The sequence below is a fragment of the Populus nigra genome, chromosome 4, assembly GCF_951802175.1.
Source record: "Populus nigra chromosome 4, ddPopNigr1.1, whole genome shotgun sequence".
Taxonomy (NCBI): domain Eukaryota; kingdom Viridiplantae; phylum Streptophyta; class Magnoliopsida; order Malpighiales; family Salicaceae; genus Populus; species Populus nigra.
Window position 1 is genome coordinate 9,538,795 of NC_084855.1, and position 118,774 is coordinate 9,657,568.

Here is a 118,774-nt window from a genome sequence, read left to right on the forward strand (position 1 = left end):
TCTCCTCTATTATAACTACCTTTTTTTTGGCATTATATCAACCTAATTAAATTGTTTTTATTAAAATAATTGTTTTTATTTATCCAATCAAGTTCGGTCAAATCAATAGAGTTATTAAAATTCTAATTGAGTCAATTAAAAACTTGACTGAAATTAGTGTTTAGATTCCATATTTTATAGGTCAATCAGTAGAACCAAGTCAAGTTTAACAATGACGATAATAAATTTTTGGTTAACCAACCAATCAGCACCCTTTTTCTTTTTTTCCTATTTTTATGAATGTGGTATGCATGATGCCATTCTCAACACACTGCTTGGTTAGCTTTAGCATATTAATAAAAACACATTAAAATATTTGGGGTTTTGAACAATTGAATAGCGAACCAATTTAGTTTTTTTTTTCATTTGTTTTTTATACTTGACTTTTTTAATTTATTTTTTTTATATTATATTGATTTAGGGTTAGGCTTGAAAATTTATTTTAGTTGGCTTGGTATGGAGTTCTTGCTATGTCAAAAAATAAATTTAATGCTCGGTTTGACAAAATCAAAATCAATTTTATTGTTTTTTTGGTTGAATGTTTTAGGGGTTTTTTTGTCATTTAATTTTTTTTCAATCTGATTATTTTAAATTAGGTTGATTTATGTTTGGGCCTGATGATTTGTTCTGGTAGATTTAATAAGGGGTCCTCGCGGTGTTGGCAAATATGACGCTTGATTTGGAAAACCAAATTCAATTTTGTTGATTTTTTTTCCATTTGAATCATTTTGTGGCCAATCTAATGAGTTATCGGTGAAATTTGTAAAAGAAAAATAAAATTCAAAGAAAGAGGATCCAAATGTAAAACAAAAAGGAAAAAATCACGTGGCCAATCTAAAATACACATAAAATATCATTTTAGTCAAAAAAAAATATTTTGTTTATTTTCAGTTTTTAGATTGAAAAAAGAAAATATCATTGGAAAAATTACAAAGAAAAGAAAAAGTTGTTAGTTAGTCACACTCTACAAACCAAAACAAAACAAATGATCTTGGTGTTGATGATTTATATTTATTTTAATTCTTTTTGTTTTTTTTGTTCAATTAAGAGCCCATGACAATAAAAGATATGTTTCTTTTTTAAAGATATATTAATAAGAAAACAAGGAATTACGGTAAAAAAATTAATGGATTTTAAATTATTTATTTTCTAACAAAAAAAATAATTTTATTTTTGTATGATTAAAAAAAAACTTGAAAAGCTCCCCGCAGCATAAAATTAGATAGCTTAATTAATATGTATCTTTATCTTAATATCTTAACTCAATCTCTAGTTAAACTTAATATTTTTTTTATCAATTATTGATTTATATAATTATTAATTTATTTTTATTGAACGTAAACATAACTTTTTAGATTACATATAAGATTTTTTTAATATAATTTTTTTTAACAATACCCGCACCTTTTTTATATTGAAAAAAAAACTCTATTCTGCAATGCGGGGGATCAACTAGTTGCTTGAATATTGAGTTAGGGAATTCTTTAATTAAATAGTAATGCAAAAAAAAAGAATTCTTTATTTGTAGAACACATCATTTTTTTTTTCAAAAACTCAGAATAAATAAATGACGATATAATTGCATAGAAAAAAATTAATTGTTTTGCTGATGGAATAGTTTTTGTCTTTAGCGTGAGTCTTGAATTGGTTGGCTTTATAACCAAGCAAAAAAATATCACTCTAATTAAAAAAAAATATATAACCACCTTGCTTGTTATAATTGCATGTCTTTAATGGAAGGCCATGATTGTTTGTTTAAAGGTATAAAGTCATGTTTAATGTAGGATATTTCTCGTCCTAAATAGATATTTTAAAAAAAATTAGTACGATATAAGTAAAAATTAAACAGAATATTGTTTTAAAATTTTTTAATGAAATAGTTTTTATAGAAACAACATTTATTAAATATTATTATTTCTAAACACGACAATATAATTATTACATTTCTGAAATGCTATATAGTCAAATCATGTTGTTTTTTGCTCAATTGATCGACCGGTTGAATCGAATTGTATTAACCAGTCGACTGTTTTACATAAAATTTACAATTTTATTAAGTTTTTCTTCCAAATATGATTTATGAGTCAAAATATATATTTCTATATAACTTGTTGAGTCCAAAATAAACTTTAATTAAAATTTTAAAAAGTATATAATAATGAATAGTTTTAAGCAATCATGTATGATTTTATCATAATTAAATAAAGATCTACCTCAAATAAATTACATGGATAACTTATTAAATATATTTATGAACTAGTAGATGGAATCATGCCAAAATAACAATTAAAAAAAAATGTTCACACACTAACGTACCCTTATATCTTCCATTCTCTATCTCGTGAGGGACTGACTTTTCAAAATTGAGGATATGAATGATGTGAAGTCTTGCCTAGTAGAGTGGGGATTGTTTATTTTCATTATTGAATCTATTTTTAAAAGTTTTGTTAGAATTATTTTTATTTTAAAAAATATTTTTTAAGTGTTTTTTTTATTTTGATATGCTAATATAAAAAATAAAAAAATATTTTAATATATTTTTAATTAAAAATTACTTTTAAAAAATAGTACACGCCACCGATCATTACCACATAAACAAAAGCCATTTTGCAAAAGAGAAATGTCATCATCTCTATTTCCGCGTGATAAAACCACTACAAATTATTTTGGAACGTATCATGACGATCAACGCTCACAAAGAGAGCGACCCAAAATGGAAGAAAAGCGAGCCTGCCACCTGTTCTCTAGCTGGCTGCACGATTCAGCATGGACCATGTAACCTCGGTTATGTTGGCTCTTTTGGCACCGCACCCTGTTCTGAGAAATGAGCCTGAGGAACTTTATCTTCTCCAGTAAAAAACCTTTTCGAGAATTTGGAAAAAAAAAGAAAACCCTTGCATAGCTACAATTTTGCATTTCGCATGCTGTACAGCATGGTCGTATTTACTTTTATAGCTTATTTATTTTTTATTTTAAAAGTATTTTTTTAAAAAAATATTTTATTAATTTTTTTTATATTTTTAGATCATTTTAATATATTAATATCAAAAATAAATTTTAAAAAATAAAAAAGTATTTTAAAAATAAACACGCATCTCTGACCATATACGTCAACTATCACAGAATCCAGATAAATGGCGACAGCGAGCACGACCAACCAAAACAATCTAGACACCTGTTGAAAGGTCGATAAACGTGGCAAGAGATTGTTTTTCCAAGATGTTAACGTCAGGATCGTGTTCGATTTGTTTCGTTTTTTTTAAAAAAGAGAGGATATGCTGATGGTGATTGAGAAAACTGAAATGGAAGATTTGCTGGACAACTCAATAAAAGTCAGGTCCAGCCTCTGATAAAGATCCTTAATGTCCATTTGAAATATTCGAAGGAGCGGAATGAATTTTACGCGAGGGGAAGTCTATGTAAGGATGAAGAGTCCGTTTGGCAACGCGTTAGCGTTTGCGTTTTTCCAAAAACGCACTAAATGATCGTTTGGTTACAGATGGTTTAAAAATCAACAAACATGGGTCCCACCACTTATATGCGGCAGGACCACGATTTATTGGAAGCAGTAAAATACTGTTTTTTTACAAGTTTCAACCTGTGGTTGAACTTTCTAGAGATCTTGATAACCAAAACACACACTGTTCTCGTTCAGTTCTCATTTCCTCTTCTCCTTCCCATTCTTGTTCTTTCATTTGCATTCATTTCCCTTCCCATCAACCGTAATTGCGCACAACAACTCCACAGTAAACCATTACTGCTGCATAACCCAAAACATTAAACTGATGGCTCCGTCTCTTTCTGCACATTCAATTGTCATTCATTTCTCTTTAACAAAAGGAAATGAAGAAGAACAACAACCCTTTGCAACAACCCCGAAACATATATATAGATCGAGCTTGATTCAAGCACCAGAGCTCAAATTTACAACGGGTTAGTTCACTGGTCTGTTCTTATAGAAAATTTAAGTTAATTGTTGTTTATTTTAGTGAAGATCTGTTTATCCCCTTTTATTTAATCACTTGTTGTTTACTCTCGATAGTTATATATGCTAATTTTTCCTTCGTTTCTGAAGCATCAACACAAAAAGAAGACGACGAGCAACCTATCTTCCTGCCTTCAACAACCTCACCACATATATCAACATCTTGCTTCATTCAAACACCTCAGCTGCAATTTCCAACGGGTACTGTGCTTACTTCACTAGTCCTCTTATTAATTTTAAGTTTTTTTTTGTTCATTGCAGTAAAATTGACCTGTTTATGCCCTTTTTAATTCAATAGTATTTTACTCTCGTCAACCATTGGTGCTAATTTTTCATTTTCTTTATTCCCTCCATGTATATGCAGTTATTTGTGTGTTTGCTGTGTGCTGCTGATTGTTACCAACGAAACGTAATTAGGGCACAATTAATTTCAGTTGCTAAAGTAGAACATCCCCTGCTTTCTATGTTAAAATCGTATTAGTTGTGGCATTCTGCAGATTGCTAACAAGTTAATAAATGTACATTCAAATATATATAACATCCTCTACTTGCTATGTTAAACTGGTATTGTGTGCTGCTGATTGCCAAAAACTACAAACATAGTAACTTAAACAAATAATTTCAGTTGCTAATTACAACATCCCCTGCTAATTGATGACAAACAGTTATAGGTTTATGCCACAGTGGGTAGGTTTTTATGTTCTTTATTTATGTTTTCATTCCTTGACAACATTCAACCTTTTGTTATTCTTTGGTTGACCTTTTGCTGCACATGTAATTTCCTGTTCTGTTACTATTGTATTATGGCCTTATCAGCATTCAATCTCTTCTTCATTTGGTTAATTGTTTGTTTAATTTTTCATTGCATTATTAACCATAAGCAATGGATGGGTCTGACACACATGATAAAGCTTCTTGGAGCAAGGCAATGTTGCATACGTTTTGCAACATTTGCATTACAGCTATTGAGAGAGGCATGAGACCAAACACACATTTTGACAAAGCTGGCTGGAAATTTGTCGTGCAGTCATTCAAAGATCAAACAGGCCTTTCCTTATCAAAATCTCAGCTTAAAAACAAATGGGATGGGATTAAAAAGGACTGGAGGGTATGGAAAAAATTAATAACTGAAACTGGAGTTGGTTGGTCTACTGAACTTGGGACCATCTCAGCAACTGATGAATGGTGGCAATCAAAAATTCAGGTTAGTTTGCTGATTTGCAATAGCCTCATAATTTATTTTGTCATGTTGTATTATTTATTCATCTACTATCATTCCTAATTACATCTAGCTGTCATTGCACAGGAAATGAGAGGAGCAAAGAAGTTTAGGCATGTCGGCATAGAGCCCTCGTTGTGTGCCAAGTACGATATCATGTTTACTAACATAGTGGCCACGGGACAATATGCTTGGACTCCCTCACAAGGACTCTTATCAGATGAAGATAATGTGACTGCTGGAATGAGGAATACAACCAATGAGGATACTAATATGGAAGAAGGAAGTGGCGACTCTGAAGAGGATGCAATCCCTGATTTCACACGTGATGTTAGCAATATGGTTGGTGGAAGCAATGTCGCACACAGTTGCAGCAACCTCAGCAGTTCAAAGAGAAAGGGTGCACATCAGACTACACCTCAATCGCGAAAAAAGAAAAGGGGAACTGGAATGGGAGCAGTACTAGTTGCACGTATGGATAAACTTGTTGAGACTGTCTCCATGCCTAGAGGGATCACAGCTCCTTGTAGAGATAAAAAAGGTTGTAGCATTGAAGAGGTAATGGAAGAACTGCACTCTATTGATGGAGTTACCTTTGGTAGTGCATTGCATACCTTTGCAACTAAATTCTTCTGTGCGAGGAGCAAGAGGGAGATGTGGGCTGCAATGGGTTGTATTGATAGAAAAGTATCATGGCTGAAAATAATGTTTGACCAACACAGACAAACTTAGATGGACAAGGTCAGTTTTTAGCTTTTTACCCTATTCATGTCTTTGCATTTATGTTGAATTTGTAGACAAGTAAAATATTTATTTGTCTGAAATATTTTCCACTGGTTTTGCAGACTTCCTATGCTGCAATTGTTGCTGGAATTAGAAGGAGTTGCCCATGTTTTGGTGTATTTCCGTAGCTAAGTTTTTGGAACACCACTACCATGTATGTTTTGCTATATATGTATTACTGAATAGTGTTGTTGGGTTGGAATTTCATGGATGTTAATTTCTGAATTGTAGACCTTAAATATGTGGATGCTTAACTTTGAATGTTACCTTAAATATATGGATGCTTAACTTTGAATGTTATGTTTAGCTTGTTAAAGTACTCCTTTTCAGTTTGGTTACTTGAAGTTGAATGGTTGGTGATAATAATTTATGAAACCGAGACTACTGCTTGTTGGTATTATATTTTGAATGTTTGGTTAGCTGCTCTTGAATGGAAGGTTGAAGTTGCTGATTTTGACATTTTCAGTTGGTGTATGCCACATTTGAATGTTTGGTAACTTGCTCTTGAATGGTAGCTTTTGAAAGTTAGGTAACAGTTTTTGAAATATTACATCAATTCTTAAGTATTTGTATATAAATAGCAGTAAGTATGGGAAGTTATTCACTTGCATATTGTCAATTTCTGGGTAGAAACCGAATGTGTTAGTACCTGCAATCAAGAGTGGTTGTTTGTAATTGCTGGTGTTGCTGATTGCTGCTATTTATACATCTGTAATAGGTAAGTTCCATTTAATTCATTAGGTTGCAGCCGCTTGGTTAATGCCATGACATTCATTAAAAGTCAGGTTAGTTTCTTAGGTTTTTAAATGTTTGTTTATGGTGTTTATTGGGATAGTGAAGGGTAGAAAATCGTCAGCTTTGTTAGACCTCTGTTATTGTATACTCTGCTACAATGTTATTATTGTGTTGTCCAAATTTCTGAAGCAGTATTCCATAAGTAACCGATTTGAATATTAGGGGAAGGTGGCAAACATGTTGTTTATTTATTGACTCAAGGAATGCAACCAATGATAATATTATTGCTCCACGCATAAATCAGTTTTGGTAATGAAATTTTCAATGCTGTATGGTACAGTTGACATTATTTAGCACAAGAAATGAATTATTGGAAGCAGGAAATGAAAAGGAAAAACAATTTGTGTGTGAATTGTTTACTGTTTCCGGAATTGGATTTTTTTGATCTCTTGAAATTCTATTTTTTAGGTTGTTTATAGCAAGTGGAATTAGAAATTTTGATTAGAGATAATAGGCATTTTGGAAAAAGAAATTCAATTTCACTTTCAAAGGAGGTAAAGGACTAAATTGCAAATAAATATAGCTTTATATAATTTACATGCCGAGCAAAATTTCATTAAACATGGAGAAATTGAACAATAACACTTATTTCGGTTTGCATTATCCATTTGTGTTCTTTTGTAACAAGTCATACAATTTTCAATTATTCAAAAAAAAAATTTATATGGCATGATAGATATGGATTCGCACTGGTTTTCAACACTTTTTGACGGGGATTATGATGACATAATGAATAACGTTGCCGATTACGTTAATTATGGTAATTCTTCTGTAAATGATGGAGATTGCAGTGATAATAACAGTTCTGATACTGACGACGACGACGACGATGATTCAAATGAAGAAGGTAAGTTATTTTGGGAAAGGGAGTTTGATGATCAGAAATTGATTTTATGCACGGCAGGTGCCATAGCTTTATATTATAATACTTATATATATAAGGAGCCATGTATGGATTCGTACAACACTGGAATGCAATGGTTGACAGAAATACTACATGGACATTGGACGCGCTGTGTAAACATGTTTAGGATGGATGCGACGACATTTCAGACTTTGTGCTTTACACTTGAAAACCAATATGGGTTAAAGGCATCTAGAAGAATGTGTGTTTTTGAAAAAGTTGGAATATTTCTTTATACAATAGCTTTAGGTGCTTCCAACAGGGAAGTTCAGGAGAGATTCCAGCATTCAGGAGAAACAATTAGCAGGTACTTTAATGAAGTTCTTAGATCAGTTTGTTCGCTCGCTACAGATTTAATTCAACCTGCAGATCCTGAGTTCGTAAACACACCGAGGGAAATTGTGAACAATCCGAGGTATATGCCACATTTCAAGGTAATGTCGTTAATCGTATTTGTTAATGGTGATTTGTATTTCATGAATTTGTGAAATTTAATTTTTTAGTCAACTCAAATTGATGTTATTTTGCTGGTTTATTGTATATTAGAATTGTGTAGGAGCTATCGACGGTACACATGTGCATGCATGTGTTTCTTTTGAAAATCAAATTCCATTTATCGGCCGAAAAGGTGTGCCGACCCAGAATGTTATGGTTGCATATAGCTTTGACATGCAATTCACATTTGTTTGGGCGGGTTGGGAAGGTAGTGCACATGATACACGAATTTTTCTCGAGGCAATTGACAATCCACGTATAAAATTTCCTAAGCCACCAGAAGGTAGTAATACGTTTTTGTGTGTGTTTGTATATATGATAAGTAATGTTATTTTGTTTTTTTGTTTTTGCAATTTTCAATTTAAAACAATTATATGTTTTTCCAGGGAAATACTACTTGGTTGATTCAGGATATCCTAATAAATATGGATTTTTAGGTCCATATAGAGGTCACAGATATCATTTGCAAGAATTTAGGAGGCGAGGACAACCACAAACTCGTGAAGAAATTTTCAACCGTATGCACTCTTCAATACGTTGTGTGATAGAACGAACATTTAGAGTTTGGAAAAAAAGATGGCGAATCCTACAGAATATGCCATCCTTTAATTACAAGACACAAGTTAGAATTGTTGTCGCATCCATGGCAATTCATAATTACATTAGAAGAACTTCAATGCAAGATGTGGCATTTATGGAGTTCGATCGCCATCCTGATTTTGTGCCCGATGATTTTCTAACTGATGTGGCTCCACACTCACAAAGCCAAGGACACCAAAGGCCTTCGCGAATGGATTACGTACGTGATGGGATTGCTGCAAGTTTAATGACAGAATTATAAATTATTGTTCTAATATGTTTAGGTCTATTTGCAAAAATTTATTGGTTGTAATGTTACTTTTATGTAACTTTTCATTAGTATTATGAATTAAGTTCTTTTAGGTAATTATACAATAAAATGAAATTGAACCACAATTTTTAACCAAACACATTAAACAATTTTTTCTTCAACCTCAATTTCAACCACAGTTTTAACCAAACACCTATTTTTTTAAATCAACCTCAACTAAAAGTACTTTTTATAAAACAACTTTTTTCAAACCACAACCACAACAGCTACCGCAATACCAAACACACTCGAAAAGTCTTGAGAATTCCACATTGCAATTCTTCATTAAGAATCGAAAAATGATACAGGCTACAGCCAAACTGACTGTCTTGTGATGGAAAATAATGCAAATTGAACCAGAAAGAATCCAAGGTTCTGGAAAGTTTAAAGCTACGAAATTTGGAGATTAGGGAATCGTAGAGGAGCTTCCTAAATCACATATAAAAAGACACCAGTCTTCAATTTCCGAAACGCACAATATCAAATTTTTAAAAGGAGAACAGAATATTTCATGAAAATCCCGATAAGTGCCACATTCAAGGCCAACTTTTGTTGAAAAATGAAATATGAACACAAGGAAGGTCTCCGGTAACTCCCGATAAGGGGCAAATTCAAGTCCAACTTTTGTTGAAAAATGAAATATGAACACAAGGGCATTGAACATGACTCAACCATAGTTAACGCGACATATCACATGGCCAAGTGCTTGTGAACATGACGTCGACTTTAAGGCATGTACTACCAAGTCGGATTCAAACATCATTTGGGAGGAGCGAAAAAGACCGAGTTAGCTCTTGTCTTTTCCGATTGAGGACCCTGCGAGGAAGCTGTGGCCAGAGTTGTAACTTACCCAAAATTACAATACATCGGCAGTTTAAAAAATGGACGAAGTAGGTGTAAACAAAAAATAGAGCAGATTGAAGTTGAAGAGTGCTCCAAACTTTTAGATTTATCCTTCTGGAAACTTTACCAAGCATTTCATTTTAAACTTAAGGATTTCAATCATTGCTTGTACTTTCTACATATGTTGCTTCAAGACGTACAAAGACTTTTTAGACAACAAAAGGAAGGGAGAAAAAACCCTCAGCTTACAATTATACAGGTGGTTGAGAGGTTGAGGCGGCTACCTTCAACTCCTCTACCGTCGGAAATGTCTGAGAATGAAACTGTCTGCATATAGTGGATAGTTCTTCTTGATCAAGCCCTTTAGGCATTTCCAATAAGAAAAGTCAACCGCTTGCCCATCTTTTCGAACTATGAACAAACATCGCGAGTCCGCAAAATCAGGATGATACCCAACCTGGCAGAACAAAGACAAAACCCACAGAATTAGCAATCAAATGTGGCTGGAAAACATGTATCAGAATCACAATTCCCAACCCCAATGAAGACAACCAACTCGCTTCTGAAGTTTAAAAGGCTAACAAAGCAAACAATCAAGTTTTATATTTAGAAACATATCTGAATCTGTCTTAAATGGTATTAGATAATGCCAACCAAATCTAACCATGACCCTTTTCAACACCAAAACTTTAGCTCTATAAGCAGCATTCTTCAGCTGCATGTGTGAATTTTGCTTTACCGTCGAAAAGATGAAAAGAGATCACCCCCAGCTCTTTGAAGAAACTGCTATTCATGTTTTTCACAACTTAACCAATGAATTTTACAAGAATCGCACTTTGCAGATAGTTTGGTTATTAGCAGACCATAGACAAAATAAGTCCCGTTTTCCATGTCTCAAAGATGCAAAAACATACGATATAAACTATTAAATAATTTCCCCCTTCATTCTAGAAAATGTCCTTATGTAATTAGCACTATAAATTACCTGGGAGCTACATATGCATAAACACCTACGAAATAACAGCACCATGTATGATTCTCAAGTACCTGCCTCGTTTGATTAGAAACGAGAATCCAGGACATAAATATAGAGGCATTAAAGCATCGATTCAATTGACGAAACAATGGTGTCTGACAGAAGTAACTTCTTATAAGCAAATATATATATATATTTGCAGCAACACATATGCTTGATTGAGGGAAAACAAAAATCGGATCCTTTTCTCTCTGTTTCCTTGGCCCACCAGAATAAAAGTGGCAAAGATGCATCAAAATTATAATCTAACATTTGTAATATCTTACATTGTTCTCGAAGAAGATGTTTTAAATTTCAACTCAGGAATTTGAGAATTTCTAGACACATGAACAATACAATTGTATTATATGAAAATGATCTGAATCAAATTGATAATATATGTGCGCGCGCGAGCGCGCGCGCGTGTATAGAGAGAGCGAGAGAGAGGCAGGCATTACTGTAATATAATCAATTCCGCATCCAATCTTGTTATCAAAATCTGGATGATAAGCAAGCAATCTATCCACAATAGTTCTGTCATGCTCTTGACTCAATCTGTCTCCACTTTCATATCTGCCACAGCAATACCCCATAAAAAAACTACATTAAAAAATCATATAAAATTTTAATTACTGTCAGATTATTATTCAAAAAAAGAGAAGCTTACTTGTCAGAATGAAGAATCATTCTAACAAACCCAACAAGTGGGACCGTATCCTCCAAAATCCTATCCTCCCAATCCACAAATCCTTCCTCTTCTTCTTCATCCCTTTCCCCTTCACTGTCCTCCTCCTCCTCCTCTTCTTCTTCAGAAATCCCAAACAAGTCCTTCTCAGACGGTGCAATCGGTTTCCTCAACAAATCTGAACTGTCTGATCCTGTCTTAATCGCGCGCGCACTTGGACTCGCGAAAGCTGTTCGATTAAACGGAAAAGATAACACCACTGCCGGCGAGGAAAATAGAGAGATAGGGTTTGACAAAGCGTGAAGGGATAGCGGTGGTGGTGGTTTAGATAACGAAGCCATGGCCAAGGCCATGCCCTAGTTTTTTTTTTTTTTTAGCTGCTAGTTACTTGCTAGTGCTGCAATTTGCTGTTAGGACAGCAGAAATTGGAGCATTGTAACGGTCAAGTTATCATTGCTCACTCTGTCAGTGAAGTTGCAAGGGGAAACCTACCTATCTACCTTACCAGACAACACGTGAAGGCCACAAGCCCAGCCAGATGTTCTGTATTGGGTTAGGAACTGGGCCTTCTCAGTTATGGGCTTAGCATTCACTTACTGCTAAACTATATTCTAGCCCTTTAGATTCTCCAATATTCCACTTCGGTTCTTATACTTTAAGCTTTCCCTGATGACCGCGATCTCCTTGCTTCTGCCGTTTGTTTGAAAGTTTGATAATATTTGTTTTTAAAAGTATTTTTTATTTAAAATTATATTAAAATATTATTTTTTATTTTTAAAAAATTATTTTTTATATTAGTGCATTAAAACAATATAAATATATATATATATATATATAAATTATATTTAAGCAAAAAAATAATTTCAAATTTTAATAAAACACAATTTAAATCGCGTTTCCGGACAATATCATAATCTAAATATTAACATACAAGAATTACACATGCAAGATGTGATTGGTTTTAAAACGGGGCTTGTACGCATTTGCAAGCCTCTTAAACGGCTTAGATCTAGATTTCGTAGCAAGTATCTATCGGAGTACCCAGAAGAAGATTGAAGAAGAATACTGTAATCCAAGTATCCATGCTCTTTCGTGCTTATGATGCAACTTGGGCTATTGCTGAAGCTGTAAAGAAATCAGCAGGAGAAACGAGCCCAACAGAATTATTCAAAGGAATCTTATCCAGAAAATTTTAAGGTTTGAGTGGGGCAATAAGGTTTAAGAGCAATGTGGTGTGACAATCACCTTCATTCCACGCCATTGACGTTGCAGGTAACAGCTATAGAGAGATGGCAGTGTGGTCAACACCCACCAGAATTCGGTTTCTTAAAGAACCACGAGAAAGATAATGGGGGTAAATGACAACCGTTCTTTGGAAGAATGGGGACCGGTTTATTAGCCTGGTGGAAAGGGCAGTGTTTCCTACCTTTCAGCTAGGCGGTTTTGGCTTTGTTAAGTTCTCTCCTTTTTGTTTGCTTCCTCGTTTCATTGCCCCGTTAATTTGCACAAAGAAAATTCTTATACTTTATGTTACTGGCATGGCTTTCATTTCCAGGTTTTTCCAAAGGGTTCTCCTCTGGTTTTTGACATGTCGGTGGCAATCCTGAAAGTTATAGAGTGGAGAAACTCGGCAATTGGAAGAGACGCTCTCTTCTTCCTCTGATGTATTAAGGGACCGCTCAAGTTTAGATCTCAAACCTCTCGCTGGGCTTTTCATATTATCCGGTAGTGTTTCAGCCTTTGGATTCCTAGTTGCCGTTTGGTGTATCAGAAGGAATCTGCAGCTCTTGAGCTACATTCAAACAGTATTGGCGAAAAGGAGAATTTGGAGATGGGCAAGCATGCAACTTTCTAGAAAATTCCCACCATAAAAAAAATTAATGTCCAAGTGCTGGCTTCTATATGTGTACAGATAGCAAATTTTACCCTCTAGAAAATTATATTACAGCGTTAAGGTCTAGCTATAAAACTAAAAAAAGGCCTCTCAACCCAACATAAATGCTCTTTTTTTTTTTAATATGTATGTGTGTGTTTACTGGTGAATCAGATCACAAAGAGAATAATCAGGGAATTTTTTTTGTTGAATTTGATTTTGAACGGGAAAAAAAAAACCCAGCGGGACCCAGAGGCCGGGACCAAATTAAATGGACCCTAAAAATCCAGATCTTAAACCTCCCGTTTGATTAAGCAATGTCACCCAAGGGACCACGTAAATTCCCTGAGACCACCCACCCGTCGTTAAAGACAATGGAATGAAATCTGACCCAGCACGCACCACCATGCGACTCACATCATTCAACCGTTGAAATCACAAAACCCCACTCTCGTCAACAGCACGTAACCAACACTTGCCAATCATAATCAACTGAAAGGCCAGCACAACAACCAACCATGTGAACACACGCGATCACACACGCCAATCAGAAAAATTAGTGTTTCTATCTATATATATATCTCCGCCGACATTTTAGAGTCTCCAGAAAGGCAAGAACGAAGCTGGCCTGCTGTAATGCTTCTTCTATTCTCTCTCTACACATTTTATTCGTGCTCTCTCTCTAAGAGTTGGAAATAAGTGATTAAAATAAATAAAGAAATAAAAGGATGTGCTTCACAGATTCCAGTTGGTGCGAATGCGAGCTAAACAAAACCTGATGATGATGGCGTTGATCACACTCCATTCCCCTACCAATACTTCTTACTTGTTGCTATAATAATTTTCATTTTCTCAAACACCCCCTACATCTCTTCCCCATACTGTTACTCTCAATCAGTTCGATTATGAGTCTCTGACTCACTCTTCAATATCATTCCATAGAATGGACGGTGGTGATGGGACGGTGAGGTTGGGGGCTTTGAACTTGAAGCCGGATCACAGCGGCTTCGATTCAGGCCCTGATGTGTCCGTTTCTTCGCCTGTTACGAGACAAAAAGCTGCGGCTGCAAAACAGTTCATAGAGAATCATTATAAGAACCATCTACAAGGACTGCAAGATCGTAAAGAGAGGTATGCAGTGTGGAATTGATACTTTTTTTTTTGTAGATTTCTTTTCTGCTTGAATTTCTGATATTTTATTGCTGCTTCGATTGAAGTCAAAAGTGGTCAAATTTAATGCATTTATAGCTGCTTTTATTTATGAGTATTTTAGGTTAAAAGTTGAGGAATATTTGGTTCACAATTCGTATAATTATCTTAAAGCTATGCTTACCCGTTTGATTAATTGCCAAGTAAATGTACGCATAATTTTGTTCTTTCTTTTTGAAGATGTGTAATGAGTTACATTTAATTATGTTTTTTAGGCGACGAGCGCTTCAAATGAGAGCACAAGAAGCTCAGGTTTCAAATGAAGAACAAGAGGAGATGCTTAGGAATTTGGAGCGCAGAGAAACAGAGTATATGAGGCTGCAAAGGCGTAAAATTGGAATTGATGATTTTGAACAGTTAACTGTGATTGGAAAAGGTGCATTTGGGGAGGTAATTATTGATTTCAAGCTCTGCATACTTAAATTCCTCTAGAATTGCTGTTGTGTTCCAATTTTTTTAATACTGATGATTAGATATAAATCCAGAGAGATCGTTGATATCTCAGCTACTAAGGAATGGTATATTAATAAAAAGGTTTGCCTGATAGGGGAAAATCCGATTGTTGCCATGTAAAGTACGTTGTTGTTGAGTTAATATGACCTTGACTTCTCCGTAGATTTTTATTTGTGTGCTGGATGAGAAGTAATTTAATTTGCAATTGCAAACTGTAAGAAGCTTTTCTATTATTTATTTTCTAAAAATCCAGGTTAGGTTATGCAGAGCCAAGGACACCGGAGAGATTTTTGCTATGAAGAAATTGAAGAAGTCAGAGATGCTTAGCCGTGGACAGGTGAGACCAAAGTAATTGAGATAGTTTTGATACTCAAGATAAATCTCTCTTGGCTGCTGACAAATGTACATTTCAGCTTAACCGGACATCAATCCATTCTAATAGGGTTATAGGTGTTCGATAAAGAGAATTATAAGTACAAGGTACTGTGTAGTAATTAATAAAGCACGCTTGACTTGTCTGAATTCGGAGATCAATCATACACAGTCCGTACTCAACTAAACTCAGTGTGCGTCTGTGACTTGTATTGATCTTTTCCTTTTCCCTCTGTTTTAAGGTTGAGCACGTCCGATCAGAGAGGAACTTACTGGCGGAGGTTGATAGTCGGTGCATAGTAAAACTTTTCTACTCTTTTCAAGATTCTGATTTCTTGTATCTGATTATGGAGTATTTACCTGGTGGAGACATAATGACATTATTGATGAGAGAAGATACTCTTTCTGAAGATGTTGCACGTTTTTACATCGCGGAGAGCATTCTAGCCATACAATCAATTCACCAACACAATTATGTTCACAGGTATGTCAATATTGTGATTATTGAGCTTAGAAGCTTACATAATTTACCTGTGGGATTGGTGTGCCTTTAGTTATTAATGGCATGGACCGAGTTTTAGGATATTAAATGTGTGGATCCTTGTATATGTCCAGATTGGAATGCCAATTTTTGGCCCTGTCTCCGTGACCTGTCAAATTAGCACATCTGAGCTCAATCTTCGACTTCATGGGTTTTTATGGACCTAATTTCTTAATTCATCTTTTGGGGAGCCAAACGGTTCAGTCCTGCAAAGACCATGGCATTTATACTCCTAGATTTGTCCATGCTTATCGTAAGTTTCATTTGAAGCCAGGACACTGGTTGAGGAGTCACAGCGGGCCACAAGCCTGTCATAAATTGTTCTTGTGCTAGGTCAGGACCACCTTAGAAGATTTTTAGATTGATAGCAGACTATCACTAGAATTTTCTCAGAGAATTAACATACTGTTCAGTTTTTCTTTTTCTTTACTCAGAGAATGCTCTCCATGCAGGGACATAAAACCAGATAACCTGATACTGGACAAAAATGGACATTTAAAGCTTTCAGATTTTGGCTTGTGCAAACCTTTGGATGATAAGTATTCAAATTTACTGGAAAATGAAAATTTTTCTACCCAGGAAGGAAGAAATGAATCTGAAGGGCATTCTACCAGTGACAGACCCCCCTGGTTGATGCCGAAAGAAAAATTGCAGCAATGGAAACGCAATCGACGTGCATTGGTATGATCTTTATCCATTTTTTCTGAAGCCACATTTTGGCATATTCTGATTTTTTAGCATTGCTAGGTATCTGTAATTTATGCAAGGTGCATATTTTGGCAGCAAGTCGGGTTTTGACTTTTTATGAAAATCAAATGCAGTTCAAGATTTTTCTATCCGCCTTCTTCTGGAACAGTAATTTTTGCATGTGGCCAATTATCATTTAACATTTATCTTCAGGCTTATTCAACAGTTGGAACTCTTGATTATATGGCTCCTGAAGTGCTACTAAAGAAGGGGTATGGAATGGAGTGTGATTGGTGGTCCCTTGGTGCTATCATGTATGAGATGCTTATAGGCTATCCTCCCTTCTGCTCTGATGAACCAAGGATCACATGCCGCAAGGTTGTGCCTAAGTTTTGGTTCTCCATTATTTTCTCAGAATTCTTCATGGTTGCTAAATCGTCAATGTATCTGTTTCTATCAGATAATCAATTGGAAAACATGCCTTAAATTCCCTGAGGAACCAAAGATATCAAGCGAGGCCAAAGATCTTATTTGCCACTTGCTCTGTGATGTTGAAACAAGGCTGGGGACCAGAGGAGTTGAAGAATTGAAGGTAATTGTTTTCCTGATAATAACAACATTCATCATACACATCAAACAAAGCTGCAGATATTTCTGCTCTTGTTAAACTCTTTCACTTTCCAGGATAGGTTAAGCATTGATACATTATCAAAGAGGTGAATCTGCCACCTTGAAGTTATCAAGATGTAAAACATGCATGCCTCAATTTTATTCTCAATTTTGCAAATTGTTATGTGTTATTGCTGGCTGCTTTTGGAGCATTGTGAAATTGCCATCAATACCTTTATACTGCAACGAAGGGGTTTGAGATTGTTAGTATTCTGTTCTGAATTCTCCATTGTTTCAGGTGCATCCATGGTTCAGGAGCACTCAGTGGGATTTTCTGTATGAATTGGAAGCTGCATATAAGCCTACAGTCAATGGAGACTTGGATACTCAGAACTTTGAGAAGTTTCCTGATGTGAGTACATTGTAAAAGATTGCAACATGTAATTCATAGTCTCATTTAGGGTAAAATTTGACTCTGATATGATGTATGATGTCCTCACAATTTTCAAGCACATTCAACTTACCTAGGAACTCCTGCAACTATCAGTTCTACAAACAGAGATCCCATATCAACAGTTTCTCTATTCAAAGCAATGCCTTTTTCAGTCACCGTTTCATCAGCTTCTACATGTCTTCTTTGGTCTCGTCTTACTTCTTCTTGCACCTCCAGTTTTGACTGATGGTGTAGCTTCCATTGAACAGAGCTTGACTGTGTAACCATTTTCTCCTTACCCCTGACCATTTATCTTGTGTCTGTTAAATTCTGGAGGCTATGTAATAATTATTTGATGCCATTTTCTCTATTCGAAGCAATGCCTTTTTTTAGGTTAAAACAGTCACCATTTCATCAGCTTCTACATGTCTTCTTTGGTCTCGTCTTACTTCTTCTTGCACCTCCAGTTTTGACTGATGGTGTAGCTTCCATTGAACAGAGCTTGACTGTGTAGCCATTTTCTCCTTACCCCTGACCATTTATCTTGTGTCTGTTAAATTCTGGAGGCTATTTAATAATTATTTAAATGCTTCCTAGAATTTGATAGGATGTTTAAGCTCTGTAAAAATAAGTAATTTTCGTGCTATGCCTTGGCTGAAGTTTGACAAGTTGGCTTGGGACACACATTTATTCTCGCGTTCTTGTTTATATGTGGATATGTTTTCCTCTTAAAATAACTTTCGCTAAGCTTTTTCTTTTTGGCAGCTGGAAGGCCCACCATCCACAATACCAAGTGTAGGGCCTTGGAGGAAGGTAACCGTAACAACATTATCTGAAGTTTAACTTTTTATTTACGCAGAGAAGTCCTTAAAAATCCAAGTTTATATCCATGAGCTTTAGAGAAATGGTCCAAAGGATTCTTTTCAGTCACGATAACATGGCTATATTGTTGTAAAAATTGTAAGAGAAATTGTTTCATTATGTCCCTGGGTTTGTCTTGGCAGCTCAGTTATATAATTACCCTGATAGATTATGGTTTTATGATTTTTCCATACATGTGCACAATTTTCTTCTTAAAACATGCATCCCTATATCCCATTCCCCCCCCTAAGGTTTATGTTAGCTGTGATGCTAATTTTTCAGTTTGTTTTTCTTGGTCCATGGTGCAGATGTTGACATCAAAAGATACCAATTTTATTGGATTTACTTATAAGAAATCAGACGTCCTTAAATCAATGCAAAGTTCAGGTAAGCTGCTTTGGAGTTTGGCAGCTTTCCTTTGGTATCTTCATTTTCTTGTCCTCTCTTTTGTTTAACCATTTTAGCACATTATCTAAAATTTTGAGTCAACGACAAGGGACTCTGGCCCAGCTGAAATCTGAACACTTGGAATTTAATCTGCATTACCTTAGAAAACTGCGGAAGAAAAACTGAAGACAGTGGTCATTCTGTAACACACTTAGGAGTCAATAAGTACATATACATCATGAGTTTCTTATGTGACTTCGCCTGGTCAGAAATTCAAGTTATATAAACGCAAACGAAATGTAGAGAGCTTTTCTTTATTTTCTATTTTCATTATTATATTTTTCACAATACTTCACTTGAGCCTATGCCTTGTTTTTCGAAATGGTGCTCATTATATTTGACTATGCTCAAACTGCAAATTAGCAATGCTGTAAACAAATTGGCCATTAATCGCATGAATAGCTGGCTAGTGTCATATTGACTTTGGATGCTGATTTCAGGTACAGACATGAAATTGAATGACTCTTCGAAGGCTCCATCTCTAATTTCCTTGTTAGGTATGATTACTTTTCCTTCAATTAAATTTCAATGTGGTAATCGTGTGGAGTTGTTGCGCCACTGGTGGCGGCGGTGAAATATTGGAGGTGCTGTTATTTCGATGACGCATTCAGTAATTGGTTGTTTCCTCATGACAACTGCCTAGCCTGGCATCAACAATGTATCATATCATCGAGCCATGTTTGCGTGATTATATTGTAACATCACAGGACTTTAATCTGTTTTGTTCTTGGATGAGCCAGCGTGGTTGAAAAAATTAAGGATTAAGCTAGTACCTGATTTTACAAGTGCTTGTAATCGTTGGCTTAATTTAATGTTTATTTCTCTTTTGGCCAATTCAGGTCAGATTGACCTGCAAGAGACTGCAACATCAGAAGGTGAGCAGAAGCCGGAAACATGAGATCCAAGTATCATGCTTTGCTGCAAGTGCTGTCGATATTCCTAGTTCTGCAATCTACAAAGGGAGAATTATTCGAGGCTGAAATCTGAATCGGAAGACATGAACAAGGACACCATGATTTTACAAGTGCTTGTAAGCTGAATTTCTGGGCCACAATGATTTTTGCATACACGAATCTGTTTTGGTACTTCATAGCAACTAAATAGTTCAGTTCAAATCGAAAACAATTTGTTGGGAGCTTGTCTTCCTCTCACACGTGTCAGAGCCAGGTACGAAAAAGCAACTCTTGAGTACTTCACGTGTTTGTGCGCGCGCGTCAATGTTTACAGGGGATTGGCTGATCTACTTATATGTATATTTTTCGTGTAGCTCGATCCAATTTTTTTTTAAACTATAATTTTTTGAGGCTACGATTGTTTTCAATACTGTAATCTTAAAGAAAAGAAATAAAAAATTTGTGAATGCGTATTGTTGAGAATAACACAATTTTTATAATTTTATATATATTTTAAAAACAAAATAATGTTAAAATTGAACTTAATGACTGGAGATCCAATCTAAATTAAATCAGTCAAGATTGTTTTTATTGTTATGATTTTCTTTCATTTAAGTGTTTTAGGAATCAAATAGAGGTTGTAAAAAAATTAAAAAGAAAAAAAGAAAATAGTACAACCATCACCAATGAAGAGAATGAAGAGAAATGCGTCGCCAATGCATGCTGTCTCCATTTTGAAACTTGAGCTTCATGGTATTGTTTGAAGAAGACAAATTAATTAAACAAATGAGCTGATTTAGAGATTTTTATGAGAAATGAGGAAGATAAAGATGACAAGTCGGGTCAACAAGCGAGTGAAAAACAAAAGGAGATGATACTTTGATAATAAAAGAACTTTGTTACATAATTTTGAAGTAGAACAATAGGGCAAAATATAGTGGACTAAAATGACAGTGATCTTGCTTTTATATATATATATATATAAACAGTTGACTTATCAAGTTTAAGCTAAGTTAAATTAGATCAACTGAGTTTTAGTTAAATCTAATTAAGTCAATTATTTGATTTGTTTAATCTCAAATCCAATCTAAATTGGATCTCAAGTCGTCATCGGTCATCAGGTATACTTTAAAATATTGTTTGTGCTCTGTTTTTTTTCTATTGGGAACACTGCAACCTCAATAAATTAAAGAAAAAACATTTTGTGTTATGTGACCGAGAACAGCACACTCTAACGGGCCGGTGCAATTTTTTTTTTTTTTAATAAAACTATGATCTCAAACATAGGGTTTTCACTATTTTATTTTAATCATTAAATTTTTTTTTTAATTTCATCATTCTAAATTATTCCAAGTTATATCAATGTTGTTTTATGCTCTAGAATTTATTGATTTATTTTGATTTACATGTCATAATGTATCCAATGTATCATTGAATATTTTAACATTAAATTAAAGATTGATATTATAAAATAAAGTTTTAGATACAATTAAAAAAATTAAAACAATAATGATCAAAACTAGCATGAAGAACAAGACTATTTTTATTTTTATTGTTTAAAAGGCATGAAAAAATGCAGTTTGGTCCCTGAATTTTTATGTTTTGGTCCCTATTGTTTTAGCTTTTTGTATTATAGTCCTAAACTTAATCATTTTTTTCATGTTTTAATCTTTTAGATGTCGAGAGAGAAGAGAGAAAATGTTTAATCGATCACATTTCAATTGTAAAAAAAATTATATTAGCAAGAATAGATTAATTTTGAAAATAAGAGGTTCAATCGAGATAGTTTTTTCTTTAACCTAGATTTAAGAAAAGTAGATAAATATTGCATGTAAAAATACTTTTATTTGGTTTGATTTTTAGTTCTTTTTAATGATTTTCTAGGGTGTTTTAGGAATTATTAATGTTACTAGGAATCTTCCTTTGCAAGTTTCAGCCAAAAAAACAAAAATCATCCGAGACGTTAATTAATTTTCCATTGAATATAATAAATTAATAATTTTTTATTTTAGTTTTATGAACATGCATTGCTCATAGAAAGGAGAAACTTTCATACAGCAACTTACTTCAACCATATATCACATATATAATATATCAGGAAAAAAAAAAAAACCCGAAATCTCATGCTGGTAAATAGAAAAACGAGCATAAAAACAACAACGTGTGCATTGAATATGCAAAAATCCCGAGAAGAGAGGCAAAACGATGCCGTAAAGTAAGAACATGCGCGGGAAGCGGGAGTTAAGGATTAGAGAGAGAAAGAGAGAGAGAGAGACAGTGCTGATAAATAATTGCAACCGCCAGAGTTTAAAAATAATAATAAAAAAAAACGATGGCTGATAATATCATAGGTCACAGTCGCGAGCGCCACGTAATAACCTTAACGTATCTGAAAGGTCAAGACGGACTAAAGAGAAGAAGATATTTTCGACACTGGAATAAAAAAAAAAAATATCTGCCTCTGCCTTCGCGCTAACTAGTCTGCATTGCTGACGTGGCAAGTGATGGCTCCATGACACGTGTAAAAGCGGTGACAACTGTAACGTTCTTTTGTCCCAACTCCCTCTTCTCATTCTTCACGTTTCCCTTTCTCTCTCCCTCCCTCAATTTTTTTCCCCTTAAGTTTCTCTGAATCTGAAAATCTAATCCTTCAATTTTGTGAAGTTATTATTTTATGCTGCACATGGATGGTTATAGAGAAAGTGAAAGTCGAACGAGATCAGAAACGTCTGGGTTAACTGGTCACGAGTCAGTCGAGTTGGCTCAATTACAGGTACTGTCTTCTTGGATTAGCTGTTGCAAATTTATTTGTTTTTGCCTGCTTTTTTTGTTGATTCTTAGCGCAGTTTTTGATACCTTTTTTATTTACTTTTTTCTTCTTTTGAAGAGCCACTATAGTAGTGTGTGTATGATTTCTTTTTCTTTTTCTAGCTTATAAACTGTAAAGGAACATTAATTTGTTTTCTTTCAATATTTAAAATCGCAAAGAATATATATATGTTTGTTTGTTTTTTAACACTCTTTTCATTATGTTTGTGATTCACCGATATATGGTTCTGATGTCCTTAATTCTTATAATCATGAATGTTGAGTTAAAAAATCATTTGATTATTACGACATAAGATCTCTGCTTTTTATCCTTGAAAAAATAAAATATAAAAGTTGTGATTGTTTTTAAGGAAATTGTGCTAGGAAAGTAGGTTTCATGATCTGTTGATTTTTGTGGAAGTTATTATTACTTGTTTTGTTCCTTCAACCTAAGAAGGAAGATGGCTTAATTGTTTAAATAACAATCTGCTGGCAGCTCGTGAGGATATTCTCTTACCACAAGATTAAATGAAGAACATCATACATGGGAATTAAACGATCCTTTTTTTTCTTTTTTTTATACTTTTCAAGGATTCGAATTCTAATTATAATGTTAACTATACATGTCAGGATTCACCGATGATAGAATCCATGTCTTCAGAATGGACAGATGAGAAGCACAACCTTTATCTTAAATCCATGGAGGCTTCATTTGTTAATCAATTATACAATTCGATAGATCTTCTTGGTTGGCGTTCCCAGAAGGGAAGGTCAGTTCCAAACTTGTCTGGGGAAGTCAATTGTAGCACCTGTAGACCTTCTGGCCAGGTTCGAAACTAATCTCTTCTGTTAGCTTTGGTGCTCTTTCCTTTTGCTATTGTTTCTGTGTGTTTGCGATTGCCTATGTTTTGTCTTGGTAAGTGTTTCTTCTTCTGTTTTGTCCTCATTTCAAATTTATTCCAGTTTAAGGTTCTTCGACGTGGCGGCTGGCAGAAAATCAATTTTCGAAGACCTGAATCTCAACTAAGCTCAGCGAAGGACTCCCGTGGGTTTTTAACAAGCCCATGGATTCAACAATTTACGCCTGCAAGAAAACCAGAAGGTGCAACATCTCCTGCTCTTCAAGAATGTGCTATCCAAAGTCGAGGAATCAATTTAAAGTGGAAGAAAGCAGTTCTCTGCTGTCCAGCAACTAATTCAAAACTTTCTCATTTTGGCAACTCTTTTTCATGTCATCGTGATTTCGTTGAAAGCAACACAGGTGCTCTTAATTATATTTGCTGTGTTTCCTTGAAGATTCTCCTTTTCTGCTCTGCATTGCAATGCTTTTCCTTCTTTCCTCCATATCTACAACTACTGCAACAATAAAAGATTAGGGAAGACTGAGAATTCATACATGTTTTCTATGAATTCTGTTAGTTGATTCCTTGATCATTTACTGTTGGATATTTAAATTAAATCGGCAGGATCATCACGCTCCTTCTTCCACATCACTCTGTCAAGTACGGTGATATATGAATTGTAGGGCTGGGATAATTTATCGTTCTATCTGTAGACTTGAAGGATACTCTCACGCATGCAGATATGTAGAGATGAAGGCTGGCAGAACAAAATTTTTCCTGGAATCTAAGTGTTTCCGAAAATACTACTACAGTAGTGTGTTACAAAGAAGTTGAACAAAAGAAACTTTGTATGGGTAAAAATAGGGGAGTCTGGGGGTTCGAGAGTCGAGAAAGTAGTTTCTATTGTGCATTAAATTAGTGAATTAAAAGAAGAAGAAATAAAATGTGGAGAGTAATTTCCGTACTGCATTTGCTTTAACTATGGAAAAAGTGAACGGATTTGTTTAGTTATATAAACATGGTAGTCCTAGTTCCTTGTGGCTATCCATCCTTAGGCGTCCTGCTATCAAACTGAGCGGCATCTTCATTATTCTTGTAGAGATGTCAGGCCAGAACTTTGTTGACGAAGACATCGAAAGTGAAAGGGCAAGCAGTTCTTTCAGCTCAAAAAGGTTGAAAACTCTGAAAACTGATCCTTCGAGTAGTGACCAGGTAATCTCTAAATTTGGTTGAGCAGCACCCTTTCATTTGGACTCTAGGCACAGCATAATTCCAGCATTGTAGTCTCAGTGTAGCCCCCCTCATTAACTGCTTTTACAGGTTGTTCCCCCACAGCAAGACTCCTGTGGAAGAAGAGGTTACTGAGTGTATTTCTGCAGCTAAATAAAGGACTTGCAATACTGATCTGAAAGTCGCTGGCTTGTGTGACTAATTTTCTAACCCTTGAAGTGACTGGACAAGCATTTTTTTTTTCCTTTTCTTTTGAATTGGGGGGGGGGGATGCGGCGAGGCATTTCTTAACGTGGTTACAGCAACGAATAGCTGGCATTATTTGATGCTACAAAGACAGGGAGGAGGTGGGGGGATGCTCTGTTACGGAGGGCTACTAATCCTTTATCTGCTAATAACCTTTTATATAGTTGTGGCAACTGTTTAGGTTGCATGTCGGTTGCTTCATATGTTGACATAAGTCAACAGATTTTGTAGTACAATTAAGGTTTGTGTGTAAGCAATGATGATAGTTATTGAAGCACAGCTATTCAGTAGGTATTGAGTTTGGGTAACTAAGAAGGTTATCTCATTAGAAAAGATTTCTTTCCATGCAACCGATGCCTGAGCTAATTTAAGACAGTTTTTTTCTTTTTTCTTTTTTATATTTTTTTTAGTAATTTAAAACAGTTGGTGGGTTGATACTATGCATACATCGAAAGTTTTATGCAGCCACATTGAACATAAAAAAAATGAAGTCTTTTAACCCGATTTTGCTTCCCTGCTGGGCTCGAACTTAAAGACCTTAGTATATATCCACAAGCCCAATAAACATTTTCATGATCAGGGGGGCTCACTATGAACGAGGACTTCTCTTTTTGTCCTTCCATTTCTCTGGTTTTGAAGTCCATATCTTTGGTCCCATGTATAATAGCTGCTGCGAGTTGGTTAAAAAACAATTATTGTAAAAAGGGAATGTGTGCATGTTATAAATATGGTCTCTCACGTTATGAAAAAAATTTAGTTTGTTAGTAGATAGGTGATCTATACTATACTGCAAGTTAGGTTAACTTTTTTTAAATATATTTTTGGATATGAAAAAAAATCAAGTGACACCAATGTTTAAAAAAAACAAAAAAAAAATAAGACTCGGGTTATGGATTATGGATTATTAATTTAACTGGGTTTGATAAATTCAATTAGTTTAATAATATGATTTAAAAAAATATCGACAATAAATAATGTAATAAAAGAACTACCAATAAGTAATTATAAAAAATAAACTTTTAATATCATACCTGGAAAAAAAAGACATCAAAAATAGTTAACTAAAAAGGTTTTAACGTCATTGGGAAAGGCTAGACATTGAAAGAGATTGAGAAATTTTATGGTGTTTATAGAATAACTAGTGACATTCTATATTAGTTACTTTTTAGGCTCATTTTAAAGAAAAAATAAATACAAGTGAGAGATAAAAATCCTAGTTGGATATATTTTATCACTTTCAACAGGTACGAGTTTTATTTTCTCTCTTCTATTTTTATTTGTCTCTTTCCTCATGGTAGTCTTAGGAGGTACCTAATAAGATATTACTAGCTACTCCCTTAACATCATAAATTTTTCATATAAAGTGAGCATTTCTTGTTTATATTTAATTAATTAATTTGATTTAATTTCAAAAAAAAATTCTTATAAAAAAGCTAAATTTAACAAAGAACAATAGATAAAAAGACTCGAGATAACTCAAGTTATTTTTAAAATAGTGAAAAATTATATAGAATGCAAATAAAAATAATAATGGAGTCAATCTCCAACTACATAAACATCAAACGATGAAACTAAAAAAATACGAGTTTAAAAAAATAAAAATAAAAAAACATGCAAAACCTAGTGAATCTCTAAAATCCTAGTTAATCTCTCATACTCACAACATGTGAAATCTCATGCTCGGGTTCAATTAAGAAGTTTAATCTTTGAGTAATTTAATATTGATGGATGAAATTGAAAAAAACGAATATCAATTGAAATTCCTTTCCAATGTAAAAAAAATAGCAATTAAAAAAAATGAAGACGATAAAATTATAAAAAAAATAATTTTAAAAATTATCTCAAATAAAACAAAAAAAACAGGGACTGGATTTGACAGATAAAAAAAATTAAAGAATGATAAAATTGAAAAAAATATAGCTTTAATGATCATAAAAAAAACAAATAATAATCAAAAGAAAATGGACCAAACATGATGGAAAAACAAATTAAAGAACTGCTTTGAAAAAATTATCACACACACAAATTATCAGTGAAGCTTCTTTTTTTATTTTTTTAAAAATAATAATTCAGTTCCTCATTCTTTTTATTTTCCTTCATTTTTTAATTTTAATTTTGTTTTCTTTTCTCAATCTCATTTTTAGACTTTTTTTAATAATTATTCGGTTGTTTTTGGACCGGTTAAATTGACTAAGTCATGTTATGATTATTCCCATATAATTTAATTTTAAATCCAAGCAAAGTAATGAGTCAAGTTAGGAGGGTTTTTTTTGTTAATTTTGTTCTTGGTTTTTTCTTATTAGTCGACTAGGTTGTCTTTGAATCAACCACGTCGACCAGGTCAAGTCAAAACGACTAAAACACATTTTAATTTTAAATTCATGCTAAACAATAAATTGAGTCATAAAGGTTTTTTATGTCAATTTCATTATTTTTTCTAAAATTCATTCTTATTTTTATCTTGCTAGTCGATTGGAATATCTTTTGATAAAGTAAGTTGACTAGTTAAAGTTGGGACAACTTCTATATGATTTAGTTTTAAACTTAGTTTAAACAAAAAAATCAAATCAAAAAATTTTAAAATTGATCTATTAAGTTAGATTGAATAAAAATACCCAAATAATTCTCTACAAACTTTATATATATATATATATATATATATATATATATATATATATATATATATATTCTCTAACCTAGTACGTAAAATAATCATTTAATGGACACATCACTGGGGAGCTAACATGAGAGATTTGACAAAGAACTTGAATTGATAAAAAATAAAACATCCAACCGTGAAAAAAAGAGAGTCTAGATTTGTTACATTTTTATCTCGTAAATTTATAAACCTTCCCCCTGCACATAAACTCGTTATTATTGTAGGTTATAATAGTTAAATGATGATTTTATCTCTATAAACATAACATATTTGATATTGTAAGCGGGGGTATAATAATCCTTTTGTTGTTATCTGTATAATAAAATTACTAACATACCACTGGAGGCAAAAACTTAAACGCTGACAAGTAAATTATAATAGTTAAATGATGATTTTATCCCTATAAACATAACATGTGATCTTGAAAGCAGGGGTATAATAACTTTCTTGCTGTTATCTGCATAGTGAAATTACTGACATGCCATTAGAGGCAAAAACTTAAACACTGGCGGGTAGGGGTACTTTCAACTTTTTTTAGTTGTACAGTAAAATTATTTAAATACTCTTGAATTATAATTGTCTTTGCTTTGGGTTAAGGGTGTTCTTGTTTTTTTAATTTTTTTTTATAATTATTGAGTTTGAACAAGAATAATTTAATATTTGACATATATAAAATATTATTTTATCTAAAAAAGATAGTTGTGTTTCAGTGCTTCTGCAATCTTTGGACAATACTTGTAAAACTATCTGGTGGCTAAACTCTAGCTTCCACGATGACATTTTAAATCCTCACAGCAATACCTCTATTATCGGGTGGTACATGTTGTAAAAATACGTTAAGTTTTGTGCGAGTGACCATTTCTTTTTTTTCCCCTTCATTCTTGCATCTCTCCATTAGTTTTAGAGTCTTTCCCTGCTTATTTTTAAAGCAGTTCTTTGATTTTTTTTTTAGATATGATTTTTATTTTTTTATTGTTGTTTTTATTTTATTTTAAATAACCCATGAAATTAATTTCTTCTTTAATTTAACCCTTATTTGTTTTTTTAACTTTTAGATTTGGTTTCTATTATTTTAATTGTTAGTTTTTTAATCATTCTCTTAATTAAATTATCTTTTTAATTGCATCCCTCTATATCTTATATAATTTTTTTAATTGATTTTTTATTTCAATGGCACCTCTCAATATTTTAGTTCATTTTATTCTATATGAAATTTAGTTTTTATTTTTTATTTCTATTTATTTTGTTTTAAATTTTTTAATTTGAATTTGAATTTATTTTTTTTATCTTTTAATATTTTATTAATTAGGATTTTATTAACTTTTCAGATCATATGCTTGACCTATTTTTTTTTAATATCTTTTTTTACTATTGATTTTCACGATTCCATTCTTACACGGGCCTATTTTGATTTTATTTTTCATTTAATAAATTTTGCATGTTAATCCAATTTCGTATGGGAAAATATTCCTTTAATTTATCTTTATTATTATTGCTTTAATTTTTATTATATTATCAAATTAATCACGTTTAACATGAATATACCAATATAGTGTGATTATAAAAACCAACTTATTATACGCACATCCAATCCTCCATCCGTCCATCGGTCTCGCGTTGCTGTCCAAATTGGCGCCCTTCGCTGTGGAAATAAATTATTTTGTGGTCTTTTAATAATGTACGCTCCCTGTCCTTTCTTCTTCTTCACCCCAAAATTCTAGGGTTTCAAATCGTCCCTATCTCATTCAATTTTCTCCAATTTTTTGCAGTGATTTTCATTCATCCAAAATCAACATTCACCTATATTTACAATGTCTACCTCGAAAGCAATCCGTTCCTTAATAACCCGTGAAAATGTATGGAAACATCTCTTCAGGTCCGCAATAAATCATAATAGCCACAAATTCGATCAAACTCGATGCTTGAGTAGCCTTGCCGGTATCTTGAATCCATCAATTAGTAGAGGAACTTACAATAGCCGGAAAGATTTTGATCTCGCATCAGGAAATTTGTATAATAACACTACTATAAAACGAGGGTTTCTTGGCTGCGGTGACGGTGAAGAAGGTGGTGTTTTATCGAAGGTTTACGAAGAGAGGCGCGTGTTAGGGTAATTTAGTTATTTCATTTTACTAACTCCTATTTTATTACCTTGAGGATTTTAATACTGCAATGCAAATTCAGAAATTAGTTTTTTTTTGTTTTTTTTTTATATTTTTTATGATTGAGCTGTTTTGCTGTGTTATTTTTGTGGAATTTAGGTACTCTCCGGAGCAGTTATTTGATGTGGTTGCTGCCGTTGATCTGTATCATGGGTTTGTACCGTGGTGTCAGCGGTCGGAGATACTGAAACAGTACCCAGATGGATCATTTGATGCGGAGTTGGAGATTGGTTTTAAGTTTCTCGTCGAGAGTTATGTTTCTCATGTAGAATTAAATAGACCGAAGTTTCTCAAGGTAAACACATCTGCTTCTTGGTGTGAGATTTGCATCTATTACATGTCTCCGAATGAGAATGCTAATTGTGGATTCCATCAAGGAGTGTGGCTGAAATTTTAGTGGTTCTTTTTGGCATTGAAGTTCAGACTTGCAGGTAAAATGAGGTATACAAAATTAAAAAAAAATAGAAACTTGCCCTTATGAAGGAGAAAAAGCAAGTTGAAAATCAATGTTCAAAATTAGGCAGCAATGCTGTCATCAAATAAATATGATTGAACAAATGTCTCTAATACATGTATTGATTATAAGCAAACTTGCGGTAGTTTTTACGCTGCTTGCTTTTTGAGACACTTGAATTAAAATCTCGAGGGCAATTCTCATACCACTCACTTATTTAGTAAGAAGTTGCTGCCAGTTCAGGAAGTCTTTAGTGCGGAAAAGTTGCTGTATTAAATACCTGAGTTAGTTATACTTGCAATTGAATATTTTGTTTTTTTTTTCTTATTCTCAGACTAAAGTTGCTACTATCATTTGTTTTCAAGTCTTTTTTTTGTTGATAATGTTACTTTTGACTGTCCTTTACTTCCAGACAACTTCATCAGAGAGTAACCTCTTTGACCATTTGATAAATATTTGGGAATTCAATCCGGGGCCAGTTCCAGGATCTTGTGAACTTTATTTTTTAGTGGACTTCAAATTCCAGTCACCACTTTACAGACAGGTAAAGATCTTAGTTTCTTGAATTTGTTAGTTTTAATTTGAAATTATGAAGTTGAATACATGCTTCTCTTGCATGTTTCATTCACCACTCATTGTGCAAATGATTATATACGTACTTTTTATGACGTATTTGTTTTTTGCTAGCAGAAAAGTTACTAAATAAATGAAAAATGCGGAATTGCTCCATTTGAAATTTAAAAGAGGCACACGACATCTTGCAGTTTGGCTTACACTTTTACCAGACATTTTATCAAGGCATAAACTTGATTGGCACTTTTGAAAGATATTGAAAATGGATTAGAAACTAATTACTGATAGAAAAGTTACAATTTGAAGTGGGATAAGGTGGCATGCTATCAAAAAACAATCAAACTACACATGCATGCTGAATGCAAAAATAACTCCATGCCCCTTGTCAACACCAATATTCTCACTTGTAATGTGACTGATATCTAACTTCATGATGCCTGATTTATGCTTATAAGTGATGTTTAAATTAAAATCTCAAAAAGAATAATGTAGAATAACATTTTGAATATCTTTTGAGGGCATTATTCTGAAGTGAAACTGGAAAGTGGACACAAAATTGGATGAAAACAGTGTCCACTTTCCTGTAAGAGCTTTACTCTGTGATTTTGTAGTTGTCAGTTGTGTGAATGAGTTATCAATCTTTTCAGAAGCATATATTTCTTTGCACAAAGTTAAATGCACCAATTAAAAATAAAGTAATTTAGTTCACATGAAACTCCAATCTATTGTGCTTCTATGATGTGTGTATATAGAAATTCCAAAAGCATTAGCTTACCTGCTCTTCAAAGAGGGGCCAAACATTTCAGAAGTCCCAATGAGCCTATTGTTTTAGTTTGTAAACTGTAGTTGCTGAGTAGACTTGCAATTTGATAAATGAAGACACAGTTTGATATGAAAAAGTATTTATTGCATCATTTTAGTAATTTCTCATATGGGTCTCAAACACTTGAATAGGAAATCTATCCTCCCTGGTTAACATACCTGGTACAGTTAGTCACAGTTACTTAAGAAGCCTAATTTTGCCAATTGAAAATATTAAATTGGTTGGCATGAAAAATATGAGAAGGGGGGCGATTTGTTGTGCTAGTTTTGAGGAAAAAATTGTAAATTTGTAGATTGACAATAGCACTTTCATAATGGTTTGAAGAACATTTCTAACCTGAAATTGAAAAGTGGAAATGTAGCTGGATGAGAAAAGAACTGTTCACTCTCCTATGAACATTACACTTGGCTCTTGTCCATGTTTTTAGTTTGGACACAATTGAATACAATGATCAAAGGATGAATGTAGCCAGCAAAATTGACTCTCTGTTTTTTATTTGGCCTTATTTTCAAAAAAAAAGAAAAGGTCTTTTCTTTTATGAAATAAAGCACAAACTACATATATAGCTCAAACAAACAAAGCAGATGGAGGGAAGGAGCTGCTTTTATCATCGTCGTTCTCTAGCCTCCTCCTAGTTCTAGTTACACTACATCAGAATGGGATGATGGAGTTGTTATATGAATGGATTTATGGTATGATGGGCTGGGTGTAATTCGCACCAGGATTGTGTTGCCTTGAAAAGACAGGTGAAAAGATTGGAGGAAAATTCTGGATTGCCAAAACCTTTTGTTTTGGAATGACTATTCAAAGTCTCAGCCTATAAGTTGTAGATTGGGATCACTGTGGTAGTAGTGATGGGCCATTTCAGATTTATAAGTTTTAAATGTCATTAAAAAAGGCCAACCTAAATTGGGATAGGTGGGGGTAGTGGTGACTTGCTGTAACTCTGGATTAGTCATCTTCTCATAGCTCAAAATTCAGTCACCAGCATAATTTTACCATGTCAGCACTCATATATTTCTCATGGAAAGAATATCTGTAGTATGCTTGAGGCTTCAAGATTGTTTTACAAAATCTGGTATATCTTGATTTAGTGAGGGCTTTGTTTGACAGGTGGCATCCATGTTTTTCAAGGAGGTAGTCTCCCGACTGGTTGGTTCGTTCGATGAGCGCTGCCGATTGATATATGGACCAGGGGTCTCAGTCCTTGAGAAATCCTACGGAGAGAAGGCATAAGTTTCTTATAAAGCATGGTCTAATGCTGGACGTGGAGCTCATATGAAAATACTCTCGAGGATCAAATTAACATTCCCGTCATGCGCTCTGCCCTCCACGGAACACTGATCTCTTTATTGATCGTCATTCAGAGCTTTTTGTCAACCTTAGCCCCATTAGGCTTTCCCTTGTTTACTTTACTCACATTTTAATTAGGCCTTTTTTAGTTTCGAATACCCATAAATGCATTTTTTTTTTATTTAATTGCCAAGTTAAAATACCACCTATACGAAGACGAGTTCTTTATCAATATCTAGATATGGAATCTCGTTGTTTAGGTAAACTTGAGCAATAACTGTAACTGGATTCGAACTTGATTGGACCTCAGTTACTCAATTATACTTCCCACCCCTCTGGCAGACAGCAACCTTTGATCATACGTGCATTGTTTAGCTCACGACCTCATGCTTGCCCTAGCAACTCAAATCAGCCTTTGATCATAGGTGCATTGTTTCAAGGCTACTAGCTTTTGTTATATCTTCATATGCAAGTTTGTATGTCCAGGTAATCAAGGGTCATTAATGTCGATTAATTGTTGGGTTTAACAATTACAGTGATGGATTTTAAACCGATTCTGAAGCTGGAAAGTTGGCAGGTATGAAGCCATTGAAGGTCCGAATGGTTACTGCTCGTACGTTGGCCCAAGGTTTTTGAGAAGTTTTTCTGGGCTTGATCCAAGAAACGGAAAGAGCTAGGACATAACCATCAGCACTCTGGCGGGTAATGTAATGTAACTTGTTTATGTGAAAACTTGCAGTTTTTTACGAAATATATCATGACGAAATCGACGATTTAGTTTTGCTCTGTTCGGCATGTTTGATGTGAAGAAGAGAGAAGGATTTAGATACAAGAAATAATCATCGAAATGATACTAAAACATTAAAATGTTTGGAACCAAAATTAAATTAAATTCATAATCTATTACAATTCTCATACCACAAGATTAAATCCAATTCAAGTGTTTGGAATACTGTAAAAATAAATTGAATTAGCAATATTAACTATTTTGAGTTTAATTTATAATTCATTTTTGTTACATAAATCATTTGTTACAATTTACAATTTGGTCAAAGGAACCCAGCTCAAAAAATTTTAGACATTAGCCTATATATTTTCTACAGTAATCCCACTATGCGAAAGAAAGTGTTAGAAAATGAAGGAAAGAGACAGTGAAGAGTTTTGTAAGAAATCAAGTTTGCATTTAAGGGTATTTTGAAATAATATTTTTAATGTCAATTCCAAAAGGATAGCAAATAAGAGGGTGTCTCTTCTCTGATTTGTTTTTGGTTATTTTTTAGCAATTAAATTTTATTTGGAATTCAAATAAATACACTTAAAAAGATTTTAAACTAAAAAATATATTTAACCTTTAAAATTAAATTGAATTATAAGAGTTCCATAGAGCTTACAAGGAACAAATTTCTTTTGCTCGGAAGGTAGGTACCCTCTCCTCAAAATCTGTGATGAGAGGATTGGAAGAGAACTGAAAGAGCGGCTGCGGGAGAGAGTTGCAGTAATGGATGACAGACTAAATATAAATATCAATCCATGAAAATGACATGTCAGGATTGGGAGTGGAGGATAATGGAAAAGGAGTGCATGGTGGCCAAATATCTTGACGGGTTCCACACCCGGAAAACACTCCCTCATCAAATGATGGGTTCACCATTTCCTTGGTGTCATCAATCACGGCCTCCGACTGGAACCAAACAACCATGCTCTTGCCCCATCATTCATAATGGTGTCGAGCTTTTGCTAACATCCTCACCCCCGTGTGATCACCCTCACAAGCCAGTACTGCCTCATTTCCATTAAAACACAAGCAATGTTCTCGTTTTATAGAGTAGGGCAATCTGATTCATACACCGAGAAAGAAATCATTCGATGATGATGAGCCCACCTTCACCATGCATATGATGGAGGTCTTAGTGGAAGCAGTAAGAGCTGTCATGATCTCGAGACCATGCCATATGGTGATCAATGTCGTTAGATTCCCTTTTACCTTGTGGTATCCACATTCCAATAATTCATCTACTTTCCGGGATCCTCCAGCTGGAAATTGTGACGTGGCGTACTGAAAGATCATGGTAGGTCCTCTCTATCTGGGTGAATGCTGATGATTATATATCCCGATATTAATCAGAGTCTCAGCTCGACCACAATTTTGTTTTTCCTACCATCGATTATGATGAACAGCTATAGAATATCTCCATTTTTTCTGCCATCGATCAAATCCAGTCATTATCTGCCGCATGTTACACAAATTAATTAAAGAAGCCAATTATAACTCAACTTTTTATTTTTTTTCCACTTCTTTATTTTTCCTTCCTTTCTATCGTATAGGTAAGGAGGAGTTTGTCACACCCATCTCCTAATTACTATGGTTTTGGTATCTTTGATTATATTCATGCTTTTAGTTAGCTTACTTAACCAACCTCTCTAATTACTTTTTATTATTACCTAATCAGTTAAATTTACCCACCAAACATGTATTTATAAACATACAGAGGTCCACTAAACAAGCTTGTAGTCTTTTCTTAGTAATTCACTTATATTTCACATCTTTGTAAGTAGTTGTCTTATTGATCAATTACACACTAAAAAAGTTCAAGATATGTTTACATATACATTTATATGATCTATAAGATAAAAACTCTCTCTATGTGTGTGCGCATGCGCATGTTATGAGAGACAGAGAAAATTTAGCTAACATAAAATTAAAATTCTTAGAACTCCAAAACTATATCAACACTAAATCAAGATTTTAGTTTTAAATCAAGATTTAAAAGGATATTTATTTTGGAAATCAACAACGGATAATTAGTTGCATATTCCTTAGATAATTTATTTTTCAAGAGATAATTTATTGTTTTTAATTCAACTTTGGAATTTTTTCATTGCTAAATACATTGCTGATATTAAATACACACACACAAATATCCATTGCTAAATCAACAACTGGATTATTCCGTTTGAAGTAGTGTAGTCCAAGAACGTTCAAACAATGCAGGATGCATGCGTACATGTTCTGTAAAGTGGACTGATGAAGCGTGAAGATACCTGGAAACAACCCAGAAAAAGAGGGTTGAAGATAGCCGGCTTGCATATATCAGATACAAGATAACCCCGTGGGAACTCAGAAAGGGCAGTTCATATGATTAATTCTGTACTGTCGGGTCAAAAAGAATACCTTCAATTTTGTTTCTTTTTATTCTCTATTTGTCTCCTTTTTTCACCCTTGTTAGCTAACCTGTTGCTTGACTTAAAATCAAGAATCAACAAACAATACTGTTAGGAATCGTTATCAATTAAATTTCCCTTCCTTCGACGAGATGGAAGTATTATTTTTTATTAGTAGCATGTTTCATTGAATAAAAAGCAACAACAAATAGATTTTTTTATATATGAAAATACACACACACACACACACACACACACACACACACACACATATATATATATATATATATATATATATATATATATATATATATATATATATGTGTGTGTGTGTGTGTGTGTGTGTGTGTGTGTATTAATTTAGGTACATAACATTTCCATTAAAATTTAAAAACATGGAAAAATTGAATAATAATTAAATATCATGTTAAGGATTTTTTATAGTGCATTTCAATAAAAACTAAAAAAAAAAACATAAAAAAAAAAGAGTTAGGCACTTAAGCCAAAGAGACGGTGTTCACATGTTTGGTCTTTTTTTTTGTTCAAATGACAAATAACATATCATCAATCCTTTTATTTTTATTTTTTTAAAATAAAGCAAACAATGGCGCATCCTTTTATTTTTAAAAATAAAGCAAACAATGCGTCATTTATCATGGCAGACTATACATTGTTTGCTTGTTAGTATTATAGTCACCAAAGTGTTGGTTGAAAAATTGGGTTGAAGTTTTTTGGATAAAAAAAACTATTTATCAACCTATTTTTATCAAAAAATATTTAATGAACACTTTTAGAATATCAATAAACTAATTTTTAAATCAAAAACACCTCTAATTCGGTATAGGAACACAAAATTGAAATTTTTTTTCTTGACCCTCATTTTTTTTTGGTAAGTAGAAGGTCAAAAACATCTAATTTGAACTTTTCTCATCAAATAAAAGTTAAAATTTTGTGTGAATTCGAGATTGACAACATGATTTTCTTTTTTTTTCAATTTGATTCTTTTTTTTCTATTTGTGTTTTTCCATTACAAATTCAACCCAACTCTTATTAAATCGATCTCCAATCAAGTTTTACAGTATGATAAAAACCTTTAAATCTCTATAACACATGAAGACAAGAGACTTTTGGTCACAAAATAGCTCGCAGCAGAATGCAATAAAAAAATAATTTGATGACAAAAAAAAATATTATTGTAATTAAAAATAAAACTAAGGTGCAGCTTGGAACCACGTTCCAAATGTTATTTCATTAAAATTAATTTTTTATTTAAAATTAATTTTTTTATATTCTTGAATCATTTTAATATGTTAATGTTAAAATTAATTTTTTAAAATATTATTTTAATATATTTTTAAATAAAAAATAATTTAAAAATCAACAATTATCGTAATTATAAACAAAAATGTTAACAATAAACATCGGTGCAACAAAACCACTAAGCACTTTTAAGTTTATTTTGTAATTGTAATGCAATTGCAACACTACGGATTTTTCCTTATCAACACGACATGCAATGATCATGGCCACACACACAATTTTTAATTATAATAAAAGTTAACGCACATGAACTTTCAATGGATGAAATTTGGCTTGTATATTCGTGTTTTGGTCCTTCATGTTGCTAATAGTATCACTTTTAGTCCTTGCTAATAACAAATCTTGTAATTTGATTCAATTTACTAATAATTAATTGAAAACATATTCGTTTGGATATTAATAGGGGTGTAGCCATATATAGGTCGGACCATCGATTAATTGAAAAAAAATAATTTTGTTTCCTTTAAAAACAAATAATCATTTAACTATAGTTTAGGATCTTTCTAGAAATTTCATATTTTTTTTTGTTATTGTATAATTACTCTATCACTCTTGGATTCAAAATTTCAAAAGCTTTACTTCAAAAGCTAATTCATAATTTCAAAATGATTTTTTGTAATAATATTTGGGTTATAAGAGTAAAGTAGTATTTAAAAAAACACAAAAAGCTGAGGATGTGTGTAATAAGGCATGCTGCATCAAGAAAATGATGTCCTCCACTTATAAAGAAAGTAGATGATACATATTTTTTCATAAAAAAATCATCAACTTCAAATATATCAAGAATTAGGAAAGTTACACTAAAGATTACTTTTAGAGAAATTCTCATATTTAAGAATGTGCTTTATATTGTTGACAATAAGAAGAACTTATTGTTTAGCAAAAATAGGTTCAAAATAGTCTTTAAAAGTGACAAGGTTATTCTTGTAAATAGTGATATACTTGTTGAAAATGATACCTATATGGAAGCGTTTTAAAAATGAATACAATGACTATTATAACAAAAAACAACAACAATGCATCTTTTTCATACATACTTAAGTTTTGTGATATATGACATAGCAGGTTAGGTTACATGAATTATAATTTTATATAAATATTAACGAATCTTAAATTATTACTTTGGTTTTTGAGAAAATATTATAAGTGTGAAGTTTATGTAGAATCAAAATTCATAAAAACTTCTTTTCAAAACAATTAAAAAAAGTAGTGAATCTCTATATTTAATTTAAAATTCATAAAAATGCATAAAAACCAAGTTAAGTGTAGCATAGTGTTTGTAATTATAGATTACCTATATGAATTATAAATATGATAGTTTGTTTAAATTATAAAATGCTGAATTCTATAAAGCACTCAAGAAATCAAGTTGTTTAGGGTTAAAATGAATACACCAATAAAAACTAAAGAAAATTTTATGAAGAAAACAATGTGAGTACATTGGTTTATAAAAAAAAACTAAATAGTTGAAGACATCATATTCACTAACGAGCCGAGTAAATCCAATAGTATGTTACTAAAAAGGTTCAAAATTGAAAAGCTTCCAAACTTGATATAGTGATCTGCCTATTTATTTTTTCTTTATGAATTCTTTAGTTTTTGTATACTGGTCAAACAATTTTTATTCATGTGAGGAACTATTAGAAATTAGTTTAGACATGACTCGTAGGCACATTTAAGGTTAAATTAAAAAAAAGAGGTTTACTCGTATTTAAGGTTAAAACTTGTTGAATTTTTTCCTTCAATATAAATAATTTAATATAAAACATTAACATGTCTAAAACTAATTATGGATGAATAAAAAGTTAATTTAAAAAAACTTTGAATTGATAAATTTTCAAACCCAAAAACCTTGTATCCCATGTTAAAATATTACAAGGCTTTCACGTGATTTTGATTTATATAGTGATGCCTTGGAAATTAGTAATTAGGTGATAGAGCATCAAAACTTTAATAGAGGGAACTGAGCTTGCACTATATCCTAGCTCAAAGCCCATGTTGTTTATGGTTAACCCAAAAAATAACATGAGTCATTCGGTAAATCTACAGGTTATCGGATGACTGAAAGTTAATTTTTTATTTTATTAAAATAATAATTATTTTTTAAAAAAGTTATTTATTGTTAATTTGATCTGATTTAGACTAAGCTGATCAAAGAATTAAAAACCCACTTGAGTCCACTAGGACATGTATAACATGGTTTAACTAGAAACTCAGTCGGGTAAAGTTTTGAATCTCAGAATTTTTTGGTTCATCCTATTAAACCAAACCAGGTTTAACAACTATGGCAGAAGGGTGGCCTAACCCAATTTTTTTTGATTTTTTTGGTAATTCGAGGTGTCCAGGCCAGCTTACGCGTATCACAACTAATCTCTGGATCCACTGAACATCGTACAAGTCCAGTAAATAAATAAAACACTACAAAGATAATAGACATGCACGCTGAGACTCAAACCTAGCTGATAAAGGTAAGGAAACCTTGTCGGTGGGCTAGAAGCCTTGGTGCATTTTTTTTTGCTTCTTCCTTTTACAGGACCATGCCTATCGTGTTTACTACCTCTCAGAGTGGCCATGTGACTAAAAACATGATGGATGGCCACATCGATGGCATGGGACCCACCTGTATATACCCTATCTAATTATTGGTTTGTTTTCTTCTTATACATACGTGCTCAACTTCCATTTGCAGAGAGCTCTGCGACGACAAACAATATGACAACGATGAATTTGACTCCTAGTTAGGGTTGTCGATGATGCCCAACAGAGGCGGAGTTAGGATTCGCAAGCAAAGAGGACAGAGAGAAAGCAAGTGTTGTCGATGTCGAGTAGTGTTGTCCAAACTAATAATATTACCATGTGAAACCGGTGTTATATTTAAATAGAATTATGAGGTTATTGTCCCTATAATCTTCTCCTAACGCCCTAAATATATAATTAATAAGCTAAATATAGTTTGCTCCTTAAAATAAATTATTATTCTATACTTTTTTTTTCTTAATAAATTTCTTCAAAATATCTGAACATATTCTCTTTTTAATAGAACAGTAAAATTACTAAATTCTTTTTAAGGCGCCCTTTTCAAGGCAATGGTGCTTGGGCACACCCACTAGCAGAGTCAATGGGGGCTGTTCCCACTTCCCAGCCGACCTAAAATCCAAATGGTCCCTAAAGTTGAATGAATTTTTTCAAAAGGTTTTCGCTATCATACAAAAGGCTCCTTCTAGACCAAAAATGTTACTTATTGGCCCCTAATGTGCAATTTTAAACTATATACTTTGAATATATGAATACCATTTTATCTTACAGTGGAAGAAACTAATTAGCTTTTTTTTTAATTAGAAGAACTGAATTAATTTAAAATCTGTTTTAAAAATAATTTATCGATGATGCAGAGGAGACTGAACACGGAGAGTGCTCTTGCGCGCGCGCATATATATAGAAACAAAGAAAAGAAAGGAATAGCCCCACGCTGATGTATAACCAATAAGAAGGCTTGATAATATAGTGAAGGAAGCAATATCGTATCTGAAGTTTCTCGAAATGGGCCATCGGGATTGTGACAAGTGTCCAAGTCCAGCTAGCCATGCTGGTGACAATGGAACCGTGGGTCTGTGAAGGTGGAAGGAGGGGTACTCCTACGAGAGATTGAGAACTCCCAAGAGGATCGAGTCCAAGATCCAGATACTTCCACGTATGCAGTTTCGTTTTCGTACAGCATGAGATGGTGGGGACAATCGAGAAATCAGACCTGATCTGACAGGTCGGATACCTTAAGAATTCCGACAGCTGGATGCCATTTTGACAAAATGCAAAATGTAATAGATTTTTTTTCTTTCAAATTTCCACGAACAATTAAAATATTTTACAAATTATTACAATCAGAAAAAAATTACACATTTTATTTTGTTGTGTCGTTGACAATGACGCATGTAATTTTTTTTTGGCCAGTTATGCTATTATTAGTGACATAACTTGTGCTTGTCAGGAGTGGAGGTAGGGGATGGTAGGCCCTAGTCCCTGCCAAGATTTTTTTGCCCTTTATCAATCGAGTAATTTTAAGTAAATTTTAACTTCTAGTTTCTTCTAGATTTTTTCTTAATTTAACCTCTCCACACGAGATTCCTTGGCTAGGCTACTGGTGTTTATGAAAGTAGCCCAACTAGCCAAGAAAGTGCTCTTATCTTGTGCGCAATTAGCCAAAATTTTCCAATAGTAGAATGCTGTAAGAAAAAACAAGAAATTGGTCTTATCTTGGTGCGTGGAATAATAATGACATGTCAAATACTACTTGCATGCACCAAGCCAAAACAAAAAACAATTAATCTTATGTTGATACTCCTATGGAATAATAATGACATATACTTGCTTATTATTATATATAAAAAATAAGGGTCATTAGTAAAATATCGTATTGTAAGACTAGGGGCAAGGGTTTTTTTTTTCTTTATAGTATAATTAATCAACTAAATATTATTTTCTTGAACCTGCCGTTCAAGAATATTTTCATCATTTTAATGATTTTTTTTATAATTATTAATTAGACATCAAAATAATTACATAATTTAAAGAAAAAAATGGTTAACAAGTGAGAAGAAACTGCATATTTTGAATAGCACATGTAAACTCATCTAGCAATCAAACATTACTTTAAACAGAGGCATTATAAGTGGTGTATTGAGATCTTATTGGTGATGGGGTGTAAGCTCTTCAAACAGTCAACTTAATGTTAATTAATAAGGGTGTTGATATAATTTTATAGTTTTATTTTTTATATTTACATTCATGCAATTTAAGTAAGAGATTTTTTTTAAAAAAAGGAATTTACTTTTTTACTTGTTTTCTTTTTTCTATCAAGTCTTTTACATATCTTCCTTCTTACTTGTCTATATTTATTTGTACACAGCGTAAAGGTCTATTTTGCCACGCATCCAATAGCTTAAAGCTTTTATTGATCAATTATTTCATTAATGTTATACAAAAACTAATATACGTAAAAGAAATATCTAAACAAACAGAAAAATTATATAATTTTTTTATTTGATGCAATGATGTCATAAAACCATTTACATAGAATTTATAATATTTTATCTTAATTGCCATATCAGTTTGCGGCTTCCTATAGAATTTTAATCCTCGAGGAGGAAGAAAACCTATTTACTAACAAATAATATATTGATGACCAAGTTTGCTTGTCACATTATTATTAAAATCCTAAGAAATGACATTTATAACAATTTTATGCATCATGTATAGCATAAAATACATTGTTTAAAATTGAAAAGAAATAATGAAAACATCAACAAAAATTTATTCTATTATTATTTATTGATGAAAATTATGACATAAAATGTTTATTCGTAATTTCAACGAGAATGACAATTAAATAAAAAAATCAAAGACAAATTTCCTCAGCATTTCTGACATGTAGAATTTTAGTTAGCGATTTTAAAAAGAATTAAAACGTTGTCTTCTTCTTCTTTTTTGATTTCAATTCAAACCCTAAACATCACACAACCTGCCTTTCTTGGTTTTGTTTCTTGTCAAACTTCACTCCACCAAATAAAAAAACATGTCCTTTTTTGTTGTAACACTCATTCATATTTAAAGTTAATTTCTTGAAATTTGTTTGCATACTTTTGTAGTTTACATATATATTTAAGTGTCTTGTTTTATAATGATAATTTTGTTGTATTAATATATGATTTGTATTTTAAAATTTATTTGGGATTTGAGAGAAATAAACTTAATTTGTCACTTTAAAACTGAGTATGATTTTATAACTCAAATGTATTAGAATTGAAGAAGTGATGAATAATTTAATGGGTATTAATTTTTTTAATCAATTTTATGGTTAAGTTGAAGATTTGAATTTTTATTTTGTGGAATTGATAATAATTAAAAGATATTAATTTTGGTTGAACAAGTTTGAATTGAAGAAATGATGAATAATTAGTTGAGTTTCAATTAATTCTAGTTAATTATGGATTTTGCTGAAAACTTAGAAAAAATTAAATTAATTTGTAATTTATAACAATTAGAGTATTATTTATTAATGATAGTATGATATAAAAATTAATGATGTTTATGATATAGCAAGATGAAATGATTAAGCAATATAGTTAAGTTTTTTACTTTTATGAACTAAGAAAACAAAATTAAGAAGCCTAGGTTTTGCTCACTCAGTGCAAGTTAAATCATTTGCTAGGAAATAAGCATTTGACAGCTTAGTCAAATCCTCTGCTGCCGAAGCAAAACGAATGCACTTATCCCTTGTCTAGTTCTTATCAAAACCAGCAGTAAAACGAAGACTTGTATATATCATGCCGCTGTTGAAGCAGTGCTTCATTCTCGGCAAATTAAGGGACTGGTGCGGCCAGTTCTCAGCCATATTGAAGAGCCAATCGTGGTGGTCCGAATTAGGGATTGTGTGTCGTTTTGTAGTCGAAGGTAACACAACAAATGTAAAGGATAGATCAAACAAAGTTATGATTAATGTAGGACTGTGAGTTGTTCAATGCTATTGTAAGAATATTAGGCTCTCTCTCTCTCTCTCTCTCAATAAATTGCGTTTTCTTAAAGCTTCTCATGTAGGGGAAGTTATATGGAAGTCAAGAAGGAAGACACTAGTTGTTTCTTGTAATGATTAAATAGGATGGTGGCATTACATTATGTCAGATTACCTGCCCAAACTACCATAAAATAAGTTGATCATCCAATCATTTTTTTTGTCTTGAATTTCTAGAAAAATCTATTTTCGAAGCTGTATCGAATCTTCATTGATCTGTTTGATTTGAGTTTCACAGTATGGCGATTTTGGAATAACATTTCGCAATCCGTGATCAGGATTTTGTCTGTCCGTCTGTCTGTCTATCTGCTTCTAGTAAAATCATGAACGCATAAAACAGGGTTGCTCCTCCACACAAAAACACAATAAACAGGGTTTTTTGGAAATTTTAAGCACGGATAATTTTCTTTACATATTGCACAACCATTTTACAGTTTTGAGAACCAAGATAGGCTGCAAATTGAAATATGATCATCAATGCCTCTTTTTTTCTTTCTTCTGTGATACAGAGCTTTCATTCTCCCATGAATGTAGGATTTCTACCAACCCTTGCCGCCACCAACACCGAAAAGCTACGTTTTCTTACCACAAAAGCCTGATTCAATCTGTTACGTGCAGTCCATGTATATGGGAGACAAATAGCGATAACAAAGAATCTAAGATTCTAAACTGTAGCGATTAAAACAAACAAGCGTAAAACTGTCAAATGACCCCTGTCCCCACACTACTATCTAGATGAGAAAAATGCCCTCGTCAGAGGATGTTCTAGTCAGCTATTCGTTTAGCAATTCTTCAAGCTGGACTTGGGGGCTAGGAACAACAAAGTAAAAAGATTTGTGATTCTGTTTGTTCCCTTTGAAGATTATATAAACAAATTAAGTAGGAGTGATCGATGGCTAAAAAATGGTGAATTCTGGTGATAGTAAGCCTTAACAAGAAAATTGTAAAACATCTGGATAGGCTTGAACGTGAATATCCTCCATGGTAAAAATTGCCTGTGTGATAAAAAGTTGTCTGAATTTGTTCGAATTAAATTACTACCATAAATAAAATGAGACACCATATTAGTGTTTTTGTCTTTTATACATCCTCTGCACATCTATAAATCGGCTCTCTCCTGCTCTCTCCATGACTATAATAACTATTTCCATTACCTTGTATTATATTGTAGCTAACACCTACTCACAAGGGGAGAGAGACAGAGACTGGGACAGAGATGGGAGGGATTCTGGCTTACGTTCTCATCTTTCTCATAAGTGTAGTGTCTTATATAATTAAGATAAGAAAAAAGAAAAAACCCACTAAAGGAATTAAGCTCCCACCAGGATCAATGGGTTGGCCTTGCATTGGAGAGACTCTTCAACTCTACTCTCAAGACCCAAATGTCTTCTTTGCATCCAAACAAAAAAGGTTGTTTTTTTGTGTGTGTGTTTATCTTTTTAAGTATCTCCCATGATGATCATCTGATCAATATGTAGTTCTCTTCAGTCTTTATGAGCATTCTTGTGCATGCAATTGAATTTGGTGTCCTCGGTGATATAGGTATGGAGAAATATTCAAGACCCATATTCTTGGTTGCCCGTGTATTATACTGGCTAGCCCAGAGGCAGCTCGGTTTGTGCTTGTGACTCAAGCTCACTTGTTCAAGCCAACATATCCCAAAAGTAAGGAACATTTGATTGGTCCATCAGCTCTTTTTTTCCATCAAGGAGAGTACCATATTCGTCTAAGGAAGTTGGTTCAGAGCTCCTTGTCTCTGGATTCAATCCGAAACTTGGTTGCTGATATTTCATCCACAGCAGCCTCTACCTTAGATTCATGGGATGGTGGACATGTCCTTAACACCTTTCAAGAAATGAAAAAGGTCAGTTGGTGTGGTTCAATATGTAGTCAATATTTCACACGAATGATTGGATCAATTTTTTAATGGTACTTTTCTACCTTTGATATCTTGCTACACCCAGACTATATCCTATATGGCTTTCTTTAAGTATTTATAGTGAATATTTGTATAGTTTTATATTCCTTGCTCATACAACTGAGCACTTTTTAAGGTTATGTTTGTATTATTTTTATCTTTTACTCGAGAATCATTATAGTTCTCATGGATTTGTCCTTTACCTTCGCAGTTTTCTTTTGAAGTAGGAATACTAGCAATTTTTGGCAATTTGGAAGCCCAATATAGAGAAGAAATGAAAAGGAACTACAGAATAGTGGATAAAGGCTATAATTCCTTTGCAACAAGCCTCCCAGGAACTCCTTACAGGAAGGCAGTGCTGGTAAGCAAAACAAACAAGAGTACATTTGACATCAGATTTTGTTCAATTCTGTCTCATTAATTGCACGTCCTTTGACAAACATCGACTCCTCAAAATAATTTCTCAAAAATCGATGTTCTTCAGGCAAGAAAGAGATTAAGCAAGATTCTTGGTGATATTATTCGTGAAAGAAAAGAGAAGAGATTGCTTGTAAAGGATCTCTTCGGTTGTCTATTGAACTCGAAAAATGAGAAAGGAGAACTCCTTACCGATGATCAAATTGCGGATAACATTATTGGAGTGTTTTTTGCTGCTCAAGACACCACAGCTAGTGCCATGACATGGATTGCCAAGTATCTCCATGACAACCAGAAAGTTCTAGAGGCTGTAAAGGTACGATTAAGAACAAGCCAAATCATCAGCAGAGTCTAGAACAAGTCTTCCTCCCATCTGTTTCGTCTTTGTCTATGAATTCTATCTATATAAAGATACAGTAAATGTATTAATTGCTGATAATTACTGGTGATGCTGTCTCCTATAGGCCGAACAGGACGCAATTCGCAAATTGAATGATGAAAGTAATCAGCCATTGAGTTGGAGTCAAACGAGAAACATGCCATTTACTCATAAGGTATGTTACAGAACTGTGTTCATAACTCTTTCAAGCAGAAGGCATGAATTTCGAAACTGTAGATTTGTAGTTTTACTTATTTGCCAAGCGGGATACCATTTTGTTGTTTTAAACGGCTAATAGCGAGAAACTACGTACTGCCAGGTTGTGTTGGAGAGCTTGAGAATGGCAAGCATTATATCCTTCACTTTTAGAGAAGCAGTGGCTGATGTCGAGTACAAGGGTAAGAGGAAGAATAACTCGTATCTGTGTTTTCATTGGAAGCCAAATGGGCTTTAGACTGCACTGAGGGTATTCCTAAATCCATCCTCTCTTTCCAAACGATTCGAACCTAAGACTCCCAGTAGAAATCCCAAAGTCCTAACGCTAGGTTATCCCTGCAGACCTACACACATGTATTTAGTAAATAACAAGGCACCCTGTTCAGATGGGCTGGTCAAATTCAACAATGTTTTCCACATTTGGAGAACAAATGCAAGATTAAAAGCATAAACAATCCTTCTTAGACGGAGTGGTCAATTGAACTTATATTGAATTTGGCAATGATTCTTTCAACATTTGTCGTAGAAATTGACATTCAGGGAAAGTGACTAACCCTGAACTTTGTGACAGGGTACCTGATTCCCAAAGGTTGGAAGGTGATGCCTTTGTTCAGGAATACTCATCACAATCCAGAATATTTTAGAGATCCTCAAAAATTTGATCCAACAAGGTTTGAGGTATGATAGCCATTCAACTTTTCAATCCCCTTTAGCCAAAACAACAGGGTAGTTTTTGGGTTTGTGGCCAAGGGAATTTCTGTTTTTTCAAATCTTCATTTTATTCCCCCCCCCCCTTTTATTGGTGTAGGTGGCACCAAGACCCAATACATTTATGCCATTTGGAAGTGGACAACATGCTTGTCCAGGAAATGAACTTGCCAAGTTGGAGATGCTTATCATGATCCACCATTTGCTCACCAAGTTCAGGTGTTGTTGAAAAGCACGACAACTATTTATTGAATGTATTGTCTGTCTGCTGTTTGGTTAACGAAAATGAGATATCCTCCTGTAGGTCCCTCCAATGAGATTTTCCTAAAAAAACTATATCATGGTATTGATGTCCAAACACCAACCACTGAATTTGCAGGAACTCCTTTTCCTGTAACAATACGTTGGATCTTAGATTCAATGGTTTATCACCTCAGTAAGATCAACATATGTAAAAGATACTACAGAGGACGTCGGAGATCTGTAACAATTCGCAGGAACTCTTTTTCCTGTAAAAATATTGCCCAATCTCTGTACAAGACATTGACGAGGGCTTTTTGTATTTTGGTTCGCAGGTGGGAAGTAGTGGGATCTCAAAGTGGGATTCAGTATGGCCCGTTCCCCGTGCCATTGCATGGACTTCCAGCCAGATTTTGGAAAGAACATACCAGCTAGGATATAGGCGCTCTAGATAAATAAGCTGAGATGCTATTTGTCTCCAAATTCACTTTTCATTTTAACAAAAAATAAATACTGTATTCCTTTTTAGCCGAGTATTTATTATTTTTGCTCCTAATGAGCAATAGTCCTATGTTTTTCTTCAATTCTATCTCTTGCGATTCTCATTGTGACTTGGCCATTGTATATAACAAATATGCGTGTATTCTGTGTAAGTGCATCTGCCATATCACTCCAAAATTTCATAGCTTTTACATGGAGATATTATGAAAAAACTAAGTATAAAGAGATAATTAAATATTTTTCTTCTGTGTTGAGATGAAAATCTAACACACGATCTGCTCGAGATAGCATTGAAAATGGATAGGGATGCTAATTATTTGGGCCTGGCCCAAAAAATTAGAAAGTCTTGCCATTTGGGCTATGCTTTGTTAATGGGAAGACTCCATTAAAATTTTGTTAATGGGAAAATTTCCAAGTTTTAATGAAAAATCTATTATGTGACTAATATGCTTGCAAAAATATAGTTTTATATGTGTTATGTTCTGATTTGGAAATAAACCTTATAAGGTGGAAATTGCGGTTATGTGATGGTTGGAAGAAAACCATGCTAGTTACTAGTTAGTGTCGGCAAGACAAATGAAGAAACCGACCTTATAAGGTAAGGTAAACCTTATTTTAACTCCTCAATTGTATATATATTTTCAATTAGGTCCTAAACTTATAAGCATTATCAATTAGGTTCCAAATATTATCTACGTTTCTCAATGGAGTCTTGTCGTCGATTTTTATTAATATTATTTGAATAATGCGCATACTTCATGCAATAAAAAGATATCAATCCGAAGAAAGTGTGGTCGAAGTTAATGAAAAATGACAATTTGGAATTTCCTAAAATATTTGAAGCCAAATTGATAAAATTTATAAGATCAGGATCACATAGAAAAATGAATATATTGATTAGGGATTAAATTGAGGTCGACCTAAATTAGAAGGAAGGAAAATCAACCGACCAAGTAGAGGAAAGAGGTTCCCAAAAGTGAAGGAAAGGAAACACGTCGTTACGGGAAATCAATTAATAAAATAGTAAAGCCTAAGAAAAAACAAACAGGGTGTTGGGATGCGTGTTCCACCGTGACCTCCTCCTCCACCTCATCATCTCATCATCTACCTCGATCAGACTACCATAAACAAAATCCGTCGACCCCAACCCCAACCCCATCTAATTCGTTGAAACAAGATAATAACCCACAAAACTAAGTTCTATATATTTACCAGTCTATCAAAGCAGCAACATAACATATTGGCAATGGCTACTACAGAGCTGAAGTCAGACGCCATTTTCGAGCTTTTGAAGAGGTTCCTTGGGACCGAAGAAGGTATTGCGGTCAAAAATAAGGTTAACCTTGTATATCAATTCAATATCTCTCCCAAGGTAACCCCCCCTTTTTTTCTATGATTGTTTGTGTATGTTTAGATTCTTTTCTTTTCTTTTTTTGGTGGTTTTCTTATGGGTTTGGGTTGCAGAAAATTGGGATTGATGAGGTGATTTACACTATTGATCTCAAGAAAGGCGAGGTCATCAAAGGTATTGGTTTTTCCATTAAGTTTGCTTTTGTTCTGCTATCCGATTGGAATTTTGATACACACACAAAGCTGCATCTTGCAAATAAATAAAATGGGAGGTTCCAATATGTTTATGGCCCTATTTCTTATTTCATGACCTGTGCAATTGGAGATCAACTAAAAAAGACTTTTTAAAAATAAAAAAATAAAATTTGGATGATGAAAGGAGAGGATCTTTAGTATTTTGAATTAGTATACTGGTCCCTCTACTGCAATCAGGACTGATAGTAGATGGTGTATGAACAACTGCTGTATAAAAGCATGGTGATGGAAGCATTTTCGCTTTCTAGTATTATGAGGTTTCTGCTAGGTGAGAGCTACAAGATCTTGACTTTCTTCTGATACGCTTTGTTTTTGGGTGAGATCAATTAGACAATGCATTAGATACTAGAATTTTTCTTTCTTGCTCACGCTCGCGCACACACAATTGTCCTTTTTGTTAAACAAGTGTAGTTGTTGATTGTGCAAGATTTTTGAAATTTAGGGCAATACGAAGGAGGGAAACCTGATGCCACATTTTCCTTGAAGGACGAAGATTTTATAAAGCTTGCTAATGGAAAGTTGAATCCCCAGATTGCTTTCATGAGGTGGGAACTTTAGCTGTTCTATTCTATCCTGCCTTAATTCAATTTGCTGCTTGTTTTTTATTTGCCTGCTTTATTTGATGCAAGCAGGGGTGCTTTGAAGATCAAGGGCAGTTTGAGTGCTGCGCAGAAATTCACTCCCGATATCTTCCCAAAGCCTGCTAAGCTGTGAGCTAGTACCGGGAGTGTAGAACTGTTTGAAAGCTGTCCATCAACATCTGTTATTGTTGATGAATTCATAAATTGTTTTTTTCTTTTTCTTTTTTGTCATGTAATATGGAGACTAGATTGGAGGCAGTAAGTCTATAGCAATCTTTGAATTATAAAAGCTCCACAATCCTCTCTGTTGATCAATTTGCATGTTCTTCTAGTCTCTCGGACTAAACCATTAGATTGTGCAATCATTAATTTGTTCGTATCACATGTGTCTTGAAGTTCACTCCTAAGTCGGATAATTTATTATCTAATCATATGCATATTCCTGTGAACCGCATTGAAATGTTTGTCACCTTGAACTTTTGTTACTGGTCTCCTTAGTAGGAGCTAGGAGCTACTACCTTGAACTTTTGGACCTGGGACAGGGACTAGGGGAGAGTTAAATCAATGCTTGCCTAGTTGCTTCTGGTGTCCAATAAACGTTATTGAGTGAGTTTCAGATGGACAACGCTATGTTTGAGAGAAAATATAAAGAAATGCAGAGATGGATGTGCTGATCATAGTTGTCTCTGTCTCATCTGTGGGGCATGCAACTCGGAGCCTGTGCTCCGGACCAGGGGCCATTGGGTCTTAAATGGTAGGAGTTGGAAAATTTAGCGGGTGCTTCGTTTTTGCTACTTGAAAGCACCTAGTACGAGCTTCCTGGCTGCCTCAGTTTTGCTGTTTGGTAATTGTTGGTTCTATTCTACATATCGAAAAAGGAAAATCTCTCGACTGGCTGAACTAATTTAGAATCCGTGGGGGGAGGTTGCCAAACTTTGAAGGGCCTGGTAGGGCTTTGATACACTTCTCATCAGTTACTGGATAGTCGTCCTTAACTCCCTCTGAGCGTACAGGCTGACCGCATTCTTTAGCGGTCTGATTAGTTGTCTTTGGAAGAGCAAATCAACAAATTCTAAAGTCTGAACTCTCAAAACCACAACCCAGCCAATAGTTACCAATTTCCCATGAGTACACGCTCGGAGGATCTTGCTCTTCAGCAAATTTTGGGCCTCTTACGTGGCTTGTTTGGTTTAACCAACAAGGTAACCAATGCTATGCTACGAGTTGAATTTTAATTGTATTTGATATTATGGTAATTGTTGTTTTTTAAAATATTTTTTTATATTAAAATAATATTTTTTAAAATTTTAGTTTTGATATCAAAATAATTAAAAAAACATCAAAAAATTTATTTTAAAAAAACAATTTTTTTTAAAAAGCACAGCATAATCACATAAACAAACTTACCCGTCAAATTGATTTCTCACACAAAAAAGGTGCTGATTTTATAAATAAATACATGTGTTGATATAATTGAGCGATGAAAAGAAAATATCCACATCTAATAAAATGAATTGAAAATTTAAAAATATATGAATAAATAGCAAGAAAAGTTGTTATTGTCAATTCAAAACTAAAATAAAAAAATTGATCTTTCTTTTAAGATGCAAAAAATAAATGCCCATGCAAATACTCTATCGCGAGTGTTCCTTTTATTTTAAATATATTTTACATTAGTCTCTTACAATTAAAATAAATATTTTTAAGAAAGGCTACTATTTAAACTATTTTAAAAATATATATTTTATTAAACAAACTATTCTTTTCTTATTCATGTAATTCTTTTACTAAAATATTTTTTTATCAGTAGCATGTTTTTCTAATTAAGAGTAAAAGCAATTAAAATTATTTTTTGTAACAATTTTAATAACTTAAGATAAGTAAGAAATTATCTCTTCAACCTAAACAACGTTTCCTTATCAATGTATTGTTTTTAAAATAAAAAACCTATAATGATCTGAAATGCAAGTTCTAATTAAAAAAATATTAGAAATCATGTCTTGAAATTTTGTATACAATTGAAGAAAAAAAATAATCTGAGAAAATTTGTAACAAATTTATAATAAAAAAAATATCTTGATAATTTTTTTTTATTGAATATTCAATATCATAAATTTAAAAAGAATTTGCATATTATATTTATATATAATAATTAACAAATTAATTAGTAATATTATAAAAAAATTGCTATAATCTTATTTGAAAACAAAAACAAATTGAATGGTATGTAATGAAAAGTATTTTAACCATAATTTTAATTTTTTTTTATTTGTAATGGATTCTAATTAAAATTTAATAAAAAAATAAAAAACAAATGGTTGAATTAAAAAAAGTCAAGCAAGCTTGGAAGGTTGGACTCACAGACCTAGTTGGAAAAAGAAGCCTAGGTGTGCATAGGCCTACAAGACTAGGATTGCTTGCCTGACTTTTTTATTTTTATTTTTTAAAAAATAGAATGGATGACATGTTGTTAGTCTTATTTAAAAAAATAAATAAATAAATTGATGACGCGTCATCTTCTATAGCAAACAACGTGTTGTTAACAAGTAAAGATTTCAATCACTAGAGATGGTTGGAAAATTATATTCCGAGTTTTGAAACCCTAAAAGTTTATTTTTTAATTGTATTTTTCACTTGAAAATATCTATGCATATTCTAAGCATATAAATAAGCCAATTTCAGACATCAAATCACCCTAAATCAGTTAAAAAAACCTAAAATTAAACAAAATAATTTTTTTTCCAAATCTCGATTTACTTTTTTTGGAGAGATAAAAGTAAAAAAATACCTCAATGAAACTCTTCCTATTAAGAGAAATATAATGACACCAAGATTGAAATTTTTTGTTTTTGGATTATGGCTAATTAACAACTTCCTCTTCCTTTTATCATTTTTTATGGCTTTCTTTCTCTTATCTCAAAACTTAGGGATTAAAATGAATAAAAAAAGAAATTAAGGACCTAAACACACTAAACTAAAAGGACAGGGACACCTCATGACAACATTCAAATTTTAAGGACCAAATTACAATTTTGTGTGCCTTTTGATGTTGGAGGGCTCTATTTCTTTCGGGATATCAACTCTGGTCCTTCATCTTTCAATTGTTTTTGAGTGCATAAAAGCATTGAAAACAGAACTTAGAAGGACTTAATTGAAAGGGAAAGAAGTTTTAATGACTAAAGTTGACAACTGTAAGATTTTCAGGGACTCGAAGTGAAAAAAAAGAAGCTCAGACAATTAGTGTTTTGGGTGTGAAAAGCCCGTCTTTTAGTACATGGTTAATTATCTTCGCTAGCACTTCGTGCCGTGTACGCCTCACGGTTCATTTCCTGTCCTCCTGTCTTCCATCGACAATGAGGGCGTGTTGCCGGCTTTAAGCGAAATGCTAGCAAAACTCTTTTCACACTTGAAATCCGCCGTTTCTCTTACATCAAAGGAACATTTAACAGAACCAATCGCATCCCGTACATCCCATCCCAATCCGTTCACATTTCATTTTCGATAACTGGCATTACTATTTCAAATTATAAAAATCGTCAAATCGCGTTTTTGATTTTTTTAAAATTTTTTGTTTTAAATTAAATTTTTAAAATTTTTAAATTATTTTGATATTTTGTTGCTAAAATTTAATTTTAAAAATAATAGAAAACGATCAGTCTAAACCAGTCTTTTATGTTCCTATTACTAACAGTAAATTCATATATTGTGTAAAAGATACAGAAAGAATATCAAATGCATATGATCCACAAAACACTGATTCGAACAAATCACGTGTTAAACTATCTAAACCATGATTAATATCTTCTCTAAAGACTACCACAGGTAGCTAGCTAATTTAAGAGAGAGAGAAAATATGGGGTTGGAAAAATTGAAACCAGCAAGTTAAAACCAAGCTAAAATTGTATTGTTGAGAAGAAAAAAAAGTTAAAATCCCATGTTATTTGAAAAACACGTGAATCAATTAATTATTTATATTTAAATAGATTTGTTATAGAATATAACTAATTAATTAGTGTTCCAAGGAAAAGTAAGTGGTTAATTAATTAATTAGTATTGCCAGAGAAAATAAAGTGGAAGGCTAATGACTGTTAATTAATTAGTGTTGCAAGTAAAAGTAAACAGTGTTTAAGTTAGCTGTATAAAAAATAAAGAGAAAATAGGTTATTAAGTTTTTGGTTACCTGCACTGCAACTCTTCTTAGCCTTGTAAAAGGCTCAGCTCCTGCAAGTGCCTAACATCAACAATTCTCGAATCCAATAAAGAAAAATTCTGTCATCTCTGGAGTCGTTCATTTAATGCCTGTTTCTTTACGCGGCTACAGTTTCTTTTAAAGCAAACTGCAACTTGTAAATGTTTAGTTAAGGAAAAAAGCTACTTAAGCCATATTTGTTTTTCAGAAAATAATTTTTAAAAAATCAATTTTAAAATTTTTCTCTATTTGTTTGTTATTAAAAAAATTGATCAACGAAAAACATTTTCCGGTCAACGAAAAACAGTTTCCGGTCAACGAAAAACACTTTCCAATCAATGGAAATACTTTCCGGTCAACAAAAAACACTTTCCAGTCAACGGAAACACTTTCCAGTCAACGGAAGTCAAATAAAAATTTGGTTTGGTTTTCAGGAAAGTATTTTCCCTTTTGATTGTGCATGGGTTCCACAGTTAATTGCGTGTGAAACGCAGCTGCTCTCTTGCGCGGATGAAAAGTTCACCCATGCTCCACTGTTCTGGTCGGATTGGGTTCGGTCCAACGCGTAAAATGCATTGAACCGGGTCCGATCCAGTAAAATAAAAAAATATTTTTTATTTTTTAATTGTGTTTTATTTACTTGATTATATTTTACAAGTTATGTTGTTACGCGTTTAAAAAACCAAGAAAACTGTCGGATGTATTTCAAACGTAATGGAATTGTAGATAGTTGAATGGAATAATAAAAAGTATTTTATATAAAGTATTATTTATTCCATGATATGATAACAATAGTTAAATCTACAATATTTAAATTAAAAACCATCAATATTAATATATATATTTTTAAATTATTTTATAATTTTAATTTCAAAAGTATTTTTAACCAAATACATTAAACTATTTTTTATTTAACCTCAATTTTAACTACAGTTTTAACTAAATATATATTTTTTCAAATCAACCTTAACTAAAAATAATTTTTATAAAATAATTTTTTTCAAACCACAACTATAATATTAACCACAGTACCAAACACAGTTTATTGGTCTTGTATTGCTTGACTATGGCTTTCACGAGTTATCATGGACAACTTGGTTTACCTTTTGGATTCTTACAGCACCAACACGCCAATGAGACCTATAAAAAGAGACAACATCAAAATCCATCACCCTAGAACATAATCAAAGAGAATGAGATTTCTCACTTTCTGCTTCTTCTCTCTCTTCCTCTCAGTTTTCCCTTTGTTCACTTCTTCTTCTTTGTTATTTCAGGTAAGGCATGAACCACCCAATCGTATCCCTCTCAAAACCTAATCGATTTTGTACATGTAAATTTAATTGTTCATGGGTTTGGTGATCGTGTGACAGGGGTTCAACTGGGAGTCATGTAATCAGGCAGGAGGATGGTACAACTCACTAAAGAACTTAGTTCCTGATTTGGCTAATGCTGGAATTACTCATGTCTGGCTTCCTCCAGCCTCTCAGTCAGTTGCACCGCAAGGTACTTTATGAATAATTGTTCATTTTAAGTATCATTTCTTTATTAATTTGTTCTCGTGTTCTCTGTTCCAAGGTAGAAATTTTGTCTCTGATGCTATTTACTTACCTGAATATTAACTTCGATGGCAAGAGGAAATGAGTTATTGCATTTAATTTGAAGAAGCATATGATTTACAATTAATAACGAAGAACATCCGAGTTATGTTTAAATACAAAAAAACCTGACAGAAAGTGACCATTTGGTATTCTTTATTTGATCTTTGAATTCCTTTTCAGAAGACATAATATACCCTCTACTTAAATTTCTTCTAGGATATATGCCAGGCAGGCTGTATGATCTGAGTGCATCAAAATATGGATCTCAGGGTGAATTGAAATCACTAATTGGGGCTTTCCATCAGAAGGGAATTAAATGCCTGGCAGACATTGTCATAAACCATAGAACTGCTGAGAAGCAAGATGGGAGAGGAATATGGTGCATTTTTGAAGGTGGAACTTCTGATGATCGCCTTGACTGGGGGCCATCCTTCATTTGCAGTGATGACACTGCCTATTCTGATGGCAAAGGAAATCCTGATACTGGAGATAACTTCAGAGGTGCCCCTGATATTGACCACCTCAATCCTAGAGTTCAGAAGGAGTTATCAGATTGGATGAACTGGTTAAAGTCTGAAATAGGATTTGATGGATGGCGATTCGACTTTGTTAGGGGCTATGCTCCTAGTATTACCAAAATTTATATGGAAAATACTTCACCAGATTTTGCAGTTGGTGAAAAATGGGACTCTCTTGCTTATGGCCAGGATGGAAAGCCTGACTATAACCAGGATGCGCACCGTGGTGGACTAAAAGATTGGATTCAAGCAGCTGGTGGTGCTGTCACAGCATTTGATTTTACAACAAAAGGGATACTTCAAGCTGCTGTGCAAGGAGAGTTATGGAGGTTGAAGGACTCAAATGGAAAGCCACCAGGATTGATTGGCCTGTTGCCACAAAATGCTGTGACTTTCATTGACAATCATGACACCGGGTCTACTCAAAAGCTTTGGCCATTTCCATCAGATAAAGTCATGCAGGGATATGCCTACATTCTCACTCATCCTGGGACCCCATCCATTGTAACTTCATCTCCCTTTTTTCAATTTGTTTGTCCGTGCAATAATACTACTATCATGCTCTTTAGCATGTCATCTGCCATTTGTTGTAAACTCTTCTCTTTTCGCTGTTTAATATACTAGGAAACTCACATATAATATTCCTAACTACAGAAGCTTTCTATGTTTTGCAGTTTTATGACCACTTTTTTGACTGGGGCCTAAAGGAAGAAATTGGCAAATTGGCAACAATTAGGAAAACTTCTGGGATTGGTTCTGCAAGCACTGTGAATATTTTAGCCTCTGATGCTGATCTTTATGTGGCAGCAATCGATGGTAACATGATCATGAAGATTGGACCTAAGATGGATCTTGGAAACCTTATTCCCTCAAACTTCCAGGTTGCTGCATCTGGAGCAGATTATTGTGTGTGGGTAAAAAGTAAATACCAGATATCGTAGCTACATATGTATCAGACTGCTTACAAGAATAATTCGTTGTGGACAACGAAGAATTAATTTTTGCATGATCTTAAGGTGTCTCTGCTTCATTTCTTCTGTTTTCACAGTTATACATGGCAGGAGTAGTAAATAGACGTGTATGCAATGCTTCAGCATTCACATTGTGATTCATCCATCAAATCACAGGCAGAAGAACAAGATGAGCTTAGATAACACAAACGTCCATAAACTGTCATCCTTAATTTATAAATCCTAACGCTAACCCTAAATTCTCAAATTTCCTTCCCAGATCCCCCCCCCCCGTTCATCCCATTCTGTTCCCCGGCAAGACCATCATGTTGATAACTTAAGATAGAAGGGCCATTAAAACCAATGTCAATATCCCCACCGGCCAAGTCATTTCCTAAACACACAGCCCACCAGAATCAACTGAACAAAAGTTTCTAATGTAAGATTCCTCTCTTTCACAAGGTTTCCGAAAATCGTTTAACTGTGACTAAAAATAGACAATTGTTGTCACACACATTTAATGCACTAGGAGAATTTTGGTTAACTCTCTGCTGCTTGTTTTTCCAGATGAAATAGAGTTTTGTGATTTTTTTATTTTTTTATTTGAAATTATTAATTTTTAGTGTTTTTGGATGATGATTTGATTTTTTCATTTTTCTTGCAAATATTCAGAGCTTTCATAATGTGAACAAGGTGTCATCATTGAGTTCATCAATATCTATATCAATTTCCTCCTCTCCACTATCCCTCCCGCTTAAACAATGTTCCCTCAAGAAATCAATTATATTTACATGCATTTCTCCCAACAGAAACTCTAACTCTCTACCAGCTTTCCAGGCTTTGGCATAATGTCATGCATTTCTCCCAACGCAGACTTCAATTCTCTACCTAAATTGAGCCTCTTTTCATATGTCATTCCTAGCTTTCCAAGCTCTGACATGATGTCATGTTGGAAAGAAGTTACTTCCCTCTTTTTTGCCGGAGACATTTCAGCAGTTTTAAAAGTCTTCATGAGGGCCTAAATTTGATGATTTTAGGGTTTGTGGGAAAGGTGGTATTTTTAGGGGGGTTCCAGACAAGAAAAAGAAAGCGAGATCTGTCATTTATTCACTGAATTTCATCTCATTTAGTTTTTGTAAGATCTGACTTGTTGGGAAAATTATTCTGAAAGGAGATTTATTGGGATTCGGTTATGAATTTCGAGGAGTTTTTTTAACACAGTTTTGTAATTTTGATACTGTAAGAGTATTTTAATCGTTAATTAAAATATAATGATAATTTTATAAAAAAAAATAGATTTTTAAAATTTTTCTTGCATTTATAAAGTTCCTGTAATTTTTAAAACAACGAAGCATCATGAAAAAATGACTAAAAGTAAATCCCTATAAGAAGCCAAACCTGAAACAGCTCCAATTTCAAATTTAGAGCTTGGCGCTCTAACCAATCCCTCTCCGGTGCTCTTTCGAAAAAACCTAAACTCATTCCTCTGTCTCAAGAGAAAAAGAAAGCGAAAATGGGGGGCTCTCAAAGCCGTGAAGATCTGGAGCTCTCAGACTCGGACACAGAGGGCCAACAAGAAGAAGAAACGGAAGAAGAAGAAGAAAACTACCAAGATGTCAGCAATGAAACCCCAGAAAAATCATCCTCCACGGGAAGAAACAGACCCAAAACCCCATCTTCTCTTGATGAAGTCGAATCCAAGCTTAAAGCCCTAAAACTCAAATACCCCTCAACAACAACCCGAACCCAGCAGAGTCCTAACTCTAATTTTAAAAATGGTGTCAAACTTTACCTTCATATCGGCGGTAACACCCCAAAAGCCAAATGGGTTACTTCAGAGAAGTTGACTTCTTATTCTTTCATCAAGACCTCAAAAATTAATGGTCAAGATGAAGAGGACGACTCGGAGTCAGAATCTGAAGGAGTTTCTTGGTGGGTTTTGAAGGTTAGTACAAAAATTAGAGCGAAAGTCGCTGTTGAGATGCAATTGAAAACATTTAAGGAACAGCGCCGCGTTGATTTTGTTGCTGACGGTGTTTGGGCTATAAAGTTTTTCAGTGATGAAGATTATAAGGTTTTTAATAGCAAGTACCAGGAATGTTTGTTTGAGAATACTTTTGGGTACGAGTCCAATGAAGCAAACAAGGTTAAGGTTTACGGGAAGGATTTTGTTGGGTGGGCGAACCCGGAAAAGGCAGATGATTCTATGTGGGAGGATGCAGAGGATGATTTCTTAAAAAGCCCTGGATCTGTGACCCCTGTGAGGGGAAATCAAGATCTGCAAGAGGAATTTGAGGAGGCAGCCAATGGAGGGATACAGAGCTTGGCATTGGGTGCGCTGGATAATAGTTTCTTGGTGGGTAGTTCAGGGATTCAGGTCGTTAAGAACTTTAGCCACGGGATTCATGGAAAGGGTGCTTATGTCAATTTTGGAAGTGGGAATCATAGGAGTTCTTCGAATTTGGTGCATTCGACTCCTAAAAAGGCACTTCTTATGCGGGCTGAGACTAATATGTTGCTTATGAGTCCGATGAATGAAGGGAAATTGCATTCTACTGGTTTGCATCAACTTGATATAGAGACTGGGAAGATTATTACTGAGTGGAGGTTTGAAAAGGATGGAACTGATATTACCATGAGGGATATTGCAAATGATAGCAAGGGAGCACAGTTGGATCCGTCAGGATCTACATTTTTGGGATTGGATGACAATAGGCTTTGCAGGTGGGATATGCGTGACCGGCATGGGATTGTTCAAAATCTTGCTACAGCTAATACTCCTGTTCTGAATTGGACTCAAGGACATCAGTTTTCAAGAGGTACTAACTTCCAGTGCTTTGCGAGCACAGGTGATGGATCAATTGTTGTTGGGTCTCGTGATGGGAAGATTCGATTGTATTCAGGCAATTCGATGCGGCAGGCAAAAACAGCTTTTCCTGGCCTGGGATCACCTATTACTCATGTTGATGTTACCTTTGATGGGAAGTGGATATTGGGCACCACCGATACATATTTGATCCTTATCTGCACTCTTTTCACAGACAAGGATGGTAAGATGAAGACTGGTTTTAATGGTCGTATGGGTAACAGGATTGCAGCTCCGAGATTGTTGAAGCTGACTCCTCTGGATTCACATCTAGCTGGAGTTAATAACAAGTTCCAAAAGGCTCAGTTCTCTTGGGTAAGTAGACCTGTATCCCTTTTCATATTGAGTTGTCAATTCTTGTGGTGCATCTTCTGTTTAATGCATGTGATATGTATGCAATCCTACCATGACCATGAGATGCATAAGTTATTGGTGTTAATTGGACATAATTGAATTCTTTTTTTTTCCCATGACCTTTTTATCAATGCCTAGACAATTCAACATGTGAATTCATTTGCTTTAAATGCCAAGCTTTGTAGGTTCCTAGGGCAGAATTTTCTGGATAAGCATAATGGAAATGGATGTTAATTTTATTTGCCTTATTTTGGTTTGTTCTCCATTTTACTAATTGTTTTCCTTCTCCGCATAATATGTTATGGATTTGTTGCATTAGTGACAAATGTGAGATTTAGCAGAAACTTCAATGGAGTTGTTGCTTTAATGTTTATTTGCTTCTTCAGAAAGTTTTAGGGAGGTGGAAAATGGTTTTAGTTAGCATGTATTTCAGGTAGAGCTCCTCCCAGGCTCCTCCTGATTGTTTAGCTAAGGTCATCTCTTTAATATATCCTTGATAGTGTTGAATCCTTCAAGCAATGCTCTGTGCCTAACTTGTATGTTTCCCATTAAAAAAATTTAAAAATTTCACCCAGTTTTGGGTGCTTGATGAACTTCACCAAAAACAAAATTTAGAAATTTATTTTTTCCTAGAACTTGACGCTGTAGCCTTAGTTGGAAGCCAAGTATTATGGAGTGGAAAAAAGCTGCTCATCAATCAAGTTTCATCGAGACCTACGCCAGTGAAAGACCATGGTCATATTCCAGCAATCACAATGATGATGCATGGCACTGAAACTTGTTCAGATGAACCTTACACGTCTAAAATTGCATAATAAGCATTAACAACATATACTTGGTTGTGAAACAATATACTTAGTGACAATCCATTTTAATATTTGTCAATAGACGCACTTGCTTTAGTCAAACGAAATAGTGGGGCTGGGATTTCTATTGCGTAGTTCCTTTTCCCCTACTGTACTTGCATATCACCTGAAGTGTCTGCTGTGATGGTCTATGCATGATAATTTTAACATTATGCGAGTAAAAAACTTTGGCAGGTCACAGAGAATGGGAAGCAGGAGCGCCATTTGGTTGCAACAGCTGGCAAGTTCAGTGCGATATGGAACTTCCAGCAGGTAAAGAATGGTTCCCATGAGTGCTATCGTAATCAAGAGGGCTTGAAGAGCTGTTACTGCTACAAGGTAGTCCTTAAGGATGACTCCATTGTTGATAGCCGTTTCATGCATGACAAGTTTGCAGTCAGCGATTCTCCTGAGGCTCCACTGGTGATTGCAACCCCCATGAAAGTCAGCTCCTTCAGCATATCCAGCAGGCGCTGATTGCTGAATATTGCTCCCCAGTTGATCACTCTCTCGGTGTCCGAAATGCTTTTCTAAAATTTCTGAATTGTATTTTTTAATTTTTGATTAACTAGGTATGTTTGGATTTATCTTCCAGGAAGAATGATATCTAATTACACTGTATTTGGAGTTTTACGTCAAATTGCTAGTATTTTGATATTTCCTATCTTGTTGTATTGCTTCTCATTGAATCCGAAATTCCTGTCTTCAGCAGGTTGGAGTGCTGTCGTGATTTCTTGTTCCTTTTCCCCCTTCTGCTTGCTGTTGTGAAGTTAGGCTGCCCGGCATCCTCCCTGGCTGTTTGATTGGCCATCATAAATTTAGTGGGAGTTTGTGGGACTATGTTGTCTTCGTATGGATGAGTTCTTATTTTGGATGGTAGTTGTATACGTAGCTATGATGGATGCCTTCGGTAACCACTCGCTTGTATAGAGAGAGGGAGAGAAGAAAAAATGGCTGTTGCAACGGGTAGAGCTTTCCTTATTCAGCCATGTTTTTCTTCTTCGTTACGCTCCTTGCCTAAGAACATAAATAAGTCATCATATGGTGCAGCAGATGTGTTTTGCCTGCCAAACCAGGAAGCACTCCTTGCACACCACTTGTGGTTCATGCCCAACAGCGACCCACATGGCTTCCTGGGCTTGATCCTCCACCATATCTTGATGGAACGTGAGCCGCTCACTGTGCTCTGTTTAATTCTCGATCTGAACTTAAAAATTTCTGTTTGTTGTTTATGTTTTGCTTAATCTTGCTGTGTTTCTCTAAGTTTAGTTTGGCAGGAGAGTTTGGGTTTGACCCACTTGGCCTTGGAGAGGATCCGGAAAGTGGTATGTGAAGGCAGAGTTGGTCCATGCGCCATGGCTGGAGTTGCGGGAATTCTTTTCACAGATGTGAGTTACACAAAACCCGTCTCGGGTTAAAACTAGTGCTGAAATAAGTCATTGAGTGATTGTAAATATAAACAATCAAATGTATAAATTATATTACCTATAATATTAGAATTGTGTCATGTTATTTACTAGTTTTGTTACAAGTATAAATATTATATATGAGTTGTTGTAATCTTTTTTTTTTGTTTTAAGTTTGATGTAAAAACTCCAAAAAGTTATTTTGGTACTCTTTTAAGGAACTTGTAATATATTATTGTAATGCATATAATTATATTAATGTCATTAAACTTAAAATACTATCAGTTAGAAATATATTTAAGTACGTATATTAATTTTTTAAATTCACATACCATGTGCTCCGTTTCTTAGAAAAGCCGAATGGTTTTGGTTCGATTCGGTTTTTTAGAATAAAAACCGGTTCAAACCAGTTTGACTCGGTTTTTTTTCAGGTTTGGCTTGGTTTTTTCTGGTTTGGTTTGGTTTTTTCGATTTCAGATTTATAAAGCCAAAATCGAACCGAACTAGCCGGTTTTTTTAAAATTTTAATTGGTTTAATCGGTTTTTTTTACGGTTCGGTTTTTTCAATTATTTTTTTTCTGGTTTTCTCAGTTTAATTGATTTTTCGGTTTTTTTTTCACCCCCGATAAAGATTCAATCTAAAAGAAGCTAACTATAATATTCATTAATACCAAATTATTTGATTATCACCATGTATTTTGATTCAACTTTTATCCACAAAATTATATCTTTTTTTATTATAAAAAAATATTTAAGCTCGAAAATGTTTTTTAAAAGGAGGGTATTAATATTAGTTAAATTACGGTTCATTAATTTTATCCACACAATTATTGTCAATATGCAGTGTATCTTACCATTTAGATGTGCAAGAACTCAATTACAAAAATTTAAAATCTAGGAACTCAATTTTTTTTTTTCCCCTACCGAAAGGACAGGTACTGAATTTGGCTATTGATGTCGTCAATTAACAGACAAGGAAAAGAAAAACCAGAACATTTCCGACCTGCGGGGATTCGAACAGCAACCTAAGGATTTCGTCATCGCACCACCGTCCTTGCTTTACCCACTGAGCAAATGTCGTCAACCCGAAGAGCTTGTTTTGTTTTTAGCATATTAATAAGAAATTGAAAGATGCTGTTGCTGAAGTCCGGCAGCGATATTCAGCATGCAATTTGATACCCACAGGGGAAAAATCCAATCTTGTTTATCACCAAACGTACAAATTGACAAAATTCTTTGATTAAACCAATCTCACACCTTTACAATGATTCGATTCGATGGTCGAAAGTCCAAAAGCCTACGTGTATATCATGAATCGGTGAGACAAAAATATAAACCAATGAACTTGTAATGCACAATCAATCACAAACATTTACATTTAACTAAGAACTCTCATCTTTTCCTATCAATGTGGAAAAAAATACCCAGTAAAGAGAGGTAAATCATGACAAGAAGGACAGTGCATCTGTTTTCAGCAAGAAGTTATCCTGTCTTGGAAGGATGTGACTTTTTCCTCGCAAAAAACAATAAAAATCGCGGGAACAGCGATTTCTTCTTCTTCCTTGGAGCCTTTACTTCTGGAGAGGAATCGGTTCCAGCGTTACTTCCAGGTACATTTGATTTTGGATTTGAAACATAATCCACCGCGGCATCCAGTACACGATCAACACTCTTTGATTCTTTCCTGACCTCGAAGCTTTCCCTTGGGCTTTTATTGGGGTTTGCAGCTCCCAGACCAGAATTACTAGCCCTACGTCGTTGCTCATTCTCAGCCCTCCACTTTCTCAACTCCTGTTCTACACCCAACTTCCCTTCCTTCGCCTGCTCAGCCTTATCCAACGCAATTTTCAGAGCTTCCTTTCTTGCAGTCATCTCTTGATTCACTCGTTCCAACTTCTCGGCGGTTCTTGACTCTGATTCCTTGGCTGCTTTGATCTGAGAAATAGCAGTTGCTACCCTCAGGTTGGCCTGCTCCTCTGCTTCATGGGAACGCTTGCTGAGCTCATAGTACTCTTCTAGAGAGAGTGTTACACTGGTAGGTAAATCCACATTATTGGTGCTTTGAGCTGATTCACTCTCTTCCAAAGCTTTGATCGCTGCTAAAGCCAATTTTTCAGAGGCTCTGGCAGCTTCTATTTCCTTTTGAGCTGCAAGTAATCTACTCTCCATCGTACTTGCACCAGCTTTTGCTTGTTCTGCTTCTTCCTTCGCTTTGCATAGCTCTTCATGAGCCATCTGAGCGAGTGACTTGGCCTCATCAGCTGCTTCCGCTGCTAGTTGCAGTTGCTTGGGAATCTCAACTGTCTTTTCTCTGGCTTCTTTCTCTTCCATCTGAACCCGGGCTATTTCTGACCTAGTCTTGTCCAGCTCAGCCTGAAGAGCAGCAACTGTTACTGAGGCCATTCCTTCTCTCTGCTTAATTGCAGAAAACAATGATTTTTCTTTTTCCAGCTCTGTTTGTAACGATATGGCAGCCACCTTCAAGCAATTTACTTCTGCAGTTGCTTTCTCAATGTTGAGTTTTACTTCTTCCAGTTCCTTCTTTGCTGAAGCAACTGCTGCTTGTATGTCGGTGTGAGTTGTTTTCTCTGGTTCCTGCTGCTCAGCTTTTGGTTTTCCTTCAGTTCCCTCCTTTGTTTTAGATTCCATATAAGCTGCTAGTTCAGCTTTCAAATCAACTAGCAAAGCTGAAGCAGTGTTTAGTTTTGATTTGAGATCCTTTGCTGAAAGAATTTGTTGGTTAAGTCTTTGGAGCTCCTCTTCTGCTTGCTTTAACTCCTTCTCCCAATGAAGAGAATCTTGCTCCTTGGCCATGGTTGCTCCTATTCTTTGCTCCTCTGCTTCCATATGAGCAGCATGCGCAGACTCTAAGGATTCCTTGGTAGCAATCAGCTCGATTGTAAGTTCCTCTACAGTCTTCTCAACTTCCTTGGATGCAGAAACAGCATCTTCAGCTTTTTTAACAGCTTCATCTTTCTCACTGACCAAAGAAGCATATTCCTTGTGCAGTGCTTCCACCTCATCATTAACAGTCTTTAGTTCTGATACCGCAGCTGAGTACCTGGCTTTAGCAACCTCAAGTTGTGCCTTGGCTGCAACACTAGCTTCATCAGCAATCCCCTGTTCCATTTCTTCCACCCTGAGCTTGGCAAGCTCAGAATCTTGTTTTGCCTGATGCTCTTCAGTCTGTGCCCTCTCCAGATTGAGCTTTAGCTCTTCAACAAGTCTCTTAGTGCTGTCCAGCTCCTTAAGAACTTGTATTTTTTCCTCTTCAGCAGCCTCTGACCGTTTCTTGTACTCAGGCATCTCCACCTGTACCGTCTCTAGTTCTTGGTCTACAAGTTTGCGTCTCTACGAAGTTAGAGAAAAGGCCTACAAGTTAATAATTATCCAGATGGAAAAAATGTTTTCTGGCGGAGCACAGTCATCAAACAGATGCAATGATTGGAAGCAAATAAAAAAGAACTCAAATCACTAGGCCAGCACTTAATCCAAGAAGAGAAGCTTCCGATTCTTACACATGCAAAAAATGCACAGTTAGATAAGATTCCCTTTTGCATGAATATCTTCATTTCCACTTTCATTTCCAAGAAACAGTCAAATATGAAAACATTTTTGAAAATAAAATGAGCAAAGAAGCAGTTTGCAGCAGCAACTCTTAACATCATTTTTTGGAAGCAAAAGGGAAGTCTTTGCTGAAGTGATGATGCATTCACTACTTTGATAAGAAAACATTTTGGATTTTCCTTACGGAGCATCACCAAAAGCAGCGTAAGTGATCGATCATACATGAGAATATGCTGATGTTTTTAGTCGAAAACTAACAACATTGAATGTCTAAACCCAAATCCTCTACTCTCTTCTATTGCTGTATCAAAATGATGCGAAGTGGCTTCCTACATCACAGTAAAGCTTTCATCACCGACACAAGGGTACATTCATCTTAAGCCTCCTCAAATGACAACCTCTTATGAAAATAAATAAATAAACCATCAAATAGATATCCACCCTTTCCTAAACCACTGGTGCAACAGGAATTCCCATAGGCTTCAACACACACCAATTCAACAACACATTCTTGTTTCCGATATGCCATTTACAATGTAGATTTCTATTAAACACAGACACTGAGATATTCTTTGCTGCAAAATCCACAAGAAGATAGGGAAACAAGAAATATTGTTGCCCTTCTCTTTATCAAAAGTATTGGCAAGTGCTTGATCGAATAGTGCTGAAAAGTAATTATCATCAAGAAAATGCAACAGGGTGTGTGACATCAATGACAATGGCAGATTGATTGTACCTCTACAGTCTGGATTCTATGGGCTTTCCAATCAACAATTCCCCCAAACTTGGAAACAGCTTCTTTAACAGATTCAAAAGGTGCTGCCGTATCAATTAGACCTCTGTTCATGTCACTCGGATTAAAAAGTCGAGGAGAATCAGTAGAATTCGGTGTCCTGAAATCAGGACTGGCAACCTTTGCATGAGGAGAAGCAAGCTCATCTTGCTGCACTCTAACTTTTACATGGGGCAGAGCATGTTCCTCGGATTGTGCTCTTTCAATAGGAGAGGAAGTAGCAGGTATACCATCATCAACACGGACATGAGGACTGCTGATAGGATCTTGAGGTTGCCGTACACCAGAAGAATTAGGTACGGGTTCAGTTTTTCTTTGAGATTTCTGTCCATCTGAGGAATTCTGTATGTCTTCGGTTTTCTCTTGATCTTGTGGACCATTCGAGGAAATTTTGACGCCTGCAGTTTTCTCTCGAGATTCATCCTGTACATTCAGCACATTTTGTGTTGCTTCTGATTTGGAATCATCCTTCAATGCACCTTGGTGGTTTATCTCTTTTTTATCAACTGAATCGTCTTTCATGGCAACTTGATCAAGTTCTACATTTGCATTTGTCGCATGGCTTGATGAAGCTTCACCATGAGAAGGACCATTATCTTGGGATGATGAAGAAGGTTCCAGAGGAGATAAAACTTCAGTAATTTTCACATCCTCCATCAGAGAAAAAATTAGCAATCAGAGCCAGAACGGTATCTGAAATGAAAAAGGACGAAGAAAAAATTAATTAGCAAAACACCAGCACCAAATATCTCCAACAAATTCAGCAGCAAAAATACATAACCATTTTAGAATTGAAAACAAAATGCAAGACCAGATTCAAAATGCAAAAAGCTCTATGATTTTTTGTCTCCTAGCAGAGATATAATCTTCTAGCCAGAAATCAGGCTAATATCCTCAAGCAAGGATTTAATTAATCTCCGATTTTCAAGTAAACAAATTAGACCAATAATTCTGCGAATTCTTCATTTGGTTGCTGAAAATTGCTCTAAAGAGAGTAAAATAATTAATAGAACTGTAACAGCAACCTTAAAACTAACTAAACTATTGGTTAAGATTATGCAATATCATTGAAAGCTCAGTTTGAGTCGAGAAATTTAATGTGAAAATCATCAAACCGAGCTTCATTAAATGATTTCCAAAAACAAAACAAAAACAAAAACTTACTCAACGAAGTCAACATAGGAAAAGAAACTAAATAAAAATGAGAAACTGAGATAGCTATCGAATAATAAAATTTCAAGCTGATTTTGGATTTGGAAGGTCTGACTGGTTCAATATAAAAAAAAAAATAAAAAAAAAGGAGACAAGAAGAAGAAAACAGAGGAAGAAAAAACATACCTGGTCATAACCATCCGTGGTCGAGTAATAATTGAAAGGAGTTTGATTCTCACGTAAGCGAAAAATAGAAATGGAACCAAAAATAAAAATAAAAGAGAAATAAACGGAGAGGATACACGTGCGTGAACTGGAGCCTCCTTCGTCTCCCAGACTAGATCCATCTGTCTCCCCCTCAAGTCAAGTCAAGATTAGATTGTTTTTTTTCTTTTTTTAGTCTTTTTTTTCGTTTTATTTATTTATGGAGCTAGTGGTGGATTTTTATTTGAACATTTTTTTCTTCTTCTATAGTGAGAGAGAATCTGAGAAAATAGTTTTTTCTTAAAAAATAGAAATCAAAAGTTGTTTTTAACTAATAGAGTGTTTGAATATTTGATCAAATTTATTTTTTTAAGTATTTTTTTAAATAAAAATTAAAAAATATTAAAAAAATTGTGCAAAACTACACAGCTTATAACAGCACAGCACAACTCAACTCAACTCAACTCAACTCAACTCCACTCAACTCAGTTTTTGGTACAGCTACTGGCCGCAATTTTCCCCTCCTATTTATTTGTGTACTTGATTTTCTATTCCGTAATTAATCCCCAAGGAAAAGAACTACCGTTAATAATCGCAATAACAGTCTGGAATTCTGGATCGCTTTTTAATTTACTTTATTGGGAGACAGGAACGCTCCTGTTGTTGTCAAAAGACCGAAATACCCGTATCACGTTTTTTTGTTGTTGACCATGACCTCTTTGCAAAGTTCCTTGCTCGGAGTTCTGTTGTGGGGACAGGAAGGCTAGCTGTCTCACATACTGATTTTTTGGTTACATGTGGTCATGGTGATGAAAATGTCTAGAGTTTTATGGCAGCCTTGGATAAAAAACATGGGTTTCTAGGTACAAAACCATCTTCCCTGATTTTTCGAGCATCACAACAGTTAATTTTTCTGGAGAAGCAAGCGACGCATCCACGTCTAAAATAAACGGCGTGTTATCTTCTTTTTTTTAAAAAAATAACTTTTCGTCCAGCTATTAATAAAAATAATAATAAAATCAACCGTGTGCTTTTTTTAACACCAGGCGCCTAAGCGATCCACGCCAACATCATGTCAATGTTTTTAAACCCGGGTCACAACTCGAGATATGAATTTTAATTAGGTTATTAGAATTTGATTAGGTCATTTGAGTTAATTTTATTTTTTTATAAATTAAAATGATATCATTTTAGTAAAAAATAAAAAAAAATTAACGGCTTTCAATTAGGTTTTTATTAGGTTTCGCTGGGTTAACCGGGTTTTTAACTACCCCTATTTTTTATAAACTCGATCTGATTCCATCCTGGGTCACCCGAGTCCTAGGTCAACCCGTCGGGCTACGTTTTAAAACTATGGATCATGTGTCTAGGCTTTTATATATATATATATATATATATATATATATATATATATATATATATATATATATATATATATTCATGCATGTGCTTGTTTTTATTACTATTTGATTAAATAAAAATTATATTCTTAGAAATAAAGTTATGAAACACAACTGTGTACATGACTTATATAGCAAAATCATATATTTTAATTTATATTTATTTTTTAGTTTTTTCAGTTTAGTGTTTAGCTAATGTTAACGATTTTATTTTTTTATGTTTTATTGACATAAATAATTGTTTGATTAAGTAAAGAATTTATTATAAGGAAAAATTTCATTAAACATGACTGGGTATATTGCCTGTTTTGCAAGATTAAATATTCTAATCTATACTTATCTCTTGAATTTTTAGTTTAGTTATCTTTAACAAATTTTTTATATTTACTGACATAAATAATTCTCGATTTATTTAATTAAATATATGAATAAATTTTTTGATTTATGATTTAGAATTTTTTTTATATCCAAAAACATGTTGGAAAGTCTGCATATTTACTTTTTTTATGAAAAAAATATCCAACTCGTAGTGAAACGTAAATCAAATAACTAGTTAAGAAAAAAACTAAAGGATATGAAAAATATATCATTCAACCACATCTAATTTACTGTAAATTATAATAATAATTCACAATATTTTATTTTTTATTTTAGTTTGTTCTTTTTATCATTTTGATCTCTCAATCCTTTTTATTTATTTGTTCCTATGGAGTTATGTTTATTCGGATTCTTTGGATGAGTCTGATCTGCAGCGAGAGCGTTACGTTTGGGTTCAGAGATGGAATTGTCTAGGAGAAGAATAAGGTCACGCTCCTTTTCTGTTGTCTTGATACTATAATTAATAATAAAAGCAATGATAAAAGTCGTAGCGTCTGTAGCTCAGTGGATAGAGCGTCTGTTTCCTAAGCAGAAAGTCGTAGGTTCGACCCCTACCTGACGCGTTTTGTAACTATTAAATTTATATCATTTTTCATGTACGAAGTGAAAACAAGATCACTTAATACTATGATTATTTTTGGAACCACCAATACCTTGTGTCCACAAAGGCAAAGCGAGTTTGCAAGACCCAGTAGGCAATGAGACTTTTTGTTCCAGCTTTGCCATCTCCGGCTCACAGAACCACCAATCACCTCCCTGTTTCACCTAAACACCTCCAACATTGGCCTGCATTTGCTCCAAAAGACAGCCTTCAGCCTTGGTCCTCCAAATCCAATCCTTCCCTTGGCCTACCTTTTGTTTTAAAAATCATGTTACACCACTAATTAATGGAGTCTCCTATGTTCATCTATATCTGTCTACCAATATGTGAATCCTACCTTTTAACTTCTCAACTTTAAACCTAAAAATATCCACTGTCTTAATATTGACTCTCTAAGCCATGTTAATTTCCGGGTTTTCTCCTGTTGATAATATAATCGTAAACCTACTCTCCAATCGAGAGAGATTGCTGTCATATGCACAGATTACAGGTAGGCGACCACCCATAACTCTTTGGTTGCCCTGTCTTCTTCCTATATGCAATATAATGTCGCTTGTTTCTTGTCCGATATCAATTTTATTTCTTTATTAAGACGTCGTCCGTCTGTTCAAATCCAAATGATTATGGGAGAAAAGGCTTACGTCAGATATCAGCATTCCACAACTCATTAGAATGTTTTCATATTATGTTTAACCATCACGATTTCGCCATGTCAGCCATTTTAGACAATTAGACCATCTGGAAGCGTGTACCTGAAAAAATTAAGTCCACAACAAAAATATGATTCATTCAAAATTATTATTGAAAGCGATAAAAAATTATTAAAAAATAGTATGGTTAAATTCATTTTTAAAAAACGAATTTCACAGGAGGGTTGGGATAAAATCGTTCGCAATTTCGCCATGTCAGCCATTTTAGACTATTAGACCATCTCTCTCTTATACTACAGTTGTTGCAGCTTAAGCACCATATGATTTTCCACGTATACAACAACTAACACCTTGTCACCAAAATACATTGTCAACCTGGAAATACTGCCTACTGTCTCATTTGTGAGTTCTTTTTTCCCCCCTCTCTTTTATAACTCACTTGCGAGTTCTTAAAAGTATAATAAAATGGCACAAAGAGGCATCAAGATCCTGCAGGTTTGCTAATGAAATTCCTCAAATCGAAACATCTACGAGACCATAGAGTAGTCAAAATGAAACAACTGAAGAGATATCTGGAACCATCGCCATCTCATTAAAAAAAATTAAATAATAGTCTACTGATAATTTTCAATTATCAAAACCATTGAACTATACAGGCACCTCGGTGAGTTCCTCCAAGTTGAGAATCCAGTGTTAACATTTTACTCACCTCTTTTACTGAATTGAACGTTAGTTTGTCCATTCGTTCATTTTATTCTTTAATCAAAGTGAAATGTATCCCTTCTTTCATCTCAAGCTACTCTAGACCAAATCTATGAAAAACAATTTTAAATGGTGAAACTTCATATCTACTTGTCCCATGCAAAAATAAAACGGACAGTGAGGGAAAAGAGATGAATAGTCATAATCGCCAACCTGCTTCATAAATATAATCATGAGATGGAAGACGCAACATCCCTGCTGCTAGCTCATCCCTTCGTACAGTCAGCCAGAACAATGAATGCAATGCATCATACCTTAGTTATCTCATGAATGTGTTGAGAATGGCTTTTACCAGGTGGAATGAAAATCAGATCTTCCCAGCCAGATTTTTTCTCACTAATCTGTATCAGATCAAAGAGAACAACATTGAATTCCTATTTCTTGCCGTCATAATTCATGCAAAATTTAAATGCATACCTCCATTTTTTTAAGAACATCCTCTAAACTTCCCACCTGTTCAAACAACAAACCAGACCGTGGTAAATGTGCCAAGTGAATATCAGCTACAATACTTCTTTGGTATGAATATATGGTTTAGAAAATTTTATGTCTACAAAAAGAAAAGCACAAGGTAAAAAATTAGTCATACCATAATATGTTGAGAAAGACGGGGGCCCCTTGATGCCTTTGAGACCTTCGACAATTCTTTTTCTATATCTTCCTGCATAGCAAGAGGAAGATAGCCAGTCATCCATGTACTCGCACCTCAATTTAACAAAAGTTGTACGCTCAAAATCCTATAATGACATTTGCAGGGAGTTCGACAGATCAAACATACCTTTTGAAAATATATTGGGCAATATCTCTTGTTTTTCTTCTTCACAACCAAAAGGTCTGACTGAAGACACAGAGTTCATGAGAAAACAGTTGGCACAATATTCCTTTGCAAGTTTATTCTCTTAGTTGTGGTCCCTGTACTCAAATCAAGGCAGATGATATGCTCCAACATTTTTTGCTTGGGCACCATTTGATGATTTATGTATCTTTACTTCCCAAATAAATAACAATCTATAGTAAATGTTTGAACCAGATGACTAACATATTTGACATTGTTTGCATATATTTCACTAAATGAATTACACGGAAGGTTAAATACAGAAACATCAGGGAAAGAATGATCTCCATAATTATGTTGGCAGTAATATAACATAGTGTAGAAAGTCAATTCATGCAAGATACAAGTTACAAAATTATTTATTTATTTGATAGTTATCCAAGAGGTAACTTTTCTGACATCTCCAAAAGATTCTATAATCAATGTAGAAAAAAACAATCGAGCAAATGGAACCAATCAAATACTCAATAAAATCAAACTACTGTTCCCTAAAAGAGGTCCCGACACTTCTTGTCTTCCACTTAAATGGCAAGGATTACTGAACTAATTGTACCTGTCTCCATGGAGGTCTTCCCAGCATTTACCCAAATGGAGGTGGGTACAGAGGTACTTTTGCCTCTATGAAGGCGGAGGCGGAGGTGAAGATGGGTAAAATGCCCAACTTATTTCGGTACAGATTTTTCAATGCAAACACACGATAAATTTGTTTAGTTTTTTTTTCCCTAAAATTACCTTGATTGTGTTTCTTAAATGCACATTGTTTATTTTTTTTCATGGCCTATGTAGTATGTCATTAATGGAAATTGGCCACAAAAATATCACGTGGACCTCCATTGGAGTCCGCCTCCAATGGAGGCAGGTATGGAAGTTAGGAAGCCTCCATGGAGACGGAGGTGGAGGGTGCATCCTCTGTCTCCATGGTCCCCCATAGCCATCCCTTCTAACTAATTTCACAGAGCAAAGGTTAAGTCAAACCTAGTATTTGTATCCATTTGCAAACATGTGAACATATTAGCCAACCATCTGATGCATTGAAAGTCATAGGTATCTGACAAATTGATCACATTGACAGGCCAGCTTAGACATGCTTCTAATTTCAGAGAAACAAAGATAGCCTATACGTACAACCAATCACATAACATACCTGGAAAACAGGAACTCCATCAAAGCCACTCCTGATATCAACAGCTTTGAGCTAATAAACATGAAAGACTATTATTGAATATTAGTCTAAAGCAGTTCAGCTTGTACAATCATATCAATATGCAGCTTGTACAAACAATGTGATTGAAATTTTGAATTGCTACCCTACTGATTAAAGCTTCCCCTTCCTAAAAGCCCAAAACCCACCTGAAAAGTAAACACCATCCATACTTATTCTAAATGACAAACAACACTTCCTCTTGTCTTTGACTTAAGAAACCCATAAGATTAAGAACACAAAAGGACATTAACATTATCATCCAGGACCCATCAGAACATACAAGATTTATCAAAGGATAATGAACTCAAAAATCACTTGAACATGCAACTTCAACAATGTTACATTATGACACCAAAAACTAAAAGTTCATATGAAATGATTACTCATTCTGTACAAATAGAGATACCCCGTCAATGCTTTCATTCCAAAAGAAGAAGAAGATGGCCTTTGCAGCATTACATGGCTAAAAGCCATTTTAACTTTCCCTTCTGTTATTGTTTTTTTTTCCATGTCAACAAGCAATATGTTTAATGACTCAGCAGAACTGACCTCTAGTGCATTCTTTATTTGAACCGGATCAGGTAAAAAACGAAATGCAATTCCTTCAACCTTCAGCATGTACACCTACAAGATTTAGAAAGGAAAATACAAATACAGTATCAACCACATTATCTGATTTAGCACTCTAGAGCAAGCCCTGAACAAACTCAATGTCCAAGACCATGGAATAGCTTCTACTAAACTAACTGCAGGAAGAATTTGAATTTGAATAAATTAGTCAATTTCCCCCAGTTTTACAAGAGTTAAAAATTATACACAAATCAAAATCCATTGATTGAAGGTAGACATTATTACCTGGTCGAGTGTGATAGGCACAACCTTAGCTTGGCTTCGTAACTCCCTTCTCCGAAGCCTAACCTGAACTTCAAAATCAAGGGGGGGGGGGGGGGAATTCTCACCACAGAACATAGACAATATAAGCATATGTATGTAACGTGTAACTGAATTGAAATACTGTACCTGAGCAAGAAATGCTTCAGCGTCTTCTTGCCGAAAGCAAAGCAAACCAATGGACTTAGCTCCATTAGGATCCGAGATGAGCACGAACTCGTTGTTGGAATTGCTCACTGTGTACACGGCCGTGCCTGCCAGAGTTTTCGCGACGTGTTCCGAGCTGAGATTGGCGGTTGTAGCTGTCTGTTTCGGCTGCGATACAGAAGCGAAAGGCGGCGATGGCGCCAGGCGGAGCCGCCTAGGTGGAGGGAGGTTGCCGCCTAGGAATCGAGTGGTATCGCTGATACGAGTGGAGAATTCGGCACCAAGACGGAGGCAGTGATGGTGAATGAACGTTGAGAGAGATAAGAGAGGGTTTGAGGGTCCAGAGGGTTCCATTTTTCCCCCCCGAAAATGAATAGACAAGCAGTGAATCGAAGAGTGTTTGATTTTTGAGTCTCCTGAGAATCGCGGAATGTTATTGTAGATTGCGGCCTGGAGAGTGAGCGAGTCACACTGTACGAAATGGTAATATTTGTGGGCCTGACCCAATATGATACGGCCCATAAATTATTTAGAAGCCCAGCCCGGCCTTTGTCCTTTTTGCCACAAGGAAGTCCAATACAATTTGGAATCACAAATTTTACCTTTCAGCCTTTTCTAAGTAAGTTGGAGGACTTATGATTTTCAATTTACAGACTATTAAGTATATTTATTTATTATGTTGTAAAAACACTCCATCATTATGCTATCAAATATTTAACAGCTTTGAAATTATATCTATATGTTACATTCAATTCATCATCAAAATATGCTATCAAATAAGAAATCTGAAAAAATCAGAACAAATTTCAAAAGATATTTGGTTAACCTGTTAAATCCATGATCGGGATCACGAGACTATAATATCCTCATGAAAACCAAATTGAAATGAATTATAAATCTCAATTCCCAATCAATTTAATATTAAAAGATGTAAATGAAAAAAAAATCAATTAAAAAAATAACACAAAAAATAAAGTTGATTCAACTCGTGTTAACTTATCAAATCCCTAATCAAGATCATTAAACCAAAATAACCTTGTTAAAAATAAACTAAAATAAATTAAAAAACTTAATTTTTAATAATTCAATATTACAAAATAAAATTAAAAATATATATTCCAAGTCATCCGTGGCTTGCTTGCAGCTTTACCCAACATGGCTATTAACCGCACTGCATCAGGGCGTCAGCTGGACCACATCAGCCACCGCCCCAAGCCAAGATGCACCCATGTTGCCATTTTCACCACTCAAGCTACCTAAATCGGTAAAGCCAACCCTATCTTTAAAAAAAGTCATTATCATAACTCCAACTATATTTCTTTCAACCTTAAGCTACACATACTCAAAACTGTTACATGATTGAAGTTACTTGACTACAATTGTTTCAATGCCATTATTACCACATTGAAGCTACTTGTTTCTTTCAATTCCTTTTTTTTTAAAACAGAAAAAAGTAAACTTCTCATGAAAATTTCAGTGTGAAAATGCAATCAATCTCAGCGAAATGCTTCTCCAAATTCATTTTCACCACCCGACCTAACCATGCTTGTACAAAATTGAAGCTCTTAGTCACTTTTTATTCAATCTCAAGTTTTTACCGAATTGAAGCTCTTTGACTGACATGCTAAAATTACAAAGCCAATGCAATAATAGGTATGATGATGAGCTTTCAAATGAAAGATTTCAAAGAAAAATGTAGGCGATGTTGCATAAGAGAAGAGAAGAGAAAGAGAGAAAGAAACATTGTTTTTTACACGAGAAAAAGAAGAAAAAGAGGCTTGTCTATTATGAAATGAGCGATTCTAATCTTTTTATTGGAGCATTTTATCTATGATTTTACTGATAAATAATTAAATATTAATATTTTTAATTATTCTTTCGGTGATTCCGTTTATAATATTTAATTAAAATTTTTAATTTAATAATTTTTTTTCAAAAACCCCTCAAATATCACTGATAACTTTTCAATTAGTCGGTAATTTTATCTGTAAAGAACAATATTTAATAGTGCATTTGAGAAGTGAACAATTTCAGAACTCTCTAAAAAACACCGAATGAATTAATTTATCAATGATATTTTTTGTAATTGACATGATGAATAGTGTAAGGGGAAAGTGAATAGTTACTTGATCTTTTTGGCTTCGAATAATTGTTTCAAGGTTGGGGTGTCGCAAACCACAAGTTGTCCAAATATTCAGCCTCTAACGATAATTCACATGAATCACCATTAAGAAATCTCTCAAACCCTTTTAGGATAAAATGATTGTTATGCCTTTGAGTGCTAACTCCTTTTTTTTGTGTTTTTCAGGTGTTCTGTAACATAGATAATTTTTGTATTGTGTGCTACTTGTTGTATAAAAATAAGAGGCATAACATTTTATTTATAGAGAAACTTGAAAACCCTATAAATGATAAAATATCAATTTGCACCATAAATAATATCACATATATTATTTTAGGATAATTTTATAAATTTATTCAATCAAGTCTCTACTTGATTTTTCTAGGTCTAAAATTATAATTCCATATGTAAATTATACTTTAGTCCTCAATTTCTAAAATTTATTTATAATCAAGTCACACTTAATTAATCATTTCATTTTAATTCTGATCAATAGTTCTTATTTCTGTGACCCATTAGATTTCTTAATAATTGGCCCAAATAAAAATCATAATTCTAAATAAAAGAGGATAAAATAAATTAATTTATTATCAATTCCACAATTGATTGATTTATATTTGAAGATTAAGTACAATATTTAACAATCTGTCTATCATGATCCCTTAAATATTATGAAAGTCATAAGTGGTTTGACTTAACCTTTTACTAACTACATTTTCAGTGTAATTAGTATCCATTCATGAACAATATCTTGATTTTGACAATATGACATAAAATATATCTACTCTATTAAATTACATGAGAATTTACAATCAATACTATTTGAAAAAATATGGAATAATTTTTCTAATTCAATTAGAGTGATGAATCATCTTTTAATTAATTAAATACCTTCGTATAGTTCATGTTATACTTAATATATGCTCATTTGTTACCTTTTAATTAAGACAACATATAATAAGATCAAAACATAACACTTCCTATTTAAGATAACTTTGTGATCTCAAATCTAAATATCACTTATACGATAACTTTGTGATCTCAAATCTAAATATCACTTATACAACTGACACGTAAGTTTTTCCATGAACACAAGTAATCTCTTTATATAAAATTCTTATGTAAAGCAATTTAGTATACATTAAGCACCTACATATTAGTTATAAGTATTCATTATACCTCAACTGATAAGAATAACTATTTTTTTCATAAAAAAAAATATAATATGTATCAGTCTCTCTAATTAATTTTTAATTTTAATAAAGTATTGACGAAGAATATTTTAGGAATAACGTTTTGATGCAACAAGAATTTTATAATATAATAATTTTTAATGTTATTTTTACAAAGCACATTAGCCCTAAAAACTTTATATTAACTCTAGATTTATTAATTGAATATTTGATAAATATTAAAAATAAATAAATTTTTATTAATAAATAAAATATATTTATATAAATAAAATCAATCAAATGTGTGAGCAGCTGATTGAGTGACCACGGGGAATATATGCTAATAATATGATGTGACTGTGACAGTAAACCGACCGAATCTATGGATATAATCCACGAAAGATGAAAGGAGATAAGTTGGAATAAATTATAGATGCGAACGGAGGCCGTTAGGAGGAGATGTATATAAACCTTCCTTCTACGCTTCTGAAAAGCATGCAGCAGGGAAACAATATCTTATAAACACCAACTAAAATTAACCCGCTACCTGAACCCTTTCTAGAACATGGGCTTTGCAGTCAACGATGAAAAAACAGCCGCCATACCCAAGGCCAAGGGAGGGAATCGTACCCTAACCAAAGAGCAGTTGAAGAGTTTTTTCTTGAGACATGACAACAATCACGACAATCAACTCAGCAGGAAAGAGCTCAGGCAAGCCTTTGACGAACTGGGGGCATTTTCTTCTTATTACAGAGCTGCCCGTGGGCTCAGCCATGCCGATGCTGACAAAGATGGGCTAATCGACTTGGTTGAGCTGGATGATCTTGTCAACTACGCTTATAAACTTGGGTATACTGTTCATCATTAGAACTTCAAAATTCAAAGCACCTAAATAAAGGTTCTACCACTGTACTGCATGCCATCGTTCGTATAGTTTGCCTGCATCATCTTAATTCCAGGTTACTGGAAATTAAGAAGAGATGACCTCCTTCTTTGTAATGTTCAAATTCCAATGGAAAGCTACTTGTGTGATAATATATTAGGATATGAATATATATGCCTCGTCGAATCTATGTTATTGTTTTCATACTGTGTTTCTAAGCATGAATGTTTAAGGAGTAAATTAATTTCCAGGTTTAAAACCATCTTGCATTTCGGTTTCAAGTACATAATTTTTTCATACAAAATTATTCAAATACTACCTTGGGAACTCATACCCACTTAATTTATTAAAAAAATATTTTTGAAAAAGAAACAACAATTTATTATTTATTTTATTGTGTTAAATTTCATTTTCTTAACCTTTATTTTATCTTAGTAAAATTAGGTTAGGTTGAAGTTTTTTATTTGAGGGTAAGTATTTCTTTTAGTTTGGGTAACAATATTTGACATACGGATAGAATGAAAAATAATAATTTATCGTAATTAAACTTATTCAAACATATTCAAACTAGATATAAAATATAAAAACAAATTAAACTAATTTTCCAATAAATAGATCATAGAGATCAATCTAGTGAATAACATTTTATAAACTAATGCTGACATAATAAAAATCCGATATTGCCCACCAAAAGTTAAAATTATTGGAGGTTGGAAAAAATTGCCTCGTAAAAAATGAAAAAACAATATTGCCCACCAAAAGTTAAAAATAATCTATAGATGTATCGGACCCCATAGGCCACAGTCGAGTTTCCTCCAGCCACTTGTGAATATTAAATGTTTAGTGTTATTATCATCAACATACAGAGAAAAAAAAAGTTGCCACGTTGAAAATCAACATTACTCGTTCATATCCATAAAAATTACATGTTACTCTTACATAAATTTCAGGCTACGGAAAATTTATATAATTATTAATTTTAGAATTTATAAAATTAAATTATTAATTCAACATTCTTGTGGGAAACCAAAACTAAATAATTTTTCATTAAAAATATATTAATATATTTTTTTTTTTTAATATAGCATATCAAAATCATTCAAAAACATATAAAAAAATTAATCTAATAACTTTTCAAATAAAAAATAATTTAAAAAACAAATTACAATAAAAAAACACTTACTCTATCTCTACTTCTAACACAGAAACTAAAGAGAAAGAAATTAAAAAATACATTTAATTGAGAACCGAGTTGACCAAGGCATCGTTAAAGGCTGAATTTGTTAAGAGATTATCGATTACACATGTCCTTGTTTCTGTTGGATTATTTGACTTGATTTCTTTCCTGGCATGTATAATTAACCAATAGAGTGAGAGTTATATTCTTATACATTGTTTGACTAAATCAGGAGCAAACTTCAAAAGATATCAAGGCTTTTCCATAGCATATTGATGAGCTTCGGGAGCTGGTAAAGAAAAGCTTGGTTAAAGATCCGTGAACTCCTATAAAACAAGTCCTCTGTGTTGTGTTAAACACCCTCCAATACTTAAGTTAGGAAAGATATAAAAGGAGTGTTGCCTTAAAGATTATGTGTAATATGTAATGAATAAAGATGATAAAGTGTTTACAAAGTTCTTCTCAAGTTCTTCTTCCTTTACCAAGATTCCTTTGTTTCTCTCACTAACTCCCAACTTTCCCTCTCCTTAAACCCTTCCAAATCTTGTATCAAAGTGTTTATCTCTTACCAATCACCTTTATAATATATATCCCCTCGAAACCCTTATTTTAGAGAAGATTAATTTGAGTAGAAATGCAAGAAAATGAGAGGAATATAGCTTAATCCTTCTCCCATGGCAGTCGGCCTCATTATATATAGAGGGAGATGAAATCTTTGTGTTTATTTTTAGTTTTTCCATTAGGCATAGTTTTTTTGGTTATTTTAAACAAACTTTTCGGTTACCAATACAACTTACACCGTCAATTCACTAAATTTGCTTATATTTCACAACTATCTTTTAATGAAACTTCTCCCCCCAAATATATATAATCTTATTTTATTTTATTTTTTTCATTCAAGATTTACCACTATTTAAACTAGAGGTCTACAATCATTCTATCCAATTCAATACCTATTTAAATTCATTATAACATTTTAAAAAAAATCTAAAATTTTAGTTCAAAATTACACAAAAACACAATTTTTGGATCGATTTTTATGTGACAAACCCAAAATCAACAACAAAATCTTTTTTTAACACAAAGCTACTTATGATTTTTTTTTAATTTTCATAAATAACTCAACAAAGTATGTTTAAATAATCCCAAAATCAAGATATGGTACTAAGATATCCCAATAATTTTCATATTTGAGCTGTTGAATGTAATATTTGATGAAAAAACCTAATTTGCTGCCTAAACCCTAATTTTCCTCTCATGTGATTTCTTTGATTTTTTTTATTTCTTTAATTGCAGATAACCAGGTCTCAAATAATCTTTTTTTTTTTAACTTTTACTGCAACTAAGTTCTAGATAATGACAACGATAAAATAACTTTGAAACTAAAAAATAAAAGGATATAACATGAATTTAGAGTCTTGCTCTATTATCAACTAATACGAACTCTTTGAATATAAAGATTCGGAAACTCATAATCAAATCAATCATTTCCAACAAAGCTAAATTCAGATTTGTAATAGAACTTGACATAATAATAACTTATACTGAGACACTAAGACTATAGAAATCGAACCCTCACCTGATGCCTATAAAGATATGCGAACGAGAAGTATGAAGATGTCACGAAACTTGGTTAATTATTTGATACATCAGGGTAGTTCAATGAAGAATCAAATTAAGAGAATTTCCCCTCACACACATGATAGATTTTTTCTGAAATCAAAGTATGTCAAAAAATAATTAAATTGAAGTTAAATAACCATATTTATAATAGGTAAAACATGCTGGAAAAATAATAAAATATTTATAAAAAAAAATAAAAAAAAAATCATAAATCAATTAGAAAACTAATGTAATTCCTGCATAGTAGTTTCTTGAACTTATTGCAAAGCCTTACTAATGTCCGATTGACTTAAAATTCTAGCCCGATAATAATATCTCTGAAAATTTCTAGTAAAATTGCAACCAAATCTAATTTTTAGATTGAAACTTATGCTTGTTAAAATAAAACTATGCATTAAAAAAATAAGTCTCTAACTACCAAAATTAATTAGTCCATAAAATAGATAGATCAGACCCCTCTTGTGTGTAAATTAAATTGAATAAAGTATAATTATTACTTGTTAAATATGTAACCTTTTTAAAATTTATCTTTGCCCAAATATTTTTAAATAAACTTATTAAATATATCTTTAAGCTTTTTAATCCTTGATCTTGATACTGGTAACTGATTTATCTAAAATTTCTAACGCATTATTTGATATAGTACGGTAAATTTTCATTTATACTTATGGCTTCGTGTTTCACGTACTTCTAAAGGCAAGATGGCATCCTATATAGTTAAAGATTTTTAATTCATAGAATCAGAATCCCAAGTTGCTTTACATATATAATGGTCCTATTTTCCTCGGCACTTCAATCCACAGGTGTAGTACCAGATACTAGGACCAGATTGTGATGCCCTTCCTATCAATTTGTGTTCGTGACCAGTCCATGCAAAGAACAGGATTCTTCATCATGAAGGCTTAGATTCCAATTAACTGCTTCTCCTCTTTTTCATTCTCTCTTTTTGGTGATTCTCGGAAGATTTTGAATAGTAGAGAGGAGTGAGCTGAAATATGGAAGGAAAAGACGTACAGAATGTTATAAAAATATTCGACTCTATCCACATGTTGAGGAAGAGACCTGGGAGGAATGTGTAATTTACGAGTCCCCCAAGACTGTAGCACTTTTGAAATTAGTTCCAAATATTCTGAAAGTGACGATACCCAAGCACAGAATTTATTCAACTAAGGTCTCCTTTACTCAAAAACGAATATGAATAACAGCCGTGTAATTAACATGTCTCCCACCATTGATTAAAAAAAACAACCTGTTACTCGAAGTCGCCTGTTATTGTTTTTGAATCAGAACATGTTGAAGAGATCATGAGCACTGCACATGCGTGTTCTGCGACAGACAGGGAAACGGTGACCGTACACTATTACGCAAAATATTTAATTATGTAATCAAGCCAATCAATAAAGTAAGATATCTAACGAGTCATGAATCACTTCCGACAGTTATTCCCAACAGGATAAACATCTCTTGTTCTTGAAGTATAAAATGAAGGATGGGAAAGAATATCAGGTTATAATCTCAAAGTGGTTAAGAAGAAAGTAGGGAATTGAAGGAGATATTTATCTCGCAACTTGAAAGTATGTCAAGTTTACAATGGACTAAATAATCTCTTCTTCTTCTTCTTCTTTTCTAAATTACCGCAAAAAGTAATTAATCAACAGTATTATTCTCGGCAGGTCATGAAAAAAATGCTCGATTTTTGTTTCTTTATAAGGCTCTTCAAATTCACGTTCAGATCACTTTAATAAGATATTCTTATTCTGTTAGAAAGCATAATTAAGATACACATTTTAGAGAATAATACAGACCTCATTTAAGACACTTAAGAGTTTAACCTTTTAAGTTGGATTAATTTTTTGACATGGTATTAAAATCTTAATGATTATGCAGTTACAAGTTCGAATCTTATCATCTTTATTTATTTAAAAAAAATTTAAACACAAGGTAATGATGTGGATCTGTGCAAGTTTCAAGACCAAACAGCTTTTACTTGAGAGGGTGTGTTAGAAAATAATATAAATCATATCTTAAAAGCTCACTAAAAGCTTAAGTTTTTAGGTTGAATAAATCCTTCAACAATAAATATATATATATATATATATATATATATATATATATATATATATATATATATATATGCCAAAAAAAAAAAGTGTGGAGTGAGGGAGATCAGGTAGTATAAAAATGAGAAGCCTTCATAGACCTGTATGCAACAAACGTTTGTAATCTCTAAAAGATAAGCACACTACTTATACATCAGTTGTCATTATCTCTAAAATGGCAATCAAGAATCGTGGTGTTAATATCGATGGCAAACGTGAAATGACCATGGCGCAGTTCAGGATTTGGGTCAAAACACTTGATGCTGATAAAGATGGCAAGATAAGCAAGGATGAACTCTCTGACGCTGTCCGAGGTAATGGAGGATGGTTTGCTGGTTGGAAGGGAAAGAGGGGGGTAAAGGCAGCAGACGCCAATGGCAACGGTGTTATTGATGACAGTGAAATCGATATCCTAGCTGCTTTTGCTCAAAAGCACTTGGGTATCATAATTATATAATCATGTAACATGATTTCGTAGGCCTCCCCATATGTTGTCACTCTGTGTCATTGTGCCTGACTGGTATGTAATAATAATCAAGAAGAAAATTCTGATAATATATATACGTAAGCTTAATTTCTTTATCAATGCTATTGCTTCAGATTAAGGAGAATATTGGATACAGCATACGGAAGCCAGATCTTATCAACGCCCTAAATCTTGGGAGGAGCATCGAAGCATTTATTATGATAATCTGTTTTCAAAAAAGTGATATATATATGTAGTGCGCTCCACCGAATACTTCAAGTCCAAGACATGGTGTTGATTAGCGACGGCTATTTCGAACTCTGATGCTTTTTTTTTTCCTCACGAAATTATCCTAGAAAGAATCACACAGGCTATGATCGGATTAACTATCCTCTCTTGCATCCGTTCTCCTCTTCTGAATTACTAAATCGCAGGCTGGCTGCCGCTGGCTAGGTCTATAACTACAACCAGCAGCAAGCCCTCACTATGTCTTTCTGGCTCATTTATTTTAATTTTGTCTATCTTTTCTTTAGATATATTCTCAGTGAACAATTTCTTCCTTTTCGAAGTGAGACTTCTGTCTTGGTAAATGGAAGAATCTTCCTCTCATATATTTTTGTCAAGATTTTTAAACCTTAGCTTTGGTTAAGATGTGCTCCACCACATACAGCCACCAGGTTGCAAGCAGTGTTGCAGTTTTGATTCATTTTGCTTGGTATTCAAGCCACTTTTACACGTTCCACAACTATTTTGGATCTTAGAGTGGAACGATTATGGCCTGCGTAGTCAGTTCTCTGTTCAGTTTGAGATACTCCGGCCCATCCTTTTTTATCGGTGGATTCCGATCCACGCTATTGCATGCATTTTTATCTTCTCTCCATTGTAGTGGTTTTACATATTTAAAAAACAATAAAATTAACCACCCCCACAAATTGTAGCTAATTCTGTATTATCATGGGGGAAAAAAGAAAGAAAGTAGTTCCAAGTTTAAGTTATTAATTGACACATTTGAGTTGTAATTAAAAGTGAGATCCATTCTTTTTTTGAGTTAACACTTTGAAAAGGTAAGAATTGTTCTGAATATTAAAAACCTTGTTAGAATTATCCTTTTATATAGACAATTTTTTCAATTAATTTTAACCTTCATTTTATTTAAAATTAAAATGTTTTTTATTTAACAGAAACATTTCTCTAGGTTAAAAAGAAACTTTCATTATTTTTACGTGGAATTTGACGAGACACAATGTTTCATTCAATCTAACACCTTCTACCTATATATATGAGAAGAAATTGCTTCCCCACTGCTATCAAGATACATGGGGAAATATGCTTCAACTCCATCCATACTAACGCTAACCACTCTCTCTCTATCGCCTTTAAAACTCCTTGGAATTTACCAAACCGGACATACAGAATGAAACCCAGATTTTGATGTTTGAGATCCTATTTATATTTGTATTTTAGAAGTATTTTTTTAAAAAATTAAATTTATTTATTTATTTTTTATATTTCCAGATCCTTTTAATATACTAATGTCAAAAAAATAAAAAAATATTATTTTAATATAATTTTAAAAGAAATACTTTAAAAACAATTATCATTACACTTTCAAAACACTTTTCTAATCCAAAGCTCAAAACTTGAAGAACTGATGAACCTGCACGTATATCTTCATAACTGCAATCCTGATAGAACCCAATTTAGAAAACCAAGAATCAGTCCTAATTTAATAACCAGATAAAAAAAAAATTCTAATGTATTTTCAACGTGATACCATGAGACATTTAATTTATAATGGTGAGTTAGATGATGAATACTAATCTCTAAAAACGTTTTAAACTAATTAATCCATCCAAATCTAAAGAGATGGTGGATTATGTCTCTCTCCATTTTTGTATTGATTGTTCACCCACGAATTTATTAGGCAATATTTTAATAATAATAATAATAATTCTCATGTTTGTAGGCAATATTCATACTGCACAGTAGTACAAAATACATATAATTAATTATAAAAATTCATACAATTAAAAAAGTAAGGGACTCTTACCTGAAACTCCTAATGCACATCTCTTATAACATTATATCCTTTTCTGGTTGTACCAATGGAATAAATTCAATACCTTGTTTGATTATCACATACACATAATTAATTAATTCATTTATAAATATTAACACCACAAATCACAAATTCAACCATAAAAATTTATATTCATTTCAACATTCCAATTAATATTTCAATCTTTAAGTCAATATCCATGCCATCAAGTTAAGTTCTCACTTAAAACTTTTATATCTCCAATTTACAATTTCATGTTTATACATGGAAACCCAATAATTAATATTTACCTTATCAATTTAGAGTTTTAACATAGAATCTTTTTTTTTCACAATTCAATCCAATGTCAAACACACATATTCCTATGCATTATCATGTCTTTACTATAACACTTATCTATCTAATGTTTTATTATTCATTTTCATAATTCATCTTAATGTCCATATTATGTCAATGTTCAAATGACTTAGTTTTTTGTCAATGAATTTTAATGTCTAAATAGCTTAATTTTTCATTAATGAATTTGAATTTCAATGTTCGAATGATTTAATTTTTCATCAATGAGTTCTAATGCCTAGATGGATTAATTTTTCATTAATGAATTTCAATCATCTTATACTTAGCATTTGAACATAATTCTTAACATAATTACATCCAACAATCAAAATCAACTTTCCCAAATTTCTCCAAAATTGGCTAAATTAACAATTTGACCAAGGACGGAAAAATAAGAAAATAAATTTTTGTGATAAAATTGAATTTTCAATAACCAAACGGATCGATTACCTATTAACTGGAAAAGAAAGAGGATTGAAATGAATTTTTCATATGAAATTCAAAGTTGATCTTTCAATTTAATTATTTTTTTTCAAAAAAAGAAGCAATTGAGTATTAATTTGAGCTAAAAAAGATTGAGGATCGAATTCAGAATTTAGAAAAAAAATCAATGTTTCAATTTACAATAATATTTTAGAGAGTACACAGTACAAAGTGCATAGTTAAAATACCTCACAACTTAGTATTTTTACTATATAGATGACTCATGTTACACTGCGGGCCATGTTATTTTTCTATTAACATAAAAAAAAGTTCGGGCGGTGTTGCTATTTTAAAAAAAATAAAAAAGATTTGAGATATGAGTTATTGATTTGATTTGGTTTAATATATAAACCCAATTAATTCAACAATAGGATTGAAAAAGAAATTGATAGTAAATCAAGTGGGGGAGGAAAGGAGCAATAATTAACCATAAAAAACCAGGATGATGCAGGAATGCGCACACGGCTTTGAATTTTAAGACCACTTACACTTTACAAGGTGTAAGTTTTCAATTTGAAAATCTTAAGAGAGATTTTTGAATCTTGAGACTTCTGAAGGCGTCTGTGATACGGTGCTCATTGCTCTCTCTTCTTTTTCTGGACTTGTATTTTAAGAGAAGAGCTGATCTTCTATTGCAAGCCGTAACACTTCCGAGTAAAATCAATCATGTGGGTGGCTACCTTAGTTGTTCATTAGCTTTCTCCTTGAGCCCAGCAGCCATTGCCCTTTTCCTGGGATTTCCATGGTGGGGTAAAAAAGAAAAATATGTGGCGCTCAAATTTTTATGGCCATGATCTAGGGCTTCGCGTTTCACAGTAGACATAAAACTCGTGCGCAAAAAACACAGGACACGCTCCCATTAATATTTTCTCATTGGTTCGATGTGCTCTTGTTGTTACTTTCCTTCTAATTTTCGTAGCTTAATTTAGCCCTTAGCACGATGCTTAAAAGGCAAGGCAGCACTTCCATATCATATGATTATTTGGGACAGGTGGCTTAATACTGATATGGATGCTCTTCGTTTGAGCAAAGTCAACAACTCTGTTAACTGCATACATCATTGCCACGTATCATCAACGTCATAGATTATGGTGTCTAAATTGGACTCGTATTTGACATGTCAATCTTGGCCAAAACTACCTTCCACGTTATTGTTAAGGTATCGATTGTCGTCCTTGATACATGCATTTTCATGAATTACGAATTTTCTTTTCCAATTACCATTTTTGTTCCAATCTAAAGCCTAGTGGAGGGTGTAGTCTACGTACATAAATTGCTACATAGCCTACACCAAATATTTGAAATCAAACCTTAGTTGAGTTGCATTAAATTATGCTCGGAGGATGAATATTACTATGTGGATTGATTAATGATGTAAGCCATGGACATCATACTAATTATAAAACAAGTTAGAATATGATAAATTAAACAGGTGGTCGACCCGGTCTAAGGTCCGGGTAACGGGTTTTGACCGTGTACGTCACCCGAGTTAACCCCAATTTTTTTTACAAATAAAAAAGATATCGTTTTGGTAAAAAAAATATAAAAAAATAGTCAATGGATTATAACTGGGTTTTTGATCGGGTCTTACCGAATCAACTGGTTCGTCGATCAATCAAGTCAGCTAAGTTTTTAATTACCTTTAATTTTTTATAAACTCGGCGTACTTTTAATCCCGAATCAATTGAGTTTTGAGACAATCTTCTGTGCCAGACTTAGGTTTTAAAACTTGGATCAATCCAGTCTCGAGACAACCCGCTGTGCCGGACATAGGTTTTAAAACTATGTGATAAATTAACCGGTAATGACATGATATGATGGGCACAGAAAAAATAATAATGTGAAAAGGAAACTAATAGATAGCATGATTATGAATATCTTTTATAGCAGTAGCATGCATGATGAAAAAGTTCAGGTCTTGTTGTTGGAAATTTGAGGAACTCATATCAAACAATTAATGACAATACTTAATAGCTAGCTGAAAGACAAGAAAGCATGAAACTTTATTCTTAAATGCAGTAATCTTTTGATACCATCTTGAGATTGTCAAACTCATTTCATAACTCTCTCTCTCTCTCTCTCTCTCTCTCTCTCTCTCTCTCTCTCTCTCTCTCTCTCTATATATATATATATATATATATATATATATATATATAGAGTACTTTAATTTATGCACAGGTATAATTAAGAAATAGAAATTCAACAGGAGAAAATCGGAAGTCCAGTCTTACATTTAGCATTTCATCTTTTCTTCTGCAGCAATGGAGTTCTTGCAATGAGCAATTGCTGCTTGAATAGCAGCATGAAACTCTTCCATTGTACTATCACTTGTAGAAGTAGGAAGAGTTGCAGTTGCAAGAAGAAGGCCACTATTTGTTGGAGATGTCCTCATCGATGCCGGTGCTGAGCATTCTCCTCTCGTCCCTCGCAACTCCTGTTTATTTCCCCAACTTAAATTACCTGAAAATGAATAAGGTTGCTTGTGGGATTGGAGATTTTCTCTCCTTCCTTTGAAGAACATGAGTGGCCTAACCATTCTGGCGTACCTCTTCAGTACCTGACTTGCGTCGAACCTCAGCTTTTTCTTGTGCTCACCCTTGTCCTCCTCCTTTTCTTTAACTTCACACCCTTTTCGCCAACCGAATAAAGAGAAAGACTTGGGCTTGCTTCTTCCCTTTGTCTCACTATAGTTTTTGCTTCGATGGCGACTGCAGTTATTGTTGTTGTTGATGTTGTTGCTACTGCTAATGCTATTTCCATTGCTGGCGCTGCAGTTATTGCTACTTTTGTTGGGTCTTTGATCATCTAATAATTCCTTGATAGGGAGGGTGAAGCTGTCAAAGGAATTTGTGGACGAGCGAGGAGATACAGGAAGGTGTGAGAGGAGATGGAGAGGGAGCAAGTGCCCATGGAAGAAAATGTCATCTGCTGGAGACAAATCAATAGCAAATGAATTAGGAGGGGTTTTGGCCTTGTCAGGGACTGGTGCTGAGGCAGAGTGGAGAGAGATTGTGAAGGAAAATTCATGAGAAGGAGAGGAGGATGCTGAAGATGGGGAGGCAGGGGATGTTGGCAGTGCCTGTTGCTTTGCTTGTATGCCCTCTTTTCCGTCTTGTTTTAAATTTCCTTCTTGAGGCTCGTCCGCAACTTTTTCTCTGGTGTTCGTTTGCGTTTGGGTGTCCATAATTCACAGAATTATACAGAAAGACCAATAAGATCGGATTCAGTATATGGAGCGCTAACACTTTCTTATTTTTGGGCCAATAACGTAGGAATGAATATTGTCAAACCTTAGAGGATGGATGGAGGATAAGGGCACCAGAAAGCGGTGGAGAGAGGGCGGGGGATTGTTGTCAATCTGTAGCTGGGCTTAAAATGTCTTTAGTGCAGAGTTTACAACCCATAACTAGCCTTTTCTTTTTACATCATTCTACGTATGGAGAAGCTGTGGTGGCCATGGAATATAAGCTAACATTTAGCATTATGTGTTGAAGGTTGGTGGGTCCTTGTCAAAATCAAACAGCTATTGCCATAGCTGATTTTGGAATTGGGAATCACTATGATGCAAAATACAAAATTGCCCACAAAACCTTTCTTGGATTGGCGGGGCGTGGCGAGGCAGTGCAAGGGCAAAATAAATTTTCATTTCTTTTTGTGTCTTAATAACGTTTTAAAAAAATAAGACTTTTTTTTATTTTTTACTTTAAATTAATTCTATTTTTTGTTTTTTATACATTATATCAAAAATAATTTTTTAAAAAAATTATTTCAACATACATACAATTAAAAAAACATTTTAAAAATACAATCATTATCATAGTAACAAACGAGTTTATATAATATTTTAAGGTATATTTAGATGCAGAAAATATAAATTTTGTCGAATTTTATTGCTAGATTTTCATGAAATAACTAATAAAATTTAATTAATATCATGATTATAAAATACAAAATTTAATAAACACCGTGTTTTTAAATTATGACTTCTATTTATCATAATTTAAAAATATTATATTAATTATATATAAACTGTAACATCAATTAATTATCACTGTTTTAAAACGGGATATTCTAAAACGTGTAGCTTTGCCAGAAGTTAATTGACCAAGTCTTTTTACTTTTTACGCAAATTGCCAAATGTACCCAAAATCCATGGGATTTCGAGTCAGTGTTGTTTGTTTTCAAATTTCATGAAGTTACCGAACCTTTGTTTCTTTTGTTTGTCATGAGAGAAATCAATAACATGTTTCGTTATATTATCTGTGTGGATTTTCCTCCATTTTCTTCTTACCCTGCTAGTTTGGTGAAAATCATGACCCACTCAGAGACAACATAAACAAGTCAAAATCTCTACTTTAGCTTTTATGCTTAATTGGCCCTAACTTGTAACATTTCTTGCTCTAATATTGTCTGTTTATATTCAACTCGGGCCAATCTTTGAATATTGATGTCTGAAACCAGTCCTGATGACGTCTTTCTCTCACTCGAGTTGATGATTAAGACAACCTATATCTCTACATTTCTTCAAGTGGTAACCATTCAAGCAGTGTAGGAGTACATGGATTGTTAAAGGGTATGGAATTTTGAGTTCAAATTTATAAATTATTATAGGAAATAAATAAATATTTTAACAAAGGCATTAATATTGTGTATTTGAAACGTAGATAATAAAGGGAAAAAAAGAGAGAGAGATTTAGTCACACCACAAAAAAACCTAGGATGAGACAACGAAAATTCCAGAGAGAGAGAGAGAAAAAAAAAGTTCTACACGTGGCACGTCAATAATGTGCAATATCTCCAATTCTGTTTCCATGGGAGAATATCATGATGAATTATTAATATTGACTGTCTTACCGGTAATGGAAAAGAAAAGTTGAAAATTAAGAAATGACAAGAAGATATTAATTACTGTGGGATCGATGCGGGCTCCACATTCGCGACTTTCTACCGTATCAGTTCATGCAAACGGATTTATATATACTTTACTCATCACCAATCAAATTTACTGACAAAGAAAACAAAATTAAGAAATATGTTAAGATAATATTTTATTTATTTTAAAAAATTTATTTTTGATGTTAATATATTAAAAAAAATTAACTATTATTCATGGGGCGAATAACAAAAAGATTACAGGAAATATTTTATAGATTAACTCATCTGTTTTAGATCTGACGGTGATAAAATGAACGCATTTCAAAGACAAAAATCAGGGTTTCACAGTGAGGTATTATTTAAAGATGATAGACATATCACACACACGTGTACAAAGCTGTCCAAATCCAGGAGGAGAATTTTGTTCGTTTATTTGAGGTCAACATCTCAATCATGGAGGCATTATTTTGTTGGACTGGCTAATTTTCAACACTTCCGGATAGCCCTCTCGATATCATCTTCTTATATGGGATGGTATGTTTTTGGATTATTTTTTAAAATATATTAAATAATAAATTTTTATTTTTTAAAAATTATTTTTAATATATATATATATATATTTTTTAATTTTTTTATAAAATATTGTTTGAGACACAATTCCAAATTAACAACACTTGTATTATACATACTAACTTTTATTTTTTTCACTAAAGTCAAAAGAGGAATGAGAGTAAGAAAAAAAGAAAACATGACAAAGCATAAAACAAAGATTTCACACTCAAAACTCCATAAGATCCTTAGGTGCAGAAAAACTTTTTCTTTCTTCTTGCTTCGCCTTCGGCTACCCAATATCTTATTCTTTCTTTCAGTGGATAGAGCTCGTCATGGAAAAGAAGAAAAGGCAGCAATAACCAAATCATGGTACCAGACAAAAAATCCTCTTTCAATCACTTACTCTCTCACACACACACACACGTGATAAGTTCTTCTGAATGTTTGAAGCAGTAGCCTAACAGGACTTCTAGGAAATGTTTAGTTTAGTTATTGAAATAAAAGGGTGGAGATAATTGGAAAAGGAAATGAGATGAAACAGAAAATAGAAAACGAAAATGAAATAGTAATTTCTCCACTAATCAAAATCATGTTAGAAAAAAAATTGTAATTATTATAAAAAAAAAAGGAGATAATTCATTGCTAAGAGGATAATATAATTAGATTATAGTTTACTTGACCATTAAATAATTTCTCCAAATATATTTAATAATAAAACAATTAATTTAATTAATTAATTATCAAATAAAATATTTGCACCATCACAAAATTAAAATCTAGCATAGTTGAAAATGCAAGATAATAATTTCACCACAAATACATATTTTTTGTTCTCACTCAATCCTCACCTCTTCATCATTAAATCTAATTAATTTAAGAACATGATTAATTTTCATTTTTCTATATTATATATATTTTTTTATTATATTAAACTTTTAATAATGATATTCATTTTCTTCCAAAATGATCAATACTCACTCAATTGATTAAAAAAAAAAAGAACTCTCTTTATACTTTTTAATAAAATCACTCTTTTGTTAACTAATTTTATTCAAGTCGTTAAAAAATTATCTTCTCTAATTCATTCATTTTTTAATTGTTATAAATTATCAAATGATATAAAATAACTTATTGTTTATTTTGAACAATTAATTTTTTCATATTAATTTGATGAAATTAAAAAACCAACCTTTTTAAATAATCGCACTCTTAAAAAATATTTCTAAGAATTAAAATGAGCGTGAGAGAGAAAATTAGTAAAAAAAAAAAAGGAAATTATAAAATGCTCAAAGGAACATTTATGAGGGAAAAAAAATCAACGTTATTTTGTCTCCATCTTCGTCCCTCCTTTTTCGAGGGATGAAAAATTAGCTAAAACTTACGTATAAAATAGAGACAAACCATAAGATAATAACCAAGCAAGGCCTTAATCAACAAAAAGATTTGGACCTTGGGATATTTATTTATCTGCTTTTTATTTGTTTATGAAAGTCATGGTGATAAGTTTTATTTTCGTGCATCATAAAGCACACAAACCACTGCCTTTTAACCTTATGGTCCCACAAACCAGAAGTGCAAGACAAATATGAGATGTCGATTGAAAAAAAAAAAAAAAACACGCTTGTTGCCTTTTAAAAAATGAATACCTCACCACACCACCAAGCCGAAAAATTGTTGCCTCTTAAGCCAATGAGAATCATCTCTAAGCAGACTTGGATTCTTCACTCAGGAAGATCAGTACCTTTAATGAAATTCACGGATCATGACAACTATATACCAGGATATGCTTCCAGCTTGAAAAGTCTCAAAGGCAGCATCGGCAGATGAAACAAAGAGAAGCATACAGAGATGTCCCAATTAGTAAAACAGAGTTCACATGTTATTTGACTCACCTCGAAAACCTCCAGCCAAGAAATTGTCCACATTTTTTCCTGCTGAAGCTGGTCCCCGAACACCACAGCGACAGCGTAGAGCACCACCATCAAACCAAAACAAAATTTAAGAACAGGGATAACATAGAACAAGAGTTCGAGGAAGCTTGATAGTAGTACATGATTCATTTAACACATTCAACTATTCGAGTGCCTTCATCAAGGAGGATCAAGTTGCGAACCCGAACAAATAAAATTATATGGTCTCCATGCTCGTATACAGCAACAAGAAGTGGATTCTGATTGACATTATAGAGACAATTGTTAAAAAAATAATAATTTGATAGCCAAGTTTTCTATCTCTGAAGTTCACCTTCCTACTTACTTCACCAAGGAAGGTTCACCCTGATGTTACATGAACAAATTCATCCAGCAGGCCAATCACACAAGCTTGTACCTGACTTGTAATGGATCTGTATTCAGCACTCAGTCAAATTCTCTATAATAACAACAAAATTACATCAGAAGGCCACTGTCATTTGATGTTAGCTCTATGAACCGCACAGGAACAGATTCAGACAGAAAAACATAAGTTTATCAAAGCCTTCAATGGATCTTTAGGGTACCACGAGCACAACGGTTATTTTGAAGCCAGAAACAGATTTGTAAAAAGCAAACAGCTCTAATTTTGATCTTCCAACTTCGAGCTCAGAAACAATTGGGAGAGAGCCAAGTGAATCCTTCAAGTTCACCACAAACAGGTCAAAATGCAGACACCCATGAGAAGTTGGGGGCGCTGAATATTGTGAGAAAGTTCTTTCCATTTGTCTTGAACTCTGAAACAATTGTCAGGGCTTGCCAAAAGCAAATAAAATCAAGGATGGCTGGCTAATCACTATCACTGCTATGCCTATCTGTAAAATTGAACCCAAATGAAATGGAAAATCAGTCAGCATGAAAGTAGAGCGAGACTTGAGCGAAGAAAAAAAAAAACCAGTAGAGAACTGCTGTTTGTACCTCCTGGTGGTCTTTTCCCTTCCATTGCTTCTTTTTTCTCTTGGCAACTTGAGCAAAGGAAAGGGCCATCCCAGGGACGTAATTTTCCAAAATCAGATGAACCAACATGTATTGAAATACCCTCGTCAGGTTTTATCTCTACTTGACAGACTGCACATATAAACAGCTTAAACATTTTGCAAAGCGGGTATTTCATATCTAACCTGCATTTCACACAAAAATGCATTGCGTCAAAACACTAAAAACCAGAATAACTGTTTGTCAAAAGACGGGCAGCCAAACCACCCATTATGGATGGTGTCAAACACAACCACATAGGAAGGCAAAAAGCCACCAGAAAGGAGCACTCAACGTACAAATCTGTCACCAATGCCTAACATAGAGATCAAACCATCAATTTTAGCCAACAATGATGATCTTCACAGCACAAACCTTTCTGAAAGCATGGCAGATCCTTCCTCAAATAGTTCCTCAACCACATCTGGTTCCAGATATTCCTTATCAATTTGAGAAGAAGATTCAGGGGACCTTTTGCGAAACATGGACTTGAATACTCCTCTTCCAAGCTTTTTTGGTGGTGGCAAAGGGGCAGCTGGTTTCTCTGGTGGTACTATATCAATCACAATGCAGGTTGTATCATCTCGAAGTCCTTTCACCTGCACTGCTTCCTGCAAATGGAATGCAGAGAGTAAGACAGACTACAGGTTATGGTATCACATAATGTGCCATAGTAGGGAAGCCATGGCATCTTAAACCAGAATCAATTTCAGTTGGATTTTTCATGAAAAAAATAACACTCCACCTTAACAATTTGTGCAGCTGCAGCTTCCACTGGCATCCCACGGCAACAATCAAGAGCCACTTCATCAGATAAAGCATCCCAAACACCATCACTAGAGATAATAAGCCTACCACCCCCAGTAGACAACTGAAAATCACAAAGATTTGAAGCTTTTAAGGATGGAAAAAAGTGAATAACAGCACACTGTGCTTCAGTATGAATCAAGCTATATGCAAAGAATGCACAATGAGATAATGTTACTTCAAAAAAACAAACCATGCCATGAGAAGCTACAAGCAGACCATAAATAATTTTTTAAGATGCTGCCAAAACAGCCTCAGTCCATGTGACCTTTGTTCTCTGGGGTGACAAACATTGATATTATAATCAATCTAAATTTCACAGCAAATTATCAAAGAAATCCATTTTGTAAGTGCTGTTACTTATTTCAGGAAAAAAATCGTCAAATTAATGGATAAACAGATTGTTAAAAATGATGAGAAAAAGAAAGGTAATTTATAGGACAAGCATGGTATAAAGGTAACGTATAGGACAAGCATGGAGTTTGCCAACAGTACTTAAAGCCCACAGTGGCATGTGAGCAATAGAATTAAAACTACCAATACAATATCAAGCATAATTTACACATGACAAAATCTTAAGAACAAACCTTAATTTGCTTCACATAAGGAACAGGAACAATGTACTCGCCAACATCCACATCCCCGATAGATCGCGAAAGACATAAGCCACCAGGCCAACATCTCAAAGGGCCAATCTGAAACAGAACTACCACCCCCAAGTTAGACAATCTACTTCAATACATAAAACAAATTTTGATAGAAGTTCAATTAAAAATGACACAGGAAGAATTCCATTCAAAATACCATACAGGCTGTTTATTCCATAAAAGTGTTCCAGTTCTATTTCTAAAGACTTTAAAGATTCATAAGCTAAATAATGCCGTATTTTTATGTTCTGGTAGTTGTCCCGACTTTGACCAATTAACTTGAAGGAGAATATCATTGAGTTATTCCATTTCACATAAACAGAAAAGTGCAAGAAACGTACACAATTTGAGATTTGAAAAGAACAAAAAAGCTACACAAGGAAAGGTACCTCTGCACCACCGCCAGTATTTAGTCGTCCCACCTCACCCCCACTTGCAGTAATGCGCTCCCTCCTGTTAAATTAAAACTTAATGTCTCAGTACTAACAGGATCCGTTATTGGTATAACAAGACACTGTATATCTGACTTACTCCTCTTCATTGCATTCAAGCCGATGATCTGCTGACAAGTAATAGAGATCACCTTCAGCAGATTCAAGAATGCAACGGGAATCGCCAACAGATGCCACAGTTATGACCAATCCTTCGATTACTGCAAAGGTGACAGTTGTTCCTGATGTTCGAGCTGAAAAGGAAAAAACACCAAATTTTGAACATGAAACATCATTCGCATACAAAGCTCACAACACTCAACTCAATCAACAAAAGCAGTACTGCTAAAGAAAGTAGAACAATAAGGCCAAGGCAAAAGATTCATATTTATTGATTCATGTAGTAAACTACAGGGATAGAATAAGATTATGATTATCAATCATATTCAGGTACGCACCCTAGGTCCTGCAAATCAATGAGTGAGAAAAACAAAATCAATAATATCCTGTTATACAGAAATCTTAAAAATCATATTTGTCTTGTAAAATATCCTGTTAAATCAACCATTTGCTAATTTGGTGTGAAACAAATATCATACGATGCCCTCAGTGTAAAGAAACAGTAGTGCCTTGAAATACATTGATGAATGATTAGTTACAGTAATCAATAAATGTATTTATCATCAGTGGATGCACAATGTTATGATTAATAAGTAAAATGTCTGCATAAGTCTGAAGGCATCAAGACGTTTCTCGGGAATATGGATTGTGTGGAAATCTTAGTATTTATATTAATGTTCCATCAATCAATACAGTGTCACTATTTTTGAGTCTTATAAAACATATAAATGAATGGAAATCAGTGTCCATGACAAGCGAAAGGTGAACTCTCTATTAATAATAACAAAGATGCAATTCACCGAAGTGTGTAAATTGAGTTGAACACGTGTTCCAGAACAATAGTGGAAAGGCTAAAGCAGATGCTGAGCAGTTCAAGAAAATCATCCAATCAAAGGGTGTGAGTAAAGGTCTTTGAGTTTATACTCCAATGTAACATAAATACTCCTCGAGTTTTCAACTGAAGTTTGATTTTCAAAAGAAACATGTCGTACCTCTCTGTTGAAAATCTTTATCTGTTTTGACGAACCCTGCAACTAAAGCTCTTGGAAGTGCTGCTACCCATTCATCTCTGTTAAGATCTGGAGGCATGGCGGCTATGAAGTTATTTAGTAGATTCTCCTTGGTGTATATTGCTGCTGCAGACCCATTATGTCCATCAAATAACTGGAAAAAAAAAACAAGGTTTGTTGTATTAAGGAGACCTGCCGAAATTAAGTAAAACATGCAAATGTCAAAGAAGTAGTTGATTTCAATTCAACTGATCATGAATCCGTTAAAATGGCATAAAAAAATTTAAGTCAAAGAGAAATTACCCCGAAAACAGAATAAGTAGTAATCCCATCACCCACGATTCTCTGGCATTCAGTTTTTAACAAGGTGAAATCCTCCCCTTTCTTGCTCTGACAAGCCTGTCCGTATAAAATCTCCGGCTTCTCTACCTTCTCACTCGCCAATTCTCGCTTTAAAAGCACCGAGAGCGGCACCGTATGATGTTCCCTCGCAGCAGCCATCATTGTTATTTTGTTTCCTCCTTTAAAAATCCCCTACACAGATAAATTTCCCTCTTAACAACACCGCCAACGCCAGAATATCTATTTCTTCATTTCCTGGTACAAGAAACTTTGGTTGAATAATTAATCATCGGATAAAGAGATAATAATTCTATAGATCAATGTGGGAAATGTCTGACCAAAAACAATAAATCATGAAAAATAGCATAACAAATTGGAAAAAGACAAGAGAGGAGAAAAGTTACAAGAAAAAGAAGTTCTAGCTTGCAGCTGTAAAGAGATTAAGAGCTGAGAGAGAAATTCATTTGTTTTTGTTGTTGGTGTTCCAGTGATCGAGATACGCGGATCCCAGCAACCTGCAAAAATTCCATTGTTGAAAAGAAATGGAGAAGAAAGAGAGGAGGTAGATTGTTTTCATTTAAGAAATAGCATAGCGCATATGCAGCTGTTTTTCTCTGCTGAATGCTGATGTGTCCAAAATCGCCATTCGTTCCGCTCGGCGCAAGAAAGATAGCCGTTTTTTGAGCGGCTTGTCAGTCAGAAACACTATCTTTGCTCTTGTGGACGCTAACAGGACCGTGTGATTTGCTTTGATTGAGTAGGATGGCCCACTCTGGGACAAATATGGTAGGGTCTAGATCACTCGTTATGTCGAAGTTAAGTAATTAAATTTATTTATTAAAAATCAAGATCAAGCCGACTTGAGAGATTAATGGGGACACAGTAGCTTGGATTGATTTATCAAGTATTGCTCACAAGAAATGGGTCATTGGGTAAGAATCCATTGTTTATTTTTTCATGTATTATTATGAAGGGTTATGTAAAATTTTATTTTTTTTAATTTTTTATATGATTTAGTCCTAATTTAAGACTAATTAATTTTACTTTTTTTTATAAAAATATAAAGTTAAAAGAAGAAGGACCAAAATAAAAAAGGATCGGACATGAGTAGCATGCTAAAGTTTGTCAGGCTTGGCTTATCAGACCTAGCAGCGTCTAAGATTGAAAAAAGAAGAACTAAAATGTGGGATTGAAAGAAAAGAATCGGTTTGGCTTGTTAAGCCCAGCAATGCCTAGCTTTTATTTTTTTGTTAATTAATTTATTTTTAATAAATGATTTTTTATGGTTTTTTCTCTAATTTTTTCTAATTTATATTTAAATTACTAGAGCCTTTTTCTTTCATTTTGTTTTAAAAGTCTCTTTTTTTAAATAATGATTATTTTTTAAAATACACATTTAAATTTGAAATGTTTTCTAATTCATCTATATTTTTTTGTATAGATTAATTTTAATTTTGAAAATAAAAAATATATATTTTCAGATTATATTATTTAATATGAGCAGCCTTGCATATTTTTTTTTATTTGATTATTTAATTTGTACATACAACGTGCAAAAATGAGGAGATGTTTTATTGTCAATACAACATTATAGTCTTTATAAAATTTTATAAAACACGATATTTGCAGCAAAAACAAACTTTTCCCGATAGATTCTCTTTCTCTTCTTTTGTGGACGGACACAGGGACCACTGGACCTGCAAGGCTGGGGAGCCTTGTTTCTGTGTCTTTACAACCTAATCCTTTGACCTCCAATTGGAGGACGCCGGAATTCTCGGCGCCAGTTAATCTCTAATTTAGTGCAATTAACCGATCCGCGTGAAAGAATAAAATCAATGATTGATTAACAACAAGATATCTAGAGAGCTCGATCAACCACTTGTAACAGTGTTCACTGGATGGCTTTAGTGGCTGCCCACGATACAATTTGACCAAGCAGCTTTAGAGAGAGAAATGACTACTGAGAGTTTACAATGCTTATTTTCTGTGTCCCTCTTCTTTGCTGTTGACACGCTGCTTCAAAGCATTTTCCATTTATTTTTGCACAGCAAGAATGCAAGCTGGACAAGGGTCCGGCTTGCCAAGCAGTGTTGCTGTCAACAACTACACACTGCTTAGTTCTTACCCATCACAGCTCATCAACCACACGTACACTAATAAAATATTTGTAATGGTTTATGGTTTTTTGCAAGACTTTTTCTACACCAAGAAATTGGCGGTGCCGTCTATCCATGGAGTGGGAACCTCTGCAACAATTATTTGCACTATCTAATCTTCCTCAGTTCTCAGTTTGAAGAGCACTTGGACACATGGGGATCATGGCGTGTTTGCTATACCTGCAGCTTCTAGGCATGTTCATCTCCTGGTTGTTTTAGACTAGTGCCTCCAAGGGGTTAAGCCAGGTCATTGTAAACCTTGTGAACAGTTGCCGAATTTCAAACGGAAAATGTAACAAGGACCGAGTGCAGCCTCTCTTGCACTTTCGCATCTGTGGTTATGCGAGTAATCACAAGAAAAAATGGGGTGCTTGCAGGCATCTTGTTTTCTCTGATTCCATTTTAGCCATTTTGGTTTCGTTTATATCCTGTACTGTATCCAGCTTGGCTTCCTATCTTCCATTTCCACATGCATGACTAATCTTCACTCGAGATGAATACCACCCAACTTGGCCTGCCAGATTAGCATCAGCACTGCTTATGTGGCTTCGCCATTAACTTCACAGGAAACAAGGGGGATAGGACATGGAACAAGAGATTAATACGTATCCAAGCTGAAAACAGAGGATCTCTGAATTAACACGAGTTTTCAAAGTTTAGGTTATGTTTGTTCCGGTAGAATTATAAAAGCTGTAATTACATACATGGCATCTGGATTTAATCGTCAGGGGATGTTGTAATTGAGCTGCATTTCTAATGCCTTGATCCTTTCTTGAACAGATAATAGATTTATCGTCACAACTCAAAATACGCTTGGAAGAAGTGATTTAAAAATGAAGCGGGGAATTTGATATTAAACAAGTAATCTAACAAATAAGATAGGCACACAGCTTAACGCCGCAACCCAACTCAGTATGTTATCGCCCCTAAGCTCTTCATCCACGGTAGCAACTCATCTAGTCCTTCTTTCAAGCTTCGGGGATTGTAATCCAGCTCTATTCTGGCTTTCTCGCAAGAATATTCCCACTGGTGTCGCAGAACATGCACACTCTGCTCCAGTAAAACACATTAAAAAGGATTCAGACATCAAAGGAAGAATTCTTGATTAACAATTTTAGTCGTCAAACATATGATCAGAACTGGCTAGTGGTCACGATGGGGGCTTACCGGTGGACATAAAAGTGGAAGCTTTCCTGTAAAGTGAAAAATAAGAATCGACAGCCATCCGTAAGCTTCAATTACCCATAAAGGAATGCTAAACCTTGGCTTTTCTGTTCTAGTGATGATAGCGGCTATATCAAGCACACGTGAGAACGATGCATTTTCTCCTGTGAGTAGATATCTTTCACCCAATCGACCTTTGTCCATTGCTGCAATATGACCTCCAACTACATCATCAACGTGACAAAAGGAAAGCCTATCATTTCCACGCCCTATATATCCCGGTAAACGTCCAGCGAATCGATCAATCAACTGAAATGGCAAATCTAAGAACCATCACAATCTGCTTGTGCATTTTAAGGAAACATATACAAATTTACAAGATTACTTTTCATTATGGGAAGAATCCAGCAAACTAGCATACGTAATTTGATGCCAAAACTTGTTCTTAACTAAAAGCACCATGGGTATGAATATATTCATTGGAGGGGGTGGAAAACAGCTACAAATGAACGTCATAACATCAAATAAGAACATGATGCATCATGGAATCCTACGGATGGTTATCGAAGTGGTTAGTGACGTACACAAGCAGATCCCGTGTCTGAAAAAAAAAATTGCAAAGGCGTGGACTATGTTCAGAAAGGCCGATCAAAAACATGAAAACAATGCTATAAACACGACCGTTCTAGAGGGTCAATTTGATGACCTGTTCTTCTAGGATCTGGACCAAATCAGATTTTAAATTAAATTGAGTAAGAATTGATTTAATTGATTCGAGAGGTTTATTTATAACTTGATCAGAGCTCAGGTAAGATTATTTTTTATTTTTTAAAAACAATAACTTAGAACAATGTTTCAACTTTTTTTTAAAATTAAAACATTATTGTTTTGAATCGAATCGATTCAAGTTCATCCACTTAACTTATGATCCTAGTCTTGAATTGAGTCATAAACCGGACTGAGTTAAACACCACATGTGATAGCCTATTTTAAACCTACTAATATTTCTATCATTTTGCATTATGATCAATAAAAACATGAATAACCAGCATAACTAAATTGAACCAACCTAGTCAGATTTTTAAGTCAGGTCAGCTCAGTTGAAATTTGTATAATATACATCGATTTGTTCACATTTGGTTTACAGCTTAAATGATAGAACCTAACTGAACTACAATTTTGAAAATGATCACCATCAAACTTGGTTTGTACCAAGTAAGATAAGGTTCGCTCGAATATCATTTAATACCACTATACCGCCCTGAGTATGATATTGGTTTGCCATAGGTTCGAAGGGAACTTTTTAGTACTCTAGCATTGTAAGAAGAAAAAATTGATAAAATAACACAATTGTTCACTATTCATGACATTCTTTGATGTGATGGATTTATCTTGACAATGGTACGGTTGACATGGTTATTATAGCTTTAATGTATCTCAAAAATATATCTTTTTAGTTTTTTCTTTCTCTTATCTCTTTACAAATTATAAAGATAAAAAATAAAACAAAAAAATAATTTTGAAGACATATTAAAACTCCAATGATGACATTATTAGCATTATAAAAAATATCTCAACAAGATAAATTCAATGACATCAAATAAGATCACTAACGATGAATGGGAGTGAACCACATAAACCGTCCAAAGATGTCGAAACTCACTTATCTATAAACCACTCATGTAGCCGACTTCAGTCACCGTTGGTGACTTTTCTTGGTGTCGTTGAATTTAAATATTTCCAATGATACCAGTAATGTTGTTATTGGAGTTTCAGTGTGTCTCTAGAGACCTTTTCTTTTCTTTTATTTCTCTCGCTCATCTCTTCTAATTAAATCTTGTATCCAATCATTTTACAATTTGAGTGGGTCGCAGATGACACTGTTATTTATGAGTCATAAATATCATATACAACTTTCTAAACTGTGTTATTTTCCTAAATATTTTTTGCATTATATTTTTTTTTTACCATGCTAAAAAAAAAATGGTTCGAATGTTGCCTCTTGGATATGATGATCGGGTATGAAGGGAGCTTGCTCAGTAGAAAGAAGAGTAACCTTTGGGTAATGTAATAAAATTTACTCATTGTGGGGGTAGGAGAGACAGAAACAACTAAGGCCCCGTTTGTTTGCAGGAAAGTAGTTTCCTTTTGGAAAGTGAATTCCGGGAAAGTATTTTCCGATGTTTGGTAGTGTAATGAAAAATAAGTTGGAAAACACTTTCCAGTGTTTGGTTATGTTATGGAAAATGAGCTGGAAAATAACTTATTAATATTTTATTTTTTCAAATTTATTAAAATAATAAGGAACAAATCTTACAAATTAAAAAGTTGAATGAGAATGAAATTGAAAAAAAATATAATTTCATAAATTATCTCAAATAAAATAAATAATAATCAAAATAATAGAGATCAAATCTAAAAAATTAAAAAAAATAAAAGGTGAAGAAATTAAAATAATAATAATTAACATTTCATAAATTATTTCAAATAAAATAAGTAAAAATCAAAAGAATGAGGACCAAATTTGATAGATAGAAAATTTCAATAAAAAAATGATAAGGAAAAAGCAAATAGCAAATAGCAATTATAAAAATAAGAACCAAAATTAATATAAAAATTAAATTTTAAGATATGAAATTGAAAAATAAATATTCAAAACAAATTATATATAGCAATCAAAAGTTTGAGGATCAAATTTGATATAATCAGCAAATAATGATGAATTTTTTTTCATTATAATATATATTCATACATAGCTTATTTTATAAAATATAACTATATATGTCATATCATATTATATAGAAATAAGCTTGCGAAATATTTTTTTAAGTAAAACCTATTACTATATTTTTTTTCAATTTTAAAAGCTTAAAATAAGTTTTTTTTTCAAATTTATCCATATGTAACAAATATAATTAAATACTAATCATGAATTAATAAAAAAAAATAAAACAAGTACATCTACAAATATAGCAAAATAAAATAATAATTGTGGCAAAAAAATATGTACAATGAAAGAAAAGGAAAGTGTTTTCCGGTTCTTATCAAAAGGAAAACACTTTCCTTTGTTGAAGTTGTATTTTTTTTGTTGACTGGAATTAAGTTTCCGTTGACTAGTTTTCCATGTTGTTGCCAAACATGGGAAAACAAGGAAAGTGAATTCCAGGAATTCACTTTCCTGCAATCAAACACAGCCTAAGTAGAGATGATAATATGAAATAAAAACATAGATGAAGCTATCTTTAGTATAGTAATATGTAACTCAGTGAATATCTTTATATTTTATTAGATTTATTAGATTGATAATAGACAAGATAAAACAAAATATAAGTTTTTATTATTATCCTTAATATGTATTAATATCAAAATTGCAATATTTGAAATAATAAATAGTGATAATTATTTTCACTTTAGTTTACAATATGGACATTAATTTTTTTAAAACTAAATTAAAACAGCAATTTATCTAGTCATTAAAGTCATATTAAAAAAAGATTTTTACTCATGTTAAAAAAGTTAATTAATTTTTAATAATATAGTATAATTAAATTATGATTTACTCAGGTATTAAATTATTTTTTAAAATATATTTAAAAATAAAATAATAAAATATTTATATCAATACATAGTTAAAACTAACACAGTTGAAAATATAAAATAATAATTTTATCACAGATACATATTTCTTTTTTACCAGTCAACCCCTACCTTTTCATTATTAAATTCACTTTATGTGAGAAAGTGTCTACTTTTAATTTCTATATATATAAATTATTACATTGATTTTTTAATAACATATTTTTTCTCAACCATAATGTTAAAAAGCTACGCTCATTCTTAAAAAAAAAATTATTCTTATACTTTTTAATATAAATCAAGTTTTAGTTAATTAATTTTATTTAATTCATAAAAAACTCATTTACTCTAATTCATTTTTTTTTAACTATTACAAATTATTAAATTATATAAAATAATTTATCGTTTACTTTGAGCAATTGATGTTCTCATGTTACTCAGATGAAATGAAAAAAACCAAACTCTTAATACAATTATATTCTTAAAAAACATTTTTAAAAATTAAAATATTAATATGTGGTAAAAGATAAAATATATTTGAAATTGAGTAAATTAAATAAAATATATGAGCTTAAAACCAAGTGCAATCTCTATTATGGGTGAGTAAAAAACTAAAAAACCGATTAAACCGAGAAAATTGAAAAAAAATAACCGAAAAAATCGAACTGTGAAAAAAAAATTGTTAGACCGATTAAAATTTTGAAAAAACCAACCGGTTTGGTTTCGGTTTTATAAGCTTGAAACAAAAAAAAACTAAACCAAACCAAACCGGAAAAAAACTAGAAAAAAAACCGAGCCAAACCGGAAAAATCGAGCCAGACCGAAAAAACCGAGACAGACCGAAAAAACCGAATCAAATTAAAAAAACCAAGTCAAACTAGTTTGAACCGGTTTTTATGCTAAAAAACCGAACCGAAACCGGTCGGTTTGAACCGGTTTCGGTTTTTTTATAAAAAAATTTCATTCTTGTTACTCTTTTTTATAAAAACCAAACCAAATAAAAAATAACCAACTTAGCTAGAAAACATTAAAAAGTGACGCAACATTCATTTGAATTATGCGTGATTTGTCATTGTTTTCACTAGTCTCCTGTCGGTTTCAGAGTTTTATTGTTGAATTCCAACTAGCAGCCATCTAAGAAACAGCTTCATTTTCATAGGAAAAAAGAGACATGAAAATACTCTAATCAATATTATTAAAATAAATCTAATATTAAAAGTCACTTTTAAATAACTAATCAACACACAAATCCAGTTTTTAAACTTTTTAGATATATAACTTCAAATCCAAATATCTCTCAAATCCAACAATAAAATTGTTTAAATTAATGAGAGCACCTTCATTTAATGATGGTCCTTTCAGTAATTTATCTGAATTCCGCATGGTCTATATTTTCTCTCTTCTTTCTTCTTTCTTCTTTTTTTATATATATTTTATGATTTTTGCTTCTATATTTTATAGTTTTCAAATTTAATGATGAAAATTAAATTAATCAAATTCAATTTCAATGATGTAGATCTAAATGTTATGATTAAAATTAAAATTAAAATTATAAAAATGTTTAAAAAGATATTTGTAGAAAAAAAATTAACTTAATTTTGTCTCAATATTTGCACCTTTTGTCTCTCATTTTTAGATAAATAAAAATTGTCTAAAAATTATTTTTTAAAATTATTTTTTAGATAAAAGACAAAAACACATTTTTCTTCTTATTATTTTTTTAATTCTCCACCAAACCCGTTTCTATTTTTTTATGTTTCTGTCTTTTTCTTGATGTCAAAACATTAACCAAACAATATCTTGACTTTTCATCCATATCTTGGAGTGGTTTTTTTCCATAAGATCTGTGTAAATGGATAGCCTAGTTTCAGTTGAAAATAGTAAAATAAAACCATAAGATCTGTGTAAATGGATAGCCTAGTTTCAGTTGAAAATAGTAAAATAAAACCAAAATTGATTTGATATTAAGAAGGTATTTATAAATATGACAGTGATTATTTATTAAAATATTTTTGTAAACAAAATATTAAAAAAATATTTTTTATATATTTTAAAATTTATTTTTAATATCATCACGTAAAAAATAATTTTAAAATACTAAAAAAATATATTTTAAAATATTTTAATAAAAAAACATGTTAAAACTCATTTTCAAATAATATCTAAATCAAATCAGTTGGGTTTAGTTTAAAATTTTGAATTTTTATAATTTTAGTATGGTCGAGTTTTTTCCCCCAAAAACCGGCCACCACTCACTCCAAAATATTACCGATTCATCAAAAACATACGATCAAGCATAACTTGAACAAGTTGAGGATCTTACCATTTTAGCCAGAGCGTTGCCAGTTGTGAGTTTCCCTGGACCATAAACAACACCAGGATAAAGGGTCACAATTGGCAATCCTTCTGCTGCTGCTTGTGAAGCAACCTTGTCAGCTGCTACCTTTGATCTCTCATACTCTGTATAGAAATACTTCTCGTGATGTACCTGTAACAACCATAATCCCAAATCAATGTTCTCTCCAAAAGTCTTGTTCATTGTATGATTGGATCAACTTTTGTGATTCGTGATCCCGTAAATCCAGGACCCAAGAGTTTTGGAAAGAATCTTTCTTTGATTTAATTATGCAATTTCAAATCAATCCATCTGGGAGAAATAAGTCGAAACCAAGTATTATTATTGCTCACTTGGCTCTCATCAGCAACATATCCATCAGTTGATCCAAGGGCCACCATTGAAGAAGTGTATATAATCTTCTCTATCGTTTTTGTCTCTTTAGCTGCTTGCACCACATTCTTTAATCCTCCTACGTTCACCTGTCAAGAATTATTAACAGAAAACTATATAGTGTTCTTTTCAGTGATTTCATATAGAAAAAGTGGACGCGGAAACTCAGAGTGGACGGGACGTGCTTACGGAGAAGAATTTAGAAGGATCTGGAAGCCAGGGCTCGACAGCGGCGGCAGCATGGAAGATCACGTCGCAGCCGAAGATGGCATCCAGGAGTGACCGATAGTCGGTAACGTCACCATAGGCGAGTTGAAAGTTCTCCCCTGTAGAGGGCGAAGGGAAGCCGGACAAGTCGCTGGTTCGGCGGACTAAGGCCCGGACGGAGTGGCCCTGTTTAAGGAGGGTGTGGCACAGTACCCCGCCTACGAAACCAGATGCGCCGGTCACAACTATCTTCTTCATTCTCAACGACAACTTATGGAGAGAAAATCTGACCGGATACGAGTGTACTTGCAGTGATGTTTCTGTTAAGACTTTTTGCCCTGATTTGTAGATCGGACTTGATTGGCCAGCATTATTGAGTTGACCCTTCTTATGTACCCTTACATCATCAATAATGAAGAGGCCTTCTTTTGTTCTAATATAATATCACTGCCGGTGTTAAGGTTGGTATTTGGAAATAATAGGAAGCCTAGATCCATCAGCAATTGCTTTCACGTATCATTTACCATCTGATCGGTGGATCCCACTAAACAAACGGTTCATTGGCAATTTGCTCGCGAGGAAATCCCGAGCCAATTCATTCTTCTCTTTGTTTCATACTATGAAGAAGCACCACACCAAGCAGTTTTTCGAATGTGTTTTCATCTTCCAGATGAAATTATATATATAAAAAATATTAAGACTCTGACGTACGCGTTAGAGGAACGGGTAAACGTAGATAAATTTGTATCATTAAGTTTAATAAATTTATTTTTATTTAATTATATAATAATAAAATAGAAACTTATAAAATTGAGTACCAACTCAATATTAAATTTTTTTTAGATCACAATAACCCATAAAAAATAAATCATGAAGTATAATTATCAATAATTATGTTTTTTTAGAATTATTTTTTATTTAATAATATATATATATATATATATATATATATAAAAGATACTAAAAAAACTGAGCATCAGTCCAATACTGATATATTTTTCTGAGATCATGATAACCCAATTGAAAATAAATCAAAATCTCAATTCATAATAATCACATTTTTATTTGAAGTTATTTTTTATTTAACCATATAATAAAATATTTTCCATTCTCTTAGGACAAAACAATATGCTACACTAAATAATAATAATAGTAAAAACTATACTAAATTTAATTTACAAACTAGTTCACAAATTTCCATTCTCTTAGGACAATAAACAATATGCTACTCAAAATAGTTTTTTTTTATGCAAGAGATATAACTTATTTCATGGTATTGAATTACTATTTTTTGTTATTATATTAGTATATTAAATTTATTATCATATTTTTAGAGATCCTTCTTATCAGTAAAACTTTTACAATTTTATTAATACAACTAGTTAAATACTAACAAGAACTTGTCATTAGGACAACGATAGAGGGTTATGATTGTCTTAATTACTTCTAATATTTTTAAAATTATAAAGAAAACAACAAATATAAAATGATATTTTTGTACAAAACCTATATCATTAAACCAACAATAAAACTCTAAATCCTTGAAAGTCACTTTTCTTAAAATCACCATCTCAAGAGTGATTTTGAAGAAAAAAATAACATTTAGCAAACGAAACATCATCTATTAAAATATAAATAACAAATCTTAAAGATTTAACTTAACTGACCAGGTACTGAATTTGCTCTCTAGATATCACTAGTTTGAATTTTACAAACCTCAGGGCCACTGGAAGCTTATATTATCGTTAATTTCAGGGCCCGTAAAATTAGTTGAGATACGCGCAAACTGACATGAACATCTACATTAATTAAAAATTTTAAAAAATAGAAATAACATATCTAATTTTAATATTGTTTTGAAGCCAACTAGAAGACAGTTTCAAATGATATTATCCAATGGGACAAATCTCGTTAAATATTTAAAGTTTGTTTCGAATAAATCGAGTCAAAACCAATTTTAAATTTGCCTTGTATACCACCCATGCCGTCATCAATCCGTCTGTCTCTCTTTTCTGTCCAGCCACCTTATTGACCCAAAACACTAATTTTTCGTAGTTTCCGGGATTCTTTCAGCTTAAGATTACGATTAATCAAGTGATAAGTAATGTTACCCCCCCTCACACACACACAACGCCACGTGAGAGTGTGGTAGTGATCATTTTTTTTAAATGTTTTTTATTTAGAAAAACATTAAAATATATATTTTTTTATTTTTAAAAAATTATTTTTGACATCAGCGCATCAAAATGATCTTAAAACATAAAAAATATTAATTTTAAGTAAAGAAAAAAATAAAATAAAAATAAATTTTTTTCAAAAATACCTTTGAAACGCAAAATCAAACAAGGTTTAAGTATAACTCTAAAAGACAAGGGTTTTTTTACTGTGCAAGTCTCCATTGTTCACCCTCTCACACTAAGTATTAAGTTTTGTAAAAGATGTATTTTGATCCTTAAACTTTAAAAATCACGCAACTTATACAATTTATATACCTAAATATTTTTCCAATTTAATTTGGTACAAGATTTTATTTTTGTTATTTTTAGTCCCTGGTTGGGAGAGAAGAGAAAGAGATCGCTAGATTCCGGTGGTAGAGAGAGAAAAATGTTATTTTAATAAATAAATTTAGCAAATACAACCGGATAAATGTCCCATCTTTCGAGATTAAATATCTTGATCTACATATGTCCCTTGATTTTTCAAGTTTTAGTTTTGGTATCATTAATGACTATTTATTTATTTATTTGCACATATAATTCTCAATTTATTTGATTACATGTATACATAAAAAATTATTTGAACTTAAATTTTTTTAACTATAAAAATGCGTTGAAAAAACTGCATATATAATTGTTTTATAAAAATAAAAATAAATCGTACTTGTCCCAAAACACAACAACAACATATAACTTCCATTATATAGTTCAATGTACTTGTATCAAGCTTACTAATAATTCCATAATAATTAAGTAAATTAATCTTATATATGTTCATTCGTCACAAACACATCAATATAAATCAATCACCCACAATTAAACAAGCATAAACATAACTCAATTTATTCATTTCTTCCTAACATGGCCTACCACACATACACCCAATACACCTCATTTTCTTTTCTTTTCTTTTCCATCATTTTAAGTTGTCTCTACCCTATTTCATTCCAATTTCTTTAAACAATTAGACTTCACAAAACCTCAATTTCCCATTCATAACTCTAATTTAAGAATTGAACATTAAATTTATTTATTTTACTCAAACTTATTTAAATGAGTTTAAAACTCCTTACTGGGCAATAAAATGAATTTTGAATGCTAATCAGTCAAGATTTTTCCACACCTTTTCTTTCTCCCTCTTCGACTGTGAGTTTCTCTCTCTTATTTTTATCTCTCCCAGTTGATTTCCCCCCCTCTAGATTTCATGTTAGATGATGTTAATCTCTCATTTCATCACCCTCCATGACAGATTTATATTTACTCTCAAGAATTTTTAATGTTAACCTAGCTTTTCTCCCTTCTTTTCTTCCTTTCTCCATTTTCCTGTAGCTCACTCTGGATATAAGGAATAAGGAGGGCTAGATTGTTTTTTTCAAATGACTATTTTACCCCTTAGTTAATCCATGTTTTTTATTTTTTATATTTTAGTCCAACTAACATTCTTGCAAAGACTTACCAAACTTCTATTCCCCTAAAATTTTAACTCAAGATAAGAAAATATATCATGTGACTTTATGTAAAACTTCAGTCTGATTCAACGATCAGATTGAGAGTTATACTTGTAGTGTAAAACTAGTCAATTGGTGATTTTATCAAAATTCAAATTTTCATGTGGCCTTCTTGCACATACCATATTAATCATTCTACTAAATTCTCATGACCATTTTCTCATGTCATAATATATTGATTTTACCTTTTTATCATTTAGTTCTTTTACAAGCTTATTATCGGTTCATGATGATATTATTATAGTTTTTTTTAACCGGGTTCATCCTAATATTTTTTTTTTCATGTTATTCTTAACACTCATTTTGATTAATTTAAACTATTTTCTATTCATTTTTTTATTTCATTTTTTCTAGGAGTTTACAAAAGTCATCAATATGGATGTCAAAAGTCCTGAATCAACCCGTCGGGTCGAGTTTCATAACTATATTAAAAATACTTTTAAAACACAATATAAACTTTCATAAATTACTTATCAACCCCAAAATACCCTTAAAATCACTTGAAAAACAAAAATCAACTTAACCAAATAAAGTTAAACAGCCCGATCTACATTTTCAAGCACGTTTACAGTGAAAAACCATTATCATCGAACTTCTCTCGTCAAATGAAACTATTTGACACGAAGCTTAATAATTTTGGTTGATGGAATCATGACAACCTATAACTTTCTATCTCTTCAGCAGTTTTCCTAAGAATTCCTCTCTTCTCTTTTAAATCAAAGATTGAAAAATAAACAAAATAAATTGCTAGACCAAAATGAAAATTGTCGCATATTTGGAATTAGTCATGTGTTTTCTCTATATTTTACATTTCAATCCTCTATTTTCTAATTTGGTCTTTTTATCACAATTTCAAACTTAATCTCATCTAATTAGACCATAAAAAAATTCAATCAAAGAAAAAAAAAGTTTTGAGGATAAAAAAAATGTGAAAATGAAAACAAAAATAATTGGAAAGGTACTTCATTATTTACATGAAGGAAGGAACATCAAGAAATCTAATTGTTTTAGTATATTAGACAATTCATTTTCAATTTAATATATTCAAAATTGACAATAATTCTTCCACATGTTGCAATTGTTATTGCTTAATTCCATCATTTGTGCGCATAGATTTATAATTAAATTTGGATAAATGAAACTTAATGCTAAAAATTATATCAATGCACATTTTGTTTTTTAAAAAAGATTTAACAATTAATTAAAAATTAACAAGAAAAGACGGTATTTTAAACTCAATTAAACCTAACAGATTGATCCAAAAACTCGACCAACCACCTCTTAGCCTAAGCCAAGTCTAAAAAAATCAATTCAAAGTTAAGCAAGTTTGACCATATAGCAGGTCAAAACCTATTAATTTTTTAACATTTTTTTTAAGATAATATAGTTTTAACCTGAAATAATCTGCCCAACCCGGGCTTTGTACTAGGTTTAATAACCATGAAAAGACCCATTCCAATACCAGGCTCTTTAAGTAAAATTTTAATTAAATAAATAATAAATTACAAGCTTGATTTTTTAAATCAAATATTCATAAGATGCACGGGTAATTCTAAGGTTCCGATTAAATTTTTTCGAGACATGTCTTAAAAAATCTATAAAACTCTTAAATTGAAATAAATGAATTATCCGTTTTCAAGGTTCAGTCAATTATTGATAAATAGCTAAACCAGTCATCCAAAATTTGCATTATTTTCTAACATGAGTTAAATCAGAAATGTTAACTTGCTATAACATATTTACATGACATATGACAATCATATATTAATTAGGTATTAATCTTGAATTTATTATTTTAATATCATAGGTTACATGACATGCCACAATCATGTATTAATTAGGTATTAATCTCAAATTTATTATCTCAGTATCATAGAAAATATCAAGATATATTTAAACTATAAATGTAAAACACACATATGACAGTAAAATCTATAATACACATTAAATTTAAAAAAACCACAAAATAATTAAGAATTGAATTTAAATTTAACTAAACGCAAATCATATTTTTTAAGCGGACCCGCTTACTAGTTAACATCTCACCCGTGCAAGGCAACAACACATGTTACAACAAGCACTTTTCCTCAATATTTGATCACCCCCATGCTCTTCAACCATGGAAGGACCTCTTTCAGTCCATCTTCCAAGCCCCGAGGATTATAACCTAGCTCTGTCTTGGCCTTTTCACATGAATATTCCCACTGATGTCTTAGAACATGTACAGTCTGCTCGTAGAAAGATAGTATAGAGTCAGATATCAAAAGAATTATCTCGATAGCCAACTCGATAGATAAAAAAAAAACAGTACACCAAACGAATAATAGGGTCAGAACTGAGTGGTTAAAGCAATGGGGCATACCGGGGGACTGATGAGAGGAAGGTTTCCTGTAAGTCGAGAAACAAGAACCAATAACCATCCATAAGATTCAATTATGCATAAAGGAATGCTAAACCTTGGCTTTTTTGTTTCAGAGATAATAGCAGCCATATCAAAAACAAGCTTGAAGGATGCATTTTCTCCTGTAAGTAGATATCTTTCACCTTGTCTACCTTTGTCCATTGCTGCAATATGACCATCTACCAGGTCATCAACATGAACAAAGGAAAATTTATCATTCCCATAGCCAATATATCCTGGTAAACGTCCAGCAAAGCGTTCGATGAGCTGAGATTACAAAGCTATGAAACATTAAATTCTGTTATTCGTTGGGAAATGCATTGTGCGGATACACATGCTATGGCACAAAATGTCTCTCGCTGGACAAGGAAAATTTATGATTCCCATAGCCTAAATATCCTGGTAAACATCCAGCAAAGCATTCGATGAGCTGAGATTACAAAGCTATGAAACATTAAATTCTGTTATTAATTGAAAAAATATGTTGTTCAGATACACACGCTATGGCACAAAATGTCTCTCGCTGGACATGGGAAGGCTCCCCCATTAAATGATTATCCTCATTTAGATGCCAAAAACCAACAATGCAGCCTGTAAGGCAATGACCCCAAAAACCAAGAACGTATAGAAGCAGGTGGGATCTCCAATGAATTCCAAGAATGCATTAAGACACCAAGGCATAAAAAGAAGAAGTGATGTGCATATATTACTATAGTAAGGACAGGTTTAAATTCCCGTAAGAAAATCATGAACCAGAGAGACTAAACGAAACAGAATCTCATCAAAGTAGATGCCCCAGCTATATACGTAGCACGTATTCCAACAAATGTGCAAAAAACAAATCCAATATGCAAAGAAAAAATGCATAATCACCAAAATAAAAAAAGAATGAAGCACAACTTTGACAGACTTGGATGAAGAACATCAAAATTAACAAATATCACCTAGCAAACCATTCCCACTTTATTAAAAGCGTTTCTCCTGGCCAAACAAAATACATGACAAGGACAACAACAGTCAGACAACAGCGATTTTCAATACCATTACGGCAATACAATTACCAATTTCTAATCTAAATCAATATCATCTTTGATATATCATAAACCATCCAAGGATAACCAAACAAGAAAAGAATACAACTAACCTCAATTGACCTCTGTGTGTGTGTGTGTGTATTCACCAGTCTCAATAGCTACAAGCTACGACTATGATTTCAACAATCAAATAAAAATTTAAAATTCAATGAATAAGGAAAACAGAAAAGAATCTTACCAATTGAGCCACTATATTACCAGTAGTGAGCTTCCCTGGACCATAAATAACACCAGGATAAAGCATCACGATCGGCACCCCCTCTGCCGCAGCTTGTGAAGCAATCTTATCAGCAGTCATCTTTGATCTCTCGTATTCCGTACAGAAACGTTTCTCGCAATGCACCTGTAATCACAAAAACTCGAATCAAATTTCGGGAAAATTAATGAATCTTAAAATCGAAACACTTCATAAATCTCAATTACTTGGCTCTCATCAGCAACATATCCATCAGTGGAACCAAGTGCGAAAAACGACGACGTGTATATGATCTTCTCAATTGTTTCTGTCTCTTTAGCTGCTTGTAGCACGTTATTCAATCCTTCAACATTAACCTAACACAACAATTAATTTCATTTTTTTTTCATTTATCAATTCAGTGAAAATTTTTGAAGTCAACGATGTGCTTACGGAGAAGAATTTTGAAGGATCTGGAAGCCAGGGTTCGACGATAGCGGCAGCGTGGAAGATGACTTGGCAACCAGAGAAGGCATCCAGGAGAGACTGGTAGTCGGTAATGTCACCGTATGCGAGTTCGAAGACTCCACCGCTGGAGGGAGGAGGAAGCTCGGAGATGTCACTGGTGCGACGGACCAAGGCGCGGACGGAGTGGCCTTGTTTAAGGAGGCCGTGGCAGAGCCTGCCGCCTAAGTAACCGGACGCACCGGTGACCAGCGCCTTCATAGTCTCTTCTCAGGGAGGGTTGGGTTTGGTTTGGTTTCAGGGAAAGGCATAAGGAGTGAAGGGGCAAACTGTGCAATTAAGTATAACACTAATCACAATCACTTAAATTATAATTTATCAGTTTATATATTTAAACGAAGTTTTAAAGATCTATATGATGCGTCGTTTACTTTAATATTTTTCTATATATTTTCAAATTATAATTTATCGGTTTATATATTTTATTTATTCATTTTATAAAACAGCAAATATTATCTTTTTAGTTTTCAATTAAAAAATTTTATGACACCAAAAAAATACATCCACAACGCTTTGCATTGCAGATTATCTTGGAATCCTGCACACAGTTTGGCGCGGGTATCCCGGCTATTTTCATGCATATCAAATCAACATTTTAACAAGAAAATCGCTGCGAGCTACAACAAGACCGAGTAATGACCGATAAATGTATTTTAATCTCGACAATCCATAAAAAAAAAACAAATATTATCTTTAAATATTATAGTTACAGAGCATCAACATCCTTCTTCAGTGGTCAACAAGTGAGGCTTACCTTGCCAATATCTCGAGTTTGATTCTCTATATACATGTTTGTTATTTTTGTAGTGTCTTACCTGTCTACTGGGCTTACA

General features: G+C 33.3%; 16 protein-coding genes, 3 long non-coding RNA genes and 1 other non-coding gene across 34 annotated transcripts; 13 read left to right on the top strand and 7 right to left on the bottom strand.

The window, feature by feature from the left end:
* Window positions 1-4,907: 4,907 nt before the first annotated feature.
* On the top strand, window positions 4,908-5,975 carry LOC133690682 (L10-interacting MYB domain-containing protein-like). The gene is made up of 2 exons (XM_062110928.1): window positions 4,908-5,228; window positions 5,331-5,975. Exons 1-2 carry the CDS (start codon window positions 4,908-4,910, stop codon window positions 5,973-5,975), a joined length of 966 nt encoding a protein of 321 aa, XP_061966912.1.
* A 1,524-nt stretch (window positions 5,976-7,499) lies between these two features.
* On the top strand, window positions 7,500-9,061 carry LOC133690684 (uncharacterized). Its single transcript, XM_062110930.1, has 4 exons — window positions 7,500-7,668; window positions 7,969-8,159; window positions 8,272-8,503; window positions 8,607-9,061. The coding sequence occupies exons 1-4, from the start codon at window positions 7,500-7,502 to the stop codon at window positions 9,059-9,061; spliced, it is 1,047 nt and encodes a 348-aa protein (XP_061966914.1).
* A 965-nt stretch (window positions 9,062-10,026) lies between these two features.
* On the bottom strand, window positions 10,027-12,133 carry LOC133691356 (protein DCL, chloroplastic-like). The gene is made up of 3 exons (XM_062111826.1): window positions 11,635-12,133; window positions 11,426-11,540; window positions 10,027-10,409 (listed from the first exon to the last, which is right to left on the bottom strand). Exons 1-3 carry the CDS (start codon window positions 12,003-12,005, stop codon window positions 10,248-10,250), a joined length of 648 nt encoding a protein of 215 aa, XP_061967810.1. The 5' UTR covers window positions 12,006-12,133; the 3' UTR covers window positions 10,027-10,247.
* Window positions 12,134-12,661: 528 nt separating this feature from the next.
* LOC133690844 (uncharacterized) lies at window positions 12,662-13,726 on the top strand. Its single transcript, XR_009841516.1, has 2 exons — window positions 12,662-13,103; window positions 13,208-13,726. It is a non-coding gene; the product is annotated as an uncharacterized LOC133690844 (long non-coding RNA).
* A 391-nt stretch (window positions 13,727-14,117) lies between these two features.
* On the top strand, window positions 14,118-20,445 carry LOC133692354 (uncharacterized). The gene is made up of 12 exons (XM_062113225.1): window positions 14,118-14,656; window positions 14,950-15,124; window positions 15,441-15,524; window positions 15,802-16,043; window positions 16,553-16,781; window positions 17,001-17,165; window positions 17,248-17,379; window positions 17,695-17,808; window positions 18,595-18,642; window positions 18,999-19,077; window positions 19,578-19,634; window positions 19,977-20,445. The coding sequence occupies exons 1-12, from the start codon at window positions 14,469-14,471 to the stop codon at window positions 20,033-20,035; spliced, it is 1,572 nt and encodes a 523-aa protein (XP_061969209.1). The 5' UTR covers window positions 14,118-14,468; the 3' UTR covers window positions 20,036-20,445.
* Window positions 20,446-22,597: 2,152 nt separating this feature from the next.
* Window positions 22,598-25,446, top strand: LOC133691721 (cold-regulated protein 27-like). Its single transcript, XM_062112328.1, has 5 exons — window positions 22,598-22,803; window positions 23,469-23,666; window positions 23,802-24,099; window positions 24,780-24,892; window positions 25,001-25,446. Exons 1-5 carry the CDS (start codon window positions 22,705-22,707, stop codon window positions 25,043-25,045), a joined length of 753 nt encoding a protein of 250 aa, XP_061968312.1. The 5' UTR covers window positions 22,598-22,704; the 3' UTR covers window positions 25,046-25,446.
* Window positions 25,447-29,368: 3,922 nt separating this feature from the next.
* LOC133690636 (uncharacterized) lies at window positions 29,369-33,479 on the top strand. 2 transcript variants are annotated; one of them, XM_062110872.1, is made up of 5 exons: window positions 29,369-29,493; window positions 29,585-29,925; window positions 30,077-30,272; window positions 30,844-30,975; window positions 32,941-33,479. In XM_062110872.1, exons 2-5 carry the CDS (start codon window positions 29,627-29,629, stop codon window positions 33,061-33,063), a joined length of 750 nt encoding a protein of 249 aa, XP_061966856.1. In that variant the 5' UTR covers window positions 29,369-29,493; window positions 29,585-29,626; the 3' UTR covers window positions 33,064-33,479. The 2 variants fall into 2 exon arrangements, with proteins under 2 accessions (XP_061966856.1, XP_061966855.1); XM_062110871.1 differs by having other exon boundaries at window positions 29,473-29,925.
* Window positions 33,480-45,287: 11,808 nt separating this feature from the next.
* LOC133692398 (abscisic acid 8'-hydroxylase CYP707A1-like) lies at window positions 45,288-48,629 on the top strand. 3 transcript variants are annotated; one of them, XM_062113299.1, is made up of 10 exons: window positions 45,288-45,577; window positions 45,710-46,031; window positions 46,297-46,446; window positions 46,570-46,818; window positions 46,967-47,056; window positions 47,201-47,279; window positions 47,669-47,775; window positions 47,906-48,024; window positions 48,185-48,288; window positions 48,381-48,629. In XM_062113299.1, exons 1-9 carry the CDS (start codon window positions 45,384-45,386, stop codon window positions 48,243-48,245), a joined length of 1,371 nt encoding a protein of 456 aa, XP_061969283.1. In that variant the 5' UTR covers window positions 45,288-45,383; the 3' UTR covers window positions 48,246-48,288; window positions 48,381-48,629. The 3 variants fall into 3 exon arrangements, with proteins under 3 accessions (XP_061969283.1, XP_061969282.1, XP_061969281.1); XM_062113298.1 differs by having other exon boundaries at window positions 48,185-48,629; XM_062113297.1 differs by lacking the exon at window positions 48,185-48,288 and having other exon boundaries at window positions 45,289-45,577.
* Window positions 48,630-49,499: 870 nt separating this feature from the next.
* Window positions 49,500-51,114, top strand: LOC133692399 (sterol carrier protein 2-like). Its single transcript, XM_062113300.1, has 4 exons — window positions 49,500-49,918; window positions 50,011-50,071; window positions 50,594-50,696; window positions 50,784-51,114. Exons 1-4 carry the CDS (start codon window positions 49,793-49,795, stop codon window positions 50,863-50,865), a joined length of 372 nt encoding a protein of 123 aa, XP_061969284.1. The 5' UTR covers window positions 49,500-49,792; the 3' UTR covers window positions 50,866-51,114.
* A 4,866-nt stretch (window positions 51,115-55,980) lies between these two features.
* Window positions 55,981-58,046, top strand: LOC133692534 (alpha-amylase). The gene is made up of 4 exons (XM_062113564.1): window positions 55,981-56,195; window positions 56,292-56,424; window positions 56,736-57,541; window positions 57,712-58,046. Exons 1-4 carry the CDS (start codon window positions 56,115-56,117, stop codon window positions 57,976-57,978), a joined length of 1,287 nt encoding a protein of 428 aa, XP_061969548.1. The 5' UTR covers window positions 55,981-56,114; the 3' UTR covers window positions 57,979-58,046.
* Window positions 58,047-58,191: 145 nt separating this feature from the next.
* LOC133692533 (protein CYPRO4-like) lies at window positions 58,192-63,571 on the top strand. Of its 5 annotated transcripts, none has more exons than XR_009841913.1 (4): window positions 58,192-61,168; window positions 62,248-62,624; window positions 62,762-63,219; window positions 63,322-63,571. XR_009841913.1 is itself a non-coding variant. In XM_062113563.1 (2 exons), exons 1-2 carry the CDS (start codon window positions 59,501-59,503, stop codon window positions 62,527-62,529), a joined length of 1,950 nt encoding a protein of 649 aa, XP_061969547.1. In that variant the 5' UTR covers window positions 58,192-59,500; the 3' UTR covers window positions 62,530-62,716. The 5 variants fall into 5 exon arrangements, 1 of the variants encoding a protein (XP_061969547.1); XR_009841914.1 differs by having other exon boundaries at window positions 62,762-63,018; window positions 63,106-63,571; XR_009841911.1 differs by having other exon boundaries at window positions 62,762-63,571.
* A 1,104-nt stretch (window positions 63,572-64,675) lies between these two features.
* Window positions 64,676-69,439, bottom strand: LOC133692360 (protein WEAK CHLOROPLAST MOVEMENT UNDER BLUE LIGHT 1-like). Of its 2 annotated transcripts, none has more exons than XM_062113242.1 (3): window positions 69,157-69,439; window positions 67,762-68,511; window positions 64,676-66,809 (listed from the first exon to the last, which is right to left on the bottom strand). In XM_062113242.1, exons 2-3 carry the CDS (start codon window positions 68,473-68,475, stop codon window positions 64,941-64,943), a joined length of 2,583 nt encoding a protein of 860 aa, XP_061969226.1. In that variant the 5' UTR covers window positions 68,476-68,511; window positions 69,157-69,439; the 3' UTR covers window positions 64,676-64,940. The 2 variants fall into 2 exon arrangements, with proteins under 2 accessions (XP_061969226.1, XP_061969227.1); XM_062113243.1 differs by lacking the exon at window positions 69,157-69,439 and adding an exon at window positions 68,983-69,131.
* Window positions 69,440-71,442: 2,003 nt separating this feature from the next.
* On the top strand, window positions 71,443-71,515 carry TRNAR-CCU (transfer RNA arginine (anticodon CCU)). Its single transcript has one exon. It is a non-coding gene; the product is annotated as a tRNA-Arg (tRNA).
* Window positions 71,516-72,157: 642 nt separating this feature from the next.
* LOC133690941 (protein TIC 22, chloroplastic-like) lies at window positions 72,158-76,477 on the bottom strand. 2 transcript variants are annotated; one of them, XR_009841542.1, is made up of 9 exons: window positions 76,025-76,477; window positions 75,860-75,922; window positions 75,554-75,628; window positions 74,945-74,995; window positions 73,744-73,803; window positions 73,555-73,626; window positions 73,383-73,418; window positions 73,119-73,306; window positions 72,158-72,305 (listed from the first exon to the last, which is right to left on the bottom strand). XR_009841542.1 is itself a non-coding variant. In XM_062111224.1 (8 exons), exons 1-8 carry the CDS (start codon window positions 76,394-76,396, stop codon window positions 73,214-73,216), a joined length of 822 nt encoding a protein of 273 aa, XP_061967208.1. In that variant the 5' UTR covers window positions 76,397-76,476; the 3' UTR covers window positions 72,773-73,213. The 2 variants fall into 2 exon arrangements, 1 of the variants encoding a protein (XP_061967208.1); XM_062111224.1 differs by lacking the exon at window positions 72,158-72,305 and having other exon boundaries at window positions 72,773-73,306; window positions 76,025-76,476.
* An 8,690-nt stretch (window positions 76,478-85,167) lies between these two features.
* LOC133691694 (uncharacterized) lies at window positions 85,168-86,193 on the top strand. The gene is made up of 2 exons (XR_009841724.1): window positions 85,168-85,638; window positions 85,719-86,193. It is a non-coding gene; the product is annotated as an uncharacterized LOC133691694 (long non-coding RNA).
* A 4,453-nt stretch (window positions 86,194-90,646) lies between these two features.
* On the bottom strand, window positions 90,647-91,910 carry LOC133692049 (BRI1 kinase inhibitor 1-like). The gene has a single exon (XM_062112718.1). It carries the CDS (start codon window positions 91,644-91,646, stop codon window positions 90,696-90,698), a length of 951 nt encoding a protein of 316 aa, XP_061968702.1. The 5' UTR covers window positions 91,647-91,910; the 3' UTR covers window positions 90,647-90,695.
* A 4,128-nt stretch (window positions 91,911-96,038) lies between these two features.
* LOC133692047 (probable protein phosphatase 2C 12) lies at window positions 96,039-100,884 on the bottom strand. Of its 2 annotated transcripts, none has more exons than XM_062112716.1 (10): window positions 100,596-100,884; window positions 100,153-100,446; window positions 99,832-100,003; window positions 98,820-98,973; window positions 98,678-98,741; window positions 98,229-98,336; window positions 97,580-97,705; window positions 97,210-97,445; window positions 96,778-96,980; window positions 96,039-96,674 (listed from the first exon to the last, which is right to left on the bottom strand). In XM_062112716.1, the coding sequence occupies exons 2-10, from the start codon at window positions 100,351-100,353 to the stop codon at window positions 96,649-96,651; spliced, it is 1,290 nt and encodes a 429-aa protein (XP_061968700.1). In that variant the 5' UTR covers window positions 100,354-100,446; window positions 100,596-100,884; the 3' UTR covers window positions 96,039-96,648. The 2 variants fall into 2 exon arrangements, with proteins under 2 accessions (XP_061968700.1, XP_061968701.1); XM_062112717.1 differs by having other exon boundaries at window positions 100,153-100,459.
* A 2,065-nt stretch (window positions 100,885-102,949) lies between these two features.
* Window positions 102,950-110,280, bottom strand: LOC133691444 (uncharacterized). The gene is made up of 5 exons (XM_062111952.1): window positions 110,005-110,280; window positions 109,776-109,904; window positions 109,411-109,575; window positions 103,515-103,820; window positions 102,950-103,397 (listed from the first exon to the last, which is right to left on the bottom strand). Exons 1-5 carry the CDS (start codon window positions 110,278-110,280, stop codon window positions 103,257-103,259), a joined length of 1,017 nt encoding a protein of 338 aa, XP_061967936.1. The 3' UTR covers window positions 102,950-103,256.
* On the top strand, window positions 109,572-110,466 carry LOC133691445 (uncharacterized). 2 transcript variants are annotated; one of them, XR_009841673.1, is made up of 2 exons: window positions 109,572-109,832; window positions 109,937-110,466. It is a non-coding gene; the product is annotated as an uncharacterized LOC133691445 (long non-coding RNA). The 2 variants fall into 2 exon arrangements; XR_009841674.1 differs by having other exon boundaries at window positions 109,949-110,466.
* A 5,153-nt stretch (window positions 110,467-115,619) lies between these two features.
* Window positions 115,620-118,239, bottom strand: LOC133692768 (uncharacterized). 4 transcript variants are annotated; one of them, XM_062113903.1, is made up of 6 exons: window positions 117,870-118,239; window positions 117,665-117,793; window positions 117,420-117,584; window positions 116,208-116,414; window positions 116,109-116,134; window positions 115,620-115,977 (listed from the first exon to the last, which is right to left on the bottom strand). In XM_062113903.1, the coding sequence occupies exons 1-6, from the start codon at window positions 118,140-118,142 to the stop codon at window positions 115,959-115,961; spliced, it is 819 nt and encodes a 272-aa protein (XP_061969887.1). In that variant the 5' UTR covers window positions 118,143-118,239; the 3' UTR covers window positions 115,620-115,958. The 4 variants fall into 4 exon arrangements, with proteins under 4 accessions (XP_061969887.1, XP_061969888.1, XP_061969885.1 ...); XM_062113904.1 differs by having other exon boundaries at window positions 115,620-115,974; window positions 117,870-118,238; XM_062113901.1 differs by having other exon boundaries at window positions 116,109-116,414.
* Window positions 118,240-118,774: the final 535 nt, after the last annotated feature.

Coding starts and splice junctions, on each gene's coding strand:
- LOC133691444 (XM_062111952.1), bottom strand. CDS start 110,280: ATGAAGAAGATAGTTGTGACCGGCGCATCTGGTTTCGTAGGCGGGGTA. Junction 109,905..110,004: donor ATCCTTCTAAATTCTTCTCC/GTAAGCACGTCC, acceptor AATTCTTGACAG/GTGAACGTAGGAGGATTAAA. Junction 103,398..103,514: donor TTCCACTTTTATGTCCACCG/GTAAGCCCCCAT, acceptor TTACTGGAGCAG/AGTGTGCATGTTCTGCGACA.
- LOC133691721 (XM_062112328.1), top strand. CDS start 22,705: ATGCTGCACATGGATGGTTATAGAGAAAGTGAAAGTCGAACGAGATCA. Junction 22,804..23,468: donor TCGAGTTGGCTCAATTACAG/GTACTGTCTTCT, acceptor TATACATGTCAG/GATTCACCGATGATAGAATC. Junction 23,667..23,801: donor CCTGTAGACCTTCTGGCCAG/GTTCGAAACTAA, acceptor AATTTATTCCAG/TTTAAGGTTCTTCGACGTGG.
- LOC133690682 (XM_062110928.1), top strand. CDS start 4,908: ATGGATGGGTCTGACACACATGATAAAGCTTCTTGGAGCAAGGCAATG. Junction 5,229..5,330: donor GGTGGCAATCAAAAATTCAG/GTTAGTTTGCTG, acceptor GTCATTGCACAG/GAAATGAGAGGAGCAAAGAA.
- LOC133690636 (XM_062110872.1), top strand. CDS start 29,627: ATGTCTACCTCGAAAGCAATCCGTTCCTTAATAACCCGTGAAAATGTA. Junction 29,926..30,076: donor GAAGAGAGGCGCGTGTTAGG/GTAATTTAGTTA, acceptor TGTGGAATTTAG/GTACTCTCCGGAGCAGTTAT. Junction 30,273..30,843: donor ATAGACCGAAGTTTCTCAAG/GTAAACACATCT, acceptor CTTTACTTCCAG/ACAACTTCATCAGAGAGTAA.
- LOC133692768 (XM_062113901.1), bottom strand. CDS start 118,142: ATGAAGGCGCTGGTCACCGGTGCGTCCGGTTACTTAGGCGGCAGGCTC. Junction 117,585..117,664: donor ATGTTGCTGATGAGAGCCAA/GTAATTGAGATT, acceptor TTGTGATTACAG/GTGCATTGCGAGAAACGTTT. Junction 115,978..116,108: donor TTCCTCTCATCAGTCCCCCG/GTATGCCCCATT, acceptor TCTTTCTACGAG/CAGACTGTACATGTTCTAAG.
- LOC133691356 (XM_062111826.1), bottom strand. CDS start 12,005: ATGGCCTTGGCCATGGCTTCGTTATCTAAACCACCACCACCGCTATCC. Junction 11,541..11,634: donor ATGATTCTTCATTCTGACAA/GTAAGCTTCTCT, acceptor TTGCTGTGGCAG/ATATGAAAGTGGAGACAGAT. Junction 10,410..11,425: donor GCGGAATTGATTATATTACA/GTAATGCCTGCC, acceptor TTGTTCTGCCAG/GTTGGGTATCATCCTGATTT.
- LOC133692398 (XM_062113297.1), top strand. CDS start 45,384: ATGGGAGGGATTCTGGCTTACGTTCTCATCTTTCTCATAAGTGTAGTG. Junction 46,447..46,569: donor CTTACAGGAAGGCAGTGCTG/GTAAGCAAAACA, acceptor GATGTTCTTCAG/GCAAGAAAGAGATTAAGCAA. Junction 47,057..47,200: donor ACATGCCATTTACTCATAAG/GTATGTTACAGA, acceptor ACGTACTGCCAG/GTTGTGTTGGAGAGCTTGAG.
- LOC133692534 (XM_062113564.1), top strand. CDS start 56,115: ATGAGATTTCTCACTTTCTGCTTCTTCTCTCTCTTCCTCTCAGTTTTC. Junction 56,196..56,291: donor CTTCTTCTTTGTTATTTCAG/GTAAGGCATGAA, acceptor ATCGTGTGACAG/GGGTTCAACTGGGAGTCATG. Junction 56,425..56,735: donor TCAGTCAGTTGCACCGCAAG/GTACTTTATGAA, acceptor AATTTCTTCTAG/GATATATGCCAGGCAGGCTG.
- LOC133692049 (XM_062112718.1), bottom strand. CDS start 91,646: ATGGACACCCAAACGCAAACGAACACCAGAGAAAAAGTTGCGGACGAG.
- LOC133692360 (XM_062113242.1), bottom strand. CDS start 68,475: ATGGAGGATGTGAAAATTACTGAAGTTTTATCTCCTCTGGAACCTTCT. Junction 66,810..67,761: donor ATAGAATCCAGACTGTAGAG/GTACAATCAATC, acceptor CTAACTTCGTAG/AGACGCAAACTTGTAGACCA.
- LOC133690941 (XM_062111224.1), bottom strand. CDS start 76,396: ATGGAACCCTCTGGACCCTCAAACCCTCTCTTATCTCTCTCAACGTTC. Junction 75,629..75,859: donor TGCCTATCACACTCGACCAG/GTAATAATGTCT, acceptor TAAATCTTGTAG/GTGTACATGCTGAAGGTTGA. Junction 73,627..73,743: donor GCCCAATATATTTTCAAAAG/GTATGTTTGATC, acceptor CTTGCTATGCAG/GAAGATATAGAAAAAGAATT.
- LOC133692047 (XM_062112716.1), bottom strand. CDS start 100,353: ATGATGGCTGCTGCGAGGGAACATCATACGGTGCCGCTCTCGGTGCTT. Junction 100,004..100,152: donor CTACTTATTCTGTTTTCGGG/GTAATTTCTCTT, acceptor TTTTTTTTCCAG/TTATTTGATGGACATAATGG. Junction 98,974..99,831: donor TAAAGATTTTCAACAGAGAG/GTACGACATGTT, acceptor TTTCCTTTTCAG/CTCGAACATCAGGAACAACT.
- LOC133692354 (XM_062113225.1), top strand. CDS start 14,469: ATGGACGGTGGTGATGGGACGGTGAGGTTGGGGGCTTTGAACTTGAAG. Junction 15,525..15,801: donor AGATGCTTAGCCGTGGACAG/GTGAGACCAAAG, acceptor CTCTGTTTTAAG/GTTGAGCACGTCCGATCAGA. Junction 19,078..19,577: donor TAAATCAATGCAAAGTTCAG/GTAAGCTGCTTT, acceptor TGCTGATTTCAG/GTACAGACATGAAATTGAAT.
- LOC133690684 (XM_062110930.1), top strand. CDS start 7,500: ATGGATTCGCACTGGTTTTCAACACTTTTTGACGGGGATTATGATGAC. Junction 7,669..7,968: donor CGATGATTCAAATGAAGAAG/GTAAGTTATTTT, acceptor TTTATACAATAG/CTTTAGGTGCTTCCAACAGG. Junction 8,160..8,271: donor GGTATATGCCACATTTCAAG/GTAATGTCGTTA, acceptor ATTGTATATTAG/AATTGTGTAGGAGCTATCGA.
- LOC133692399 (XM_062113300.1), top strand. CDS start 49,793: ATGGCTACTACAGAGCTGAAGTCAGACGCCATTTTCGAGCTTTTGAAG. Junction 50,072..50,593: donor GAAAGGCGAGGTCATCAAAG/GTATTGGTTTTT, acceptor TTTGAAATTTAG/GGCAATACGAAGGAGGGAAA. Junction 50,697..50,783: donor CCCCAGATTGCTTTCATGAG/GTGGGAACTTTA, acceptor TGATGCAAGCAG/GGGTGCTTTGAAGATCAAGG.
- LOC133692533 (XM_062113563.1), top strand. CDS start 59,501: ATGGGGGGCTCTCAAAGCCGTGAAGATCTGGAGCTCTCAGACTCGGAC. Junction 61,169..62,247: donor AAAAGGCTCAGTTCTCTTGG/GTAAGTAGACCT, acceptor AAACTTTGGCAG/GTCACAGAGAATGGGAAGCA.